Source organism: Salvelinus namaycush, chromosome 29 (assembly GCF_016432855.1).
Source record: "Salvelinus namaycush isolate Seneca chromosome 29, SaNama_1.0, whole genome shotgun sequence".
Lineage (NCBI taxonomy): Eukaryota > Metazoa > Chordata > Actinopteri > Salmoniformes > Salmonidae > Salvelinus > Salvelinus namaycush.
The window spans coordinates 12465219-12609397 of NC_052335.1; the positions used below are offsets into that span (position 1 = coordinate 12465219).

The 144179-nt window shown below is 43.1% G+C and overlaps 5 protein-coding genes across 11 annotated transcripts; 2 read left to right on the forward strand and 3 right to left on the reverse strand.

Moving 5' to 3' along the window:
- Window positions 1-8907: 8907 nt before the first annotated feature.
- LOC120024361 (probable G-protein coupled receptor 132) lies at window positions 8908-34204 on the reverse strand. Its single transcript, XM_038968585.1, has 2 exons — window positions 34108-34204; window positions 8908-11564 (listed from the first exon to the last, which is right to left on the reverse strand). Exons 1-2 carry the CDS (start codon window positions 34148-34150, stop codon window positions 10495-10497), a joined length of 1113 nt encoding a protein of 370 aa, XP_038824513.1. The 5' UTR covers window positions 34151-34204; the 3' UTR covers window positions 8908-10494.
- Window positions 34205-44944: 10740 nt separating this feature from the next.
- Window positions 44945-69885, reverse strand: vipas39 (VPS33B interacting protein, apical-basolateral polarity regulator, spe-39 homolog). Its single transcript, XM_038968388.1, has 19 exons — window positions 69832-69885; window positions 63755-63847; window positions 56957-57062; window positions 56072-56212; window positions 55713-55751; window positions 55545-55609; window positions 55344-55400; window positions 54989-55081; window positions 53508-53541; window positions 53079-53181; window positions 51432-51459; window positions 50995-51068; window positions 50506-50581; window positions 49959-50093; window positions 49379-49420; window positions 48843-49019; window positions 48390-48479; window positions 47794-47898; window positions 44945-45528 (listed from the first exon to the last, which is right to left on the reverse strand). The coding sequence occupies exons 2-19, from the start codon at window positions 63845-63847 to the stop codon at window positions 45508-45510; spliced, it is 1479 nt and encodes a 492-aa protein (XP_038824316.1). The 5' UTR covers window positions 69832-69885; the 3' UTR covers window positions 44945-45507.
- A 715-nt stretch (window positions 69886-70600) lies between these two features.
- ahsa1a (AHA1, activator of heat shock protein ATPase homolog 1a) lies at window positions 70601-82032 on the forward strand. 4 transcript variants are annotated; one of them, XM_038968303.1, is made up of 11 exons: window positions 70601-71108; window positions 72034-72114; window positions 72743-72782; window positions 76291-76481; window positions 78243-78325; window positions 78509-78626; window positions 78735-78832; window positions 79362-79487; window positions 80894-80995; window positions 81092-81143; window positions 81536-82032. In XM_038968303.1, the coding sequence occupies exons 1-11, from the start codon at window positions 71081-71083 to the stop codon at window positions 81706-81708; spliced, it is 1092 nt and encodes a 363-aa protein (XP_038824231.1). In that variant the 5' UTR covers window positions 70601-71080; the 3' UTR covers window positions 81709-82032. The 4 variants fall into 4 exon arrangements, with proteins under 4 accessions (XP_038824231.1, XP_038824230.1, XP_038824232.1 ...); XM_038968302.1 differs by having other exon boundaries at window positions 72074-72114; XM_038968304.1 differs by lacking the exons at window positions 72034-72114; window positions 72743-72782 and having other exon boundaries at window positions 70602-71108.
- Window positions 82033-91525: 9493 nt separating this feature from the next.
- LOC120024303 (protein sel-1 homolog 1-like) lies at window positions 91526-112734 on the forward strand. Of its 4 annotated transcripts, none has more exons than XM_038968515.1 (21): window positions 91526-92022; window positions 92272-92315; window positions 92621-92825; window positions 93449-93616; window positions 94348-94471; window positions 96273-96435; window positions 98113-98166; window positions 98674-98733; window positions 98858-98939; window positions 99900-100054; window positions 100918-100974; window positions 101297-101365; window positions 101521-101598; window positions 102022-102084; window positions 104897-104984; window positions 106018-106166; window positions 108573-108738; window positions 109371-109448; window positions 110513-110685; window positions 110764-110892; window positions 111151-112734. In XM_038968515.1, the coding sequence occupies exons 1-21, from the start codon at window positions 91848-91850 to the stop codon at window positions 111412-111414; spliced, it is 2544 nt and encodes an 847-aa protein (XP_038824443.1). In that variant the 5' UTR covers window positions 91526-91847; the 3' UTR covers window positions 111415-112734. The 4 variants fall into 4 exon arrangements, with proteins under 4 accessions (XP_038824443.1, XP_038824444.1, XP_038824445.1 ...); XM_038968516.1 differs by having other exon boundaries at window positions 109374-109448; XM_038968517.1 differs by having other exon boundaries at window positions 91527-92022; window positions 94366-94471.
- A 6028-nt stretch (window positions 112735-118762) lies between these two features.
- On the reverse strand, window positions 118763-122525 carry LOC120023957 (protein sel-1 homolog 1-like; the record flags this gene model as incomplete). The annotated part of the gene is made up of 5 exons (XM_038968056.1): window positions 118763-118841; window positions 121424-121456; window positions 121671-121918; window positions 122177-122305; window positions 122388-122525. Coding segments are annotated over 5 exons (627 nt in total), but the record flags the coding sequence as incomplete, so codon positions are not given.
- Between the last annotated feature and the right edge of the window lie 21654 nt (window positions 122526-144179).

Here is a 144179-nt window from a genome sequence, read left to right on the forward strand (position 1 = left end):
CGTGCAAGGGTGTGAGGTTGAATATTTATGGTTAACCAATGAAAAGACATGTTTGGTGTTAGGTATCTCACATGCGGTCAGGTTGAGACTTCTTCCTCTTGTTAACACGTTTTTTTAGCTTTGAATTTCCAAGTTCTGAAGTATTGGTTTGCTTCTGTCTATTCGGTAGCAATTCCTTACAATGAATCAAAAGAACTTGTTCTGCCTAAATTCATTCATTCTTTTTTTTTTTTACCTAGAACTCCTACCGATATTTTTCTCACTGACACAGCCAGAATTCTTCACAACACAGACCTCAGAAATGAGTTACATATATTCCCCGTTTTATTAAGCATAGAGCGGTAATGCCAAATCAGTAGCAGACAGAATGGAATTTGTCAATGGTCCTTTCCAGAAACAACCCCTAGCCACGCCCTGGGCTGTTGTGTACATCTGAACAAATTTGATAGATAGAAGGAAAATGGTGAAAACAGAACTAGAGGTGCTCCGACAATATTGCCTATACCTATCAAATCATGTAAGATCTACACAAGTCTCCTCAAGCATTTGATTAGCTGAATCAGGTGAGTTATTGCTGGGCAAAGGCTCAAATGTGAACCCCTGTGGATCCCTAGGACTAGGTTTATGAACCTGGCTCCAGGTAGTGGATATGGGCTTGATTTGTGATTGGGTGTAAGTGACGAGACAATGGCATGGGGCCAACTTTCAGATTGGGATACTTGGAATCATATACTGTCTGATGAGATGCTGTTTGTGTCCCAAATGGCACCCTATTCCCTATAGAGTGCACTACTTTTAGTGTACTACTTTTTACCAGGGCCCATACTGACCCTTCTGAACCGTCTATAATGTTGTACCCTCACTGAACGTGACCCAGACAAGCCCTTAAAACAAATTAGAAACAGGACAGGGGAACCTTGTCAACAACTGTTCCCTCCCCACTCTTCCCCAACCCACCCACATGCCACCACCTTTTCCAGCCCGCTCTGCTCTGTTTATCTCACTGTCCCAGACCTATCCTAGCCTGCCGACAAGAGTTCAGAGAGGGGCAGGGCTGAAAGGTGTAGTCAGGTGAATGATGCGTAAATGGCCACCTTCTTAGATTGAGGCCCTGGTCACCTATCAGCCCCACAGACAGACAGGACCCCCAAAGCCCCGTAGGCCGTTAGGCTGTCCCGACAGTTGCCCGTGCCACCACTCAGCTCTCAGACTCAGACAGACGGGTACATTAACAAACACCAACCAGGCCAAGGACAATGGTGGCAAAGGGGAGGGGCTGTGGTGCCCCCCCCCCCCCCCCCCCCCTTGGGCAGAGGAGGGCCCTATTGGCTCTTGCCAGGTGCTGGGTACTTAATGATTCATCAAGGTCCAATTAAGCAGGCTGCCTTGGTCATTGAGTGGATTAATTATTAATGAGGAGAGTGTGGTGGAAGGAGAGGGCCGATGCACCAGATGACCGTCTCACTGTCCCTGTCACGCCGTATGACCTCTGTCGTTATTCCAATTGCGGCAATTTCTTTAATTGCTGCAATTTATTAGGGTGCTGTGGCGGTCAAATTAAATCAAATGATTTGTTTACAGCATTAAATAAAATGTACACAGTTTACAGCATGTATGAAAGGTGCAGTGAAATGCTTGCGTGCTAGCTCCCTCAACACCGCAGTACAAAAATCAATATCAATAATAAAAAGTATAATAAAAAATATTAAGTAATTAGAAGAAGCCATGGTAGTATGCAAAGTAATAAACGGATATGTACACAGTAGGATATACAGTATAGATTATGAATGTGCTATGTCAAGTCTGATTGTATTTACAAATGTAAAGCGAATAGTGACTTGGCCGCACAGTTAAATAAATAGTATATAATAGAACAGCAGCATTGACTGTGTGTGTGTTTGTGTGAGTATGCGTGTGTGTGCGTGTGCATATTTGAATGTGTGTTTGTGTATGTGTGTGCATTGTGTAAGGATATGTGGAGAGTCATTGGTGCAAATAGTCTCTAGGTGCAGATAGTCTTTAAGGTGAAAATAGTTTTTACGGTGCAGGTCTGCGCAGGTAGAGTGCTTAGCTGTTCAGCAGTCTGATGGCCTGGTGGGAGAAGCCGTCTCGGGGGCCTGTTGGTCCGTAGTTCAGGTGACTGGAGTCCTTGTCAATCTTCCGGGCCTTGCTCAGACACCGCCTGGCATAAATGTCCTGGAGGGCAGGGAGCTCGACCCCAGTGATGTATTAGGCAGTCCACACCACCCTCTGTAGAGTCTTGCAGTTGAGGGCCGTGCAGTCGCCATACCAGGCGTTGATATAGCCGGTCAAGATGCTCTCGATGGTGCAGCTGTAGAATTTCTTGAGGATCAATTTCTTCAGATGCCTGTGGTTGGAGATGCGCTCTTGCGCATTCTACACTACAGTGTTGGTGTGATTGGTCCATGTCAGATTCTCCTACATGTACGTGCACGCTGAGGAACATGAACATTTTGACCCTCTCCACTACAGCCCCGTCGATGCAGATGGAGGCATGCTCACCCCCGTTTCCTGTAGTCCACGATCAGCTCCTTGTTTTTGCTGACATTGTGTTTTTCTGGCATCACTCTGCCAGGGCTCTAACCTCCTCCCAGTAGGCTGTCTTGTCGCCGTCGTTTCGTTCGCCAACTTAATAATGGTGTTGGAGTCATGCGTGGCCACAGATTCGTGATTGTACAGGAAGTACAGGAGGGGCTGAACACACGCCCCTGGGGGGATCCCGTGTTGACAGTTAGCGTGGCAGAGATGTTGTTGCCTACCCCCACTGCCTGTGGTCTGCCCTTCAGGAAGTCCAGGATCCAGTTGCAGAGGGAAATATTCATACTCAGGCATCCAAGCTTAATGATGAGCTTGGAAGGGACTATGGTGTTGAAAGCTGATCTGTAGTCTGTGAACAGCATTCTCACATAGGTATATCTCTTGTCCAGGTGGGATAGGGCAGTGTGCAATGTAATGGCGATTGCGTCGTCTGTGGATCTGTTGGGTTGGTATGCAAATTGTAATGGGTCCAGGTTGTCAGGTAAGGTGGAGCTTAATCAGCCTCTCAAAGCACTAAGCTAAGGACACCTGGCACTAAACACCTCCCTCTGCAACTGAATCCTGGATTTCCTGATGGGCCGCCCCCAGGTGGTAAGGGTAGGCAACAACACATCTGCCACGCAACTTCATTAAATAGTACCAACAAAACACCAGTCTCAACGTCAACAGTGAAGAGGCGACTCCGGGATGATGGCCTTCAAGGCAGAGTTGCAAAGAAAAAGCCATATCTCAGACTGGCCACCCTTAAGATAGGCAAAAGAACACAGACACTGGACAGAGGAACTCTGCCTAGAAGGCCAGCATCCCGGAGTCACCTCTTCACTGTTGATGTTGAGACTGGTGTTTTGCGGCTCCTTTTTAAGGAAGCTGCCAGTTCAGGACTTGTGAGGCGTCTGTTTCTCAAACTAGATGTACTTGTCCAAACACTAATGTACTTGTCCTCTTGCTCAGTTGTGCACCGGGGCCTCCCACTCCTTTTTCTATTCTGGTTAGAGCCAGTTTGCACTATTCTGTGAAGGGAGTAGTACACAGCATTGTATGAGATCTTCACTTTCTTGGCAATTTCTCGCATGGAATAGCCTTCATTTCTCAGAACAAGAATAGACTAGTTTCAGAAGAAATGTATTTGTTTCTGGCCATTTTGAGCCTGTCATCGAACCCACAAATGCTGATGCTCTAGATACTCAACTAGTGTAAAGAAGGCCAGTTTTATTGCTTCTTTAATCAGAACAACAGTTTTCAGCTGTGCTAACATAATTGCAAAAGGGTTTTCTAATGATCAATTAGCCTTTTAAATGATAAACTTGGATTAGCTAACACAACGTGCCATTGGAACACAGGAGTGATGGTTGCTGATAATGGGCCTCTGTACGCCTATGTAGATATTCCATTACAATTCAACCGTTTCCAGCTACAATAGTCATTTACAACATTAACAATGTCTACACTGTATTTTATATTAATGGACAAAGAAATGTGCTTTTCTTTCAAAAACAAGAACATTTCTAAGTGACCCCAAACTTTTGAACGGTAGCGTATTTACTAGGCGGTGTCAGAGGAAGGCCCAAAAAATTGTCAATGACTCCAGTCACCTAAGTCATAGACTGTTCTCTCTGATATCGCACGGCAAGCGGTACCGGAGCGCCAAGTCTAGGTCCAAAAGGCTCCTTAACAGCATCTACCCCCAAGCCATAAGACTGCTGAAAAATGTATCAAATGGCCACCCGGACTATATTACATTGACCCCCCCCCCCCTTTGTTTTTACATTGCTGCTACTCTCTGTTTATTATATATGCATAGTCAATTTACCCCTACCTACATGTACAAATTACCTCTAACCTGTACCCCCGCACACTGACTTGATACCGGTACCCCCTGAATATAGCCTCATAATTGTTATTTAATTATTACATTTTTATTTGGTATATATTTTCTTGACTCAAATTTTTTTAAACTGCATTGTTGGTTAAGGGCTTAAGTAAGCATTTCACAGTAAGGATACACCTGTTGTATTCGGCGCATGTGACAAATTACATTTGATGACATGGAGGGCGATAGTAATTTAGGCAGGTTACCACAATGGTGGACATCTTGAAGCATGAGGGGATTACAGACTAGGACAGGGAGGTTGAATATGTCCGTATGTGATGGTGGGTATGGTCTTCTGTATCCCATTGGCCATTCTCTATAGTCTGATATGTGATCACGCTCTATCAGTGATTACTATGTGTCTTCATGAAATAAAGATATCAACCCTCCGAATATCGTTATTGTCATATCCGTCTCTTTATGTAATACTCTCTCCAGACTATGTGTGTCATGGCTAGAGGTCGACCGATTATGATTTTTCAACGCCGATACCGATACCGATTATTGGAGGACAAAAAAAGCCGATACCGATTAATCGGCCGATTTAAAAAAATGTTTTTATATATATATATATATATATCATACACACACACACATTTTTGTAATAATGACAATTGCAACAATACTGAATGAACACTTTTATTTTAACTTAATATAATACATAAATAAAATCAATTTAGTCTCAAATAACATATGTTAAAACGAACCACCAGCTTTCATGGGTCTTCAATATTCCCAGTTAAGAAGTTTTAGGTTGTAGTGCAGAAAGCAGAGCAGAGCTTGTCTGCATGGTCCCCTGTCAGTCTGCTCCTCCGCGAAACACAGACCTTATTTGAAGTAGATCAAGACATTCTCTATGGAAGACATTTACGGTAAAATAACGAAGGAACCCCTTTCAAGTTCAGCCACAAGTTATTACAGGAATTATAACGCGTAGACTATTTCTCTCTAAACCATATACCTTTGACTAATCCGGAAACTATCACCTCGAAAACAAAACGTTTATTCCGTTCCGTATTTTATCTAACGGGTGGCATCCATGAGTCTAAATATTCCTGTTACATTGCACAACCTTCAATGTTATGTCATAATTACGTAAAATTCTGGCAAATTAGTTCGCAAAGAGCCAGGCGGCCCAAACTGTTGCATATACCCTGACTCTGCGTGCAATGAACGCAAGAGAAATGACACAATTTCACCTGGTTAATATTGCCTGCTAACCTGGATTTCCTTTAGCTAAATATGCAGGTTTAAAAATATATACTTGTGTATTGATTTTAAGAAAGGCATTGATGTTTATGGTTAAGTACACATTGGAGCAATGACAGTCATTGATTGATTGTTTTTTATAAGATAAGTTTAATGCTAGCTAGCAACTTACCGTAGCTTACTGCATTCGCGTAACAGGCAGGCTCCTTGTGGAGTGCAATGCAATCAGGTGTTAGAGCATTGGACTAGTTAACTGTAAGGTTGCAAGATTGTATCCCCCGAGCTGACAAGGTTAAAGATCTGTCGTTCTGCCTCGTTCCTAGGCCGTCATTGAAAATAAGAATGTGTTCTTAACTGACTTGCCTAGTTAAATAAAGATTAAATAAAGGTGTAAAAAAAATATATATATATGTTGGCAAATCGGCGCCCAAAAATACCGAATTCCGATTGTTCTGAAAACTTGAAATTTGCCCTAATTAATCGGCCATTCCGATTAATCGGTCGACCTCTAGTCATGGCATTACCGACTGCTTTTCTATTTACCCGAAGCCATTTGTGTGATCTTACCTGTTGGCAAGATGCTATACATAAGAGTTGCCCTTTTGCCTCCTTGTCCTATTGTGTTTGATACAGTAAAAACGAATCCCCAAGGTTTCCATTTTAAAAGCTGTTATTTATGAGCACTGTACAGTATATTCAGGGCTTATTACTGGAATCAGGCTGACGAGGTGGAAAGGCTGTTTGGTGAGAGTAGTCAGTCCATCAACCTCGCAGCAAAATAACTTAAAAGTAATGTTAATGCTGCTTGGACAGTGTTTGTGTTTCTGTGGGAGGAAACGGACACAAATAGAAAACGCAGAAAAACACAGCTCACAAGTTCACACTCGAATGCGCAGCTACTAAACCACCGAGAAAAGCAGTCAGTCTAATAAATAAACTGTCGGTCATAAAACAACATCAGCAAACCAAAGAAAAAACGTCAGTCAAAATCATATCATACACAAATGATGTATTTTTAGCCTGGATGGATTGGCTGTTATATCAACAGGGCTGAGCTATAACTGGTATAAACGGGTGTTATGCTAGTGAAAGATGTGTGGCATGTTTTACTGACGTGGCGAGGGTCTGAAATCTCACAGAGTGACTGCACTTGTGTTATGTATGCTCAACAACACAAGCAGGGCACAAGGATGATTGGCAAGTGAGAAAGATTTCTCTTAAACAGATATATTTAATTCATTTTGATGCGTGTGCTTACCCTTTTTGGAGGATAGTACACAGAGCTGCCATTGTGCATAGTTTTCTTTCACAATGGAAGTTTATTTAGCCATTATTTAATATAGACATGTTTCCCATGAGAAATGCAGTTGCAGTGAAATCTTGGTTGACAAAATGAAAAGATTGTAGATTTCCTCTGTAGATGTATTTTTTTCTCTCTCGATATTTCATGTAAAGTAGCCTAAAATTATTTAATTTGAAGTTCCTCCCAAATTTATTTTAAGACTTTAGAAAAAAAACTTTAGATGTCAGGAATTTGTGTCTGCTATGCAAGACAGCTACTTGTAAAAACTGAGACTACAAGCTCTAGTTACACACACACCATGTATTCACCGAGCTTGTCTCTTCCACGTCAGCAAAGTGTGAACTCGTGTGACATAAAATCTTAGCCTGGCATGTCTTAGAAGTACAGGAAACAGACCCTGTTAACTGTTCTGACTATTATATTACTCTATATTATATTACTCTATTAAATTGTTTTTGTATAAAAAAACATTAGCAAATTACTTTTTTGTATTTGCAACAGACTATATAGAGCCACAGTATACAGCACCATCAGACACCTACATCCTGTGTCTGTTTGAATTTGAATATAGCAGTCTGTTTTCATAACACCTTTCATGTCCCTATACATATATCAAGGTAAAAAAGAAATTGATTGATATACAAAGCTGTAATAGGACTACCTGACCTGATGACTCCTTGCTGTCCCCAGTCCACCTGATCATGCTGCTGCTCCAGTTTCAACTGTTCTGCCTGTGGCTATGGAACCCTGACCTGTTCACTGGACGTGCTACCTTGTCCCGGACCTGCGGTTTTGGACTCTCTCTCTACCGCACCTGTTGTCTCTAACTCTGAATGATCGGCTATGAAAAGCCAACTGACATTTACTCCTGAGGTACTGACCTGTTGCACCCTCTACAACCACTCTGATTATTATTATCGGACCCTGCTGGTCATCTATGAACATTTGAAGATCTTGGCCATGTTCTGTTATAATCTCCACCCGGCACAGCCAGAAGAGGACTTGCCACCCCTCAGAGCCTGGTTCCTCTCTAGGTTTCTTCCTAAGATCCGGCCTTTCTAGGGAGTTTTTCCTAGCCACTGTGCTTCTACATCTGCATAGCTTGCCGTTTGGGGTTTTAGGCTGGGTTTCTGTACAGCACTTTGTGACATCGACTGATGTAAAAAGGGCTTTATAAATACATGTGATTGATTGATAATAACTTGCTCTAGTTTAGACTACTTGTGGAACCATCTATACTGGGATTTCTTCAATGGTAGTCACCACTTTGTGTGCATTTGCCTTTGATGAACTAAATCAAATCAAATTGTATTGGTCACATACACATATTTAGCAGATGTTTTTGCAGGTGTCGCTACACCCGCATGTCAAATAGCAACCGTGTTCATACACATAGAGCTGTACAAGAGAAACCATTCAATGGGTTAAGAATGGTAAGAATTCCTGCAACTTTATGGCCCACATCTCTCATGTTTCTACGCAATCTCTCCACCTCATGCACTTTTCATCCATGACCGTGTCAACCAAAATGAATGCCCAAAAACAGCTAGACGTGACACTTTTATGCATGTTTTTGGCCGCGAAAAAACAATGTTCCAAACCACAAGCTTACCGGATGCTCTTTCTATTGAGACAGCTCCTAAACACACCTTCATCTGCATGTTCATATTCTTTTAACATCAAACGCTGTTTTTTTTCTGTCACAACACTGAAACCACACGTAATATAGGCTATGCATGCAAACTAAAAAGCCTGACAGTGCATTAGTGGAATAAAGCTTTTATTATGCTATTTTTTGTGTCAGTACCTTGAAGTGCCTATGCATTCTCACTCTTTGTTTGTTCCTGTTATAGTGTGAAACTCACGTTTCACCCGTAGGAGCAAGATAAATCTGGACAGACTTCCACTTCAAAAATGAAACTGAAATGTCACATTTTAATTCAAATGTTTATTTACAAATGTACAGAAACAGTATAAATAATATTCATCGAGATGAAATGTTTCAATAAAAAGAACAAGCCTTTGCTTTTTACAAACTTTTAAAAAGGTCTGCAACATAGGACGAAAAACACTAAATGTATATTAAAGGTTATACGAAGATTATATCTTCATGTTGCAAAACACAACACCAAAAACATGACGAACACTAAACATTTTCGTTTTCAAAATAAAATAAACTGTAAGAGCATGCTGTTGATCTATGTATCATCTACTGTGAAATCACCTATGTTTCTAGAGACAAACACAATATATATATAATATGTATTGCAGCGTATCACATTTTGCACAATTTCTTTAACAAATACTGTAAACACAATTTTTCCATTAATAGAAAATCTGTTTCTCACTCCTACATTAGCACCAGAGCAGTCAAGTTTCAAACTTTTCTTTCACATGGACACAAATAAATGCTGAATTTGGCAAACATTGACAATTGGGTCATTCCTACAACTATGTGGCGCCTTTTCTGTCACCCAGGATTCAGTATATTACTTCTTATTCAGTGTAAAATGTGGATTGTAAAAGGCTTTAAATATAAAGTCAGGTGTCCTTTACCTTACAAATATGGATATTAAAAGGGAATTCTATGCATTTTGAACACTTTTCTTCAGTAGATGTAGGCATTTTTTGTCCCCGGTTGTTATTCATCAACTTCCATGAGAAATATTAGCCATAAAATACACTATTTAAAATATGTTTTCATTATTTTATAGTCCTAGTTAAATTATCTCTCATCAATAACATTTTTATCATGATTACTTTATTTATTATCATTTTATTTATTTCTGTGTGTCCCTGATATCACTTTCCATCCTGTTAGTTTGTCGTAATTCTCCACTTAAGAAAACAACCCCTTCCTACAATGACACCATATTTAGGAAGAGTCATAATTTCTTTGGTGGGAAAACAATGGTGCACGGCTAAATAAATATTAATAGTCTACATGTCCCACTCATACATTTCCACCCTGTTAGGCTAAATTAGAGCAAGTCAAAACATTTACAAATGTTAAAATATGTTTGATAAGAGAATTTAAAATCCTGTTCAAGTGTTCACCATTATGCTAGCTCAATCTTGCTCACTCCCAGCGCTATGGCTAATATAGGCTCCACATTTCCACCTTGTTATGTTCCACCCTGTTATGTTCCTCCACCCTGTTATGATTATGCACCTAAAAAAATGTAAGTTCCTGAGTTTGACCAATATGTTTCCCTTTTTCTGATAGTAAACTAAAAATAGAATACAAAAGTTATGAGGTCCTAAAGGTACCGCATAGCAGGAATAACCCAATTTCTTCAACCGGAGACGAACAGCAAAAAATTAGGCAGAAATTAACTCAAAGCGGAGTTGAAGTCCTGCTTGACACATTTCAATCATATACATTCCAGTCAGTTTCTGGGATGGCTGGAATACATTGTCTCCCATTGCTCCTGCTATGTTTGGGGTTCCACCTGGCTCTATGCTGAGTTTGTTTAATATTCCAGAGTACCTGCAAGTCACCATCCCAGAGTTCCTTCAGCAGTCATATCTGCATACCCCTCTGGCTCCCATATCAAACCTCTACCCTTCCTCTGCCATCCTTTGCCACATCCAGTATGGCGGCTGCCACTTCTGACGAGTTCTTGGAGTTGTGCATCTTGTGCTGGCTGCTGTCGGTGGAACGCGGCTGCAGGGTGGCCCGCCCCCGGAGGTATTTCAGGCCGCGACGCAGCTCCTTGCGAATGTTGTCGCTGGAGAGCACGTAGAGGATGGGGTTGATGGCGCTGTTTAAGGTGGACAGGCCCAAAGAGATAGTGTAAGGGGTGTATATGCTTTCCTCGAAGTTGCATGTCTTCTGCAGCTTGGGGATGTGGAAGGTGACTGCGCGCAGCAGCAGGATGATGTGGTACGGCGCGAAGCACACCAGGAAGAGGATAACCACGGCAATCGCCAAGTAGCGCACCCGCTCCTTCTGGCACGGCCGCAGCCCCGTGCTGGCCTGCACACTGGCCAGGATGGCACGGTTGGTGACCACCAGCACGACCAGTGGGGCCAAGAAGCCAATGACGAAGCGTGCATAGTTGAAACCCGTCACTGTGAGCGTGCTCTGGCCCGGCTCAAAGCATTTCTTCTCTACCGCGTTGCCTTCCATCATGGTAAAAACTGGCACGTGGCCCATGAACACCACCAAGACGATTACCAAGGTAACCGCAACTGCCAGCCTCTGCTGGCGAAGGCCGCGCGACTCCACGGCGTAGACCACAGCCACATATCGGTCGCTGGAGACACAGCACAGCAGGAAGATGCTGATGTACATGTTGTTGAAGAAGAAGTAGCCCGTCACCTTGCAAGCCATTGAGCTCCAGCGCCACTGGTGGCCCATGTTCGCGTAGTCGGCCCACATGGGCAGGGTGCAGAGGTAGATGAGGTCGCACACGGACAGGCTCAACAGATAGATGCCCAGGACGTTTTTGCGGCGCACCTGGAGGAAGGTCAGGTAGACAGTAATGATATTGGCGGGCAGCCCAATAATCAGTACCACACTGTAAAGCACAACCAGGGGCACGCGGTCCTCAAAGTAGGTCAGGTTGCAGTTGGTGGCTGCCACGCTGATCTGAGTCATGGTCGTCTCATACATAGTGTCTGGAGGGTAGAGAGAGAGAGGGAAAGAGAGAAAAAGCGAGGTCACATTTCCTATTTTGGTATGCAGGTTGTGTGATATATTAAACCTTTGAATGTATGCAAACACAAATGAGGAAATCACAAGATTCACTCTATTTGCAGAGCATTTTCCCACAGACGTTTACATGTCATTCATATTGGTTGGATATCTCCGGAACAAATCATGCTTGAAGATGGCCTATTGGCCTAGTAAGCAAACTAACAAGGGCTTTTTAATTTTGATCGCAAAAGGCGTTTTTCTGGCTTGTTTCACAGCTTTCTGTTTTATAAAATTCTAGATCTACAGTATGCCCCTAATATGTAAGCCACATCCATTCCTTCTCGTGGTTTGTCTAATCTACAGCCACTGTAGTCTAATGTGATAGACTTTACCTTACTTACACACACATACAGAGACAGAAACATAATTACTCTGTATTCACAGAAAACCCCTTAGGGGCCACTAAAGGAAGAATGAGTGAGTGAGTTGCTCGAAGGACACAGAAGCTGAGTTATGTGCATAGTAGTTATGTGCATAGTGGTTATGTGCATCTGAGTTATGTGCATAGTGCATACATGACTATGTGCGACTGTCCAAAAGCGGCAACATGGTTTAAAGTCAGCCCTCGGCTTTATGGAAATGTACATCTGATTTGTCAAGGCCCTTAGCATGTTGAGTCATTTGCATGTTAAAGCGCTTCATTGCTGAGAATTAATTAGCAAGCAACCAAAAACCACACGATAGACAAGTAATACCACAACTCCTAGTTGGTGTATCTCAACTGAAAACGACTTTCTGTTGACCTACCTTGATGACTCATCTAGTCATCAACCTTGATGGTCATTGTTAGACCCATTTTGGTACATAAAGAAAATGTACAGTATAAAATATATTTTGGTTGATTTGTTATTGAATATAGAATTGTATGACAACTGTTTATTGTATGTACAGAAACCCAACTTTATGACTATTGTGACACCTAATGGCCTGTTGGACAGCATAAAGGGATTATGGGTAAAGATGGCCTCAGTATAATTGGAAGAAGTGTAGGAGGCCAGGATGGAAGATGCCAAAGAGAAACAGCGTTCAACCGTGTAAACCATTTCATTTATCTTGCATTGTTTTTTTTACATTCATGGCTTTACCTTTTTTTTTACATCATTACCATCTTGGAACCTGTTAGAACACCCGGACTATATTGTTTGTTCTTCCATTTATCAGCCTGGAACTGTGTGACAACCCAGACAATTCTTTGTGAGTAATGAATATAATTTACCTGCAACAACTCTGAAGTCTCTCAATGGGAAAACACGTTGGAACCCACCCTGTAAAGGCGTCTATAGATATGTGTGGCAGAGTTGAGAGATGTGGCTTTCCCTATTACTTGTTCGTTTTGATATTGAGCTATCTGATACAAATGCTCTAAGACTTCTAGGTTGTATTGGTATGTTTTCATTGAACTAGGCTACACGTGCACGTGAGGTAGGTTACAGTATGCTATTTTGTGAACTATTCTGTCACCCATTTTAGATAAACCAAACTAAAAGGGGTCCCAGTCTAAGTTGGAGATGGATGATGTGGCTGTCATGAAATTTTGTCAGCCAGTGATTGTCAAGCAAATAACTGCCGGTCTCATGATAATTGACCGTTAATTAACATAAACACATTTAGCATCTCCTGGCTTCCACACATAGCCTACAAGCCACTGATGTAGACCTTTCGAACATCTGCATTTTAAGAATTATAATAAATCAATTTAATATAGCCTGCACCATCACAATAAATCCATTATTTATTTTAGAAAGGTCTAAAGAAACATGATATGAAGAAAATGCCGTCTATTTCAGAAGAACAGAATAGCATACTCTGAGTTGTTCTTATGTTAGGCCCTTATCTGGCTATGCCACATGGCTGTGGGCTATGCTAACTAATTTAGCAGACAAGATTTTCGGAGAATTCCATGGCATGATTATTATTATTATTGGGCACCCGGGTGGCACAGTGGTCTAAGGCATTGCATCTCAGTGCAAGAGGCATTACTGGTTCGAATCCAGGCTGCATCACATCTGGTCGTGATTGGGAGTCCCATAGGGCGGTGCACAATTGGCCAGGGTAGGCCGTCATTGTAAATAAGAATTTGTTCTTAACTGACTTGCCTAGTTAAATAAAGGTAAGATATACAATTATTTTATATTATTAAAAATACAACTGAACAAAGCTGAATTAAATAGAAAGGATATTTTCTCCAAATGATTTCTGACGGATTGCGCACATGCAGCTATTCTGTGTTGAGCGGTTAACAAAGAAACAGGCCCTCCTATATGCTTAATTTAGAGTTATTTATGTAACTTTAGTTGTGATACAAACGTTGGGCTATATGTTTTGATTTTTAATTCATTCTAATGCTGCATGATGTGACTTATGATGATTTGAAAAAAGTTGCATGAAAAGCATGAGCTCTGATTTGTTTCTTGCACAGGCTGCACACACTTCATAAGCCCCTTGTGTTCAGTGTCGGTTTTATTGAATATCTTGGTATGGCACAAGGTCGGTATGAAGGTATGACAATCTGGATACCGCCCAAGCCTAACTGCTGCACCAACTGTGTATATTCCTCGTGACCGAAAACTATCAGACTTCAGTGGGGCCTCTTGGGAGCAGACGGTTGAGGAATGGCTAGCCCTGGTGAAGTTGAGCTTACGGGTCTCCTGTGTGCCGGTAAGTAATTGGGCGGAGCTAATCAGGCAGCACCTGATAGGAGAGGCCAGTGAAACGGTGAAGCTGATGTTAGAGGATGAAGAGGATGTTGCCTGCATCTATGCGGTACTTTTGGACATGTACGGGGGTAAGGTTCGTCTGGGGACCTTGTTTAAGGAGTTGTATGGGAAGACGCAAGGAGCTGATGAGACCATTCGGGCCTATGCATATGACCTGCAGACAACGTTGGACAGAGTGCTAAAAAAAGATCCCAACTGTGTTACAGAGCCGGAAGAAATACTCAAGAAACAGCTGATGTTGGAATTCAGTCAGGATGGCTTTCGTCGGGAGATGAAGATGGTCCTAAAGGAGAAAAAATTGCCCTTCATTGATATGATTAATGTTGCCATCACCTGGTAAGAGGAGGAAAAACACCCCCAACCCCAGCCAAGAACAGCAACAAATCACGAGGCACGGTGAGTGAGGCTGCGGCGGCTACGCCGTCATCTTCGGTAGCTTTAGAGGGCCTCCAAGACACAAATCAGAAGATAGCTTCCTTAGCAGGAAGAACTGGTTCAGGAAATTTGCCAGGCCAGGAGAGACCGAACCCCCCAAGAGGAATAGGCCCCAGGGAGGAGGAACACCAGACCTCCATTGATGGACAACGATGAACGATTCACAGTGCATTCGGAAAGTATTCAGACCCCTTGACTTTTTCCACATTTTCTTAAGTTACAGCCTTATTTTAAAATTGATAAAATATTTTTTTCCCCTCATCAATCTACACACAATACCCCATAATGACAAAGCGAAAACAGGTTTTTAGATTTTAAAAAAAGAAAAAGAAAAGAAAATACCGTATTTAGATAAGTATTCAGACCCTTTGCTATGAGACTCGAAATTGAGCTCAGGTGAATCCTGTTTCCATTGATCATCCTTGAGATGTTTCTACAACTTGATTGGAGTCCACTTGTGGTAAATTCAATTGATTGGACATTATTTGGAAAGGCACATACCTGTCTATATAAGGTCCCACAGTTATAAGGTCCCACAGAAACAAGATTCACTGGTCTGATGAAACCAAAATCGAACTCTTGGGCCTGAATGCCAAGCGTCACGTCTGGAGGAAACCTGGCACCATCCCTACGGTGACGCATGGTGGTGCCAGAATCATGCTGTGGGGATGTTTTTCAGTGGCAGGGACTGGGAGACTAGTCAGGATCGAGGGAAAGATGAACGGAGCAAAGTACAGAGAGATCCTTGATTAAAATCTGCTCCAGACCGCTCAGGAACTCAGAGTGGGGCGAAGATTCACCTTCAACAGGACAACGACCCTAAGCACACAGCCAAGACAATGCAGGAGTGACTTCGTGGACATGTCATTGAGTGCCCCAACCAGAGCCCAGACTTGAACCAGATCAAACATCTCTGGAAGACCTGAAAATAGCTGTGCAGCGTCACTCCCCAACCAACCTGACAGAGCTTGAGAGGATCTGCAGAGAAGAATGGGAGAAACTCCCCAAATACAGGTGTTCCAAGCTTCTAGCATCATACCAAAGAAGAATCGAGGCTGTAATAGCTGCCAAAGGTGCATTAACAAAGTACTGAGTAAAGGGTCTGAATACTTGTGTAAATGTGATATTTCAGTTTTTATTTTTAATACATTTGCAAAGATTTCTAAAAACCTGTTTTTGCTTTGTCATTATGGGGTATTGTGTAGATTGATGAGGGAACAAATGATTGAATCCATTTTAGAATAAGGCTGTAACGTAACAAAATGTGGGAAAAGTCAAAGGGTCTGAATACTTTCCGAATGCACTGTATTTGGTACACGTGCGGACAGCCGGGGCATACTAGCCGTTACTGCACATGGTGCAGGGGTTTCAAGGGGGGTCTACTGGTATAACCATGCCAGTCTTGGTCCAACTAATAGACACTGATAGCCAGGGTGGAAGGAACGTATCAACCATCTGCAGTCAGTTAGACTGTGAAAGACCTTGAAAGCTTTTGGTAGCTGCCTGATAGTGGAGGTGAAAATTGCTGGAGTTAAGACTAGATGTTTGCTTGATACTGGGTCAGAGGTCACCACCATTGCCAAGACACACTTTTAAAAAGCACTTTGGAGTTGATCTAGCTATCTGGTGATCTAGAACTGTCGTGTGCAAGGTGGGTGCGTTTTACAGCCACCAAAGGGCTGGATATTCCTGTTTTTGGCTGTCTGGAGACAGACATGAAGTGCATGGGAAGAAAACTACATGGGAAGTGTGTCTTCTTCTTGAAGCATCCTCTGTCAGAGAGTAGGGAACCACAAGAAGTGCCCGGCATCGTGGGAATGAATGTCATGTGGGACCTTCAAGGACTACTCTTTACCAACCAGTAAGTTGTGACAAAGTGGGACCGCCACCGACTCTGGAGAGGAAGCCCCGCTGAAGCGTGTCAGGGCGAACATTGGGAGGCAGACCAGTTATGTGGTTCCAACAAAGGTCGTGGGAAGAAGGAAGATCACCGTCCCTCTGTAGAGTGAGAAGATCGTGCACAAAAAAAAAAATTGGTCGACCCTCACGATTCCATGTGGGTCTTGCAGTCGGACAGTCAACGGGATGGCCCAGCAAGAGTGCTGCAAGCTGCAGTAGACAAATCTGTTGAGGTCGGGGGGAAAAGGCAACTATTCCGGAGGGGAAAGGCCGCAGGTATAAAGAGACGGCATTGGGAGGGTCCCCGGCGGTCTCAGAGGAGCTCTAGGGGTACATTGCCTAGGTACTCAGACTTGGCAGGGTTTTGCAGAGGGTAATGTGGTGGAGTTGAGAGATGTGACTCACTATTACTCTCGGACTGTCCGAGTCAACTATTAGCAGTGACGTCACAGCTCCGGTGCGAGGACCAAAGAGAGAGGGCTCGAGTGAGTGCGCAGGTGTGTGTGAAAGCAACAAGAGGAAAGAGTGAGAGAGCGGCAAAGACTGGAGAGGAGCCGAATTCAGAAGGTAACCTAATTCGGAGTATCGTTGGAAAAAGGGGACATGCTTGTTCTGGAAGAGGATTGTTTCATACCTCATTGTAAAGAATATTCCCTCACTTGGCTGGTGCCGAGTTGTCTAGATCTCACCCATCCTTTGGGATTGTGATTGCACAGCCAGCCCACCCTAAGCTCTCACAAGGGTATAAGTAAATCCCTTTTTCCTTCCAAGTGTAAATTCCTTGTGAGAGAGCGTGGTTGGATTGATGGCTTTGGGGTGTGTGAAAGAATGTTTGTTATTTGTTCTTATTGCTGTTGCATTGTGTACTAGTATAGTTGGTGATGCTTAGTTTCTCCATCTTATTACTATTGTGTTATTACTTATATTATTGTCAGTAGCAATTAGCCAGTATTTCCTATTATCTATTTGTTATTCATTTCATACAGTCCTTTGTTATTGCCTGTTACTATGTAATAGCCTGCCATTCACTGTTGCAGTGTATTTATTCAGTCCCTTTGCTCTCCTTGTGTTTGTTACTGCCTGCTGCTATTGTCTTCTTACATTATATTGTAGTTATTGTATTATCATATCTTCATTCCATGTTTCTATTCCGTTTTAGACCATTCCCATCTATAATATGGCAATAAAGTCCTGTTTGGAATACTCTGGAGGTTGCCTTGTCTTTCTAATGGGAGATAGGCGTCAGTAAAACCACAGACTTTCTTATTCTGGAGGTTCTACCTCACACACATACTGACTGCCATTTCGCCATTGGGATTGCCGCGAAGTTCAATCGAACAAGCTGGCTACCAGCCAGAGTGATGCTAGCTAGCTACACGCTGGAGTGATCAAACAGTTGTTACCAACATCAAAAGAGAGCTGAAGTGACTTACAAAAGTTTCCTGTGGAAGTAATTGGACTTTCTGTTAATGTCCTGAAAGAAGAGGACATCTAAAGTCGTGGACTAGTTAGTTGATTGACGTTACATATGGCAAGGATAAGAAATGACACTGTTAATGAACATTTAATTAGCCATCCTAAGGAGAAGATTCCTGTGACGACGTCGCAAACTACTTTTATAATTCCCTGCTAGGCCTCGTACAGACTCCCTCCATGAACACAGGGTGTCATTCTTTATTTTTGTTTTGATATTGAGAGATAAATGCTGTAAGACTGCTAGGTTGTATTCCTATGTTTTCATTGGTTGTCTTTAAACTAGGCTACACATGCATGTGAGGTAGGTTACAGTAGGCTATTCTGTGAACTGTAAAATTGTGCCTGTTGTGTTGTTGCCTAAAAACTCATCAAATATATTTGATTAGATCAGGGGTTAAAACCAGTACAGGGAACAGACCCGAAAACCTGTAGTCCACAATCAGCTTTGTCCTTTGTCTTGCTGAATATGAGGGAGAGGTTGTTGTCCTGGCACCACACTGCCAGGTCTCTGACCTCCTCCCTATAGGCTGTCTCATCATTGTTGGTGATCAGGCCTACCACCGTTTTGTCGTCTGCAAACTTAATGATGTGTTGGAGTCATTCGCAGCCATTCAGACGTGGGTGAACAGGGAGTACAGGAGGGGACTAAGCATGCACCCCTGAGGGGCCTCCGTGTTGAGGGTCAGCGTGGCTACCTTCACCACCTGGTGTCGGCCCTTCAGGAAGTCCAGGATACAGATGTAGAGGGAGGTGTTTAATCGCAGGGTCCTTAGCTCAATGATGAGCTTGGAGGGCACAATGGTGTTGAACGCTGAGCTGTAGTCAATGAACAGCATTCTCACATAGGTGATCCTATTGTCCAGGTGGGAAAGGGCAGTGTGGAGTGCAATAGAGATTGCGTTATCTGTGGATCTGTTGGGGCGGTATGCGAATTGGAGTGGGTCCAGGGTGTCTTGGATGATGGTGGTGATGTGAGCCATGACCAGACTTTCAAACATTTCATGGCTATGATTGCTACGGGGCGATAGTCATTTAGATAGGTTACCCTTGCGTTCATGGGCACAGGGACTATGGTGGTCTGCTTAAAACATATAAGTATTACAGACTGGGTCAGGGAGAGGTTGAAAATGTCAGTGAAGACACTTGCCAACTGCTCAGCGTATGCTCTGAGTATGTGTTCTGGTAATCCGTCTGGCCCTGCTTCCTTGTGAATGTTAACCTGTTTAAAAGTCTTATTTACATCGGCTACGGAGAGCGTGATCACACAGTCGTCCGGAACAGTTGGTGCTCTCATGCATAGTTCTGTGTTGCTAGCCTCGAAGCGTACTTAGAAGGTACACGTATTTTGCTTGTCTGGTAGGCTCATGCCATTGGATAGCTCGCGGCTGGTTTTCCTTTTGTAATCCGTGATAGTTTGCAAACCCTGCCACATCCGACGAGCATCAGAGCCAGTGTAGTAGGATTCGATCTTGGTCTTGTATTGACGGTTCGTTGGAGGGCGTAGCAGGATTTCTTATAAGGGTCTGGATTAGTGTCCCGCTCATTGAAAGCGGCAGCGTTAGCCTTTAGCTCAGTGCGGATGTTGCCTGTAATCCATGGCTTCTGGTTGGGATATGTATGTTTGGTCAATGTGGGGACAACGTCGTCGATGCACTTATTAATGAAACCAGTGACTGATGTGCTAAACTCTTCAATGCCATCGGATGAATCTCAGAACATTTTCCTGTCTGGTCTAGCGAAACAGTTGTGTAGTTTAGCATCCGCTTCATCAGACCACATAAAGTCACCGGCCACTAGGAGCGTCGCCTCTTGGTGAGCATTTATTTAGTTTTTGCTTATGGCCCTATTCAGATCGTTGAGTGCGGTCTTAGTGCCAGCATCAGTTTGTGGTGGTAAATACTAAATACTACAAAAAATATACATAAAAATTATCTTGGTAAATAGTGTGGTCTACAGCTTATCATGAGGTATTCTAACTCAGGTGAGCAGAACCAAGACTTCCTTAATATTAGAGAGTGACTTGTGTAATTCTATACAGTATAATTGTTGAGTGACTTGTGTCAAAGCAGTTAGATAATTAAACTGCACTCTAAGCAGTTAAACTGCACTCTAAGGCAAAGACTCAACCAAAGAGTGTGTTACATCTTGCTTTTGTCTTTTTAACTGAAAAAGATTTAACCCTGCAGCTACACAGTTGACTCAGTCCCTGTGATGTGCAGAGGAGAAATTAACAAATTGGACCAGCCCAGTCTTTACTTGACCAAAAAATACTTCTGAAATGAGTGTGGGTCAAGAAGCCTTGTTAAACCAATTACATTTTTACAAGAGCAACACTAAAGCAACACTCTCCTGTGTGGCAGAGCAGACTTTTTACCCTATGGCTGTTCAAGATGGATGCTTAAATAATAAATTGTTTATTTCCCAGTTACATTTGTGACTCGTTTCAGGAAATTAGGTGTATGTCGCACGTCACTACTTCACAGGACAGGCATTTGACTTTAACATACTTTTATTTTTATCAAGATGTGTTTTTTTTGGCAGAAATGCCTTCTGGAACATGTGAACTTTCATGTGCCTTAATAACAAACTTGTATTGCCATCTGTAAATACGAATACAATTGTTAAATTACGAGCCTTGTTGGTTTAACTACAGAAAAAGACAAGAACCTTCCTGCTAGCTCTGCCCGATGGAAGCTGCCGTTTGATTGCAAATATGCAGAGGGAGTTGAAAATAGAACACACAGAAAGCTGTTGTATAAAACACCTGTCTCCGGATTACATCGTCAAACTAAGGGCAACCATGGCATCCGTGACAGAGAGGGAGAAGCGTTCATCCATGTACAGTGGGTATAGAAAGTCACCACCCCCTTTCAAAATGTTCACCTTTTGTTGCCTTAGAGCCTGAAATGAAAACACAACATTTGACATTTTCAAGATTTATTTACACACAGTAACCCACAATATCCAAGTGGAGAAAAAAATATCTTTAAATGTATTAAAAGTAAAACAGTAAAATACCCTACTTGAATAAGAATTAGAATTGCAATTTCAAACTTTCTGAGGTATAACCAAACACTTTCCAGATCACAAATCAAGCTAATTTACTTCCATCTGTGATCAATTGTAGTGACTTTGATTAGTTCAGAATAAAAGCAGTTGTTCATAGAGGACTCCACTGCTTAGTGGTGCAATTCAAAGCAAAGAATCCACTACGGGCGGAAAGGTACTTTCAAAAGATCTACGAGATAAAGTTGTGGAAAGGCACAAGTCAGGGGATGGATATAAAACGATTTAAAAGGCTTTGTCTATCCCTCGGAGCACTGTTAAGACCATTTTTAAGAAGTGGAAGGCATATGGCACCACCCAGACCCTGCATAGTTCAGGCTGTCCCTCCAAACTGGATGACCGGGCAAGGAGGAGACTGATCACAGAGGCTACCAAGAAGCCAATAGAGACTTTGAAGGAGCTTCAGGCCTTTATGGCAAAGACTGGTCAACGTGTGTATGTGACCACAATATCACAAGCGCTCCACAAATCTGGCCTCTATGGGAGGGTGGCAAGAAAAAAAACAGTCCTCAAAAAAAGCCACATCAAGTCTCGTTTGAGCTTTGCCAAAAAGCACATTGTAGATTCCAAGGCTAAGTGGCAAAAGGTGCTGTGGTCAGATGAGACCAAAATTGAACTTTTTGGCCTGAAAGCAAAACGATATGTCTGGCAAAAACCCAATAAATCTTCCCACTCAAAGAACACCATGCCAACAGTACAGCACGGCGGTGGCAGCATCCTGTTGTGGCAGTGTTTCTCTTCAGCAGGGACTGGAACACTTGTCAGGATAGAAAGGAAAATGGACAGTGCAAAATACCGACAGATCCTTGAGGAGAACCTGCAGCCCTCTGACAGGAAGTTAAAAATGGGAAGATGGTTCACGTTTCAACATGACAATGAAACAAAGCACACTGCCAAAGCAACCGTACAGTGGCTGAAGGAAATTAAGGTGAAAGTCCTTGAGTGGCCTAGTCAGAGCCCTGACCTAAATCCTATTGAGAATCTGTGGAAGAACTTGAGGAGTGCAGTCCATGAGTGGTCACCATGCAATTTGACTGAGCTTAAACAATTCTGCAAAGAAGAATGGGCAAATATTGCACAGTCTAGGTCTGCAAAGTTAGTAGAGACGTATTCAAAGAGACTCATGGCTGTAATTCAAGCAATAGGTGGTTCCACCAAGTATTAACTCTGGGGGGTGTTCACCTATCCAAATAGGGTATTTTACTGTTTATTAGAGAGTTTTTTGGAAAATGTTTTTCACTTGGATATTGTAGGTTATCCGTGTGTAAATAAAGTCTGATTTTATGTGTTTTCATTTCAGGCTGTAAGGCAACAAAACATTTTTAAAGGGGGTGTTCACTTTCTATACACACAGGTAAGAGAGTCTAGCTACATACATTTTCAGATATTATACATTTCTAATTTTGTCAGAAAAACATTTACATTGCAAGTCAAAGAATACTGTTAGCTAGCTAGCTAGCTAAAGTTAGTAATATTATTTGTATCTCAGAAAGCCATTTGCATTGCTAGTTATAGCCTAATGTTAGCCAGCTAGCTAACATTGAACCTGGTTGGTTAGCTTTAGCTACCTGCAGATTCATCCATGGTAGTAACGTTATGAGTTGGGATAGCTATCTAGCTACCTACCTACATGTCTTAACAAAAGACGTCATTCACGTCATTTGTGTGAAGAAAAGACGGAGAAAAGGTTGGGCTGCCTTCTGAGAATTCATAGGCGATCGAATAAACCCCGACTTCCTTCCATTCTGCTAGCAAACGTGCAATCTTTGGACAATAAAATAGACGACCTACGCGGAAGATTAAACTACCAACGGGACATTCAAAACTGTAATATTTTATGCTTCACGGAGCCGTGGCTGAACAACGACACTATCAACATACAGCTGGCTGGTTATACACTGTACCGACAGGATAGAACAGCGGCGTCTGGTAAGACAAGGGGCGGCGGACAATGTATTTTTGTAAATAACAGCTAGTGCACGATATCTAAGGAAGTCTCGCGGTTTTGCTCGCCTGAGGTAGAGTATCTCATGATAAGCTGTAGACCACACCATCTACCTAGAGAGTTTATCTGTATTTTTTGTAGCTGTTTAAATACCACCACAGAAAGAGGCTGGCACTAAGACAGCATTGAATGAGCTGTATTCCGCCATAAGCAAATAAGAAAACACTCACCCAGAGGCGGCGCTTCTAGTAGCCGGGGACTTTAATTCAGGGAAACTTAAATCCGTTTCACCAAATTTCTATCAGCATGTTACATGTGCAACCAGAGGAAAAATAACCTCTGGGCCACCTTTACTCCACACACAGAGACGCATACAAAGCTCTCCCTCGCCCTCCATTTGGCAAATCTGATCATAATTCTATTCTCCTGATTCCTGCTTACAAGCCAAAATTAAAGCAGGAAGCATCAGTTACTAGATCAATAAAAAAAGTGGTCAGATGAAAGAGATACTAAGCTACAGGACTGTTTTGCTAGCACAGACTGGAATATGTTCCGGGATTACTCCGATGGCATTGACGAGTACACCACATCAGTCTTTGGCTTCATCAATAAGTGCATCGATGACGTCATCCCCACAGTGACCGTACGTACATACCCCAACCAGAAGCCATGGATTACAGGAAACATCCGCACCGAGCTAAAGGCGAGAGCTGCAGCATTCAAGGAGCGGGACTCTAACCCGGAAGCTTATAAGAAATCCCGCTATGCCCTCTGACGAACCATCAAACAGGCAAAGCGTCAATACAGGACTAAATCAAATCAAATTGTATTGGTCACATACACATGGTTAGCAGATGTTAATGCGAGTGTAGCGAAATGCTTGTGCTTCTAGTTCCAACCGTGCAGTAATATCTAACAAGTAATCAAGCAATTTCACAACAACTACCTTATACACACAAGTGTAAATGAATGAATAAGAATATGTACATATAAATATATGGATGAGCGATGGCTGTGTGGCATAGGCAAGATGCAGTAGATGGTATAGAGTACAGTATATACATATAAGATGAGTAATGTAGGGTATGTAAACATTATATAAAGTGGCATTGTTTAAAGTGACTAGTGATACATTTATTACATCCAATTTTAAATTATTAAAGTGGCTAGAGATTTGAGTCCGTATGTTGGCAGCAGCCACTCAATGTTAGTGATGGCTGTGTCACGTTCCTGACCTGTTTTCTGTTGTTTTTGTATGTGTTTAGTTGGTCAGGGCGTGAGTTGGGGTGGGCATTCTATGTTATGTGTTTCTATGTTGGGTTAAATGTGTTGCCTGATATGGTTCTCAATTAGAGGCAGGTGTTTGACGTTTCCTCTGATTGAGAACCATGTTAAGGTAGGCTGTTCTCACTGTTTGTTTGTGGGTGATTGTTCCTGTGTCTGTGTATGTCGCACCACACGGGACTGTTTCGTTTGTGTTCGTGTATGTGTTCGTTCCTGTTCGTGCGTTATGTTATCTCGTTCAGGTTTGTTCACATCGTTTCTTGTTGTGTAGCTTATTCAAGTGTATTTCGTGTCAGTGTTCGTCTTGTCAATTTAATTAAATCATTATGTCTACATACCTCGCTGCATGTTGGTCCGATCCTTGCTCCTCCTCGTCTGAGGAGGAGAACGACTTAGACGAACGTTACAGAATCACCCACCAACAAAGGATCAAGCAGCGGGGTAACGGGCAGCAGCGACAGCAGCGGCCAATTACACAGGACTCCTGGACATGGGAGGACATTTTGGAGGGAAAAGGACCCTGGGCTAAGGTTGGAGAGAATCGCCGCTCTCGGGAGGAGAAGGAGGCAGCTAAAGCCCAGGAGCGGTGGTATGAGGAGGCAGCACGTAAGCGAGGCTGGAAGCCGGAGAGTCAAGCCCAAAAATTTCTTGGGGGGGGGGGGGGGGGGGGGGGGGGCTAAAAGGGAGTGTGGCGAAGTCAGGTAGGAGACCTGCGCCAACTCCCTATGCTTACCGTGGAGTGCGAGAGTACGGGCAGACACCGTGTTATGCGGTAGAGCGCATGGTGTCTCCTGTACGTGTGCATAGCCCGGTGCGGGTTATTCCACTGGCAGGGCTAGATTGAGCATTGAGCCAAGTGCCATGAAGCCGGCAACAACATATCTGGCCTCCAGTACGTCTCCTTGGGCCGGTGTACATGGCACCAGCCTTACGCATGGTGTCCCCGGTTCGCCTACACAGCCCAGTGCGGGTTATTCCACCTCCCCGCACGGGTCGGGCTACGGGGAGCATACAACCAGGTAAGGTTGGGCAGGCTCGGTGCTCAAGGGAGCCAGTACGCCTGCATGGTCCGGTATATCCGGCGCCACCTTCCCGCCCCAGCCCAGTACCACCAGTGCCTACACCACGCACCAGGCTTCCAGTGCGTCTCCAGAGCCCTGTTCCTCCTCCACGCACTCTCCCTGCGGTGCGTGTCTCCAGCCCGGTACCACCAGTTCCGGCACCACGCACCAAGCCTCCTGTGCGTCTCCAGAGCCCTGTTCCTTCTCCCCGCACTCGCCCTGAGGTGCGTGCCCTCAGTCCGGTCCCACCAGTTCCGGCACCACGCACCAGGCCTATAGTGCGCTTTGAGAAACCAGTGTGCCCTGTTCCTGCTCCCCGCACTAGCCTTGAGGTGCGTGTCTCCAGTCCGGTACCACCAGTTCCGGCACCACGCACCAGGCCTACTGTGCGCCTCAGCAGGTCAGAGTCGGCCGTCTGCCCAACGCCGCCTGCACTGCTCGTCTGCTCAACGCCGCCTGCACTGCTCGTCTGCCCAGCGCCGTCTGAGCTGCCTGCACTGCTCGTCTGCCCAGCGCCGTCTGAGCTGCCTGCCTGCCCAGCGCCATCTGAGCCATCCGTCTGCCCAGCGCCGTCTGAGCCATCCGTCTGCCCAGCGCCGTCTGAGCCATCCGTCTGCCCAGCGCCGTCTGAGCCATCCGTCTGCCCAGCGCCGTCTGAGCCATCCGTCTGCCCAGCGCCATCTGAGCCATCCGTCTGCCCAGCGCCATCTGAGCCATCCGTCTGCCACGAGCCTTCAGAGCCGCCCGTCTGTCCCGAGCCATTAGAGCCGCCCGTCTGTCCCGAGCTGCCAGAGCCGCCAGCCAGTCAGGAGCTGCCAGAGCCGCCAGCCAGTCAGGAGCTGCCAGAGCCGCCAGCCAGTCAGGAGCTGCCAGAGCCGCCAGCCAGTCAGGAGCTGCCAGAGCCGCCAGCCAGTCAGGAGCCGCCAGCCAGTCAGGAGCTGCCAGAGCCGCCAGCCAGTCAGGAGCTGCCAGAGCCGGCAGCCAGTCAGGAGCCGGCAGCCAGTCAGGAGCCGCCAGAGCCGGCAGCCAGTCAGGAGCTGCCAGAGCCGCCAGCCAGTCAGGAGCTGCCAGAGCCGCCAGCCAGTCAGGACCTGCCAGAGCCGCCAGCCAGTCAGGAGCTACCAGAGCCGCCTTCCAGTCATGAGCTGCCCGCCAGTCATGAGCTGCCCGCCAGTCATGAGCTGCCCTCCAGTCATGAGCTGCCCTCCAGTCATGAGCTGCCCTCCAGTCATGAGCTGCCCTCCAGTCATGAGCTGCATCTAGTCCGGAGCAACCATTCAGTCCAGAGCTGCCTCTCTGTCCGGAGCTGTCCTTCAGTCCGGAGTTGCCCCTCTGTCCTGAGCTACCTCTCTGTCCTGAGCTCCCTCTCTGTCCTGAGCTCCCTCTCTGTCCTGAGCTCCCTCTCTGTCCTGAGCTACCTCTCTGTCCTGAGTTGTCTATATTTAGGAGGGGCCTTGGTGAAGGTTCCTGGACCATGGTCGGGGGCGAGGGTCGCCACTCAAGGGACGCTAAGGAGGGGGACAAAGACAATGGTGGAGTGGTGTCCTCGTCCTGCGCCGGAGCCGCCACCGCGGACAGATGCCCACCCAGACCCTCCCCTTGAGTTTTAGGGGTGCGCCCGGAGTTCGCACCTTGAGGGGGGGGGTTCTGTCACGTTCCTGACCTGTTTTCTGTTGTTTTTGTATGTGTTTAGTTGGTCAGGGCGTGAGTTGGGGTGGGCATTCTATGTTATGTGTTTCTATGTTGGGTTAAATGTGTTGCCTGATATGGTTCTCAATTAGAGGCAGGTGTTTGACGTTTCCTCTGATTGAGAACCATATTAAGGTAGGCTGTTCTCACTGTTTGTTTGTGGGTGATTGTTCCTGTGTCTGTGTATGTGGCACCACACGGGACTGTTTCGTTTGTGTTCGTGTATGTGTTCGTTCCTGTTCGTGCGTTATGTTATCTCGTTCAGGTTTGTTCACATCGTTTCTTGTTTTGTAGCTTATTCAAGTGTATTTCGTGTCAGTGTTCGTCTTGTCAATTTAATTAAATCATTATGTCTACATACCTCGCTGCATGTTGGTCCGATCCTTGCTCCTCCTCGTCTGAGGAGGAGAACGACTTAGACGAACGTTACAGGCTGTTTAACAGTCTGATGGCCTTGAGATAGAAGCTGTTTTTCAGTCTCGGTCCCAGCTTTGATGCACCTGTACTGACTTCGCCTTCTGGATGATAGTGGGGTGAACAGGCAGTGGCTCGGGTGGTTGTTGTCCTTGATGATCTTTTTGGCCTTCCTGTGACATCGGCTGGTGTAGGTGTCCTGGAGGGCAGGTAGTTTGCCCCCGGTGATGCGTTGTGCAGACCTCACTACCCTCTGGAGAGCCTTACGGTTGTGGCCAAAGCAGTTCCTGTACCAGGCGGTGATACAGCCCGACAGGATGCTCTCGATTGTGCATCTGTAAAAGTTTGTGAGTGTTTTCGGTGACAAGCCAAATTTCCTCAGCCTCCTGAGGTTGAAGAGGCGCTGTTGCGCCTTCTTCACCACGCTGTCTGTGTGGGTGGACAATTTCAGTTTGTCCGTGATGTGTATGCCGAAGAACTTAAAACTTTCCACCTTCTCCACTACTGTCCCGTCAATGTGGAAAGGGAGGTGCTCCCTCTGCTGTTTCCTGAAGTCCACGATAATTTCCTTTGTTTTGTTGACATTGAGCGTGAGGTTATTTTCCTGACACCACACTCTGAGGGCCCTCACCTCCTCCCTGTAGGCCGTCTCGTCGTTGTTGGTAATCAAGCCTACCACTGTAGTGTCGTCTGCAAACTTGATGATTGAGTTGGAGGTGTGCATGGCCACGCAGTCATGGGTGAACAGGGAGTACAGGAGAGGGCTGAGAACGCACCCTTGTGGGGCCCCAGTGTTGAGGATCAGCGGGGTGGAGATGTTGTTGGCCCTCTTGAAGCATGTGGGAACAGCAGACTGGGATAGGGATTGATTGAATATGTCCGTAAACACACCAGCCAGCTGGTCTGTGCATGCTCTGAGGACGCGGCTAGGGATGCCGTCTGGGCCGGCAGCCTTCCGAGGGTTAACACGGTTAAATGTTTTACTCATGTTGGTCACGGTGAAGGAGAGCCTGCAGGTTTTGGTAGCGGGCCGTGTCAGTGGCACTGTATTGTCCTCAAAGCGAGCAAAGAAGTTGTTTAATTTGTCTGGGAGCAAGACGGTGTCCACGATAGGGGCTGGTTTTCTTTCTGTAATCCGTGATTGACTGTAGACCCTGCCACATACGTCTCGTGTCTGAGCCATTGAATTGCGCACCTCTACTTTGTCTCTATACTGACGCTTAGCTGTTTGATTGCCTTGCGAAGGGAATAGCTACACTGTTTGTATTCAGTCATGTTTCCGGTTGCCTTGCCATAATTAAAAGCAGTGGTTTGCGCTTCAGTTTTGCGCGATTGCTGCCGTCAATCCACGGTTTCTGGTTGGGGAAGGTTTTAATAGTCACCGTGGATACAACATCACCGATGCACTCGCTAATAAACTCGCTCACTGAATCAGCATATACATCAATGTTGTTGTCTGAGGCTATCCGGAACATATCCCAGTCCACGGGATCGAAGCAATCTTGAAGTGTGGAATCCGATTGGTAGAACCAGCGTTGAACAGACCTGAGAACGGGCGTTTCCTGTTTTAGTTTCTGTCTATAGGCTGGGAGCAACAAAATGGAGTCGTGGTCAGATTTGCCGAAAGGAGGGTGAGGGAGGGCTTTGTATGCGTCGCTGAAGTTAGAGTAGCAACGATCCAGAATGTTGCCAGCCCGTGTCGCACATTCGATATGCTGATAAAATTTAGGGAGCCTTGTTTTCAGATTAGCTTTGTTAAAATCCCCAGCTACAATAAAAGCAGCCTCAGGATATATGGTTTCCAGTTTACATAGAGTCCAATGAAGTTCTTTCAGGGCGGTCGAGGTGTCTGCTTGGGGGGGGATATACACGGCTATGATTATAATCGAAGAGAATTCTCTTGGTAGATAATGTGGTCGGCATTTGATTGTAAAGAATTCTAGGTCAGGTGAACAAAAGGACTTGAGATCCTGTATGTTGTTATGATCACACCACGACTCGTTAATCATAAGGCATACTCCCTCGCCCGTCTTTTTAGCAGAGAGATGTTTGTTTCTGTCGGCGCGATGCGTGAAGAAACCGGGTGGCTGTACCGACTCTGATAACATATCCGGAGTGAGCCATGTTTCTGTGAAACAGAGAATGTTAATCTCTGATGTCTCTCTGGAAGGCAACCCTTGCTCGAATGTCGTCTACCTTGTTGTCAAGAGACTGGATATTGGCAAGTAGTATACTTGGGAGTGGTGAGTGATGAGCCCGTCTACGGAGCCTGACCACTTCGGGAAAGTCGTATTCCTGGTCGTAATGTTGGTAAGTTGACGTTGCTCTTATATCCAATAGTTCTTCCCGGCTGTATGTAATAAGACTTAAGATTTCCTGGGGTAGCAATGTAAGAAATAATACATTAAAAAAACAAAATACTGCATAGTTTCCTAAGAACGTGAAGCGAGGCAACCATCTCTGTCGGCGCCATTCTTGCATAATCAAATCGTATTACACCGGCTCTGACGCTCGTCGGTTGTGGCAGGGCTTGCAAACCATTACAGACTACAAAGGGAAGCATTGCCGAGAGCTGCCCAGTGACACGAGCCTACCAGACGAGCTAAACTACTTCTATGCTCGCTTCGATGCAAATAACACTGAAACATGCATGAGAGGACCAGCTGTTCCGGAAGACCTGTGGGATCACGCTCCTCGCAGCCGATGTGAGGAAGACCTCAACATTCACAAAGCCTCAGGGCCAGACGGATTACCAGGACGTGTACTGCGAGCATGCGCTGACCAACTGGCAAGTGTCTTCACTGACATTTTCAACCTCTCCCTGTCCGAGTCTGTAATACCAACATGTTTCAAGCAGACCACCATAGTGCCTGTGCCCAAGAACACGAAGGTAACCTGCCTAAATGACTACCGACCCGTAGCACTCACGTCTGTAGTCATGAAGTGCTTTGAAAGGCTGGTCATGGCTCACATCAACACCATTATCCCAGAAACCCTAGACCCACTCCAATTTGCATAACGCCCCAACAGATCCACAGATGATGCAATCTCTATTGCACTCCACACTGCCCTTTCCCACCTGGACAAAAGGAACACCTACGTGAGAATGCTGTTCATTGACTACAGCTCAGCGTTCAACATCATAGTGCCCTCAAAGCTCAATAAGCTAAGGTCCCTGGGACTAAACACCTCCCTCTGTGACTGGATCCTGGACTTCCTGACGGGCCGCCCAGGTGGTAAGGGTAGGTAACAACACATCCGCAGCGCTGATCCTCAACACTGGGGCCCCTCAGGGGTGCATGCTCAGTCCCCTCTTGTATTGTTCACTCATGACTCCACGGCCAGGCACGACTCCAACACCATCATTAAGTTTGCCGATGACACAACAGTGGTAGGCCTGATCATCGACAACGACGAGGCAGTCTATAGGGAGGAGGTCAGAGACCTGGCCGTGTGGTGCCAGGACAACAACCTCTCCCTCAAAGTGATCAAAACAAAGGAGATGATTGTGGACTACAGGAAAAATAGGACCGAGCACGCCCACATTCTCATCGATGGGGCTGCAGTGGAGCAGGTTGAGAGCTTCAAGTTCCTTGGTGTCCACATCACCAACAAACTAACATGGTCCAAGCACACCAAGACAGTCGTGAAGAGGGCACGACAAAACCTATTCCCCCTCAGGAGACTGAAAAGATTTGGCATGGGTCCTCAGATCCTCAAAAGGTTCTACAGCTGCACCATCGAGAGCATCCTGACTGGTTACATCACTGCCTGATATGGCAACTGCTCGGCCTCCGACCGCAAGGCACTGCAGAGGGTAGTGTGAACGGCCCAGTACATCACTGGGGCCAAGCTTCCTGCCATCCAGGACCTCAATACCAGGCGGTGTCAGAGGAAGGCCCTAAAAATTGTCAAAGACTTCAGCCACCCTAGTTATAGACTGTTCTCTCTGCTACCGCACGGTAAGCGGTACCGGAGCACCAAGTCTAGGTCCAAGCGGCTTCTAAACAGCTTTTACCCCCAAGCCATAAGACTCCTGAACACCTAATCAAATGGCTACCCAGAATATTTGCGTTGCCCCCCCACACTCTCCCCCTCTTTTACATCGCTGCTACTCTCTGTTGTTATTATCTATGCATAGTCACTTTAATAACTCTACCTTCATGTACATATTACCTCAACTAACCAGTGCCAAGCACATTGACTCCGTACCGGTACCCCCCATGTATATAGTCTCGCTATTGTTATTTTACTACTGCTCTTTAATTACTTGCTACTTTTATTTCTTATTCTTATCCATACTTTTTGAAACTGCATTGTTGGTTAGGGGCTCGTAAGTAAGCATTTCACTGTAAGGTCTACTACACCTGTTGTATTCAGCGCATGTGACCAATAAAATTTGATTTGATTTTGATTTGAATGTGTGTAGACAAAGAAGAGCTCTCCAGTAGGTGCACCAAAACATTCAAGGGCCATTTTCTCAAAAGTGGGGTTACAAGTTCATCAACTTTCAAAGCACAATTACTTTCCCATTGTTCCTTAACTGTAGTGTATGATATACAATTGTCTAGCTCTGAGTCTCTACTTTTATCCAATGTAAATTTCAAATTTTGCTACATAAGACCGAATCAAGCTGGTCGGTCACATTTATGATGAGAGGGGTGAATGAATGGATCACTAGAGCACTGGGAAAATCAACCTGGTCTCAGAGCATTCCGTATTATTCTGTACGTAAATCTGAGACACTCCTTTTAATATGATATGTTATGTTTCGTATGGTATGTATTAATTTTTGGATGTCCATCACCCATTTGGTATGATATGTTACAATTAAATGCTGTACTATAGTGTTACAAATTAGGGTTAGGAGAAGGGTTAGCTAACATGCTAAGTAGTTGCAAAGTAGCCAAAAAATAGTAAGTAGTTGAAAAGTTGCTAATTAGCTAAAATGCTAAAATTGTCAGTGATGAGATTGGAACTCGAAACTCCCTAAATTGAGTATCTCGGATTTACATTTACTATGTTACGTCTACTATGTTCGTCTAGTCTATGAAACCAGGTTGGGAAAATAGGCATCAGGGAACTGCTGCCTGACAAACGAGACTAGGAGATCGGCTATATAAAACAAATGCAAATTTGAATCATTAATGCATAGTAATACAAGTAACCTACGCATTTAGCATGGCATTTACGATTCAGAATGTATAAATCATAGCCCAGAAGCTGTAGCTTCTACAGAACCATGGGCCAGCACACTGGTTCAGTAAGTGCATAGCCTACATATATATATTGGACCATTTTCTCTGAAACTGAGTTTGTGTGCTGAAAGGAAATCTACCACCCGACTAGACACTTTTGATCGATATTGAAAGAGGGGCTGGCTCCTCCGCCTGCTGTAAGGCTTTGTCTTCATTGTGTCACATGCCCTCTTTCCTGACACACATTTATGTTAAGGATGAACACGATGACTTTAGGAGAAAATAAAACCTTTGCTCTATGTGTCGCCTGCCATTAGTGACGGTAGCGCACATTCATTTCACCCCCGTTAATCTCGGTGCTCCGGGGATTTTTGAGGAGGCGCTTCTTTCAACTCACTTGACAGTTTGTATGGGAGACCTAAGTGGGTCGTGTTGTGCTACACTATCTTATTATTATGTCTAGGCTAGCGTAGCCTACCTGATGGCACACACAATATTCTGAGAATAAGGTTGAGATATAACCGGCTGAGCGTGCGTGAGCGCTCGTGCGACAGATTTAATCACATGAATTGACATAAACAACATGTACTGCAAGGTTCCTACACCAACCTGACTGATTTAAAATATTTTACCATTTAAACTATTCATTAAATATTGATCATCTCGTTGTTTACAAAAAAAATGGATACAACATTTAACTACCCACTGAGTCGAACAAGGTGGCAAGGTGAACAGCTATGCTTTGCTTATTGAACACTTAATAATGCATAGCCGTCTGGAATGATTAATCACAGTTGCGTTGAAATATTATTATAATAAAATATAAATAACAAATAACCAACAATAAAAACTCACAATTTTCTTTCATGTCCTTACGCAAATGTAGGCTACAATAACAGCAAACTACCAGTAACTGAGGTGACCTATACATGTATCTACATTTCCCCGCATGATCCTTGAAGACAAAAAAAAACATTTTTAGAGAGTTTTTCTTATTAGTCGATCACCAAAATACAAAACTACACTTCCAATCACTGCACGATAGACCATAAAACGGAACTGATAACTAAGTCGCAAATAATAATATCAGTCAGAACGTAATATCCAGAAGTGCACGCTGCATGATAGCTCTGGATCAGGGCGGTTAGCGCGTATCCTTTCACTACAGAGTTAGGCGCATTAAGGACCTGGACCAGAGCTAAATGCTACCGAAATCAATAATTTCTTAAAAGTTACAATTATCTCAATCACACATTTCAACATTTGTCAGAGAAACTCACCGTTTTGCTGTAACATCTCTCGAAATCCGTAAACAGTCTTCATTCATTACTGCCTGAAAGAGAGCATGCTTCTTCCACCTTTGTCATACATTCTACATTCATAAGCATACTGTTAAAGTGCTGTTTAAACATCCGCTACGATAGTAGTACGTGCGCAGGGGAAGATCCCGGCGCTCTGAAATGTCACGTGGTTTGAATATAGTAATACCACAAGTGACAAATCATTGACGTATTGCTCCAGTGTACTCTTACCACCTTAAAAAAATATATTGCACTGACTTCTTGAAAAAGACACACATGAGCACGAGATAGTTTTTTTTATATATATAAAAATACTTTTAAAAAATGTAATCTGTTGATGATTCATTTACTAAGTCTTCTGTGTAAAAACAGAAGGGAATGCAATGAGTAAGCCAGCACGGTCATAATTTGCAACAATGCTAACATTTAGCCAAGGCCATGACATTGAGTAATTCCATAGCCTTTATGCTATAGCAATGATTAGTGGGAAAGCTGCTAGGGATGTTCTGAATTTACTCCACTCCCGAGCCAAAAGCCACCTAAAATTGCACAAAACGTGGCCAAAAACAAGACCACCCTGAGCCATGTTTTCAAAACCTAAACTCTAGAGAAACTGAAAGAATAAAAGGCGAAAGAAAGACTTCTGTGTTGGTCATTACTGAGATGTGGTTTAGGAAGAGTGTTTTGAATACTGACGTTAACCTTTCTGGTTATAACCTTTTTCGGCAAGACAGACCTTCCAAAGTTGGGGGTGGCAATCTTTACCAAGGATCACCTTCAGTGCTCGGTTGTCTCCACCAAGTCTATCCCCAAACAATTTGATTTTCTGGTAAGCATTAAACTTTCAAATAGCTCTTTGTTGACTGTTGCTCGATGCTATCGTCCTCCATCAGCACCGGCCTGTACCCTACCTGCCCTAAGCTCTCTCCTGGCCCCTTACACTAAGTCTGAATTTGTTGCTATGTTGTTGTCTTAGGTCTCTCTTTATGTAGTGTTGTCTCTCTTGTTGTGATGTGTGTTAAGTCCTATATTTATATTGTATTTATTATAATTTTTTCATCCCAGGCCCCCGTCCCCACAGGAGGCCTTTTGCCTTTTGGTAGGCCGTCATTGTAAATAAGAATTTGTTCTTAACTGACTTGCCTAGTTAAATAAAAACAATATTAAAACTTCATTAATATCAATATAATCATGAGGATATCGGAATCCAAATCCCCCTAAAAAAAAGGGGGACTTCAGGCGAGGTGATAGTTTCAGGGGTGTAGTAGTCATATTTTAGAACCATAGTTTTCTTCTCTCTCATCTTCCCTCTGGACAGGGGAGACCTGGGTTGTATTCACTAGAAATAAACTGACCAAACTGGGGAGGGACTGCCTAAACTTGTCCAAAAATAAGCTAATTTTCATTGCAAAATGTTTTGCTACGGTGATCACTAATAAATACGACCCAGGGACAGGATGTCAGGAATCTCAGGGTGGGCTTCAAAACACTTTTTACGTTTCAAAAAGTTTGAAAAAGGTTTTTGTTGCATGCCCTACTGAACACGACCCAGCTTCCCTTTGCCCTTGTTGACCCGAAACCGTGGGTGTGGAACTTCCCTGGGAAATTTTGTAGATCTGAGATAACTGGATAGATGTGAAGAACTATGACCAAATTCTAACCAATTTGGGGAAAAGATGGAGCTAGTACTAAATTGCAATTGCCTATCTATACCTATCAAATTCTTTCAGTTGAACACAATTGCCTAGGGGAAAGCGGTGAGCCTAAGGGTTCTTGACAGGGCTGTACATCAGTGGTTTCAAACCTGTTGTTACTTCAGAATTTTCTGGTGACCTACAGCAGTGTCCCAAACTCGGCGCTGGGTGCACGTTTAGTTTTTTGCCCTAGCACTACACAGATGATTCAAATAATCAACTCATCATCAAGCTTTAATTATGGGGCGGCAGGTATCCTAATGGTTAGAGCATTGGGCCAGTAACTGAAAGGTTGCTGGATCGAATCCCCGAGCTGACAAGGTAAAAATATTTTGTTCTGCCCCTGAACAAGGCAGTTAACCCACTGTTCCCCGGTAGGCTGTCATTGTAAATAAGAATTTGTTCTTAACTGACTTGCCTAGTTAAATAAAAGGTTAATATTTAAAACATTTACATTTGAATCAGCTGTGGACCGAGTTTGGGAAACCCTGAGCTACAGTATCAGATAAACAAAACCACGTCACTAGCATTAAAGGGAAGAAGAAAAGTTTCTGATGACATCATCTGGTGTGCATCATGTGATTTGTTTAAAATTAGCTTTTTTGTTTAAAATCACATGATGCACACTAGACGTCATCAGTGGTTGTGTTCCGAAGCGTTGCATGCATCAACCAATGCCATGTCATTGACAGTGTCGTCGGGCACCAGATTCATACCCTTAAACTTATTCTACATTTTGTTATGCTACGGCCCAAATTCAAAATGGATTAAAAAAAATTCTCTCTCACCCATCTACACACAATACCCTATAATGAAAAAGTGAAAACATCTTTTTAGACATTTTTGAAATGCAGATATTTCATTTACATAAGTATTAACACCCCCGAGTCAATACATATTAGAATCACCTATGGCAGATATTACAGCTGTGAGTCTTTCTGGGTAAGCCTCTAAGAGCTTTGCACATCTGGATTGTACAATATTTGCCCATTATTCTTCTCAAAATGATTCAAGCTCTGTCAAAGTTGGTTGTTGATCATTGCTGGACAACCATTTAAATCTTGCCATAGATTTTCAAGCAGATTTAAGTAAAAAAAAAAAAAAAATCTGCCATTCACTGTCTTCTTGGTAGGAAACTCCAATGTAGATTTGGCCTTGGGTTTTAGGTTATTGTCCTGCTGAAAGGTGAATTCAGATCCTAGTGTCTGGTGGAAACAAACTGAACCAGGTTTTCCTTGAGGATTTTGCTTGTGCTTAGCTCCCTTCAGTTATGTTTTTATCCTGAAAAAACAGTCCTTAACGATTACAAGCATACCCATAACATGATGCAGCCACCACTATGCTGGAAAATATGGACAGTAGTATCCAGTAATAGATTTGCCCCAAACATAACACTTTGTATTCAGGACAAAAAGTGAATTACTTTGGAGTATTACTTTTGTGCCTTGTTGCAAACAGGATGCATGTTTTGGAATCATTTTTATACTGTACAGGTTCCCTTCTTTTCACTCTGCCAATTAGGTTAGTATTGTGGGGTGACTACAATGTTATTGATCCAACCTCAGTATTCTCCTATCACAGCTATTAAACTCTGTAACTGTTTTAAAGTCACCATTGGCCTCATGGTGAAATCCCTGAGGGGTTTCCTTCCTCTCCGGCAACTGAGTTAGGAAAGACAACTTTATCTTTGTAGTGACTGGGTGTATTGATACACATTCCAAAGTGTAATTAATAACTTCACCATGCTCAAAGGGATATTCAATGTCTGCTTTTTAAAATTGTACCCATCTACCAATAGATGCCCTTCTTTGCGAGGCATTGGATAACCTCCCTGGTCTTTGTGGTTGAATCTGTGTTTGAAATTCACTTCTTGACTGAGGGATCTTACAGATAATTGTACAGTTGAAGTCAGAAGTTTACATACACTTAGGTTGGAGTCATTAAAAATATTTTTTCAACCACTCCACAAATTTATTGTTAAAAGTTTTGTTTTGGCAAGTCGGTTAGGACATCTACTTTGTGCATGACACGAGTAATTTTCTCCAACAATTGTTTACAGACAGATTAATTGCACTTATAATTCACTGTATCACAATTCCAGGGGGTCAGAAGTTTACATACAGTAAGTTGACTGTGCCTTTAAACAGCTTGGAAAATTCCAGAAAATTATGTCATGGCTTTAGAGGCTTCTGATAGGCTAATTGACATCATTTGAGTCAATTGGAGGTGTACCTGTGGATGTATTTCAAGGCCTACCTTCAAACGCAATGCCTCTTTGCTTGACATCATGGGAAAATCAAAAGGATTCAGCCAAGACCTCAGAAAAAAATTGTAGACCTCCACAAGTCAGGAGGAAACATGTACAAAAGTATCTATATCCACAGTAAAACAAGTCTTATATCGACATAACCTGAAAGGCCGCTCAGCAAGGAAGAAGCCACTGCTCCAAAACCGCCATAACAAAGCCAGACTACGGTTTGCAACTGTACATGGGGACAAAGACTTTCTGGAGAAATGTCCTCTGAACTGATGAAACAAAAATAGAACTGTTTGGCCATAATAACAATCGTTATGTTTGGAGGAAAAAGGGGGAGGCTTGCAAGCCGAAGAACACCATCCCAACCGTGAAGCACGGGGGTGGCAGCATCATGTTGTGGGGGTGCTTTGCTGCAGGAGGGACTGGTGCACTTCACAAAATAGATGGCATCATGAGGCAGGAAAATTATGTTGATGTATTGAAGCAACATCTCAAGACATCAGTCAGGAAGTTAAAGCTTGGTTGCAAATGGGTCTTCCAAATGGACAATGTTGTAACGGTTTCTCTCCTCCTCTTCGTCTGAAGAGGAGGAGTAGGGATCAGACCAAAATGCAGCGTAGGTTGAATCCATAATGATTTATTTAAAGATGAAGACGAACACAAAAAACACTTGGAAAATTACAAACCAACAAAACGACGTAGACAGACCTGAACATGTGAACTTACATAAACACGAAGAACGCACGAACAGGAACAGACTACATACACGAACGAAAACGAAACAGTCCCGTGTGGTGCGACATACACAGACACGGAAGACAATCACCCACAAACAAACAGTGAGAACAGCCTACCTTAAATATGGTTCTCAATCAGAGGAAACGTCAAACACCTGCCTCTAATTGAGAACCATATCAGGCAACACATTAAACGCAACATAGAAACACAACACATAGAATGCCCACCCAGCTCACGTCCTGACCAACAAAACAAAGGATTAACACAATAACTAGGGTCAGAACGTGACAGTACCCCCCCCCCCCCCCCCCCCCCCCCCCCCAAGGTGCGGACTGCGACCGCACCACCTAAACCTATAGGGGAGGGTCTGGGTGGGCATCTGTCCGCGGCGGCGGCTCTGGCGCAGGACGTGGACCCCACTTCACCCTTGTCTTTGTCCGCTTCTGTGGCCTCCTCAAGGTGGCGACCCTCGCCACCGACCTTGGACTGGGAACCCTAGACATGGGTCCCGCTGGACTTAGGGGCAGCCCTAGCGGATCCTGGCTGGCTGGCTCTGGCGGATCCTGGCTGGCTGGCTCTGGCGGATCCTGGCTGGCTGGCTCTGGCGGCTCTGGCTGCTCATGGCTGGCTGGCGGCTCTGGCTGCTCATGGCTGGCTGGCGGCTCTGGCTGCTCATGGCTGGCTGGCTCTGGCGGATCCTGGCTGGCTGGCGGATCCTGGCTGATCCTGGCTGGCTGGCTCTGGCGGATCCTGGCTGGCTGGCTCTGGCTGTTCATGGCTGGCTGGCGGCTCTGGCTGCTCATGTCTGGCGGAAGGCTCTGGCTGCTCCTGTCTGGCGGAAGGCTCTGGCTGCTCCCGTCTGGCGGAAGGCTCTGGCTGCTCCCGTCTGGCGGAAGGCTCTGGCTGCTCCCGTCTGGCGGACGGCTCTAGCGGCTCCTGTCTGGCGGACGGCTCTAGCGGCTCCTGTCTGGCAGACGGCTTTGAAGGCTCGGGACAGACGGGCGGCTTTGAAGGCTCGGGACAGACGGGCGGCTCTGACGGCTCGGGACAGACGGGCAGCTCTGACGGCTCGGGACAGACGGGCAGCTCTGACGGCTCGGGACAGACGGGCAGCTCTGACGGCTCGGGACAGACGGGCAGCTCTGACGGCTCGGGACAGACGGGCAGCTCTGACGGCTCGGGACAGACGGGCAGCTCTGACGGCTCGGGACAGACGGGCAGCTCTGACGGCTCGGGACAGACGGGCAGCTCTGACGGCTCGGGACAGACGGGCAGCTCTGACGGCTCGGGACAGACGGGCAGCTCTGGGCAGACTGGCAGTGCAGGCGGCTCTGGGCAGACGGGCACACCTGTAGGGAGGAGACGGAGAGACAGCCTGGTGCGTGGGGCTGCCACAGGACCCACCAGGCTGGAGAGACCTACAGGAGGCTTGATGTTAAGAGGCACCTGAAGGACCGGGCTGTGAGGGAGCACTGGAGCTCTGGTGCGCAGCCTTGGCACCACTCCCCCAGGCTGGAATACTACTCCAGCCCGTACCCTCCAGAGTGCAGGCACAGGTTGAACCGGGCTGTGGATGAGCACTGGAGATCTAGTGCCTACTACGCGCACCTCTCCCTTAGGCTCCACTCCCACATTTGCCCGGTACGAGCGGAGCGTAGGCATAGGACGCACTGCACCCTCCCAGCGCCCCGGAGACACAGCACGCAGAGCCGGCGCAGGATACCCTGGACCGAAACTGCGTACCGGAGACCAGACGCACTAAGCAGGCACAATACGCCCCGGCTGGATGCCCACACTCACATGACACTTTCGGGGGGCTGCCCTATAGCGCACCGGGCTATGGGCACGCACTGGCGACACCGTGCGCTTAACCGCATAACACGGTGCCTGACCAGTGACGCGTTGCTTATAATAAGCACGAGGAGTGCGCTCAGGTCTGCTACCTGGCTTAGCCACACTCCTCTCTAGCCCCCCCCCCCCCCCCCCCCCCCCCCCAAAAAAAAATTATGGGGCTGCCTCTCGTACCTGTCGCGCTGCCGTGCTGCCTCCTCATATCGCCGCCGCTCAGCTTTTGCTTCCTCCAGCTCAGCTTTGGGGCGGCGATACTCCCCAGCCTGTGCCCAGGGTCCTTCTCCGTTCAAAATCTCCTCCCATGTCCAGGAGTCCTGGGATTTCTGCTGCTGCTGTCGCTGCCCTTTTCCCCGCTGCTTGATCCTTTGTGGGTGGGTGATTCTGTAACGGTTTCTCTCCTCCTCTTCGTCTGAAGAGGAGGAGTAGGGATCAGACCAAAATGCAGCGTAGGTTGAATCCATAATGATTTATTTAAAGATGAAGACGAACACAAAAAACACTTGGAAAATTACAAACCAACAAAACGACGTAGACAGACCTGAACATGTGAACTTACATAAACACGAAGAACGCACGAACAGGAACAGACTACATACACGAACGAAAACGAAACAGTCCCGTGTGGTGCGACATACACAGACACGGAAGACAATCACCCACAAACAAACAGTGAGAACAGCCTACCTTAAATATGGTTCTCAATCAGAGGAAACGTCAAACACCTGCCTCTAAATGAGAACCATATCAGGCAACACATTAAACCCAACATAGAAACACAACACATAGAATGCCCACCCAGCTCACGTCCTGACCAACAAAACAAAGGATTAACACAATAACTAGGGTCAGAACGTGACAAATGTCCCCAATCATACTTCCAAAGTTGTGTCAAAATGGCTTAAGGACAACAAAGTCAAGTTATTGGAGTGGCCATCACAAAGCACTGACCTCAATCCCATAGAACATTTGTGGGCAGAACTGAAAATGCGTGTGCGAGCAAGGAGGCCTACAAACCTGACTCAGTTACACTAGCTCTGTCAGGAGGAATGGGCCAAAATTCACCCAACTTATTGTGGGAAGCTTGTGGAAGGCTACCCAAAACGTTTGACCCAAGTTAAACAATTTAACGGCAATGCTACCAAATACTAATTGAGTGTATGTAAACTTCTGACCCACTGGGAATGTGATGAAAGAAATAAAAGCTGAAATGAATCATTCTCTCTACTATTTTTCTGACATTTCACATTCTTAAAATAAAGTGGTGATCCTAACTGACCTAAGACAGGGAATTTTTACGAGGATTAAATGTCAGGAATTGTGAAAAACGGAGTTTAAATGTATTTTGCTAAGGTGTATGTAAACTTCCAACTTCAGCTGTATGTGTGGGCAAAAAAAAAAATGCACCACCCCCATACTCATAGAATTGACTCAAAATGAATGTTTACAACCACAAATAACAATAACTGCGACCCTGTGTTTATAAACGTGGATATCGATTTTGACACTTCAGCATGCTTTTGTGGCACAGTCGACGCCAAGCAGGGCTACAGGCCAGAAGGTTGAGGGTTCGCCGACCACCACGGACAAGATAACTCTCCCTGCCTGCTTCATTAGGCTACATTACAATCAGAGCCGGCTGCAGACAATGCTCAGCTAGGTAGAAATCAGATTTTCATAATTTTGATGCTATATTTATAATTCAATAAAATATATGCTAGAAAGTGTATGCCCCCAGGCCTGGCGGGAAGCAAAAGTTATTCCGTTATCTAAGAACAGTAAAGCCCCCTTTACTGGCTCAAATCGGCGACCAATCAGCCTGTTACCAACCCTGTTACTAACTTTTGGGAAAAAAAGTGTTTGACCAGATACAATGCTTTTTTACAGTAACCAAATTGACAACAGACTTTCAGCACGCTTATAGGGAAGGACATTCAACAAGCACAGCACTTACACAAATGACTAATGATTGGCTGAGAGAAATTGATGATAAAAAGATTGTGGGTGCTGTTTTGTTAGACTTCAGTGTGGCTTTTGACATTATTGATCATAGTCTGTTGCTGGAAAAACGTACACTACCGTTCAAAAGTTTGGGGTCACTTAGAAATGTCCGTGTTTTTGAAAGAAAATAAAAATATGTATCCATTAAAATAACATTAAATTGATCAGAAATACAGTGTAGACATTGTTGATGTTGTAAATGACTATTGTAGCTGGAAATGGCTGATTTTCAAAATGGAATATCTACATAGGTGTACTGAGGCCCATTATCAGCAACAATCACTCCTGTGTTTCAATGGCACGTTGTGTTAGCTAATCCAAGTTTATAATTATAAAAGGCTAATTGATCATTAGAAAACCCTTTTGCAATTATGTTGGCACAGCTGCAAACTGTTGTTTTGATTAAAGAAGCAATAAAACTGTCCTTCTTTAGACTAGTTGAGTATCTGGAGCATCAGCATTTGTGGGTTCGATTACAAGCTCAAAATGGCCAGAAACGAAGGACTTTCTTCTGAAACTCGTCACTCTATTCTTGTTCTGAGAAATGAATGTTTTGCCATGCGAGAAGTTACCAAGAAACTGAAGATCTCGTACAACGCTGTGTACTACTCCCTTCACAGTACAGAGCAAACTGGCTTTAACCAGAATAGAAAGAGGAGTGGGAGGCTGTGGTGCACAACTGAGCAAGAGGACAAGTACATTAGTGTCTAGTTTGAGAAACAGACGCCTCACAAGTCCTTACCTGGCAGCTTCATGAAATAGTACCCACAAAACACCAGTCTCAACAGCAACAGTGAAGAGGTGACTCTGGGATGCTGGCCTTCTAGGCAGAGTTGCAAAGAAAAAGCCATATCTCAGACTGGCCAATAAAAATGAAAGATTAAGATGGGCAAAAGAACACAGACACTGGACAGAGGAACAATGCCTAGAAGGCCAGCATCCCGGAGTCACCGCTTCACTGTTGACGTTGAGACTGGTGTTTTGCGGGATGATATAGAGGTCCTGGATGGCAGGGAGCATGGCCCCAGTAATGTACTGGGCTGTCCATACCACACTCTGTCGCGCCATGTGATCGAGGGCGGTGCTGTTGCCATACCAAGCAGTGATGCAGCCAGTCAAGATGCTCTTAATCGTGTAGCTTTATAACTTTTTGAGGATTTGAAGGACCATGCCAAACCTTTCCAACTTCCCAAGGGGGAAGAGGCACCGTCGTGCCTTCTTCATGACTGTGGGCGTGAGTGGAACATTTTCAGTCCTTAGTGATTTGGACACCAAGGAAGCTCTCGACCCGCTCCACTGTAGCCCCGTTGATGTGGATAGGGGCATACTCGCCCCCCCCCCCCCCCCCTCCCCATTTTCTGTAGTCCATGATAAGCTCCTTGGTCTCAATGACATTGAGGGAGAGGTTGCTGTCTCGACACCACACTGCCAGGTCACTGACCTCCTCCCTGTAGGCTCATCGTCGCCGGTGATCAGGCCTACCACCGTCGCGTCGTCAATTAATTATTGATTGCATGCTGGTGTTGTAGGCTAGCCTAGGTAGGATAATTGTATTGTCCCTGAACAAGATCAATAGGGGAGCTTTTGAGCTGTGTCTCATGTCTTCACTGTTCTTTCATTCAATGATGCACCTGGCCCCTCCGCTTATATAGAAAATTGGTGCAGCTTTGAATGATTTTATGTGCGGTATGATTGCTAGTTAGCCTATTGCAGATCTGGACAAATGATCCACCTATCACTATATTGTCACTATGAATGGTGGATAGAGGGCAGGATATACAGACAGGTAGACTATATTGACCTGTGGTATAGTTAGCGTGCGGCAAAGCGTAGTGCATAAGGGAAGTACCAAAACACCTTGATATAGGGGTGCCCATGCAAGCAGCTGAGGAAATGTGGCTAGGATGGAATAAATAATATAGTAAAACCTGCAAAAGGGTGAAAGTAAAGCAGTAAAAAAAACACACTACCCTCTCCAAAGAAAAAAAATAAAAGTTAGACAACCCCCCCACCCCAGGACATTTCCAACTGTCCCTCATCTTCTAGCTTTTTTACTACAATATTAGAAACCTGTCATTTTCACACATGTTGACATACTGTAGCAGTCGAGCTGGAGATGATGAATTTGATGTTGACTGTAACAAACTGACTGCAACCCACCATTTTGTAAATAATTGAGTAACCTTCTGTTGAAAAAAAACAACGAATTAGATTAAAAAAATAAATAAATGGTACACCAAAAAGGTAAATGAGCTCTAAAATGTAGGTACCACCACAGTTGCAAGTCAAGAACGTGTTTCATCCGTTCTTAAAGTTTTATTTTCATGTTTATAAAAACATAAATTAGATCAGGGGGTCAGAGGAATACATGTCTATATACTGTTGTTCAGACTTTTACTACCGCTGTTGCACCTTCTGCTTCGGCTTGTGTAAAGAGCACAGCTAACAGGGTTGGCAAAAAGATGGATACGCACGTCGAGCAAGCATTACACAAGACTGCAAACCAAAAAAAAAGTCATGAAAATTGAAGGTTTTGGCTCATTCATTCGTATGGCCACCTGCTCTCTCCTAGGCTGTCACACTTAAAGTTAGCTCTGGTCCAGGGCGTTAGTGTGTGTTCCTCTACTAACGGTTAGTGGAGGAATGCAAACTAATGCCATGGACCAGAGCTAACAAAGTATGGAAGGTGAACTTCGTCTTGCAGTCAAACCGTCAACTGCATCTTCACTCCAGGAGTCGTTACTTTAAAATAATTTGTCCCACACATCATGTCTCATCTGAAACAAATAGTTTTAAATGTCCATTTGAAGCAGTGTTGTCATAGTCTTCTAGCAATGGATGTCAGTTTTTCCATCGGATTTGCTGCAAGAAAAGAGCCAAAGTCCTGTTAGTGATGATAAAACTCTGACTTTAACCATGTTGAATTATGATTTGATATAAAACAACTATCTAATTGTTTCACAGATTCTGATTGAATAAATCCAGAGGCAGATCTAATTATTTAATGGACAACTAAAAATGTGATTTCATCAAACTTGATTACCATTGGATGAATTCTTCTGGACTAGAGCTGGGACTAAATACTGTGACTCTAACTTATTTTGTTTTCGAAGCTTGCCTGCCACGCTCAGACCAGTTTGCTCAGACCAAGGGTTTAGTTCACTTTTCGAAGTGGATAACACAGTTTTATAGGATAATTTGACAAATAAATGCAAAAAGTTCACACAGAGTGCATCGGAGTGACAAACTAGTCCGCCATTGCATCCCTGGAAGTCACTCTGTGACTCAAACTTATTATTATATATTTTTAAATATATACACTCCAACATATTTATTTGGACAGTGACGCTTAAACTTTTAATTTGGCTCTATACTCCAACATTTTGGATTTGAGATCAACATTTTTATATGAGGCGACAGAACAGAATGTCACCTTTTATTTGAGGGTATTTTCATCCATATCGGTTTTATCATTGAGAAATGAAAACACTTCGAAGATAGTTACTTTACTTTATTACTACGTAATACATACATACATACATCTCTGCAAAAGATCTGATGTGAAAAGATCTGATGTGATTGGTCAAAATACCAATTAGTGGAAACAGATCAGAATTGGGCTGCCTGTCTAAAGTTTGGGAAACCCTGGGCTAGACCACCCAGCCCACAATTCAAGTGATCATGTCCCAAGACCAAATTATCATTAGTCTTGACTATAATGCAGTTTAGAATAGGCTGGAGAATATGGGTGTGTGAAAATGTCCCTTCAACATGACTAATCTGATTACATAACTCAGATTTGACCATGCACAAGTGTAGTTCTGTTGAGATGTACAAAAGAGAAGTGGAAGTGTTTTAGAAGGTTAAATACATTGTCTGGCCATGAGTATCAACACAGAAAGGAACCAAGGTTGAAGAGGAACTACTGTCTTTCCATAAAAACACAACCAGACGGAGAAAACAGATTGTGTTACACAACAGTGGATGCCCCCATAAGGAAATAGGGCTGTCAATTTTAGCCTTCCACTTAAAACTGACAATGACCAGCCACTTCAGTTGAAGTAGACACATCATCACACTGTCTTATTATGAGCCATCCTCTTATGATTGTCATATTTATCATTACAAGAGGAACAGACGAGAGACTAAATTTGCACCTTATCTGATCCTCACCACTTCCTTACACAAGCAGACTTCCCGTCTTGCTAGAGACGTGACACTTTCAGACAGGTTTGTTTTCATTAGGCACCAAATTGAAGAAAAACAGACTGAAACAGGGAGGGGCTACCTGGATATTTTTGTATTGCAAAACGTTTAAAAAAACGTGTCAGTTGTGTGCCACAATGAAAATGACCCAATTCACATGGGAAATGCAGGATGTTGCACATAGTTAGGCAATCTACTGCACAATATTGTTCTCAAGAAACCCTTTGATGCAAAGGAGTCTTGTATTGTTGGGTGTTGAAAGAAGTCATTTTGCTTAATGTCCTCGCGCTTTACAATCAAAGCAACTTTAATTGTTGATTTTCTGTCTCCTTAGGGCCAAATTGTGTTGTATTTGTGTCGTAATAACGCCTATAAGTGTTCTTCACTTCTGGACCTGGGAGGGTCACTATACGTATAAGCTGTACTTTCCAGCTTCGCCCTATACCACCTGATACGAACTGCTAATCAATATTTTAATTAGCCGAATCGGGGGTGTTAGTGCAGGGCTGGAACAAAAGCCGGTACACGTCTGCCCTCCAGTGTACAGGGTAACTCATTGGTCATTGACTCTGACCCTGGAGACCTAAAGGGTGTATGGCTTTTTCTTTCAACTCGGATACTTATACCACTGATTGACCTCATTGAGTTTTTTTGAGTAACATATTTGTAAACTCAAGTGTGTTAGTGATGGGCTGGAGCAAAAGCCTGCACACACTTTAGCTCTCCAGGGCCAGGGTTAGTGACCGCTGGCGTAACAGAAAAGCTCTCAGATTATGTGACTGAAGCCGACTTGTGGTGATGACCCCTATCTTACAGTGTAGGGTGCATTTCCCACACTAATGGTTAAGGGTAAGATTGGAGGAGGGGAAGCAGATCCTAGATCTGTACCTAGGGGAAACTTCACCCCAGAGCCTATTTTACCGAGTTGCTGAGGATTTCCTCGATCTTCCTGTACTCCGATGAGCCTCTCTCCACCTTCCCCCGGTACACAATCAACTGCTGCCGGTCCTTCAGGTCCCTGTACGTCTGATTGGGCAAAAGAACCGCCAATCAATCATCATGCCACATAATGATAAATAGCATGTGATGCCAGTATAAGAGATTAAATGTTATCCGTACTGTCAATGATATCATTTGCCACAATTGTTCGAGTTCTTGCGCACTAGGCATTGTAGGCATAGTATTAAACTGCAGTACTGTTACCAATGTAAGTTATGTCAAAATACTGTAACAGTAGTGCTAGAGACATAGGATGTAGTTCTACATAAGAATTTGACTTGCCTGGTTAAAAAAAAGGTTGAAATAAAAAATAAATAGATAATCAATACTCATTATAGTGCTTTAAAACATGGAAGTTGGTAGAAGTTACCTCTAACCACTGATCCAGGGTCAGCCCATTTTTCTATGACTCTAAGGGTTAAGGTTAGGATATGGGATTGCATAATGTGATCCTAGATCTGTGGTTAGGGGTGATTCCTACATCGAGCTATAACATGTGTGTCTGTCAGATGTCTCACATTGATGATGACGTCGTGACACTTATACTTCTGCGCCAAACTGATCTTCTGCTCCGCGTCTTCAACCAGGTTTACGTAATCCTGCAACACCTAGGAGTAGAAAGGAGAAGAGGGACAGAAAGAGACGGATGAGCGACTAAAAGAAATGTGGCAACACATCTGCATGATGTGGCATAACAATCAGTGTAATCCCTAAAAACGAAAACACACAGCATCTAGCTATGAATTAAATTCTATTTAGTGCCATTTTCTGGTTTAATTTGAGCTATTATGCTTATGGCATTTTGAATTGTCCAATTCAACTGCATTGCATGTAATGTGCCACACCCAATATATCTGCAGAATACTGAAAACAATGGAAATAGAGACCAGTGCTTATTTCAGGTGATTTTAAAAACACAGTACCACCTGGTGTTGAGACTGGGGAAGTGCAGCTGTAGTTGTCCTACCTACCTGTACTGGTGCGTTGTTTTTCTGAAGGATGTCCACTATTCTATGGAAGCCAATGGGAGACCTCTTCTTGGTGTAGCCCAGCCAGTTCTTGGTGGTGAACAGAGCGTCCACATCGAACCAGGCTTTCAGCTTCGCCCTCGCACCCAGACATGTGAGGAGAAACTGTTTATCTGAAATCTGGATGATGACAAAACTTGGGAGTTATTACAATCATTGAATGTTGTTTAACCTGGAAACACACATTTTCCCTTAACTCTGTTGGGAAATAGGGTTGAAGGCAAATCGATGTCTTTCTGACAACTTCAGCTCAATGAAGGTCTTAAAATAGTTGGACAGATGGATTGGCATGAATAACAAAAATATACATATGGTCTCATTGCAAACGGAGCCAGAATATTGTTGAACGAAAAGATTCACAACAGTGACTCAAGCCAGACACATTTACCTAGTAATAAAGACAAGGCCCAGTTAATTCAAAAACAAAATGGACAGACAAATACTCATGTGTAGTCCGAGTTTCTCTTTCTCTCTCTTACCCTGAAGGTCTTCCGTATGTTGGCTGGACTGCTGAACGTGCCCTGTGGGAGAGACTGGGCTAGTTAGTTGATGTTGTGCACACAGACACAGATACAGACCCAGGCACACACACATACAGGCACACACGCACAAACAGACCTTAATCAACTCCAACCATAATGTTATTTCAATTAACAACAAGACTAATTATTAAATGTTTGGATATAATTGCAATATTTATAATATAAAAGATTGATAGATGAATGCACAGATTAATGCATTTTTACATCAACACTGATTAACACTAGGTTCCCTACTACAGCCAGGTAACTGACAATCTCTGTCTCCATCTTGTGGTCGCAATAGAGAATTACAGTCAGAAAAAAACTGACTCCGTAGCACAGTGGTCATCAAACCTGAGCGCTACAGGGTGTGCCGGCTCTGGCTCCAGTCCAGCCCTAACAGGACTAACACCACATTCACCTGATCAACTTATCATCATGCCAAATCTGGAGCACTTGCTCGTACTGGAACAAAAGCCTGCACACCCTGTGGTTCTCCAGGACCAGGTTTGAGGGCCACTTCAGTTCCAGAACTCACATCAGACTCCCCATAATGGTAGAAGCAGGAGTAGTAGAGAGTAGTGATGATGGGCATGTTGAGGATGGAGGCTTTCCGCGGGTATTTCTTAAAGATGTCCGCCTGGCCGCTACTCTCCACCTGTTTGTCGTTAGCCTGAACGGGGAACACATGGAATTTTTGGTTTTAAAACCTACATAAAGCTGTCATAAGCATGGCTTGATATGACGTATGGTTAGCCTGGAGAAACAGAGAAGGGAAGGTTTGGAATGTTCGGTTTTAAAGCCTACATAAACATGTCAAACATGACATAGGATTTGACATATTATGCAATGATCGAGCTTATGACAAAATATGTCATAGCGTAGGTATCTGTGGCGAAACTGTTCTCCCAAATTACACATTGAAACCTTATGGCGACCATATTAGTGCGCCATGCTTTTTAACAGATTTCAAACAAGATTTTATTTAAAGCGCAAAATAAAATGTTACTACTGTACCATGAGCAAGATTCAGCCATCGGTGTTCTTTAGTCGAGTATGTATAAAAAATAGCAGCGGTTTCTCACCTCGATGATAATCTGCCTTTCCAGGAGTGTGTAGTGGTCTTGAACGTGAGTGGCATCGTCTGGTGAGAAGGGGAGACTGCAACAAAGTCCATGGTGCTAGTTAGTAACGCTGTTCTCCAAAGCTAATCCTGCTGTGTAGTATCTCTGACTCCAGGAGTAGGTAACATTCAAATGTGTTAAATGACCTTACTTCAGGAAAAGGTTTGTACGACCTTGTATGATTTAAAAACACCCCAGTCAACAATATCAAAATGTGGCAGAAAATGGGAAAAGAAAAAGATGCTGTTCATGAGAGAAAACTTTGGATTCTTTACCTTGGTTCTGTTCCTTAGGGTACGCAACGGAAAACATTTTGCAACAGAAAACGAAAATCAGCACTTCTTTTTGGACGCGGTCATGTAGTGCCTTCCTGTGTCTGTACGAATTCTTCCGTTTTGTGCCTAATGAACACGACCCTGAGACGTGAGGTAATGTGGAGTGGATCTTTACCTGAGGCAGTTCTTCAGAAAGTCCCTCCTCTTGTTCTCGTCTCTGATGTTGAGGTGATCTCTGTACTGCATGAGCTGAATATGGAGATGGAAACAGAGGAAGGTGCATTGAGATTTAAAACCATCAACAACCAATGAGTGCAGAGCATTAAAAGGCACAATCTGTATTGTTCATTTCAACTCCACCGTCAGCGGTGTCACAGACAGTTTTCAGGGATACAGTATCTTCAACCGAGCTTCCTTTTCCCCTGAAAACCAGATGTGGAGACCCTGCTCATGCATTTATTTTACACCTGCTATGTTAGGTTATTTCAACTCAAATGTGCTGCCCCTGCACTTGTTTGACACATTTTAGGATGGACTGAAATGTAACTGAATTAGACTTTTGAGGTAACTGTCCCCCCCAGAATGGCTTGGCAGTTCATGGGAAGTACATACCGCCATGTCTTCTGTTCTGTCCAGGGACCTTGATGACACGAGAGAAAAGAGGACTGATCAGAATGCCTGCATACAAGTAGCAAGTTGACCACACAGTACCATCATTTGGGTACACAATGGAAAATATTTAAAATCTTTTGCAAAATAATTCTTAAAATGGACAAATCCTGACAGTCCCTCCCTGTTTCAGTCTGTTTTATTTCCTTTGGTGCCTTATAAACACAACTCAGATGCTACACTCCTTGAACAGGAGCGGTAAAAACCAGTCCAACAAGGTTACATGACAACTACATTGATACAATCTTATGGCTTAAAGGATACAGTGCATTCAGAAAGTATTCAGACCCCTTGACTTTTTCCACATTTTGTTACCATTACAGCCTTATTCTAAAATTGATTATAATTGATTTTTTCCCCCACTCATCAATATACACACAACACCCCATAATGACAAAGCAAAAACTGCCTTTTGGTTTTTAGAAATGTTTGCAAATTTATATATATATATATTTTTTCAATATTACATTTACATAAGTATTCAGACCCTTTACTCAGTACTTTGTTGAAGCACCTTTGGCAGCGATTACAGCCTCGAGTCTTGGATATGACGCTACAAACTTGGCACAACTGTATTTGGGGAGATTCTCCCATTCTTCTCTGCAGATCCTCCCAAGCTCTGTCAGGTTGGATGGGGAGCGTCACTGCACAGCTATTTTCAGGTCTCTCCAGAGATGTTCGATCGGGTTCAAATCCAGGCTTTGGATGGGCCACTCAAGGACATTCAGAGACTTGTCCCGAAGCCACTCCTGCGTTGTCTTGGCTGTGTGCTTAAGGTCGTTGTCCTGTTGAAGGTGAACCTTCACCACAGTTTGGGGCGCTCTGGAGCAGGTTTTCATCAAGGATCTCTCTGTACTTTGCTCCGTTCATCTTTGCCTTGATCCTGACTAGTCTCCCAGTCCCTGCCGCTGAAATACATCCCCACAGCATGATGCTGCCACCCCTATGCTTCACCGTAGGGATGGTGCCAGGTTTCCTCCAGACATGACGCTTGGCATTCAGGCCAAAGAGATCAATCTTGGTTTCATCAGACCAGAGAATCTTGTTTCTCATGGTCCAAAAGTCTTTAGGTGCCTTTTGGCAAACTCCAAGCGGGCTGTCATGTGCCTTTTACTGAAGAGTGGCTTCCGTCTGACCACTCTACCAGAAAGGACTCTAGAGCTCTGTCAGACTGACCATCAGGTTCTTGGTCACCTCCCGGACCAAGGCCCTTCTCCCCCAATTGCTCATCTTGGCCGGGCGGCCAGCTGTAGGAAGAGTCTTGGTGGTTCCAAAATTCTTCAATTTAAAAATGATGGTAGCCACTGTATTCTTGGGGACCTTCAATGTTGGAGACATTTTTTGGTACCCTTCCCCAGATCTGTGCCTCGACACAATCCTGTCTCGATATTTCTGTTTTTTCTTTTAATACATTTGCAAAAATGTCCAAAAACTTGTTTTCACTTTCTCCTTATGGGGTATTGTGTGTATATTGATGAGAAAAAATAATGAATCCATTTTAGAATAAGGCTGTAACATAACAAAATGTGGAAAAAGTAAAGGGGTCTTAGACTTTCCGAATGCACTGTATTTTAGTGAATTGTTACTCACTTGAAAAGCTCCACCAAAAGCTTCTGTTCTCCTATTTCCTTCAGGTAGTGGATATAATGACTAAGAGCTATTTCTCTTGTTATCAACTCCCGGAAGAGAATCTCTGCACAGAAACACAGTGAACTGTCATTATTTGCAGAATATTTGCCATGTGCACTTAACTTTTGCAACATCCAAAGTTTGCAACTGTTATTGTTCTAAAGGAATAATATATGCCATTTAGCAGATGCTTTTGTCAGCATGCATACATTTTCAACACCTGGGAATAATAAATAAAAAAGGTAGAACTAAATGTAGAAGACGAAGAAAATAGAAAAATAAAAGGTGCAAAATTTGCACTGGTGTAAATTCCTGGTAACTCAACCAGAATAGAGTGAGGTAAAAAAAAGTTCAATCTAATGAAAAAAAAAAACGGATTAAAAACCTTACCTTTACTTAATGACTTCTTTAAATATATTAAAACCTGCAATGAGAGGTTACAGAACAGTATAAGTATACTGAACAAAAATATAAACACAACATGTAAAGTGTTGGTCCCATGTTTCATGAGCTGAAATAAAAGATCCCAGAAATGTTCCAAGCGCACAAAAAGCTTATTTCTCTAAAATGTGGTGCACCAATTTGTTTACATCCCTGATAGTGAGCATTTCTCTTTTGCCAAAATAATCAATCCACCTGACAGGTGTGGCATATCGTGAAGCTGATTAAACAGCATGATCATTACACAGGTGCACCTTGTGCTGGGTACAATAAAAGGCCACTCTAAAATGTGCAGTTTTATCACACAACACAATGCCACATATGTCTCAAGTTGAGGGAGCTTGCAATTGGCATGCTGACTACAGTCAATCAGAACTGTTGCCAGAGAATTGAATATTCATTCCTCTACCATAAGCCATCTCCAACATCATTTTAGAGAATATGGCAGTACGTCCAAATGGCCTCACAATTGTCCGAAACAGTCTCAGGGAAGCTCATCTGCATGCTTATCATCCTCACCAGGGTCTTGACCTGACTGCATTTCAGCGTCGTAACCGACTTCAGTGGGCAGATGCTCACCGTCGATGGCCACTAGCACGCTGGAGAAGTGTGCTCTTCACAGATGAATCCCGGTTTCAACTGCATCGGGCAGATGGCAGACAGAGTATATGGTGTCGTATGGGAGTTCAGTTTGCTGATGTCAACGTTGTGAACAGAGTGCCCCACGGTGGCGGTGGGGTTATGGTATGGGCAGGCATAAGCTACGGACAACAAACCCAATTGCATTTTATCAATGGCAATTTGAATGCACAGAGATACCGTGAAAAGATCCTGAGGCCCATTGTCGTGCCATTCATCTGCCGCCATCACCTCATGTTTCAGCATGATTATGCACAGCCCCATGTCGAAAGGATCTGTACACAATTCCTTGAAGCTGAAAATGTCCCAGTTCTTCCATGGCCTGCATACTCACCAGACATGTCACCCATTGAGCATGTTTGGGATGCTCTGGATCGACGTGTACAACAGCGTGTTCCAGTTCCCGTCAACATCCAGCAACTTTACACAGCCATTGAAGAGGAGTGGGACAACATTCCACAGGCCACAATCAACAGCCTGATCCACTCTATGCGAAGGAGATGTGTCGCGCTGCATGAGGCAAAAGGTGGTCACTCCAGATGCTGACTGGTTTTCTGATCAACGCCCATAACTTTAAAAAAAAGTATCTGTGACCAACAGATACATATCTGTGTTCCCAGTCATGTGATATCCATAGATTAGGGCCTAATTTATTTATTTCTATTGACTGATTTCCTTAAATGAACTGTAAGTCGGTAAAATCTTTGAAATTGTTGCATGTTGCGTTTATATTTTTGTTCATTGTAATAAAAATGATGTTTTCTTTCAACTAGAGTCAAATCAAATCGTACCGCAGTGATGACGTTTCCATCATGTGCATTCACAGCCTCGTCCAATAGCAGCAGTTTGTCCTGTAAGGAGCGAAACTTCTCCAAAGAGTAGACCTATGAGAAAATACAATCATGGACTGAGTTAGAATAATACAATATTAATATTATATCACAGTCCATAGAATTGTTAAATACATAAAGCAGAGTATTTGCTGGAGCATTATAAAACCGATGATAATAACAACCTAATAAACTGTATGCCATTTAGCAGACACTTTTATCCAAAGTGACTAACAGTAGGCATAACAACAGTCAGCTTACAATTTACAGTCAGTTTGAAGACAAATAAATGTTGATTTTACACCATTGATCCTACCTTTCCCTGCTGCATCCTCTTCACAGTCTCCTCAGGGGTCCAGTCACTGACGTAGTCCTGCCACAACAAGATGACAGCATCATTAATAGACCAACGACAGTCCAGTAAATACAGTATTAGTGATGTTAGTTCAGTTTGTGGAACAACTTTTCAGAGTGCTCTGAAATATACTGATTATGTGTAACATAAAACATATCTTACCTTGTATTCAGATTTTGGTTTCCGAAGTTCCGGGGCGTAATTTCGGATGGATGGATCACCGAAAGCTATAAAATACTAGAAAAGTTGAGAACCACGCTTTTCAAAATAGCAATTTTCACACACATATGGCAAAAATCGAGTAACAACTCTTGCTAAAATGTTACCCACACTCAGAGAAGGACTGGAAGCTCCCAGTTTTGGCCTTTCCTAAAAAATGAGAGAGTGTGTGTTAATTGATAAGGAAATACTTATGTTGACATTAGTATTCGCATTGAGAATGTGCAAAACTAGGGACAATGGTTAGTGTATAGCTAGAGCTCATTGGTGTTTCTTATAGATTCAAAACTGTACCGAGGGCAAATCTGTTTGACAGAATGAAGCGAACCCATTTTGATTGGGTCGAATGCAACGGTCACAAAATCGGTTATCCCAAACTCAAAAATCGACCCACAACACAACACTTCCAATCTAAATACACCCAACGAGAATGGCCTTAAAAACCTGTCAAGAGGTGGACTGAGTTGTACCTTTGAATAAGGAGCTTAAGGAGTAGCCAGAACTATTCTTGGGCAACGAAGGGGCAGTGTGGATTTTGGGGAAGCTCTGGTCCCGCACCTCTCCTGTGGAGCGATTGCTGGATTCTGTCTCCTTGACCGACCACGAGATACCTGAGGGAACACCAACATTTAGGGCCACAACTTACAACATTTAGGCCCAGAACCATTCAAGTTACTAGCAAACGTACTGGTCCTAAGTGAACTTATCACAAAACTTAAAAAGGCACAGTCCATTCGTTTTCTGTTTCCCTTGTGGCAACGAACCAAATTACAAAGAATCAACCTAAATTATAAACACACACAGTGTCTGTTGCTTCATTTAGGAAATTACATTGAGTTCAAAACATTAAGAACACCTTCTAACTATTGAGTTTAATACACAATCCATGTCTCAATTGTCTCAAGGCTTAAAAATCCTTATTTAACGTGTCTCCTCCCCTTCATTTACACTGATTGAAGTGGATTAATAATGGATCATAGATTTCACCTGGATTCACCAGGTCAGTCTATATAATGGAAAGAGCAGGTGTTCATAATATTTTGTATACACTCAATGTATAATTCTATTGTAGCACATTTCATTGTTCGGTTTACACCAATGACTGCACCAACCTCATCTTGGCACTTGCAAAGACCCATTAATTGTCAGCACGCCACCTTTTTTTTTTTTACAGGAAAGAGAACATACAGACTGCACCTTTTTAAAAGAATAGTTCACTTAAAAAGCTTTTAATATTTTGTTCATTAGTCTACGGTTAATACAATCCCCCAAAATGTATGTCACTCAGCAGTCAAGTTTTCAATATAGTGCACTTTCAGTACAGAGAAAAAACTGATGATGGACAGTTCTCTTACTTCCAACAGGCTCTCCACTCCAGCTGACCTTCTCCACATCATCTTCTTCATCCTCTTCCTCTACCAGGCTGCGGATACTGTTCACAGCCCGCTTGGATTCCTTTAGCTTAAATATATTAGAAATAGAAAAAACATGTTTATGTTCACACTACATTTCTGTACCTTGACAGTCCAATGTGAGCAAGTATGTTTCCAAACTTCAGATGCCACATACCCAGCCGCTGGCCATGTTTACATTTGCTAAAAGTTTCCACCATTGTCTTTCTTTGGTGTCCTACCCTTGTGTGATAGGGTAAGCTAGTTAAAGTATCCAAATGTAACATACATAAGAGGTGGCTAACCCTCCTCTTGAAGATCTTTAGGATTTGTAGGCTTCTGCTCAAGCCCTGCTCAAACACACCGGTTTGATGTGCAGCTGATTAATAGAATCAAGTGTGCTGGAGCAAAAGCCTGCATACTCAGTAGTTTAACAGGAAGAGGATTGGCCAACCGCCTGGCATAAAAGTATTGCGTCCCAAATAGCATCGTATTCCCTACATCGGGCTCTCCAACCCTGTTCCTGGAGAGCTAAGTTCTTGTAGGGTCACTCCAACCCTAATCTAGCGCACCCAATTCTAATAATTAGCTGGTTGATCAGCTGAATCAGGTTAGTTACAACTAGGGTTGGAGCGAAATCCTACAGGTTAGCTCTCCAGAAACAGGTTTGGAGAGCCCTTCCCTACATCAGTGTTTCCCAAATCAGGCCCTCGAGTACCCCCAACAGCCCACATTTTTGTTGTCGGCCTGGGGCCACGAAAAAAAAGATGTACTGTTGGGGATACTCGAAGACCGGAGATGGGCAACACTGCCCTACATAGTACCACCCCTATAGGCCATGGTAAAAAAAGTAGTGCATCAAGGTTTATATGGTTTAGTGTTTTATTTCTATGAGTTTTTCACACAAAAAGTATGCAATTCAGCTTAGTTCCAGTTAGTTTACAGACCTGATTTGCACATTTTTTTTAATGTAGTTACATTTTTATATATTGTATTTTAGTATTATGGACAGAAAGCGTGCGTGGGAGGCAAGGAACCATTTGGGTTATATAGTTTGGTTTTTAGGGATGTCAGTTCTTGCAACTGGGGGCCAGTAATACATAAGGTAATGGTTTTGATTTGATTTATTAGGATCCCCATTAGCTCGATGCCAATGGAGAAAGCTAGTCTTACTGGGGTCCGACACAAAACCTAAAAGACATTACTGACAAAAGACTTTACAATTGACATACATTTAGAAACATTAACATGTAGCATGTGTGTGAGAGAGTTACACATACATGTCAGTATAAATATCACATGGGGGAGTAGGTCACATGGGGGAGAGGCGTTGTGCCGTGAGGTGTTACTTTATTAGTTTTTTAAAACCTAGTTTACTGTTCACTTGCGCTATATAACATGGAAGGGAGTTCCATGCAGTCATGGCTCTGTATAATACTGTACGTTTCCTTAAATTTGTTCTGGACCTGGGGACTGTGAAAAGACCCCTGGTGGCATGTCTGTTGAGGTAAGTGTGTGTGTGTCAGTGCTGTGTGTAAGTTGACTATGCAAACCATTTGGAATGTCCAACACAACGTTTAAAATAAAAACTAGTGACCCAGTCAGTCTTTCCTCAACTCTTCGCCAAGAGAGACTGACATGCATAGTATTAATATATCCCCATCTTTACAACCATTGAATCTATATGTTTTAAACCATGACAGTTTACAATCTAAGGTAACACCAAGTAATTTAGTCCCCTCAAATTGTTCAACAGCCACACCATTCATTACCAGATTCAGCTGAGGTCTAGAACTTGTACCAAATACAATGCTCTTAGATTTAGAGATGTTCAGAATCAGTTTATTACAGGTCACCCATTCCAAAACAGACTGCAAATCTTTGTTAGGGGTTTCAGTCACTACATTAGCTGATGTCTATATGGTTTAATCATCAGCATACATGGACACACAGGCTTTGTTTAATGCCAGTGGCAGGACAATAGTAAAAATAGAAAAGAGTAGAAGGCCTAGAGAGCTGCCCTGCGGTACACCATACTTTACATGTTTGACTCTTCCATTAAAGAAAACCCTTTGAGTTCTATTAGATAGATAGCTCTGAATCCACGATATGGTAAAGGTTGAAAATCCATAACACATAAGTTCTCAACAACAGGTTATGATCAATAATATCAAAGGCTGCACTGAAATCTAACAGTACAGCTCCCACAATCTTATTATTATCAATTTCTTTCAACCAGTCAGTCATTTGTGTCAGTGCAGTACATGTTGAGTGCCCTTCTCTAGAAGCATACTGAAAGTCTGTTATTAATTTGTTTACAGAGAAATAGCATTGTATTTGGTCAATACATTTTTTCCAACAGTTTGCTAAGAGCTGGCAGCAAGCTGATAGGTCTGCTGTTAGAACCAGTAAAGGCCTCTTTGCTAATCTTGGGTAGCGGAATGACTTTGGCCTCCCTCCAGGCCTGAGGACAAATACTTTCCTCTAGGCTCAGATTAAAGATATGACAGATAGGAGTGGCTATAGTCAGCTACCATCCTCAGTAGCTTTCCATCTAAGTTGTCAATACTTGGAGGTTTGTCATTATTGATCTATAACAATTACTTTTTCACCTCTCCCACACTAACTTGACAAAATTCAAATTTACTACAATGCTTTTCTTTCATTATTAGTTTTTTTTATGCAGAGTACGATGGCTCACTGTTCATTGTTGGCATTTCCTGCCTAAGTTTGCCCACTTTGCCAATGAAGTAATCATTAAAATAATTGGTAACATCAAATGGTTTTGTGATGATATATCATGGTGCCCCGAGAAGATGGCTGACATTTTACTGTGTTTTTTTGTTTGTTTTTTTTGCATTATTTGTAACTTATTTTGAACATAATGTTGCTGCTATCGTCTCTTATGACCAAAAATAACTTCTGGACATCAGAACAGCGATTACTCACCACGAACTGGTAGAAGCTTTTTTTTCCTTTAATGAGTCCGACGTGAAGGACATACTGCTTTCCCGGGAACAGGCCCAAATCCCTGTCATTTGTGTGAAGAAAAGACGGAGCAAAAGAGGGCGGAGGTTGGGCTGCCTTCTGAGAATTTGTAGGCGATCGAATAAACCCCCACTGCCTTCCGATCTACAAGCTAACTTGCAATCATTGGAAAATAAAATTGATGACCTACGAGGAAGATTAAACTACCAACGGGACATTAAAAACAGTAATATCTTATGCTTCACGGAGTCGTGGCTGAACGACGACATCAACAAAAGCTGGTTATACACTGTATCGGCAGGATAGAACAGCAGAGTCTGGTAAGACGAGGGGTGGCGGACTATCTATATTTGGAAACAACAGCTGGTGCACGATATCTAAGGAAGTCTTGAGGTTTTGCTCGCTTGAGGTAGAGTATCTCATGATAAGCTGTAGACCACACCATCCACCTAGAGAGTTCTCATCTGTATTTTTCGTAGCTGTCTACATAACACCACAGACCGAGGCTGGCACTAAGACCGCACTCAATGAGCTGTATTCCGCCATAAGAAAACAGGAAAACGCTCACCCAGAGGAGCCACTCCTAGTGGCCGGGGACTTTAATGCAGGGAAACTTAAATCTGTTTTACCACATTTCTATCAGCATGTTAAATGTGCAACCGGGGGGGCGGGGGGGGGGGGGGGTCAAGAACAGCTTTACTCTTTACTCCACACACAAAGACGGATACAAAGCTCTCCCTCGCCCTCCATTTGGCAAATCTGACCATAATTCTATCCTCCTGATTCCTGCTTACAAGCAATAAATTTAAGCAGGAAGCACCAGTGACTCGGTCAATAAAAAAGTGGTCAGATGAAGCAGATGCTAAGCTACAGGACTGTTTTGCTAGCACAGACTGGAATATGTTCCGGGATTATTCCGATGGCATTAAGGAGTACACCACATCAGTCATTGGCTTCATCAACAAGTGCATCAATGATGTTGTGCCCACAGTGACCGTACGTACATACCCCAACCAGAATCCATGGATTACAGGCAACATCCACACTGAGCTAAAGGCTGGAGCTGCCGCTTTCAAGAAGTGGGACTCTAACCCAGAAGCTTATAAGAAATCCCGCTATGCCCTTCGACGAACCATCAAACAGGCAAAGCATCAATACAGGACAAAGATCGAATCGTACTACACCGGCTCCGACACTCATCGGATGTGGCAGGGCTTGCAAACTATTACAGACTACAAAGGGAAGCACAGCCGAGAGCTGCCCAGTGACACAAGCCTACCAGATGAGCTAAACTACTTCTATGCTCTCTTCGAGGCAAATAACACTGAAACATGCATGAGAGCACCAGCTGTTCCGAACGACTATGTGATCACGCTCTCTGCAACCGATGTGAGTAAGACCTTTAAACAGGTAAACATTCAGGGCCAGACGGATTACCAGGACGTGCACTCAGAGCATGCACTGACCAACTGGCAAGTGTCTTCACTGATAATTTCAACCTCTCCCTGTCCGAGTCTGTAATACCAACATGTTTCAAGCAGACCACCATTGTCACTGTGCCCAAGAACACGAAGGTAACCTGCCTAAATGACAACCAACCCATAGCACTCACGTTTGTAGCCATGAAGTGCTTTGAAACGCTGGTCATGGCTCACATCAACACCATTATCCCAGAAACCCTAGACCCACTCCAATTTGCATACCACCCTATCAGATCCACAGATGATGCAATCTCTATTGCACTCCACACTGCCCTTTCCCACCTGGACAAAAGGAACACCTATGTGAGAATGCTATTCATTGACTACAGCTCAGTGTTCAACACCATAGTGCCCTCAAAGCTCATCAATAAGCTAAGGACCCTGGGACTAAACACCTCCCTCTGCGACTGGATCCTGGACTTCCTGACGGGCCGCCCCCAGGTGGTAAGGGTAGGTAACAACACATCCGCACCGCTGATCCTCAACACAGGGCCCCTCAGGGGTGCATGCTCAGTCACCTCCTGTACTCCCTCTTCACTCATGACTGCACGGCCAGGCACGACTTCAACACCATCATTAAGTTTGCCGATGACACAGCAGTGGTAGGCCTGATCACCAACAACAACGAGACAGCCTATAGGGAGGTGGTCAGAGACCTGGCCATGTGGTGCCAGGACAACAACCTCTCCCTCAACATGATCAAAACAAAGGATGATTGTAGACTACAGGACAAGGAGGACCGAGCACACACCCATTCTCATTGACGGGGCTGTAGTGGAGCAGGTTGAGAGCTTCAAGTTCCTTGGTGTCCACATCCCCAGCAAACTAACCTGGTCCAAGCACACCAAGACAGTCGTGAAGAGGGCACGACAAAACCTATTCCCCCTCAGGAAACTGAAAAGATTTGGCATGGGTCCTCAGATCCTCAAAAGGTTCTACAGCTGCACCATCGAGAGCATCCTGACTGGTTGCATCACTGCCTGTTATGGCAACTGCTCGGCCTCCGACCGCAAGGTACTACAGAGGGTAGTGCGAACGGCCCAGTACATCACTGGGGCCAAGCTTCCTGCCATCCAGGACCTATAGACCAGGCGGTGTCAGAGGAAGGCCTTAAAAAATGTCAAAGACTCCAGCCATCCTAGTAATAGTCTGTTCTTTCTGCTACCGCACGGCAAGTGGTTCCGGAGCGCCAAGGTCCAAGCGGCTTCTAAACAGCTTCTACCCCCAAGCCATAAGACTCCTGAACATCTAATCAAATGGCTACCCAGACTATTTGCATCCCCCCCTTTACGCCGTTGCTACTCTCTGTTATTATCTATGCATAGTCACTTTAATAACTCTACCTAAATGTACATATTACCTCAACTAACCGGTGCCCCCACACATTGACTCTGTACCGGTACCCCCTGTATATAATCTCGCTATTGTTATTCTACTGCTACTCTTTAATTACAAGGGGCTTGTAAGTAAGCATTTCACCTGAGTATTCGGCGCATGTGACTAATGCAATTTTTATTCCATGAAAGATGGGAGTTGCATTTGTCTTTCTGCCCATAATTTCATTTAAAGTACTCCAAAGTTCTTTATATCATAGATCTTGGATTCATAATACAGTTTCTTCTTCTTACTGTTTAGTCACATCATTTCTCAATTTGCAGTAAATCAGCCAGTCAGATGTGCAGCCAGACTTTTTAGGCACTCCTTTCAACCATACAGTTTACCAATTCCTCATCAATACATGGTGCCTTAACAGTGGATCAGGTCATAGGTTAGGTAAGCCCTTCTCATGACTAATTCCACGTCCCTTTTGATTAGCTGAGGTGATTTGGTAAAGTGTGAAACACTCTATCAAGAAACAATTGATCTTTGATTGCCATTGGAAACCTTGAACACAACTTAATTATCATACAAAAATGACTTGACAAATACAAAAGATAAACTTACTGTTAGCGGTTTTACCAGAGATTTCCACAGAGTACATGTATCTTTTGTATTTGTAAAATCTATTTGGGGTGATATAAAAGTAGAATTTCTGAGGTTCCATAACTGTATTGCACACAATGATTATTAACAGTTAGACAGAGCGTTGGGACAGCTGTACACATTGGCCCCGCGGTGGTCGATTGTTAACTTTAGTATGTAAGAAAAATCAAGTCAGCTACCCCCAGTTCAAACCGGTTGGTATATTATTTATTTCATGGGTTTTAGTTTCAGTTTACTATAAAAACCTTGCAGGGCATTATATATGGAATAGGGTGCCATTTGGGACACCCCTAAGACTTAAGTTATTTACCTTGGTAAAGTCATCATCTTCATCATCAAATGTGAAAGCTTTGAACTTCGAATTGTTCCAGTATTCCTCCTCATCTGGTTTACCCCTTGTCATCTGGAACAGAGTTAGTTACATTTACTGCACATTGTTTATACCACAGAAGGATATATCATATCTCTATTGTTTATACAAACATTGCGGATGCGTCCTTAGTACAACAACAGCAACCATATCAAGCGGTTTCAGACATAAGGCTGCAGGTTTGAGTCCTCCAGAATTTGCTACATTAGTCTCAGAAGTGGGATGGTGCTAGAGTGAGATCAGCGGAAACATCCTTTGGATCCATGGGAGACATGAGGTAGTTAAACATAGAGGCGTGCTTCAGAAGGGGGAGGTGTCTTTTACAACACCAGGAATGTTATCAGAAAGTTGAGACTTCTTGGCATAGCCTAATGGCTAAAGAAATCAAAGTTCATTTGTCGCATTACACAGATTAGCAGATGTTAAAGCAGGTGCAGCGAAATGCTTATGTTTCTAGCTTCAGCAGTGCAGTAAGTGTCTAACAGTACAATACTGTGTACGGACAGTATGGACAATATACAGTGCATTCGGAAAGTATTCAGACCCCTTGACTTTCCACATTTTGTTACGTTACAGCCTTATTCTAAAATTGATTAAATAGTTTTTTTTCCCTTCAATCTACACACAATACCCCATAATGACAAAGCAAAAAGAGGTTTAGACATTAACATAAGTATTAAGACCCTTTACTTATTACTTTGTTGAAGCACCTTTGACAGCGATTACAGCCTCGAGTCTTCTTGGGTATGATGCTACAAGCTTGGCACACCTGTATTTGGGGAGTTCCTCCAATTCTTCTCTGCAGATCCTCTCAAACTTTGTCAGGTTGGATAGGGAGCATCGCTGCACAGCTATTTTTAGGTCTCTCCAGAGATGTTCGATAGGGTTCAAGACCAGGCTCTGGCTGGGCCACTCAAGGACATTCAGAGACTTGTCTCAAATCCACTCCTGCATTGTCTTGGCTGTGTGCTTAAGGTCGTTGTCCTGTTGAAAGGTGAGGTGGAAGGAGCAGGTGAAAGGTGGAAGGAGCAGGTTTTCATCAAGGATCTCTCTGTACTTTGCTCCGTTCATCTTTCCCTCGATCCTGACTAGTCTCCCAGTCCCTGCCACTGAAAAGCATCCCCACCACGCTTCACCATAGGGATGGTGCCAGGTTTCCTCCTCTTGGCATTCAGGCCAAAGAGTTCACTCTTGGTTTCATCAGACAAGAGAATCTTGTTTCTCATGGTCAGAGTCTTTAGGTGCCTTTTGGCAAACTCCAAGCGGGCTGTCATGTGCCTTTTACTGAGGAGTGGTTTCCGTCTGGCCACTCTACCATAAAGGCCTGATTGGTGGAGTGCTGCAGAGATGGTTGTCCTTCAGGACGGTTCTCCCATATCCACAGAGGAACTCTGGAGCTCTGTCAGAGTGACCATTGGGTTCTTGGTCACCTCCCTGACCAAGGCCCTTCTCCCCCGATTGCTCAGTGTGGCCAGGCGGCCAGCTCTAGGAAGAGTCTTCGTGGTTCCAAACTTCTTCCATTTAAGAATGATGGCGGCCACTGTGTTCTTGGGGTCCTTCAATGCTGCAGAAATGTTTTGGTACCCTTCCCCAAATCTGTGCCTCGACACAATCCTGTCTCGGAGCTCTACGGACAATTCCTTCGACCTCATGGCTTGAAATAAAGTATTTCCATAAGTACAAACATTTCTAAAAACCTGTTTTCACTTTGTCATTATGTGGTATTGTGTGTAGATTGGTGAGTATTTTTTTTTAATATATATACATTTTAGAATAAGGCAGTAACTTAACAAAATGTGGAAAAAGTCAAGGGTTCTGAATACTTTCCGAATGCACTGTATAAGTAGGAAAAGGTATGCCCAGCAGTAGTTATATAGGATGAGCTACTGTATGTCGAGAATACAGTATGTATATATAAAATGAGTAAACATTTAGCGTAATTTCTCAGAGATCAAATAAAAATTTCAACAAAATAATGTTGCAGGAATGCTAATCTTATCTGTTTCTAACTACAGAAATGATTTCAGAACAATAAACATTATGTAAACATTACTAAAATAGTCAATGACTATGTACATAGGGCAGCAGTCTCTAAGGTACAGGGTAGGGTAACGGGTGGTAGCTGGCTAGTGACAGTGTCTAAGGTGCAGGGCAGTGTACTGGGCGGATGTCGGCTAGTGATGGACATAGAAGCTGTTTTTCAGTCTCTCGGTCCCAGCTTTGATGAACCTGTACTGTGTTTGCCTGCTAGATGATAGCCAGATGAACAGGTCATGGCTCGAGTGGCTGAGGTCCTTGATTATCTTCTTGGACTTCCTGTGACACAAGGTGCTGTAGATGTCCTGGACCCCCGGGGATGCATTGGGATGACCCCACCACCCTCTGAAGAGCCCTGCGGTTGTGTGCAGTGAAGTTGCATGAGATGATACAGCCCGACAGAATGCTCAATGGTGCATCTGTAGAAGTTTGTGAGGGTCTTAGGGGCCAAGCCGAATTTCTTCAGCCTTCTGAGTTTGAAGAGGCGCTGTTGCTCCTTATTCGCCACAATGTTGGTGTGAAGGGACCATTTCAGGAACTTGAAGCATTTGACTTTCTCCACTGTGGCCATGTCGATGACTATGTTCTATAAGGACAGACAAAAGCTAGGCTTGCTGGTTCAAGTCCCAACCGGGCTTCCTCCAGAATTCGCTACTGTATCCAAAATGTCATAGAATATTCAAATATAGTCTTTTCACTAGCCTGTAGGTCAGGGGTAGACAGCCCTGGTCCTGGAGTGCCATAGGCACTTCGTGTTTTTGATTTTACCAACCTGGAAGACCAGGTGTGTTGAATTTAGACAATCAATGAACTGATCAAAAGCTCAGTTGGTCAAGTGTAGTGCCTAGTTGGAACAAAATCCGGCAGTACCTACAGCACTCCAGGAACAGGGTTGCCTACCCCTGCTGGAGGCCTAACTGAAATGCTTCTTGAGATTGTAGCTGACACACTTGGTCAGTGTCAGCATGTACTGTGCACTTTGTTTCCACTAGCCCAATATATTAGAGCTCTGATTAATTATTTCATTAATTAATAAGACAAGGTCTAAGGGCATTCCATAGCGACTGCGTTCCAGATAACTCATGGTCTAATGCAATGATTTATATGTACACTAGATGACTGCCAGGGGACACGGTTTTGAAGCCACTGTACCTCCATCTTGGCACTCCCCTACCGTTGTAAAAAAGCTATAGAAATGCATTTATGAATGTCTACATTTGTTTTTGGCAAATGTATTACATTATAGACACCTTAATGCATACTTTGAAATTATATTATGTGAGCTAAACATAAAAATATATTTACTTTAAAGTAAAAACAAAAAAATGTACGTTACTGTCCCCACTACAACAAAAACATACTTAAATACATGTAACTTTGTCCTATAAACATTTAATTGAAAAACTGTAGAATTCCATTCACATTATAGAATTCCATAAAATGTTATCATTGGTCCAATGACTACTTGCTAGCTGCTTGTGTCCCGCGTCTGAAGCCACATCCATAATTGGTAGATGGTTCTGATTGGAGAATCGCTGTTTACGGTGCCGAGCAGTGAACAAGAAACTTAAATCCAGTTTTTAGATGATACCCCCTTTTCCCAAATCAAAATCAAATATGAATACCAATGCGCACACGTTTCCTTTACTACCCTTCTGGGGCAGCACCTGCCTGTTTTGCGGGACTCATTAGCTAACAAGAAACAGGTGTCAACCAGACAGGTGTGCGCACAAAGCAAAAACAAAACATTGGCATCCATATTGTACTAAACAAAAAATGAATATAAATGCAACAATGAAAGATTTTACTGAGTTACAGTTAATATAAGGAAATCAGTCAATTGAAATAAATTCATTAGGCCCTAATCTATGGATTTCACATGACTGGGAATACAAACATGAATTTGTTGGTCACAGATACCTTAAAAAAGGTAGAGGAGTGGACCAGAAAACCAGTCAGTATCTGGTGTCACCACCATTTGCCTCATACAGCTCGACAAATCTCCGTCGCATAGAGTTGATCAGGCTGTTCATTGTGGCCTGTGGAATGTTGTCCCACACCTCTTCAATGGCTGTGTGAAGTTGCTGGATATTGGTGGGAACTGGAACACGCTGTCGTACACGTTGATCCAAAGCATCCCAAACATGCTCAATGGGTGACATGTCTGAGTATGCAGGCCAAGGAAGAACTGGGACATTTTCAGTTTCCAGGAATTGTGTACAGATCCTTTCGACATGGGGCTGTGCATAATCATGCTGATGATAGCGATTAATTAATGGCATGACCGTGGGTCTCTTTATTGCCATCAATAAAATGCAATTGTGTTCGTTGTCCATAGCTTATACCTGCCCATACCATAAACCCACTGTCACCATGGGGCACTCGGTTTACAACGTTGGCATCAGCAAACTGCTCGCCCACACGACACAATACATATGGTCTGCGGTTGTGAGGCCGGTTGGACGTACTGCCAAATTCTCTAAAACGATGTTTGAGACGGCTTATGGTAGAGAAATTAACATTAAATCCTTTGGCAACAGCTCTGGTGGACATTCCTGCAGTCAGCATACCAATTGCACACTCCCTCAAAACTTGAGACATCTGTGGCATTGTGTTGTGTGACAAATCTGCACATTTTAGTGGCCTTTTATTTTCCACAGCATAAGGTGCACCTGTGTAATGACCATGCTGTATAATCAGCTTCTTGATATTCCACACTTGTCAGGTGGATGGATTATCTTGGCAAAGGAGAAATGCTCACTAACAGGGATGTAAACAAATGTGTGCACAAAATATGAAATAAATAATATTTTTGTGCATATGGAAAATTTATGCAATCTTTTATTTCAGCTCATGAAACATGGGACCAACACTTTACATGTTGCGTTAATATTTTTATTCTGTGTAGATTTTGATTGGGTGGGTGGGGGTGCATCTAAAAACAATCAGAACCGTCTATATATTATGTATGTAGCTTTGGACACATGCTGCTAGCAGGTACAGTCATTGGACCATTAGTTATCTCGACCGCAATCACTATGGATTTCCCTTAGACCTTGTCTTATTAATTCATTAAATAATCAGAGGTCTAATATATTGGGATATGTTTCCCCTGCTACTTTTGCTTCTGACACTACTGTTAGATTTGCACACTCATGACACACATGGTAAAAAAAAAAAAAATAGACACTAACTACCTTAAGCGCCTATTGATGATAGTATATTCTGGCCGGGAAGTTTTGTTAACAGTCCCGAAGCTTCTCTGAACGTTAAACCGCGTTGTTTGCGGAATGGTTTTGGAAATATGGAACTTATCTTTCATATCAGCTAGAAATAATAAAAACAAAAAACAAAAGTTAAATTACTACACACCTTTTTAGGGTTAGTGTTCCCACACAGCCATGTCTCCATGTTACAGTGCTTGTTTACGGAAGACAGATGACCACCTGTTCTAATTAGGTATCTTCGAACACCTGTGTGTATGTTTCCTGTAAACTTAACTGGGGATGAAGTGTAGTTTGTCATCTGGTGGCACACACAGCGTATGGATCTGTGCAAATCTGGTAAAGTTATAGTAAGTGTGTAGTTTTTTTTTGAAAGATTATTTCTCGCTGATATGGAAGACAAGGGCCACATGTTTCTAAAAACCGTTTCACAAGCGATTATTATTGATTTTTGTAACACAGCGTCGGTTTAGAATTGTAGTTCACATGGCCAGCTGTGTGAAAGCTAACCGCTAAAAACACTATGGAGATTAGGGTTTTTCGATTGCTAGACAACAGGTAAGTATTCTTCTTGTGAGCCTGTAGCTAGGCTATGATTGTGGTGATTGATGGCAGGTATTTTTGAGGGAGGCAGAGAGGGAAAGGAAAATGTTCTATCATGACTATCTCAGGAAATATCGACATATTTCAGGGCTGTGGAAGAGTGAAGGATAATTAGTAAATGATGGCTCTAAAAGCTCATAAACGAATAATTACCTTCAGAAATGTAGCTATACAGCTGGTCGGTAGCAGTAGACGTCTCTTGGTCAATCTGCCCTACCTTTTGATGGGAAATGTAGTGCGCTTGTGATTTACCGTATGCTTCAAAGAATTAAGGATAACCACAAAAAGACTACAAACGTAATATCTTCATGTATCCTCAATTGTTTTACTTCCGTGTCCCCTGAATTGGTTGTTTTTATTCACGAGTAATATTGTTTTTACTGCCAACCTGATTGTCATTTTAATAACTCACAATAATAACTCATTTAAATTAAAACGTCCAAATAGGGGCAATGTTATTGTTATGATTTCTTAATAAAATCCTATTGTGGAACCAATGGATCGTAGAGAGACAGGAATCACCTTCCTGTCACACATTTCCCAAACAAAGCAATATGTTTAGTATTAAGACGTGTCTTGATATCAAATACTGTTAGTACTGTAATATAGACTTTATTTGTTTAATGTAAGAATAAATATCGGTGCTTTTATTTGGTTTCCACTAGTTACCACAGCCACAAAGACGCTATGTCGTAATAATTAATGAAAACAAAAAAATATATTATTTTGTCTTAATTGAAGGTAAGGCATAATGTTAAGTAAGATAAATGGTAGAAATAGGCGAGGTGTATGACTGTGTGGCTTTGGGAACTAGTGACGAACATTTTCTTTTGACAGGAACTTCCGCATGTAGCTACATCCGCTTCTTTTCCCCTTGCAGTAATTTCTAGTCCGCTTCTAGTAATTTCTACGGCGAGTGCGCAAGCTCCTTGCATTTCAAAACGAGTTTGAGAAAAACCAGGGTCCTAAAACCAAGCACACCGGCGCTCAGGTACATTTCTACGGCCATAACGCAGTTTTAGATAGATTAAATACAAATGATTTACAGTCGGTTTAGCTAAAGTTAATGTTTTGGTTAGCGATTTAATTGAATTATTTGTCAATTAAAAATACATACACAGTAGCTACACTTTGCCATCTAGGTTGATATTACCAACGTTAGCATGTGGCTAGCTGTGTAGCTAACGTAGCTCGTCGTCACGTTTCATCCTTTTTGGTTTTAGGCATTTGTAATTAATTTAGTTAGCTAGTTAGCCAGCTTTAGGAAATCATTTAAACAGTTTTTTGGTAGTAGCTAGCAAATAACATTAGCTACTGTAGCTAAAACATTAACTAGACACCGCTGTCATCATGGCGAAATGGGGAGAAGGGGATCCACGCTGGATCGTGGAGGAGAGAGCCGATGCAACAAACGTCAATAACTGGCACTGGTGAGTAACGTTTGTGCTTTCTTCAGCTAGATGGGCTGTCTCAGATCCAGTTGAGAAGACCTCGGCAAAAGGCCTTTCTCAAATATCGCATATTTTGTGGGTTTCGATTATGCTGTTGTATACATTGCATAACCTGCACCTCCGTTTCTATCTTCATTTCTGTTCTTGTGAGGGTGATTATCGGCAGATCGTTATCAAGTGAGGGGTTGAGAGAGGCTACAGCAGCACCTGAGCTGTACTGTCCCTATCCACCCTAGCCGAGGAACGCTCAACTCCGATCTCATTAAAAAAAACGTAGTTGAGCGTTCCGTCGCTATCTCTACCCTAGACTATTTCTGCCTTTTAAAGATGCACTATGCAGAAACAGCGCCGCCATTTCTTGGTTGCTAAAATTCTAATAGTTAACCTCATTTCAGTTAATCTGACAAAACAAGCAAGTATAGTGTAGAGAATCATTGTACTATCTAAACCGCTATGAAATATATTTCCCATAACCAAAAATATTGTATTTTCAGTTGTTTGAAGCTGGTGTACAATACCAAAAGTAAAATATGCAAAAACGAAACCTACGGAATGGAAGCAATAGAATTAGTGCACATAGAACATATCTACTGTTTCTTAGACTTGCTTTCAATTAGAGTGAAAGATCTGTAACTCGTATTTCTGTGTGAATTTGGTGGACGACCCACTTACCTACAGTCTACGACAGTATTAGTCGTAATACACATAAAACCTAGCGGTCAAACACAAATGGTTCCAATCGTGTGTCCATCATTCGTTTGATCCATTGTGGATTTTTAGAAACGCTTCAATTAAGGGCTGTGTTTTCATGTAGGTTTACCCTGCCGGGACGTTTTGATAACTATGTAAACCCTCCCCTCCAAAAATGAAATGCTAATTAGTTGCTAATGCGGCCATCATCTAGAACTACAAATGCCTGTCTCAAGCTTAACAACACTCACCAGGGCCATGAAGATCTGGACGATACTGCCAAGTCGAGGCATAGGTAAGAATCTCTGGATTAACTATCTAATGTTAGCCTCATTTAGTAAATCATAAATTGGCTAAAGTTGTTTTAAATTGACTTATGTTAACTGTCTTGGGCAAGTTTTAAATTGAAATTGCCTGTTATCTAGTTAGCAACATTAGCCTGGCTAGATGGCTACATTAACCGTTTGTTTCTCTAGCCATTTAAATGCATGATAAATTAATTAAAACAAGTTTAGATGTCTTTGGCTTTTTATAAACGAAGTCTAGCTTGCTACTTAACTTAGATGGTGAAGCTAGGGCTAGGCATTCTTTATGTGTGTTTGTGGGTGAGGGGTAAGTAGCCTACTTGACTTATAGCTACCCAAGCTAGCTGTATGTTAGTCTGTCTTTTTGGGAGGTTTCAGAGATGGACTGATTAGCATCCTCTTGAGTCAAGTGTGCTTAATTTACCGTGGGAAAACATTGTTTGCTGTTATCGCCTGAACAGATCATTAGTATAGCTAGTATGCAATGTTATGTAACCTTATTTAGTCCTACCTACTATGGTGGGTTTTAAATTAATTGGTACTCGCACATTTCTTTTTTTAGGTAGAATTACTATTGATGCCAAATTGCGAACCTTATTTGCACCTTCTCTATTCCAGAACCAGTGGGTGTGCCTGAGTCTTGCCACCTCTCAACTAGGTATGCCGTTTCAACCTGGAACACTATTCTCCTGCTTTGGTCTGTTTAAGACATTGCAGGAAGACGTTGCATGGGTTTATTGATGTATAAGGCATGCTCCACTCTCAAGTTGAACTTGTTGACTGATACCATGGCGGCTGCTAAGAAGGCAGCAGCTGCGAACCAGAAGACTGCAGCCCTGGTCCACACCTGCCCTGTCTGTCGGTTGAGTAGTATTGGTTAGTACTGTATGTGCCTTTAGTTTCCTCTCCATGTGTGTGGTACAGTCTTTCATATGGGTAGTTGTTTTTTGTATTGCTTAGTTTATAATTCGCCAACTTTTGAATTCAATCTAAGCCACAGATGAACTTCCTCCATTTTGTACTTGATGTTTATAGATTCAGACCCGAAGCCGTTCAAGCAGCACTTTGAGAGCAAGCATTCCAAGTCTCCAGTGTTCCCAGTACTGGTTGATGTGCAGGCCTAAGGACGCACATACACCAGCTGTAGGTCCATTTTGAGTGTAAGATTCTTCCATCATTCACACACAGTAGGCATAGTGTAAACCACCATGTTGTCAACAAAATGCTGTCCTCAATGCTTAAGTTGTATTGTCTATGGCTCAATTTGTGGAAATGCTGTGATCACTCATTATCTTTAATGTTGTAATTCATAGACGCACGATGACCACAAATTGAATGCTGCAACAGACGGAATGACGTCAAGGGACACACATGGAGACCCCGAGTATGACTGGACATGGGCCTAAAAGGGCTGCAGAAGCACACAAGCACCCCATTTTATGTTTATTCCATGGTCAACCAGCTCTAGTTAACCATTACTCCACACTACCTTTTTATGGTCCCTCAACTTTCAACACTTAGAGCACATATGTCAGTCAAGGCCCGCGGGCCACATCCGGCCCGCGAGAAGGTTTTTTACGGCCCCTGGGATGATCTTGATTTATTATTAGAACCGGCCCGCAGACCGCAGCAAGCCGGCAGCCCGCAGATCTTTTACACGCACCAATACTACATTTCCCACAATGCAACGGTGACGCACCGAGCAGTAGGCTGCTTCATTTCAATATTTATTGGCACAGCAGTCGTCAGCATCACAGTAAAATTAACTTTCAGATACCCATCAAAAATGGCAAAACGGAAGGTGGACACTGAGAACCGGGGGTTTCAAACAAGGTGGGAGTCGGAGTATATGTTCACGGAGGTAGCTGGAAAACCTGTGTGTCTTCTGTGTGGAGAAAGTGTGGCGGTACTGAAAGAGTATAATCTGAGACGACATTATGAAACGAAACACGCGGACAAAAACAAGAATATGGACATGGAACAAAGGCTACAAAAGGCAGAGGAATTAAAACGAGGCCTCAAATCTCGACAGGCTCTGTTCAAAAAAGCCAAATCACAAGGCCAGGCTGCTGTCAAGGCCAGTTTTATTTTGGCAGAAGAGATCGCTAAATCAGCCCGGCCATTTACGGAGGGGGATTTCATCAAAAACTGCATGATTAAAGTTTGTGACGAAGTTTGCCCAGAAAAAAGGCAACTCTTTTTAAATGTGAGTCTGAGCAGAAACACCATTGCCGTAGGTTTTCAGTAGGTTCAATTAGGTTCACTAGACTATATGCGTCATTTAAAAATTTTTCAATGAACATTCGAACAGTCCGGCCCTCGGCTTGTAGCTAAATTTTTTATTTGGCCCTCCGTCCATTTGACTTTGACACCCCTGACTTAGAGTTTCAATCTTATCTCTATAAACCCACCCTACCTTCACACATTTTCCCTATGCTGCTTCCTTCACTTGTTCTTCTCCTGATTTGATAACATCTAGACTCAGTAACATGTTTAAAAGTGTTGTGGTGTACTGTTTTTGCTACCTTTTTTTTCACCTGTGTACTGTTGTCCTGCTGCTTATTCTGGGGTTCAGACTGAATGCAGTGGTAAATACTCTGCTCACAATTGACAGCAGCAACATGGACCTGTTAAATTGATAAGAAGGGTGTTGATATAGCTGCGTTTAGGCATGGCTTCCTTGTTTTGAGTGTAAGTGTGTTTCTCATTCTCCAGGAGTTAGCTAGGTTTTATATAAAATACTATTTCAATTTGTAACTTGCCTACCAAAATCACAATATTCTGTTTTACACTGTTATTTGTACTGGTCTAATTCCTAAAATGGAAAAGCAGAATCTGTGCGCTCTCAGATAATAATATAGTTCATATGGTGCTCTTCGACGTTCCAGGTTTGTGACGTTGATGATTAAATCATTTTAATGTTGGCTTAAATTCAGAGGTTTATATGTTATGCATTGTTTACTATTTTGATTTCTTAAACAATGTAATTGTTGGAGTTCAGGTGTGATGTGATTTGATGGGTGACTAGGTACATTGTCAAATAAATACACTTATTCATAATGGATACATTCTGCAATGAGTTAATCTGGGTTTGAATCTGCAACAGAACATGCCAACAAGTTAGTTCTGAATTGCTTTTAGTACAGCAGTGCATTCTGACACCATGAATTGATATAGATTTTGTATAGTTAAGGAAAGACTGACACTGTGACACTGGCTGACAGAGAAGAGGATCTGGTTAGCTGAAGTAAGGTTGAGGCTAATATCAACCAGATGGCTAGTTCTTTTTGCAGAGCAGCTTAGTATTCATGGCATGTTATAAATACTAGACTGCTACTAGGATAGTGTTCTATACAAGACCAAATGCATAAACAAATATTAGTTAAATAAGATATGGAACAGTAAATACACTTTAAAAAAATATATTTTCATTTTGGATCCAGGTAGCTAGTGAGTTGACAGCAAACTTGTTAGCTAGAGATGATGTGCGGGGACTTGCAGTCTTGCATGATAGCTACTTTGATGGTAATTAGCTTTTTCAAATCTGAGTAAATAGAGCAGACTATATTGATTAGTCACCTTGTCGGAGAGATTCACACGGTTATCAAAATGTTTTCCGAGAGTTAGGCTCCCAAGTGTTTGTTCCCCCCCCCCCCCCTTTCTCCCATGGTCTGTCCAGAAGCCTCTGGAATGTTCTAGTTGGTGGCACTGACTGAAGGGTTTTAAGCAAAGCTATTTCTGGAGCACCAGGGACAGGGTACAACTGTGGTGCAGATGGGGGATATTTATAACACTTGACACCGAACGGTAGCAATGATCACAACCCTCTGAACCGAAAAGAGCGAAATGTTTTCTCTACCTGATCATTACTTTTATTCGGGGGAAATTTCATTATGGTCTGCCTCGCTGTGATCATGGTGCGAGCTAAGAAACGCTGTCAATGAATCCCCTTAACTACAACTGAACTATATTCCTACAGGAAACAATTCACTTGCGTAAGAATGTTATTAAAAGAGCTTGCCTTTTGAGTCCCTCTAGAAAAAGCCCTTGAAATGGGGAAATCCTCCAATAACAAATGCTTGTTTCTGTTACAGAATGCTTTGTTACAGTGACTCTTTCCCAATGAACACAACCCAGTTGAATATATTCATTATGTGTCCCTACAGGACCGAACGAGATGTGACAGGCTGGTCGACAGACAAGCTGAAGGAGCTCCTATTGGGGCTGCGCGTGGAGGGCCCAGAGGGGAGCTGCGAGGTCACCGACGTCCCCAAGCTGGACGGTGAGGCATCCATCAACAACCGCAAGGGGAAGCTCATCTACTTCTACGAGTGGAACGTCAAGGCGACGTGGACTGGTGAGTGCAGCAGAGACTAGTGTTGAACGGTATACCGGTATCACGGCACTAAAACGTTATGATACTGATGATGCCAACATTTTAGAATACCGTAGTACCGTTTCATATAATACTACTGAATGTTTCGGCCTTACCGATCAAATGAACCTGCTGGTGCCAAGTTTTGTTAATAAATTCAGTGGAATTTAAGCAACAGCCACTAGTAAGCTCCGGTCCAATAATATCCACTTCACTTGTATGCGCATATCACTTGTGGTAGCTGTAATCAGCCAGCCACATCCTCTTCCAGCCCTCACTCACCGCTTCTCTCCGTTCGCTCTTCATGCACATCTATTCCCCCATCAGTTTTTTAAATATAATTTAGACGTGGTGGGGATGCACAGACCCTGATGAGTCTTCTGTTATAGTTGTACATTTGTTAGATTGGAGAAGTGCGCAAGATTTGATACATTGTTTCATTTAGTCGGCTGTTATAAGCCATAAGCACAGGCCAGTCTGAGTAGACTGCAAGTTCGCTGTCACGTAGCCTCTGAGTGCCAGAGAGGGTAAATTGACAAGCATGCTTGCAGCTTTACAGCAAAGAAAACGTCTTGTCTCTAGCCTAAACGGCTAAAAAAAATAAGACCCATATTACCAGAGATGCCTTTTAATCTTTTTCGGGATTCGCGCGCATTTTATATCATTTCACAAACCATGTCGCAGGCCGTTTTAAACCAATCCGGGGTCGCTAATTATTGGTTTGATAACAATGTTCAGTCATGTTACCTAGCTAGCTAACAACCTGGCAGCTTGACAGTAGATTTAGGCAAATTTGATTGGCACAGGAAGAAAGGAAAAGGGTCTGCTACTCATGAGATGTGATTCATATAGGCCTAATGGAAGCCTAAAATATTTCAAAACCCGATCTTTCTGGTGCTCCTTAAGTTCTGTTTGGTGCTTAGTGTTTTGAAAGTTGGGAGCAGTGTTTGTGGGAGAGAGACTGGTGTGTGTGTTTGAGGGAGACAGTGTGAAGGAGGGAGGTGTGTTAACTGAAGCCTACCACAATGACATGCAGCTCATGCACGTATATTCCTGCAGCCAAAGGTAGGTCTTTGCAAATATGAGCAAATCAGCCATTCAAATCAAATCAAATTTATTTATATAGCCCTTCTTACATCAGCTGAAATCTCAAAGTGCTGTACAGAAACCCAGCCTAAAACCCCAAACAGCAAGCAATGCAGGTGTAGAAGCACCATTCTATGCTGTATTCTATACAAGTAGAAGTGTGAATTGTATTGAGTAGAAGTCTGAATTTAATTGACAGGTTTTTGCGTAGCACATGCTCAGAAGATTTAGAAAAGCGTCCGGGGGACAGGGCGAACGGGATGGCTAGGCTACTCTGAATTTTTTTCCCACCGTGGTATCTTGATACTACTCGGTATTGTGATACTTGGCCTAGTATTGTATCATTAGTAAAATGTTGGTATCGTGACCACTAGCAGACACACACATCACTCTATATGGAACTCATGTTGAACATATGGTAAGATATGTTAGGTTTTCTGCCAGTGTATTTTCTGCCAAATGTATCCTACATTTTGTTTGAAGCAGAGGGTTTTGCCTACTAAAGAGCAGCATAGCCCTTGTTTCCATGGCAATGAGACTGTAATTATATTCTCCAGCACACAACGCCCCAGGGGTTCAGTCAGAAGTGGGTGGGTTGTCAAAGTGTCTCTTCAAAGTACGCTTCATGACATCTCTTTCTCTCTCGCTCTGTCCCAGGAACATCAAAAACCGGAATCAAGTACAAAGGGAACATCGAAGTTCCCAACCTCTCCGATGAAAATGACATGGACGACCTAGATGTAGGTTGTTATGACAGAATGCCATTAAGGATCATGTTTGGTCAGGCTAATTTGCACATCGACCGCTGATGGCTATTTGTTGTAATGTTATTTCTTTGCATTTTGTATGGTAAAAAGAACAAGACCACACCTAACATGACATTGGGTATAATCTTTGCCCCCCCCCCCCCCTCCCGGGCACAGATCAGTGTGTCACTTTGCAAAGATGAACCCAACACAACCCTCACCGAACTTATGAAGAAGGAGGGAGCGAAGAAAGTGCGCGCTGCCCTGGGGAGCTATGTGGACCACCTCAAATCCGGTGAGGCCTTTATTTATTAAAGTCAATTTAGCCCTCGTGCCTGTTTTATACAGATATTAATAGTTCAGCTTGATACTGATTCAAATTGAACTTTTCCGATGACTGCAGAGTTCACTCAGGGCATGATCCTCCCAACGGCGAATGGGGTGGCGAGCAAGCCACAGCCGTCGCAGACGCAGACAAAGGTCAAAGTGGACAAAACCCAGGTGGGTGGCAGTTGCCTTCTTACCTTACGTCTCCGTTATCTACCTTTCTCCTTTCTATTTCACTTCCGTCATGGATTTAACAATGGTGGAAACTCTCTCCAGCTAATATTTACGTCAATCCAATACACACAAAAGGAGAAGGGGGAAGAATTGAGACAATCAAAGAACCATTGCATCAAGGGGCTAGTGAGCATGATTAAAACCTTACTAGCAATAACAGACTGTGTCTGTACATGTATGTTCAAGATAAAAGAAATTAGAGAATGCTTTTTTTTATTGGCAAGAATTCAACTGATAAGTTTCCGTTCAAGTAGCATTCCAACATAGGTAGTGAATTAAGTGATTTCCCCATCCACCTTATTGATGTAAAGTGCCACATAATGAATCCAATACATAATCCATCTACTGAATTTCCCACGTTCTGGATTTTAAGTATTCAAGCTTATTGAGCATCACGTGAGCTTCACCTAATGTACATAATCATAGAATTTATGAATAACAGGATGATCACGCTTGTCTACGTCCCCAGATTGGCTCCTGCGTATCAGCCCCCTCTCCTAGCACAGGGGTCAAGATCCCCACCTGCAAGTTTAGTCTCAAGGAGACCTTCCTCACCTCACCTGACGAGCTGTACAGAACCTTCATCAACCAGGACGTGAGTAGTAAAGTAGTCAAATACTAGCTTCCCTTCCTTGTGTCCTTTCCTCCAACATCACTGATTGGGCCAGACATGACAGGCTGAAGTAATATGCTTGGAAACCAATCCAGGGGTGAATTCACTAGGAACCAAACGAACGTGTAAGGGCAGAAACTGGAGGGACTAACCTGAACTTGTCCGATAAACACTTTTTAGTTTATATCCAAAAAGCAATATATCCATTTTCAGAAATGTTGGTAAATTAACATTTATTGTTTAAAGAATTTCTGAAAGAGTTTTTTCACAATCTAATCATGGCATTGGGTTGTGTAATGACAGACATATATTTGTTTAAAATCTATCACTTGATGTTTTCATTTCAGAGAGACAAATCATGATTTTTAGCAAAACGCTGTATATCTGCCTCAGGTTTTACAGTCAAACATAACAAATACAGATGTACAAATGATACATTTGTGACATAAAAAATGATGAATACTGTCATATGAGATCTGTATTTAAAACATTTACATTTCACATTTTAGTCATTTAGCAGATGCTCTTATCCAAAGCGACTTAGCTTAGTGCATTCATCTTAGGATAGCTAGGTGAGACAACCACATATCAGAGTCAAATATACAGGATACAAACATTCCATTCCATCTAACAATGATACAGCGTTTTGCGAAAACAATTGTTTAATTTATATCTAAAATCTATAAATGAGAAGCGTAATATTTAACACACATGAAGGTACCCATAGGCAGTCATTTCTGATGAAAAACAAGTTTAATAGCATTTTGGAAATAAACTCTTAACTTGGTTTTCTTTGCAAAACATTCCCGTTGCAAAAAGTTTTTCTACAGTGTGCACTAATGAATACACCCCAGTACTTTCCCCAGTCACTGAGGAAGTAGAGAATGGTTTATTTCACAAATTTGACATTACAAAGTATCAATAGCAACAAAGCTGAATTATGAAACAATTTGCATAAATACACTATGTACAGAAAACCAGTAAGTATATATGAGTGCATGTGTTTGCCTTCAATGGAAAGTGTTCTACCAAGGTTTTGATAGAATTTTGATTTGCGATTGTTTTTCTCCTGCACTTCACTACTGAAATTAATTTCACCACTGCAAATCATTTTATCAGTGCAAAAATTTTTCTCACACAAATACCCTTATGTTGGATTTTACTGCATCTGTTGCTTTTAATAGGGAACGAAGAGCAACCTCAATAGACTAGACTTTAACTCTCTGTGGATTACTTCCGCTTTAAAAATGTTGCCTATTATAATATAACGCCAACCTAATTTTTAAATTGTCGTCCCATAACTCTTTTGAATCATGACTACAATTGGCTGAGGGCATAGGAATCAGTGCTGATTTGACTAATCTATGGTCTCCTCTCTCGTAATGCAGATGGTCCAGGCGTTCACCCATACTGCAGCCGTGGTTGACGGAGACAAAGGAGGGAAGTTTCAGCTGCTAGAGGGAAGCGTCAACGGAGAGTTTCTGGAGCTGGTGAGGACACGCATCTGCTTGAGATCATGTTCTGTTGATCATGACCCATTGGTGGAGAAATACCAAATCTAACTGGTTTTGGTTTCCACTTCTTAGGTCCCAGATGAAAAGATAGTTATGAAATGGAGGTTCAAGACCTGGCCCTGTGGTAGGTTTCCCCAACTTGCCCAGTGGTGCTCTTGATTTGTGTGTTCCTTGGCAACTTTCACTGTCAATTTCAGCATTTCTCTACTTAGGTATTTTTTTTATACGGGTAATTTCTACAATTCTTAACTGCTTTCTCAACTCTGCTCCTGGGCACCCACAGGGTGTACAGGATTTGGTCCATCCTACAGCGAACACACCTGATTAAACTAATTACAGGCATGATGATTAGTTGGATCCAGTGTGTTGATACTGGGCAGGAACAAAAACGTGCATACCCTGTTGGGTGCCCACAACTGAACTTGAGAAACCTTGGATAGTAACATAACTGGCTTGGATATATTATTGTTTTAGCAACAAATGATTCTAAAACTGGCTCTGATTTCTCTTTTCCAGAGCACTATGCAACTATTACCCTGAACATGAAGGATCGAGGCAATGAGACTGAGCTGAAGGTAGAATGTAAAGGAGTCCCGACGGTAGAGGAGGATCGGACAAAGGAGGGTTGGAAGAGACACTACTTTGAAGCCATCAAACAGACTTTTGGATTCGGGGCCCGACTCTACTGAATAATGTAAAAAAAAAAAAAAAAAAAAAGATTATTTAATGTGGATGAATACTCTTTAGCACAGTCTCTCTTGTAGCACCAGCCCTACATCGTGCGTAGACAAACGGTGCCTTTTCCACTTGGAAGACTGGCAGTCCGTGTAAGGGTCATTGGTTCAAGGCTTTCTTTGATGTCTGTGCTTACCTTACTGAGTCTATAAGCTAAATGAGATGTAGAAACAATTACTCGAACGACAGTATATTTGGAATTAACTATTAGCATTCTCAATCTCCAATTCTGCACATTTGAAGTGTGTCATGCTGAAATAAATTACATTTTTACTGAATTATGTTTTGTGGGTTTAATGACGACTAACTGCAAGATGAATGATCAAAAGAATGCTTGCTAATATTGTTGCGCAATGGCTACCCTATGTCACGTGATGTTTCTCTGGAAAAAATGGTATGGAAACGGTTGCTCAAGCCTGATATTCTTAGTGATATTAGTCTGAATAAATAGAAAGCATGCATATTTAAACAATGAAGACGTCAAACAAATTGCAGAACTCATGAAATATGGACAGCAAGGGATACATGTACATTTAATTACAAAAGGTTTTGGCATCAATAATATAGTTCAGCTAACACATCCAGAAGAAAGGCCGTAGGAGGGCAACAACCCAGCAGCAGGACCGCTACCTCCACCTTTGAGCAGGAGGAGCACTGCCAGAGCCCTGCAAAATGACCTCCAGCAGGCCACAAATGTGCATGTGTCTGCTCAAACGGTCAGAAACAGACTCCATGAGGGTGGTATGAGGGCCCGACGTCCACAGGTGGGGGTTGTGCTTACAGCCCAACACCGTGCAGGACGTTTGGCATTTGCCAGAGAACACCAAGATTGGCAAATTCGCCACTGGCGCCCTGTGCTCTTCACAGATGAAAGCAGGTTCACACTGAGCACATGAGCACATGTGACAGACGTGACAGAGTCTGGAGAAGCCGTGGAGAACGTTCTGCTGCCTGCAACATCCTCCAGCATGACCGGTTTGGCGGTGGGTCAGTCATGGTGTGGGGTGGCATTTCTTTGTGGGGCCGCACAGCCCTCCATGTGCTCGCCAGAGGTAGCTTGACTGCCATTAGGTACCGAGATGAGATCCTCAGAGCCCTTGTGAGACCATATGCTGACACATGCACATTTGTGGCCTGCTGGAGGTCATTTTGCAGGGCTCTGGCAGTGCTCCTCCTGCTCAAAGGTGGAGGTAGCGGTCCTGCTGCTGGGTTGTTGCCCTCCTACGGTCTCCTCCACGTCTCCTGATGTACTGGCCTGTCTCCTGGTAGCGCCTCCATGCTCTGGACACTACGCTGACAGACACAGCAAACCTTCTTGCCACAGCTCGCATTGATGTGCCATCCTGGATGAGCTGCACTACCTGAGCCACTTGTGTGGGTTGTAGACTCCGTCTCATGCTACCACTAGAGTGAGAGCACCGCCAGCATTCAAAAGTGACCAAAACATCAGCCAGGAAGCATAGGAACTGAGAAGTGGTCTGTGGTCACCACCTGCAGAATCACTCCTTTATTGGGGGTGTCTTGCTAATTGCCTATAATTTCCACCTTTTGTCTATTCCATTTGCACAACAGCATGTGAAATTTATTGTCAATCAGTGTTGCTTCCTAAGTGGACAGTTTGATTTCACAGAAGTGTGATTGACTTGGAGTTACATTGTGTTTAAGTGTTCCCTTTATTTTTTTGAGCAGTGTATTTTAAGTATTTTAATTAAACTCGGAAACGATAAATGGTAAATGCAATTTTCGTATATACGGGTTCACTATCTCCGCGCAGGGTAGATCAGAGAACTGTGGAATGTACTGAAATAGTAATTTTTATACTATGACAATTTTATTCTCAACTTGTCCAGTTGGCCTATCATAGTAGAGGTTTAGCATGGTTAATACTCTTGCTCCTCCTTTGTGGGCCCCCGAACTTGTCCAAGCCCCTTGGCGTTTTCCTTCGTCCACATCTGGTTGTTGGGTAGAGCAGCTCCGTCCTGTGTCCCCCTCGATTCTTCACTTAAACAATTCCTAATATGGTACTGAACAGTCTCTTCACCACCCTGGTTGGCCCAGAGTGATGCACCCCTCCCCTCTCCAGACTGTCCACAGCTTTTATGGCCTGTGGTGGTCAGTCCTTACACACCTACACACACACCCCCCTCTGTATTGTGTGTGTGTGTGTAACAAAACAATATTCATCTTCAACCTATATGCTACCCGGCTATAGTGCATAAACATAAATCCTAACAAAGTCCTTTGGATACGATCATACAAGATTGAGATGGATGGATAGATGGGGATATATTATCCCACTGGATATACAAGTAACTGACAAAATAAAGGAAACTCCAACATAAAGCGTCTTAATAGGGTGTTGGGTCACCATGACCCAGAACGGGTTCAATTGGTCTTGGCATAGATTCTACAAGTGTCTGGAACTCTATTGGAGGGATGCGACACCATTCTTCCATGAGAAATTCTATAATTTGATGTTTTGTCGATGGTGGTGGAAAACGCTGGCCTACCAAAACAATGGCCTACCAAAACGCTGGCCTACCAAAACGCTGGCCTACCAAAACAATGGCCTCCTGCTGGGATTAAAAATAAAAAAATATATAAATATAGGACCAAACACACATCACGACGAGAGACAGCTCTACATATGACGACAGCATAGCAAGGCAGCAACACATGACAACACAGGATGGTACAAACATTATAGGACACAGACAACAGTACAAAGGCCAAGAAGGTAGACAACAATGCAGCCACAACTGTCCATGATTGATTCTTTGAATGAAGAGATTGATAAAACTGTCTAATTTGAGTGTTAGTTGCAGCTCGTTCCAGTTGCTAGCTGCAGCGAACTGAAAAGACGAGCGACACGGATTTGTGCGCTTCGGGGACCTTTAACACAATGTGACAGGCAGAACAGCTGTTGTATGTGGAGGATGAGGGCTTCAGTAGATATCTCAGATAGGGGGGAGTGAGGCCTAAGAGGGTTTTAGAAATAAGCATCATCCAGTGGGTCTTGCGACGGGTATACAGAGATAACCAGTTTACAGAGGAGGATAGAGTGCAGTGATGTGTCCTATAAGGAGCATTGGTGGCAAATCTGATGGCCGAATGGTAAAGAACATCTGGCCGCTCGAGAGCACCCTTACCTGCCGATCTATAAATTACATCTCCGTAATCTAGCATGGGTAGGACGGTCATCGGAATCAGGGTTAGTTGGCAGCTGGGGTGAAAGAGGAGCGATTAGATAGATGAAACCAAGTCTAGATTTAACTTTAGCCTGCAGCTTTGATATGTGCTGAGAGAAGGACAGTGCACCATCTAGCCATACTCCCAAGTACTTGTATGAGGTGACTACCTCAAGCTCTAAACCCTCAAAGGTAGCAATAACATCTGTGGGAAGAGGGGCATTCTTCTTACCAAACCACATGACCTTTGTTTTGGAGGTGTTCAGAACAAGGTTAAGGGCAGAGAAAGCTTGTTGGACACTAAGAAAGCTTTGTTGTAGAGCATTTAACACAAAATCCGGGTACGGGCCAGCTGAGTATGAGACTTATCTCAAATCAAATCAAATTTTATTTGTCACATACACATGGTTAGCAGATGTTAATGCGAGTGTAGCGAAATGCTTGTGCTTCTAGTTCCTGACTGACCTCGCCTTCTGGATGATAGCGGGGTGAACAGGCAGTGGCTCGGGTGGTTGTTGTCCTTGATGATCTTTATGGCCTTCCTGTGACATCGGGTGGTGTAGGTGTCCTGGAGGGCAGGTAGTTTGCCCCCGGTGATGCGTTGTGCAGACCTCACTACCCTCTGGAGAGCCTTACGGTTGTGGGCGGAGCAGTTGCCGTACCAGGCGGTGATACAGCCCGACAGGATGCTCTCGATTGTGCATCTGTAGAAGTTTGTGAGTGCTTTCGGTGACAAGCCGAATTTCTTCAGCCTCCTAAGGTTGAATAGGCGCTACTGCGCCTTCTTCACAACGCTGTCTGTGTGGGTGGACCAATTCAGTTTGTCCGTGATGTGTACACCGAGGAACTTAAAACTTTCCACCTTCTCCACTACTGTCCCGTCGATGTGGATAGGGGGGTGCTCCCTCTTCTGTTTTCTGAAGTCCACAATCATCTCCTTTGTTTTGTTGACGTTGAGTGTGAGGTTATTTTCCTGACACCACACTCCGAGGGCCCTCACCTCCTCCCTGTAGGCCGTCTCGTCTTTGTTGGTAATCAAGCCTACCACTGTAGTGTCGTCCGCAAACTTGATGATTGAGTTGGAGGCGTGCATGGCCACGCAGTCGTGGGTGAACAGGGAGTACAGGAGAGGGCTCAGAACGCACCCTTGTGGGGCCCCAGTGTTGAGGATCAGTGGGGTGGAGATGTTGTTACCTACCCTCACCACCTGGGGGCGGCCCGTCAGGAAGTCCAGGACCCAGTTGCACAGGGCGGGGTCGAGACCCAGGGTCTTGAGCTTGATGACGAGTTTGGAGGGTACTATGGTGTTAAATGCTGAGCTGTAGTCGATGAACAGCATTCTCACATAGGTATTCCTCTTGTCCAGATGGGTTAGGGCAGTGTGCAGTGTGGTTGCGATTGCGTCGTCTGTGGACCTATTGGGTCGGTAAGCAAATTGGAGTGGGTCTAGGGTGTCAGGTAGGGTGGAGGTGATATGGTCCTTGACTAGTCTCTCAAAGCACTTCATGATGACGGAAGTGAGTGCTACGGGGCGGTAGTCGTTTAGCTCAGTTACCTAAGCTTTCTTGGGAACAGGAACAATGGTGGCCCTCTTGAAGCATGTGGGAACAGCAGACTGGGATAAGGATTGATTGAATATGTCCTTAAACACACCAGCCAGCTGGTCTGCGCATGCTCTGAGGATGCGGCTGGGAATGCCGTCTGGGCCTGCAGCCTTGCGAGGGTTAACACGTTTAAATGTTTTACTCACCTCGGCTGCAGTGAAGGAGAGCCCGCAGGTTTTGGTAGCGGGCTGTGTCAGTGGCACTGTATTGTCCTCAAAGCGAGCAAAAAAGTTATTTAGTCTGTCTGGGAGCAAGACATCCTGGTCCGCGACGGGGCTGGTTTTCTTTTTGTAATCCGTGATTGACTGTAGACCCTGCCACATACCTCTTGTGTCTGAGCTGTTGAATTGCGACTCTACTTTGTCTCTATACTGGCACTTAGCTTGTTTGATTGCCTTGCGGAGGGAATAGCTACACTGTTTGTATTCGGTCATGTTTCCGGTCACCTTGCCCTGGTTAAAAGCAGTGGTTCGCGCTTTCAGTTTCACGCGAATGCTGCCATCAATCCACGGTTTCTGGTTTGGGAATGTTTTAATCATTGCTGTGGGTACGACATCATCAATGCACTTTCTAATGAACTCGCTCACCGAATCAGCGTATTCGTCAATGTTGTTGTTGGACGCAATGCGGAACATATCCCAATCCACGTGATCGAAGCAGTCTTGAAGCGTGGAGTCAGATTGGTCGGACCAGCGTTGAACAGACCTGAGCGCGGGAGCTTGCTGTTTTAGTTTCTGTTTGTAGGCTGGAAGCAACAAAATGGAGTCGTATCTGCATATAAATGGATGAGAGAGCTTCCTACTGTCTGAGCTATGTTGTTGATGTAAATTGAGAAGAGAGTGGGGCCTAGGATTGAGCCTTGGGATACTCCCTTGGTGACAGACAGTGGTGGAGACAGCAGATTTTCTGACTTTATACAGTTGAAGTCGCAAGTTTACATACACTTAGGTTGGAGTCATTAAAACTTGTTTTTCAACCTCACAACAAATGTCTTGTTAACAAACTATAGTCTTGGCAAGTCGCTTAGGACATCTACTTTGTGCATGACACAAGTCATTTTCCAACAGTTTTTTCCAGACAGATTATAGATTATTTCACTTATAATTCACTGTATCACAATTCCAGAAGAATTGTCAGAAGTTAACAAACACTAAGTTGACTGTGCCTTTAAACAGCTTGGAAAAATTCCAGAAAATTATGTCATGGCTTTAGAAACTTCTGATAGGATAATTGACATCATTTGAGTCAATTGGAGGTGTACCTGTGGATGTATCTCAAGGCCTACCTTCAAACTCAGTGCTTCTTTGCTTGACATCATGGGAAACTCAAAAGAAAATCAGCCATGACCTCAAAAACAATTATAGACCTCCACAAGTCTGGTTCATCCTTGGAAGCAATTTCCAAACGCCAGAAGGTACCACGTTCCTCTGTACAAACAATAGTATGCAAGTATAAACACCATGGGGCCATTCAGCCGTCATACCACTCAGGAAGGAGAAGCGTTCTGTCTCCTAGAGATGAACGTACTTTGGTGCAAAAAGTGCAAATCAATCCCAGAACAACAGCAAAGGACCTTGTGAAAATGTTGGAGGAAACCGGTACAAAAGTATCTATATCCACAGTAAAATGAGTCCTATATTGACATAACCTGAAAGGCCGCTCAGCAAGGAAGAAGTCACTGCTCCAAAACGGCCATAAAAAAGTCAGACTACGGTTTGTACCTGCACATGGGGACAAAGATCGTACTTTTTGGAGAAATGTCCTCTGGTCTGATGAAACAAAAATGGAACTGTTTGGCCATAATCACCATCGTTATGTTTGGAAGAAAAAGGGGGAGGCTTGCAAGCCGAAGAACACCATCCCAACCGTGAAGCACAGGGGTGACTGCATCATGTTGTGGGGTGCTTTGCTGCAGGAGGGACTGGTGCTCTTCACAAAATAGATGGCATCATGAGGCAGGAAAATTATGTGGATATATTGAAGCAACATCTCAAGACATCAATCAGGAAGTTAAAGCTTGGTCGCAAATGGGTCTTCCAAATGGACAATGACCCCAAGCATACTTCCAAAGTTGTGGCAAAATGGCTTAAGGACAACGAAGTCAAGGTATTGGAGTAGCCTTCACAAAGCCCTGACCTCAATCCTATAGAAAATTTCTGCGCAGAACTGAAAAAGCATATGCGAGCAAAGAGGCCTACAAACCTGACTCAGTTACACGAGCTCTGTCAGGAGGAATGGGCCAAAATTCACCCAACTTATTGAGGGAAGCTTGTGGAAGGCTACCCGAAACGTTTGATCCAAGTTAAACAATTTAAAGACAATGCTACCAAATACTAATTGAGTGTATGTGAACTTCTGACCCACTGGGAATGTGATGAAAGAAATAAAAGTTGAAAGAATTCATTCTCTCTACTATTATTCTGACATTTCACATTCTTAAAATAAAGTGGTGATCCTAACTGACCTAAAACAGGAAATTCTTACTAGGATTAAATGTCAGGAATTGTGAAAAACTGAGTTTAAATGTATTTGGCTAAGGTGTATGTAATCTTCCGACTTCAACTGTACACTGCCCTCTTTGAGAGGTAGTTAGCAAACCAGGCCAAAGACCCCTCGGAGACACCAATACTCCTTAGCCAGCCCATAAGAATGGAATGGTCTACCATATCAAAAGCTTTGGCCAAGTCAATAAAAATAGCAGCACAGCATTGCTTAGAATCAAGGGCAATGGTGACATCATTGAGGACCTTTAAGGTTGCAGTGACACATCCATGACCTAAGCGGATACCAGATTGCATACCAGAGAGAATACTATAGACATCAAGAAAGCCAGTCAGTTGATTATTGACAAGTTTTTCCAACACTTTTGATAAACAGGGCAAAATAAAAATAGGCCTATAACAGTTAGGATCAGCTTGATCTCCCCCTTTAACTAAAGGACGAACGGTGGCTACCTTCAAAGCAATGGGAACCACCCCAGAGAGGAGAGACAGGTTAAAGAGATAGGCTTGGCGATGATAGGGGCAGCAACCTTAAAGAAGAAAGGGTCTAAAACATCTGACCCAGATGTTTTTTGGGGGTCAAGTTTCAGGAGCTCCTTCATCACCTCGGCCTCTGACTCGGACTCAGAGAAACTTTGTAGCGGGGCAGGGGAAAAAGAGGGAGAAGCATTAGGGATAGTCGCATTAGAAAGGGTGGGATTTGAGGAAATGTTGGACGGGCAAGGAGGCATGGCTGAGTAAAATAAGAATCCTGACTTAATGAAGTGGTGAATAAAGAGTTCAGCCACGTGCTACTTGTCAGTAACAACCACATCAACTTTAAGGGACATAGGCAGCTGTGAGGAGGAGGGTTTATTATCCAGGTCTTTAACTGTTTTCCAGAACTTCTTGGGGTTAGAACCACAGAGAAAGAACTGCTCCTTAAAGTAACTAAATGTGGCCTTCCGGATAGCCTGGGTGCACTTATTTCTCATTTGCCTGAACGAGAGCCAGTCAGTCTGAGTATGCGTGTGCCGAGCCTTTCGCCAAATGCAATTATTGAGGTGGAGTAACTCTGCAAGACCATGGTAGAACCAGGGGCTGAATCTGTTTTTAATTCTCATTTTCTTTATGGAGGCATGTTTGTTAGCAATACCACTGAAAATATCAAAAAAGGTCCAATCGTCTTCGACAGAGGGGATCAAGCTGATTCTATACCATTTTACAGAGGCCTGTTCATGAAGGAAGGCTTGCTCATTAAAGTTTTTTTAGCAAGCGTCTATGACAAATCAGGACAGGTCGTTTTACTGAACAGCCATTACGAACACAGGCTGTGAAACAGTGATCACTAAGGTCATTACAGAAAACACCAGACCGATTCCTATCAGGATTATTTGTGAGGATAACATCAAGAAGAGTAGCCTTTTCTGGGTGTTTGGAGTCATACCTTGTGGGATTGGTAATAATCTGAGAAAGATTCAGGGAGTCCCATTGCTTTAGGACTTGGTCAGGTGGTTTAAGCATGTCCCAGTTTAGGTCACCTAGCAGGACAAATTCAGATTTAGTGTAAGGGGCCAGAAGAGAGCTTAGGGCAGGTAGGGTACAGGCCGGTCCTGATGGAGGACGATAGCACCTAGCAACAGGCAACAAATAGCTATTTGAAAGTTTAATACTTAAAACCAGCAAATCAAATAGTTTGGGGACAAACTTGGTGGAGACAACCGAGCACTGAAGGTGTTGCTTGGTAAAGATTGCCACTCCCCTACCTTTGGAAGATCTGTCTTGCCGAAAATGTTATAACCAGAAAGGTTAACATCAGTATTCAAAATACTCTTCCTTAACCATGTCTCAGTAATGACCAACACATCTGGATTGGAGCTGTGAACCCACACTTTCAATTCATCCATTTTAGGTAATAATCTTCTAGTGTTATCAAATGTGTACATGCACATTTCCAGATATCATCAACAGTAATACAATCAAGGCAGGGCATAGGACAGGGAGAGTTCTGCAGTGCTGATTTATGCCATCTGAATGTGCATCAGATGGCAACAAGATCCTGTTGTACAGCAATGGCACTAAGCATGATGAGATGTTTATTGCTTAATTAACCCAGGAACCACGCCTGTGTGGATTAAAGCACCTGCTTTCAATATACTTTGTATCCCTCATTTACTTAAGTGTTTCCTTAATTTTGGCAGTTAACAGTAGCTTACTATACCCATTATGCTAAAATGTGCTTATTTGCTAGTAGTACTTCACATTTGCTATTTGGGGGCTCCCAAATACATTGTATTGCTTGCCACACAAATTTACATGAGAGAAGATCCCGATATGTGTCAGAAGGCGTTTCGGCTGTCGTGGACGAACCTGTCTACTGTACAAGCAAGAAACGTGTGTGTGCACAGACGATTGGATGACATGTCCTCTACCATCAACGATTGGTCAATGTTAGTCATCGTGGTCTAGGATTGGTCTATCAGAGGGATTAGGAAGTGGTGTTCAAGGGTCAGGGGTTGCTAGCTGTTGTCTTAAACTGCGAACGATATTAGCTAAGTACAGCTGATCGTTGGTATTTATTAACAAGCTTCAAAGACCAGGAACACGTACATATAACTACCTGACGAAATATTTATATCAAAGCATAGCGAAGCCTACCGGCGTTAACGTTATAGCTTTTGTTTAGCTAGCATGTTAACTTTAGCTGTTAGAAAGCATTCGTTTTTTTTTAAAGCTGCACCTTCCTTTCAATTATTCTTTATTTAGTGGGCTTTGTCCTCATTTCGTGGGCTTTGTCCTAATGAATGTTAGTTAGCAGCGTATGCACGAGAAGAGTAATCCTGTACTTGAATGTTTAACATTAGCCACGGAGCTAATTTTGTTAATTAGCTGGCTAGCAATCGTTAGCTTGTTATCTAAAGGGTCATTAAATACTACGAGGATGATTTTGCCTATGGTGATTCTCCTAATAGTTTTCTCACACGGAACAATAGCTGGTAAGTAAAAATAAAAAAAGTCAGCCAGGTAGATGTCAACGTTGAAACTATTTGACAGATTGTGTAACGCAAGTGCTGGCTAGCATTAGCTAGCAAGCTTGTCATTTTCTGAGGCACTAACGTTAGTTATCATTACTGTCAGCAGGAAAGTGCTTTATTCTACGGAGTCGTGTTCTTTGGATGAATATTGTTTGTCAGCTGATGCGCAATACCTAATCAATTACTATTTTCTGTGTTGTCTTTCTGCAGATGAAGAGCCAGAGGGGAATAATGATCATGCTCCTGAATTGAAGGTAGCTAGCTGTAAATATGAACCTGCTGTGCCCTTTTCTATTGCATTTAGACGTGGAAGTAGGCCTACCTATCGTTTTCCAAGTTTATATAAGAAGCTGTTTGGTATCATGCAAGCAAAAATATAGGTTAGCATCATAAATGGCAAAAGCAGATTTGCTTTGCAAAGAACCAACCATAAGAAAACACGTATAGCCTTGATCTCACTCAAATCCACTAACCTTCCAGCTAATGACAATATAATAAGTGAAGTTATTACATCATGTAACCCCTCCATCCCCTCATATTGCTTGTTTTCCCCTTCTAGTCTTACCATGAGCCCAACTCTGAGGAGGATGAGGTCCCAGTAGGCGCCAGGATTGTAGCAGGAATGGTGACTTCCCCCAGGGAGGCCTCGCAGGCCGAGGGGGAGAGAAGACTCGATGGTGGGGTCCAGGAAGGTGGGCTGGAGGGGGAAGAGAAGGAGGACTTGCCCACTCAACCTCCTCCCGTCGAGGAAAGGCCTAAAGAGGGTAAGGATCCGTAAGATAGCCTTTATTGGCCAGGTGTCACTAGTGGCCATTGCAGTTTGATTTCTATGACTTGTCTGTCTTGACTAATAAAATAATTGCGGAATGTTACATGAAGTGTCATATCTATGTAGTAATTAATTATGAGATCTGTCTGCAATCCACTGAAAGTTTCACTCCATAGATTTCAGCTACCCCACATTTATACCTCTAGAACTGGGAACATGTTTGTAGTGACAATATCTTGACTGAGAACATTGAGAAATTGGGACAAACTAAGCTATGCTGACACCTGGCCTTGAGCATGGCCCCTTATGCAATGTCTTTTTGAACTTGTGCTCAGTGAAACCGTTGGCCCTCGTGGGAAATTAAAACACGCTTGCACCTGTGACATCTCTGAAAGTACTCTGGTGAAGGGTATATGCACCATTTGGCCACTACTGTAGGGTTTATTTCATAATTTAACCAGAATGGTTCAATCTTTAGCTTAACTTAAAACAGATTTGAGCTTCAATTTGTTGATGTTTTCCACATACATGTTAATCACCATCCATCTGCTTCCTGTCAGTGTTTTTGCTTAAACATACCACCCTGCCCCTACCACCTGTGATTTTTGGTTGATGCAGTTCCTGTGGTGAATGGCGGCACAGCCAACGGGAAGCCCTGTCTCTTCCCCTTCCTCTTCCTGGGGAAGGAGTATATGGACTGTACTACCGATGGACGGGGGGACGACCGCCTGTGGTGCGCCACCACCTACGACTACGACAGGGACAAGAGATGGGGCTTCTGTGAGAGTAAGTCTCCCTTAAAGCATACACGTGTTTAAAAAAAAATATATTTTTTTTTACCACCCTGTTTCTCTGCCTTAGAGGGACTCGCACATGGACACACCACTTATGTGGCTGAAACAAATTGTCCTTGGCGGATGAATAAAGTTGCTTTGTGTTTAGGGTTGCAAAACTACCTGCAATTGACCAAAGTTACTAGAATCTTTGGTGATTTATAGTTGAATAACTTTTAAAATAATGCATTCATGTGTGTTCATTTTTTTATATCTGTCCATATTGTCTGAGTTTCTAGTGGAAATAACTAATAATTATAATAATTATTTTCAATTCACTTTTCAATGAAGCAACTCTTCCAGCTATTGTAATTTTTCATAACTGCCACCAGTTTGTTGCCAAAACATTTACAAAGACATTTTGACATAGTAAAATAAGTGTGTAAATATAAGGGATATTTCATAATGAAACCCTCATATTCAACACCAATGGTATATTTAGGATGTTTTACAGCTTTGCCATTCAATTTTTTTAAGAATAATTTTATTATATATTTTACATGTGATAAGACCACACAGAGGGCCAGAAATAAGATACTTGTGATAATCTGAAGTACCCAAAAAGGCCACTAGATTCCATTTGATAAAATTCCCCCAAAAACCTTGAAAGTTACACAAAATTCTGGTAGTTTACTGGTAAACTTAGGAACTTACCAGAAATATACCCTCCCTTTGCAACTCTAGTTGTGTTGTATATTGTAGCGGAGGAGCAGGTGGAGCAGAGGCATCTAGCGGAGGAGACCGAAAAGGAGTACCAGACAGCCCTCCGCATGATCAACGGAACCAACCGGAAGAGCCAGAAGAAAGAGTGAGCTCTCCTTCTCCTCTTTATTGTCTCATCTACAGTGTTCACCTTAATGTTCATGAGTGCGCTTGCTGACAGCAAGAACACTCTAGAAATCTCACATAGTCTTATCGTTCTTCCTCTTGCTTAAGAGATTCCCTAAAAACACCCCACTTCAATACAGCTATGACTTTTTTGTAGCAGGTTAGTGTCTTCATTAGGTCCTAATCTATGGATTTCACGTGACTGCAAATACAGATATGCATCTGTTTAAAAAAAAAAACATTTAAAAGGTAGGGGCCGTTGATCAGAACCATCTGGTGTGACCTCCATTTTCCTCATGCAACAGGACACATCTCCTTCGCAAAGAGTTGATCAGGCTGTTGGTTGTGGCCTGTGGGAATGTTGTCCCACTCTTCAGTGGCTATGCGAAGTTTCTGGATATTGGCGGGAACTGGAACACGCTGTCGTACACGTTGATCCAGAGCATCCCAAACATGCTCAATGGGTGACATGTCTGGTGAGTATGCAGGCCATGGAAGAACTGGGACACTTTCAGCTTCCAGGAATTGTGTACAGATCGTAGCGACAATGGGGCCGTGCATTATCATGCTGAAACATGAGGTGATGGCGGCAGATGAATGGCACGACAATGGGCCTCAGGATTTCGTCACAGTATCTCTTTGCATTCAAATTCCCATCAATAAAATGCAGCTGTGTTTGTTGTCCATAGCTTATGCCTGCCCATACCATAACCCCACTGCCACCATGGTACACTCTGTTTACAACGTTGACATCAGCAAACAGCGCGCCCTCACGACACCATACACGCAGTCTACCCGGCACAGTTGAAGTAAGGATTAATCCGTGAAGAGTACACTTCTCCAGCTTGCCAGTGGCCATTGAAGGTGAAGTTGTTACAATGCCAAACTGCAGTCAGGTCAAGACCCTGGTGAGGACAACAAGCGTGCAGATGACCTTCCCCGAGATGGTTTCTGACAGTTTTTGCAGAAACTCTTCAGTTGTGCAAACCCAGTTTCATCAATCCCGCATGGTGAAGAAACCGAATCTGGAGATCCTGGGCTAGCGTGGTAACACATGGTCTGCGGTTGTGAGGCCGGTTGGACATACTGCCAAATACTCCAAAATGACGATGGAGGCGGCTTATGGTAGAGAAATGAACATTAAATTCTCTGGCAACAGCTCTGGTGGACATCCCTGCAGTCAGCATGCCAATTGCACGCTCCCCCAACTTGAGACATCTATGGCCATTGTGTTGTGACAACTGCACATTTTAGTGTCCTTTTATTGTCCCTAGCATAAGGTGCACCTGTGTAATGATCATGCTGTTTAATCAGCTTCTTGATATCCCACACATGTCAGGTGGATGGATTTATCTTGAAAAAGGACAAATGCTCACTAACAGGGATGTAAACAAATTGATGCCTTTGTGCATGTGAAACATTTCTGGGATTTCTTACTTCAGCTAATGAAACATGGGACCAACCTTTTACATGTTTAGTTTATATCTTTGTTCAATATATTTAGGATTGCCATAAACGGGTTGAATAGTTATTGACTCTTGACATTTCAGCTTTTCATTTTTAATGTCTAAAAACATAATTCCTCTTTAACATTATGGGCTGTTGTGTCTATCTGTCCAGTGACACAAAATGCCAATTTAATATATTTTCATTTCAGACTGTAATACAACAAAATGTGGAAAAGGTCAAGGAGTGTGAATACTTTCTGAAGGCTCTGTACATCCACAGCACCTTTTTATTTACTCAACCTTCCTCCTATTCTTCATCTTATTCCTCACCAGGTTGTATGAGAAGCTATTGAAGGTTGCCGGCAAGGGCCACCACAAGGCCATGGAGAAGGTGGCCTATGCCATGCTGTTTGGGGACTACATGGCCCAGAACATCCCCAAGGCCAAGGAGCTGTTTGAGAAGCTGGCCCTGGAGGGCTCCCCCAAAGCTCAGATGGTAATGGTACATTCCTATTTAAACTTAATGGATCCAGGGTAGTCTCATTGACCACGTTTACATGTGCATCATATTCCGGGTTGTAGCTCATGTCCCGCTTAATGTCTTATTTGGAATAAGCTGTTCAAGTATCCATGAATAAACAGAATATTCCTAATTGACGTTCATATGGGTTAAATGGAATAGTTACTGAAATATGGACACTGACTAGGTCTATAACCTCTCACATGTAGCGTTATATAATATTAACTCCTGCAGAATTATACATTTCTTGCAGTAAAATGATACAACAGAAGATAAATGTTATTTTTTTCCTTCTTCCCATTCAGCATCACTTGAGAAATGCCTGTGTAATGTCTTTTCTTTGACACTGTTATGCAAGCAGACAGTATTTGCGCCCAAGATGAACTGAAGTCTTATCAGAAACGTGTTTCATTGTTTTCTCAGCTTTTCATTTCCTTAACTGTCAACTGATGACATTTGGACATTTTGCACAGAACCCAGCTTTCCATTGTTTTGGAGTTATTGTATTTTCTCCCTGGTCCCTAAATAGAAAAAGGCAAATTTAGCTGTGTTAAATAGGTTACTAATGCATTCATTCTATCAATGTAAGACATTCTGGTGAGCACTACTTTATTTAGTCTTCTAGGGCAACAAGTTATGACAGAAGAGAAGCTGCACGTATCTAACTATAGTTGACAAACAAATGGCCTACATATGGCCTATATAATATGGCCTACCAAATGTCGGAAATCATAAGTTGTCTAAATTAGGGTGAAAGTAGGCTGTACGGAGCATGAGAAAAATATATTATGGAATTATGGTGGATCGAACTGTGCAAGTAGCCTACTTAAAAAAAAAGAAGTGATTTGTTCGACAAAATGGAAACATCATCACAATAATAACAGGATATTGGTCTGCATGTAAACGTGATCATTGAGACAATGGTGTTTCAGGTTGTCTCCAGGCGATTGCTAAGTAGCATTGGCACAATGACTGGAAGTCTACGGGATAAGATGGCGTAACGCTAGATCATTGCGGCCCGCACGTGTGATTGGTTGTTTACATCACACCACCACGTGATTTGGTCGATTGTATCTCACCACTGCCAACAATTGGTCTGCATGGCTAGCTAATGCAGAGTAGATTCTCCATATGACGTTGAGAACTAGTGCATTGTGGGTAGTTTAAAGGTATCTGGAAGTAAGTTATATACACACACAAATAAAAAAATTATAGGTAACCAGATCGTGACTACAACTAAGTTACTTAGTCTTTGACCACACTGTTACTTTGGTGAGTAAAATCTCATGCTTCCTACCATTTAATTGCCCAAATCTCGCACTATCCCTACAACTGTAGTTCTATTGGGACATTTACACATCCTCTGTAGCTGCTTATTAAGGCTACAGCCACGTAGATTTTGTTAAAATATATGATTGACCTTGTTTTTCAATTGGAGTCATTCGTTGATGGATGATGAATAACAGAGTTGATTGTCCGTCAAAAAAAGCCCAATGACAGTCTTTTTACGTATGCAACTCGCTTAAAAGAAGTTGACAGACTTGAATTTAACTTTTGACGGACAATTGTTGAATGCATATAAGATTTCATCCGTGTTCATGCATCTCTGTGTGGTTGTAGGTAGCCTAACGCTCCACCTTGTACATCCTATAGGCACTTGGCTTCTTGTACGCTGCCGGGTTAGGAGTGAACTCCAGTCAAGCGAAGGTACCAACACCCAGCCTCTCCACTTTCTCTCCCCAAACCTCTCCTTTTTCCATGTAGCCTATATACTGATCAAAAGCTCTGTTTGTTCAGAGGTAGCTTTTGTAGTAGAGCAGGGTGACATGGACACGCATCCATATTACGATAAATTGACTGAATTATAATAAGTAGAAGCATGAGTTTATAACATTACAGTGCACCACAGTTATTTAAATAAAAAAAAATATTACCCTTAACTATTACTACTTTAAATGTTTTAGCTATCAATTGTCCAGTTTAACAATCACTGATATTTGCAAACTTACTTGATTTCAAACTTCACATTACTCTAGTAGGGCCCTATAGGTTATTTATCGTAATGAACGATATCAGCAAAAAGTCCACGATAAGTTGTCAGTTTGGTTGGTGTTGATTATGTTTGGTTTATCGTCCCAGCTCTATTTCCTAGATGATGTCAAAGTTGACTGCTAAGCCTGGAATGTAAAGCATAACCCTCCAACTCTGTTTCAGGCGTTGGTTTACTATACCTTTGGTGCTTTGGGCGGGAACCTGGTGGCTCAAATGATTCTGGTGAGCTACTTCTGCTCTTTGTACCTTTGAATAGAGAAGCCTTATAATGTCTCTTGTTCTTCCTTCTGTATATACTGAGAATAATGATTTACCTTTCCGTCCTTTGCTATTGTTCTCTCTTTAGGGATACCGATACTGGGGTGGTGTGGGCGTACCCCAGAGCTGCGAATCAGCACTGACGCACTACAGACTGGTGGCCAATCACGGTAGGAGACCACCCCCTCTCAACCAATGAACGTCTTTCACTGTCTCAGATGAGTTTGTCTCAGTAGCTAGGTTTCTATACAATAGGTGACAGATTTTCATGTGAATATTCTAAATTCAGCATAAAAACAATTTGTTTTCATCATATAACCTTGTTGCGGATAAAACGTAGTGCATAAAAAAAATATACTGTTGCGGTTAAATTCCCATGTACCAAATACAAGTTCAATGGGTTTCCATCGCATTTTCAACTCTACGGATGGTTCTGCCACCAAAAGTGTTGTGTAATTTAACAAATGTGCTCACTATGGTCTTGGCACGTGTGCTCTAGCCAACAGCTCATGGATACAGTGCAGATGATGAGATTATGAAAAAAAGAGCAAGATTATTTTTGTCAAATGGCAGGCAAGCATTGATCATCATGTCACCAGAATAATAACCTATTTATTGTCTGGGAGCATCAAGCTCATCACGGTGCACTTTCACCACCCTGTGACTTTCTCGTAATTTTATTTCCTCTGTAGCCTAATAAACTACATGCTTTCCAGAGTCGTAGTGGGAGGACCACGCAGCATATCATCGCATGACTCCAAGTTTACTTAGCATAATACATTTTACAGACACAAAAAAGATCCCATCTTGTCTAAAGCATTTTGTCGACATTTGGAGAGTTTGTCGACAAATTTGCTGTTTCCATCAGGCCTGTCGTGAAATGTTTTATCCGACATGTACTTGACTCACATAAAAAGGTTGGATGGAAACCTGGTTAGTGTTTTGAATTGAGAAGACCTGCATTTGAAAAGCCCTAAATTGTAGGTGCTGCAAACTGACTAACGAAAAGGAAAGGCTGCATTCAAAAAGTCACTTTTTGATTCACAGAGCAAGATTTGAGTCCTGAGGCTTTCCTTAGGTGTTACGCAAAGAGCAGTGAGTTTTTCATTCTTTCTCTCCTTAACCTCCAGTGGCCAGTGACGTGTCCCTGACTGGGGGCAGTGCGGTGCAGAGGGTGCGTCTGCTGGACGAGGTGGAGAACCCGGGCTCTACCAGCGGCATGCTGGAGGAAGACCTGATCCAGTACTACCAGTTCCTGGCTGAGAAGGGAGATGTACAGGCCCAGGTTAGGGTTCAGATGGGGCACACTGCTCTTACGAGGTTTTTTATTTTTCTGCATAGGAAATTCTTTAGGATTCTTTGCGATGGAAAAGGCATTCCGGATCAACTTGAATGACTAAAACTAAGTATAAAGTATGTAGAAAAAGATAATGGACCTATATATATATTTTTTTTATAATGTGATATTTCAAATCTAACTATATAAAATAAAGGCCAGAGGTGTCGAATTCAATCGCAGCACGGGCCATATTGGGGAAAAAACAACATGCATATAAATGCCACCCAAACTGGACATCCTTTAAAAAAAACATTTAAATGGTTTCTCATAATGTCCACTTATGAACGTACAGTATGAACGTGTACTGGCTCTTGTAGGTGGGTGGGTCTGGGAGGAGTGGTATGTGGCAATGCACTGCCATTTGGTGCGCAGGATGTTGGCAGAGCTTGCTGGGACTTGTAGTACGGTGTGCTGGGGGCTGTATGGAAGTGGGCCAAAATGAATTGACAACCCAAATCCAGACTGCGCAATGATATAAATGTCACTAGCAAGATGGCCCACGGGCCTTGTGTCTGACATGTGAGCTAGACAGTCAGGGAGAATGGAAAATTCCGTAAATGATGAGTTCAGGAGTATATTTGGCAGCAAGGCATTATACCGTTCCTCGTGGGAGTTAATGGAAATATTCAAATTATCTAATTTTAAAGTTTCTCTGGTGCTTGCATGAATATAGCATGATAATGAGTAAGCGGGTAATGATTGAAAAGCTGGGCCCTGGTCAAAAGTGATACACTATGTAGGGATTAGGGGGCCATTTGGTATTCCGACGTGGCGTTTCGTGCTATGACCCCATGCTTTGCTCCCAACAGGTGGGACTGGGCCAGCTGCATCTGCACGGTGGTCGGGGGGTAGAGCAGAACCACCAGGTAACCTTTCCCTGACCCATTTTCAACCTTGTTCAAACACTACAGGTGTAGGATCTTAATTTGATCACCCTGTGCAGGAAATGTAAAACTTGTAGTGTATTTGAAGTTTAAAAAGGCTTCGGAAGTTTGTCATATCCACTTAGACATTTCAGACTTGATTTTCCCTTACAAAAAATGTATCAACCCTAAAAAACAGTTATAATTCACATTTCCTGTGGCTGCATGATTATTTTCATGCTGTAGCAAACTGGCTCAAATTAAGATCCTACATCTGTCATGCTCACTCCTGTATTTAGTGTGGAGATGTTTTTTTTGTCGACAGCGGGCCTACGATTACTTCAACCAGGCCGCGAATGCTGGGAACACGCACGCCATGGCCTTCCTTGGGAAGGTAAGATTATTACATGATCTTATAGGCCTGTAGCACTGTGGAGAAATAAGCAAGTAACTCTACCCTTACTCTGTGGCTGTGCTACCTTTCAGTGGTTTCTCTTACACTGTTTTCATTTGTTCTCTTCACTCTCTTTTTCTCTCACTATCTTTCAGATGTACTCGGAGGGCAGTGAGTACTTGTCTCAGAACAATGAGACGGCCCTGCAGTACTTCAAGAAGGCCTCTGACCTGGTGAGTAACCAAACCTTGACTAGAATGGACATTCTATATCTGTGGTCCAACCATGGATTGTTAGGCATCCATAATAATATCTATATAGCTCTGTTTGGTTCCTTTTTACTATTATCAAACCATTCACTCATATGGATATCTTGCACATAGCCCACAGTGCCTGTACTGAATGTAACAATTACCAATATAACAATCCACTGCTTATAGTGGTCAAACTGTTGGACAGAAACATTCCTATACTGTACATATATTTTCAATGCACATGCTATTTCAGGATCAATCTGTTATATTAATAGTAACATTTTAACAGGTTTATATATGTGGTTCTTTAAAGAGTGCACTATTATTTTCAATACTTATTGTTGTGTCTTGGGTGGTTTCTGTCTCTTTTTGATGTCGTTACTCGCTGTTCTTGTCCCCTAGGGTAACCCTGTTGGGCAGAGTGGGCTGGGCATGGCGTACCTGTACGGGAGAGGTGTGCCGGTGGTGAGTGACCGCTCTCCCTCTGCAATTCTACACACTTTGCTATGGGGTGGAGACAAATGTTTGCAGTTTTTAATATGCTATCTGCGTGAGAGTGACTAACAACATTAATCGGGGCCCCCGGTTGGTAATTCGACTATGATTACTTCAAGTTTAGAGAGCTGGCCGCTAGACTAACTTAACCAATCTAAAAAAAATATTAGCTGTCAGTAGCTATGTTTCCATGAACTTGGCCAATATTATTTTTAGTTTTTGTTGTAGACATTTAGACCGTTTGCATAGAGAATGTAGGCGACAATTGCCTGCTAGGGTGCGTTTCCATCTAACTATCTTCTGTTGATAAAAACAACTGGACGTAATAACGTCACACCCAAAAACAAATAAAATGGAGTAGTTGAAGGGTTTGCCCATTTAGTCAAATTGCGTATTAATAAATTGGCGACTGCCTGTGTGCCCTCCCACCGATCTTTCATGTCTCAGGTAACCTGCGAAAGCCAGCATGGATAGAATACAATAATTGACCAATATTTGCCGTATTTTAATAATTATCATGTGCCAACGTATCGCCACGGTCCGTGCCATGAACTTGCACTTCTGTAGATCTGTAATAATTGGATGTTGAAACTTGCATTCAGAAAAGCAAGGCGAAGTAATTGGGGCATTCTTGAAAGTCAGGACAATTCTTGTCCTGCAATTATTTTTGTAGTTACATTTCATTTTGCAAGCAGCAGGCATTTAGAATGAAATGTGGAGTGTAGCTTACATCACGTGCCCTGCGTACCTTCAAAAGTATTCAGCAATAATTTATTCGATAAACACTTCATTTGTCGCAAGTTTAACAAAAGAAAAGTACACCCCTGTCGAATGAATAAAAATCCTGTTGATCTTTACAAAATTTCTCATATCTGCTGTTACCATGATGCAATTATTATTTTTGCGACATTGCTATTGTCAAAACAAACCTGGGTCAATGGACACCTGCCTACTGACTGACATAGCAAGAGAGAACTGCTGATGCACATCCAAATTTGCACCTTTTTTTGTATTTTACTATTCTAATTCTCAACAGTAAGTTGAGACCCCCACTTTAATATTTTTTTTGGGGGGGGGGGGGGTGGAATTGATCGATCCGCCAGTTGCCTATCCCTGCTTTGCACTGTGGTTACATTCCTAAATTCAGCTTTTGTAGACATTGGCATAGGCAATAGAATCCAGCAGCCCTGTACTGTAGGTTTACAGTGTATTTGGAAAGTATTCAGACCCCTTCACTTTTCCACATTTTGTTACCTTACAGCCTTATTCTAACAAGGATTAAATGTCATTTTTTAACACACACTACCCCATAATGACAGAACAGAAACGTTTTTTTTTTTTTTTTTTTTTTACAAATGTATAAAAAAAACGTACCTTATTTACCTAAGTATTCAGACCCTTTGCTATGAGACTTGAAATTTTAGCTCAGGTGCATCCTGTTTCCATTGATCATCCTTGAGATGTTTCTACAACTTGATTGGAATCCACTTCTGGTAAATTCAATTAATTGGACATGATTTGGAAAGGCACACGCCTGTCTATAAAAGGTCCCACAGTTGACAGTGAATGTCAGAGCAAAAACCAAGCCATGAGGTCAAAGGAATTTTTGTAGAGCGCCGAGACGGGATATCTGCAGCATTGATGGTCCACAAGAACACACTGGCCTCAATCATTCTTACATGGAAGACGTTTGGAACCACCAAGACTCTTCCTAGAGCTGGCCGCCCAGCCAAACTGAGCAATTGGTGGCGAAGGGCCTTGGTCAGGGAGGTGACCAAGAACCTAATGGGCACTGACAGAGCTCCAGAGTTCCTCTGTGGAGATGGGAGAACCTTCCAGAAGGACAAGCATCTCTGCAGCACTCCACCAATCAGGCCTTTATGGGAGAGTGGCCAGACGGAAGCCACTCCTCAGTAAGAGGCACATGTTTGTGAAAAGGCACCTAAAGGACTCTGACCTTTAGCCCAGAGAAAAAAGATTATCTGGGCTGATGAAACCAAGATTGAACTCTTTGGCCTAAATGCCAAGCGTTACGTCTGGAAGAAACCAGGCACCGCTCATCACCTGGCCAATACCATCCCTACGGTGAAGCGTGGTGGCAGAATCATGCTGTGGGAATGTTTTTCAGGGACTGGGAGACTAGTCAGGATCGAGGAAAAGATGAGCAAAGTACAGCGAGCTCCTTGATGAAAACCTGTTCCAGGACCTCAGACTGAGGTGAGGGTTCACCTTCCAACAGGACAACGACCGTAAGCACACAGCCAAGACAACGCGGGAGTGGCTTCGGGACAAGTCTCTGAATGTCCTTGAGTGGCCCAGCCAGAGCCCGTACTTGAAACCGATCGAACATCTCTGGAGAGACCTGAAAATAGCTGTGCAACGACGCTCCCCATCCAACCTGACAGAGCTTGAGAGGATCTGCAGAGAAGAATGGGAGAAATCCCCAAATACAGGTGTGCCAAGCTTGTAGCGTCATACCCAAGAAGACTCGAGGCTGTAATCGCTGCCAAAGGTGCTTCAACAAAGTACTGAGTAAAGGGTCTGAATACTTATGTAAATGTGATATTTCCTTTTTTTTTTTATACATTTGCTAAAATTTCTGAACCTGTTTTTGCTTTGTCATTATGGGGTGTTGTGTATAGATTGAGGGGAGTACAATTTAATCAATTTTCGAATAAGGCTGTAACGTAACAAAATGTGGAAAAAGTGAAGGGGTCAGAATGCACCGTATGTCGGTATTTCCTGTGATTTACACAATTTTGTGTGTGTCTCCATCCTCCAGAATTACGAGTTGGCACTGAAGTACTTCCAGAAAGCAGCGGAGCAGGGCTGGGTGGATGGACAGCTTCAGCTGGGCACCATGTACTACAGTGAGTGCGTGCATGTGGGACTGTGTGTGTGTCTTTTTTTTCTGTTGTTGTATAGTGTAAAGCAGCCTTGTCACTTTGGTTTCCTGGAAGTGCAATGTTAGTTGCCCACCAACATTCTGCTCCCAACTCTGCACTCTCCGCAGCAGGGGTGTTATCAGCGGGGTGTCAACGGCCACTCATGAAATATGATTGGCCACCCTTAGTGACACCCCATTCTCATTGGGTCAGAGCGCTGTCAATCTGGTTCAGAACAAATTCCCTCACTGGAAAATGATGTCTTGTTTTTCTCTTCACAAAAGTACCACTAACAGGTCCTGATCATCATCATAAAGGGGAAACATTTTAACAAATACGCCTATCTAACGCAACAATGTTGTAAAGTTAGTAAGAAGGGATATGCACCTTTTCAAATGATTTTCTACGGATATAAAGCGCTCCGCACATCATCGTTAACAGCTGATTACAGAAATTATTGCTGTTGATATGCAGTCATTGTCAATTGTCTACTTGAGTTGCGAGGTCATTTTCTAAAAGAAAGACTGCATTCTCCATTATGAGCCGCAACTCGCACTACTGAAACGGGTGTCTTTCTCGTCAATACCACTGTTTACCGTTTGCTCCTGTGTCAGCAGGGTGTTATTCCCTTTCTAATGAGAGTTGAGACATACAGTAACAACATTAAACAGCTAAAAGTCTTTCATTTTTTTAACCAGTACATACCCCCATTTGACATGTTTTATTTTGCCCTGTATTTGATTTGTGAGCTTAAATTTGGTGGGCGGCCTTTTGTTAAACATGAAACAAAGTAGGCACCTAGACCATTAAATAAAATGCATCGTAGTTTAAGCCAATTTTCAATGCTATTTGTGATAGAATTTGCTGATTTCTCATGGCCACCCATGACTGGTTTTGGTTCCCCCTTGGCCACCCCATAATGTTTTTTATAGAAATGCTATTTTTATTCTCTTGCACACCATTTTTCTTTGTTGGGTATCTCACTCACTTTTGTCTATCCATTCCTCTTCCTCCCCAGATGGCATCGGGGTGAAGCGCGACTACAAGCAGGCCTTCAAGTTCTTCAATCTGGCCTCACAGGCAGGGCACATTCTGGCATTCTACAACCTGGCCCAGATGCACGCCACAGGCACCGGCGTGCTGCGTTCCTGCCACACCGCCGTGGAGGTGAGCTAGCTAGCCATTAGCTAGCTGCTGTACATACAGTGCATTCAGAAAGTATTCAGACCCCTTGACTTTTTACATTACTGCCTTATTCTAAAATTGTTTACATCGTTTTTTCCCCCCTAATCAAGCTACAATACCCCATAATGACAAAGCAAAAATAGTTTTTTAGACTTTAGATTTTGGCAAATTTGATAAACAGAAATATTTCATTTACAAAAGTATTCAGACCCGTTACTCAGTACTTTGTTGAAGCACCTTTGGTACCAATTACAGCCTTGATTCTTCTTGGGTATGACACTAAGCTTGTCACCACTGTATTTGGGGAGTTTCTCCCATTCTTCTCTGCAGATCCTCTCAAGCTCTGTCAGGTTAGATGGGGAGCGTTGCTGTACAGGTATTTTCAGGTCTTCCAGAGATGTTAGATCGGTTTCAAGTACGGACTCTGGGTGGGCCACTCAAGGACATTCAGAGACTTGTCCTGAAGCCACTTCTGCATTGTCTTGGCTGTGTGGTTAGGGTTGTTGTCCTGTTGGAAGGTGAACCTTCGCTCCAGTCTGAGGTCCTGAGCTTTCTGGAGCAGTTTTTCATCAAGGATCTCTCTGTACTTTGCTCCGTTCATCGTTTCCTTGATCCTGACTAGTCTCCCAGTCCCTGCCGCTGAACTTTTTTTTATTTTTATATCCCCACGCTGCCACCACCATGCTTCACCGTAGGGATGGTGCCAGGTTTCCTCCAGACGTGACGCTTGGCATTCAATCTTGTTTCTCACGGTCTGAGAGTGTTTAGGTGACTTTTGGCAAACTCCAAGGGGGCTGTCATGTGCCTTTTACTGAGGAGTGGCTTCCGTCACCATAAAGGCCTGATTGGTGGAGTGCTGCAGAGATGGTTGTTTTTCTGGAAGGTTCTCCCATCTCCACAGAGGAACTCTCGAGCTCTGTAAGAGTGGCCATCAGGTTTTTTTGTCACCTCCCTGACCGAGGCCCTTCTCCCCCGATTGCTCAGTTTGGCCAGGCGGCCAGCTGTAGGAAGAGTCTTGGTGGTTCCAAACTTCTTCCATTTAAGAATGATGGAGGCCACTCCAAATGCCGGAGACATTTTTTTGGTACCCATCCCTAGATCTGTGCCTCAACACAATCCTGTCTCGGAGCTCTACGGGCAATTCCTTCGACCTCATGGCTTGGTTTTTGCTCTGACACGCACTGCCAACCGTTGGACCTTATATAGACAGGTGTGTGCCTTTCCAAATCATGTCCAATCAATTGAATTTGCCACAGGTGGACTCCAATCAAGTTGTAGAAACATCTCAAGGATGATCAATGGAAACAGGATGCACCTGAGCTCAATTTCGAGTGTTATAGGAAAGGGTCTGAATACTTATGTAAAGAAGGTATTTCTGTTTTTTATTTTTAATACATTTGTACACTGAGGAAAAAAATATTTGATCAATTTTAGAATAAGGCTGTAACCACAAAATGTGGAAAAAGTCAAGGGGTCTGAATCCTTCCCGAATGCACTGTAATTGGCTAGCTACAGCATTAGCCATTAACTAGTCATTTAGATAGCGCTCTATAATTGGAAAGCTGTAGAATTAGCTAGCTAGTTCAGAGGCCCAGCGCTTCAGTTAATTAGCCTTTAAGTATCAAGCAACCCTGCTACACTAGCCACCTTGGAGCTAGCCGTTAGCTAGCCTTTCACAGTTTATTAGCTTTTCGTTAGCTGTGCATTAACCGTCATTATAAACTGTGTGTTTCGAGCCCTGAATGCTGATAGCCATGGTATATCAGACCATATACCATGGGTATGACAAAACATTTGTTTTTACTGCTCTAAATACATTGGTAACCAGTTTATAATAGCAATAAGGCATCCCAGGGTTTGTGGTATATTGCCAATATACCACAACTAAGGGCTGTATCCAGGCACTCCGCATTGTCCCTAAGAACAGCCCTTAGCCGTGGTATATTGACCATATACCACACCCCCTCAGGCCTTATTGCTTAAATAAGCCATCTGTTAACCTTTATCCATTAGATCAATGCATTAATCACCAGTTAGCCGTCTTCTAGCTAGGCATGAACCAATTAGCCACCTGTTTAGCAATTTATTGTCCTCCATTAGCCACCATTCAGCCATCCATTAGTTAATTATTTAGCCATTTACTACTCGGTGTCATTGTCTAGCCAAAACCTACTTACACATTCCTTAGCCATTGATCCACAACCAGGTTCGGGTACATTTTTATCCTCCCAATGGTAAAAGTTCAAATCAGGAGTTGTGTAATCAGATCCTAGATCTGTGATTATGGGCAATTTCTACCTCGAATTGCCTTAACAGCCCCTTTTGTTCTTGTCTCTCTGTGTTTCTAACTGCATGTGTCTGTGTCTTCATATTTGTGTCTGCGGGCAGCTCTTCAAGAATGTGTGTGAGCGTGGGCGCTGGTCGGACAGGCTGATGGCAGCCTACGGCAACTTCAAGGACGGCGACATGGACGGGGCGCTGGTGCAGTACCTGCTGCTGGCCGAGCAGGGCTACGAGGTGGCGCAGAGCAACGTGGCCTTCATCCTGGACCAGCGTAAGAACAAATACACAGTATTTGTCATAAGAGTCCACTAGATAGCTGACAGGGGAACTGTTTTGAGTTCCGTACTGTTTAGCAGCAACCATCTCGGAACCTCAGCCCAGTTCTGTTTCTCCCCCTTCTCCCTGAAGTGTGCACTTGTTCACTCCCCCGCAAGGCTTCAAAAGCATTTGGATTGCGGTAAGCATGGGCAAAAGGGAGCCATGATCCTTCCTTTTTAAATGAATGAATGAAGGGAGGGGAACAACTACACGCTTCGGGAGAAAATTTGTTTCTATGTACATTGGTAAGACACCAATGCTTCCACTTACCTCTGTCACCAGAGAGCACTGTGACCCTATAACATGTGAACCAAGCATATGGCCTGGGGACGGTCTGTGGCCCGCCATCTGTTGTAATGTGTTCCGAACGCTAATCACTGGAAGGCAATGAATCCCCTGTGGTTGTTTAGATATGAAGAAATTGCTACACCATGCCAAAACAATCAATTTCTTTGTGCAGCTCTTCTGATATCTATTTACAGACATGACCTTTGTGAATGTGTTTAATAAGCACTTACGATGATATTAAACCATTTGGTACCATTTTCTATTTGAACCGTGTGTGCGTGCGTGTTTCGTTTTAAGTAGAGGAGGCGCAGATCTTCAACGAGAACGAGACATACCCTCGAGCCCTCCTCCATTGGACCAGAGCAGCAGCACAGGGTTGGTTGAGCCTCCTTCATAAATCACCCTTCCATATTTTTGCTGTACTGAGCGGCCATCTTGTCTTTGTACCCTTCAGTAATTGTAGGGGAGGATAGTTGGATGATGCTGGGGGACACTGTATCTTCAACTGTGTTGCCCAGGGCCAAGCTTTTCAAAACATTTCATCCAGATCAAAATGATCCTGAGTTGTGTTAAATTCTGCTTCCCCTTCAGATGTGGTCCCTCATATTTAGATGCATTTTTAAGACAAAAAGGAAGGATCCCATTATATGCTAAAACAAAGATCATGGTATATGAGCCCATGATATTTGGTTTGAAAAACTGGGCCCGGTTTATACAGTGGCTAGGATAAAGCTTGGGGACTAGCACTTCTTTGGTTATGGTACTAACTAACCAGTGGTGGAAAAAGTACCCAATTGCCATACTTGCGTAAAAGTATTGATAACTTTTTAATAGAAAGTTACTCAAGTGACAGTCACCCAAAATACTACTTGAGTAAAAGTCTAAAAGTATTTGGTTTTAAATATACTTAAGTATCAAAAGTAAATGTAATTGGTAAAATATGCTTCAGTATCAAATGTAAAATTATAAATAATTTCAAATTCCTTATATTAAGCAAAGGGTTTAATATAGAGAGTGCCCTTTTCTTCTTTAAAAAAATGTAAGGATAGCCATGTGCACACTCCAACACTCAGACATGATTCACAAAATATGCATTTGTGTTTAGTGAGTCTGCCAGAACATAAGCAGTAGGGATGACCACGTGTTCTCTTGATAAGTGTGTGAATTTCACCATTTTCCTGTTCTGCTAAGCATTCAAAATGTAATGAGTACTTTGGGTTGTCAGGGGAAATTTATGGAGTAAAAAGTACAATATTTTCTTTGGGAATGTAGTAAAGTAAAAGTTGTCAAAAAATATAAATAGTACACATACCCCAAAAAACTACTTAAGTAGTACTTTAAAGTATTTTTACTTAGTACCAGTGGTGTAAAGTACTTAATGTGTGTACGGTTCCTGTACTGACTTGTGTGTGTGCTGTATGTTCAACTTTGTTACCCAGGTTATACAGTGGCTAGGATAAAGCTGGGGGACTACCACTTCTACGGGTACGGTACTGACGTGGACTACGAGACCGCTGTCATCCACTATAGGCTGGCCTCGGAGCAGCAGCACAGCGCTCAGGCCATGTTTAACTTGGGTTACATGCATGAGAAAGGCCTGGGCATCAAACAGGTGGGCACATAAACAAACTCATTCATACACACATGCAACCCTATAAGTCTAACCCCTTACTCTTTCCCCCTCCTGTAGGATATCCACCTGGCCAAGCGTTTCTACGACATGGCTGCCGAGGCTAGTCCCGAAGCCCAGGTGCCCGTCTTCCTGGCTCTGTGTAAACTGGGCCTGGTCTACACCCTGCAATACCTGCACGACCTCAACGTGAGTGTACAGTACAGAGCGCTTCCTGGACCCGGTGCCTCTGGGAGTTTCATTTCCCTGGTTGTTTCCATTTCAACTCATGGGGGCCAGGCTCAATGTTTGAGGCTAACTTAATTTATTACATTTGTACAGGATTCATGGGATTGTACTATGTTTGTTCAATATAGTCAATGCTCTCTCTCTCTCTTTCTGCTCCCTCTGACCTCCCCTCTCTTTCTCCCCTCCCTCCCTGTATCATCCTCCCTCCCCCTCCACCAGATGAGTGAGGTGGTCAGTCAGGTGGACCTGGACCAGCTCCTGGGCCCTGAGTGGGACCTCTACCTAATGACGGTAATCGCCCTGCTGCTAGGCACCGTCATCGCCTACCGCCAGAGACAACACCAGGCAATGCCCCCGCAGCCCCCTCCTCCCCCAGCCAGGCCTGCTCAGGAGCAGGCCCAACCTGAGGCCCAGGCCCAACCTGAGGCCCAGGCCCAACCTGAGGCCCAGGCCCAGCCCCAGGCCGAAGAGGCGCAGCAGTGAGAGATAGAGATGGAGTGGGAAGAGAGAAAGGGAAGGCGATATCCTGACCCATACCCTCTACCTCTTCTCTGGAGGGTTGGTGGGTAAAGGCTAACTTGCTCCCATCTTGGGCACCACCTTTTCCCTCCTGACTCCGGCATGTTGACCACAGACTGTAGGCTACTGAACAGGCCAGACTCGCCCTACTTAACTCTCCGTCTCTATCAATGCTCTCAGACCTCCCAAGTTGAAGAATGAAGAAAGGAATCGGTGAGAGGGAGAGTGGAGCAGGTTGATGGACAAGGCCATGGAACAGAGGCTGTAGAAAAGACAATATAGACTCAACCTCTTAGTGTGTGACTCAGGGTACCGGCAGTAGAATCACTTCTCAGAACTAGCCACACGGGGCAATCGAGGCATCTTCTTAATTATCGTCCGATCTGGGAATGAAACTGTCTTGTTTTGGGCGCTCTAGTAGAGATTAAGCTTTGGAAACAATGGCCAGATTTTTTTCTGCTTTTCCTTTTCAGATTTTACGTATGAGTTTAAGGTTACAAAATAAGATTCCAGATGGCTACACAAACCTTGCAATACCAACATATTCGTCAGGTGGCAGCAATCAGAACTGGGCACGTGAAGTCATCTTCATCTCCTTGTCTTTAGCAAAATGTTTTCACAAATAAGTTTTGTTAAGAACACATTTTGTAAGCATGTTCTGTTCATAAACATTGATTCTTTATCAAGCTAGTTTTTTCAAGCATGCTTTTGTTAGCACATTTGCTCGATTGGCAAGCATTAAAGCTTTTTGTGTGCAAATATTTCTTTAGCAAACATGCATTGTTTGTCTTTCAATGCAGACGTTTTCTTCAGGATCTTATTTTGTTAGCGAATATGCTTTGTTAGCACATGTGTTGAACTAATGAAGTAAACATGAACCTGCTCATTTATTTGACGTCCAGTTCAAAACCTTTCACTACGTTGCTGAACTTTGGTCAACTTACTTGTTTGAGTGGACCAAGTCATGAAATATATTATTGTCAGTCATTTCAGCTCTGCTATGCTATGGTCAAGCATCAGAATGAAGGATAGAGAATCCTTTGCTACCCCTTCACTAGCTACCCCATTTCCTTCCTCATTGCAGCGCATGATTCTGTGTCTCAGGTTTGATTCTTGATATTTTATGGATATAGCCTAATACGGATAATATCCTTGAGATATGTTACATCTACTAGTAATTGAGTTTGTGGAATCGTGTTTAATTTTTAATCATTTTTAAACTGTTTGATTTGATAAGTTGAACTGCAACAGGAAGAGAGTTGGAGGCCTTTTTGTCAAGACTCATTAGAAGAAAGCAGTGACTTTTTCAGACTATTTGACTTTGTTATATGTGGTTCCACTCAGGGTGTGACTATAGGCCTCACCCCCTCACCAATAGAGCAGGTCGTTGCTTCTCCAGCTTCTGCTTCCCTCGGCTCAGGCTTTAAGTTGTCAAGATCACAGCCATCACCTCCCTTATGTAGTGGCGTCACATAAGCTGATTTCCACACTAGGAAGATTTCCTGATAAGTGTTAAATTAAAGATGTGGGTTATTGAGCCAACAATGAGGGACGCTGCACACTTGAGCAGACCTGGATCCAAATAGTGGGCCCTTGTATATTTCTTCATGTCTAATGTCAACAACACATCAAGGACTTCATTGTCTGTCAATTGCCGAAAGGAAAAACTCTGACTGACGTTTTTCAAAATGATTCTGTAAAATTCCCCCATTAACATCCAGTACATTGTCACAGTGAGAGACAGAGAACCTGCAGAAATAAAATGGTGATTCAATTAATTCTATCAATGTTATCAGTAATAGGGCCAGACTCTACATTCATTTGTAAGGGAAGAGTAGAGGAAGTACAACCCTTTAATGATTTAATTCTTCCAGTATTTCTATGGATTTCCAGTAGTCAGCTACAGTGTTAAGTGAAATCTGATTTATTATATTTTCAAATAAGTTTTACACATATTTCTCAGTTCTCGGAAGGATTGCCAGTACCGGCCAGATTGTGAATTTGTGCCATTCAGAGGTTGAATGGGCAAGATACTGGTTTGTGTCAAGAACTGTCACGGTGCTGGGTTTTTGATGCTCAACAGTTTCCCGTGTGTATCAAGAATGGTCCACCACCGAAAAGACATCCGGCCAACTTGACACAACTCTGTGAAGCATTGTTGTCAACATGAGCCAGTATCCCTGTGGCATGCTTTCGACACCTTGTAGTCCAAGCGAATTGAGGCTGTTCTGAGGGCAAAAGGGGGAATGCAAGTCAATATTAAGGTGTTCTTAATGTTTTGTACACTCAGTGTATGTTATGGTTATAGTGACTCTTGACGTTTCTTTCATAATAATGACATAACGTGTTACAAACACATTGGGCAGTTGATAACTGACTATACAGCTGTTACAGAAACCAATTTAGGAACATGTTTGTTTTTGGTATTCCTTAGCCATCTGCTTAAGTGTAATGACCATGACCAGATTTGGTGAGATACATTTTTTTCCAACAAGGATTTTTAGATTCCTGATTGAGTTCCAATCCACCCAAACCCTCTTAAGGACAATGGTAAAGTCAGCTGTTGGACATGAGAATTCTGTTATGTCAAACTTACTGTTAAGTTAGAATAGTACACGAGGTGCAAGTTCGAAATGTGGTTGTGCAGCAGCAGTTTATTTTGTCAGTCACTCAATTACCCATGTCAGCTAACAATTTTTAGTTTGGTAAATTGTTCTAGCCAGTTATTAAAAGTTGTAATCATAGCACGTGTCCGGTCGGTATTTGGCCATCACAATAACTACTCCACCACTATCTCTCCCCAGCAAGGCTCCTATTAAAATAATGATGCTCTATGAGATGAAGAATCAGTCTATCCTTGTTTGGAAAACAATTCAATGAGGCACTTATTTGTGCTGTGAAGGGAGTAGATCCATTTGTATTGGATTACATAATTTTTTACATTCGAGCATTACTCGGATGTGTGAAAGAGGGCAATGAATGGGCCTCGGAGCGTTTTACGGCCTCCATATAAGTAAAATAATTGAATCATCTAAACTAAATAAGATCTACCATAAATCACCCCCATACTCAACTGGCGGACCGTGGTCCGGACCCAGAACGGGGTCAATATGGTGCGCGCACCCAGAACGGGGTCAGTACTGCACGTGGACCCAGAACGGGGTTAATATGGAGCTCGGTAGAGCTTCGACCCCTGGTATCAAATTAACACACAAGACATGGATGTGTCGAATTCTGGAAAGGAGCTTTACAACTGCAAACTGTTTTATTCGCCAACAAGAGGGGTGTGAAGTTTTGGGTCGCATGAATTGCGAGGTGGGGGGTTGTTACTATGCCGATAATTGACACCTTTTTGTGACCTAGGAAATGTGTGTCACCGGACCTTCTTAAATAGTACTTGAGTACCCCTGCCCTAAATAATCTGACAGTCACACAGGCCTACATCCACAATTTTGAAATGCACTCATCAGTAAAAGGTTGAGACAGTGTTTCCTCTAAGAAGCAATTTTCTGTAAAAAAATATTCAAGAAGCATGCTCTAATAACAGCCACTAAATAAAACTGAATTATTCAAATAAATGCTTTTCTGTAATTTAGCTCAACATACTGGTAGGCCAAGTGGTGGTGTTGTAGTGCATCTTGGAGTTACACTTCCTAAACATTCAGTCAATAATGGATTGGATTTACATAGTGGTCTTTCACCAGGTGCTCAAAGGGCTTTTACATCGCATGCAGCATAAACTCTCCGCATTCACCACCAATGCGTAGCGCCCACCTGGGTAATATGTAATGCCATTTGGAGCCATGGAATTCATCAGACATCAGTTGGAGTGAAAGAGATACAATAGATTGTCAAAGTGAAAAAGGTAAAGTGACAAAACACAATACAGTGGATAATGTAGTGGTGACCTGGGTAGAGGGTGATTCATTCAGTAGAACACGTAGCTACCCTCAGTGCACCGCTGACCCCAAGGTCACTTTATTACATGGGAATGGATTACATTTGCCAGCTGCTGCCTCTCCCTCCCTCCTCTCTACAGGGAATCTGAGGGAAGAGAATGTAACTAGAGGTCAGGGGGCAGAAACAGTGGAAAGATAACAGTACAGCATCCTTGTTCAGTACTGTGACAATTCAGGAGGGTCAGTGTGTTTTCTAGTGCTCTGTCAATGGCGTGAACTCATTCTCTGGGATTAGATTGATCCTGGTTTGGGATTAGTGGACATGTCAGCTCTGGCACCAATCTGACAAAGAATTGGCTTTCCTCAGCTATGTTCTAGAAATGTAGCTCTGTTCACGTTTGTGCATTGAATATCATTCCTCACTGTTGTAACGTCCCTCTTTATGTTTGAATACTTATGCTTATAAGAACTGAGGTCGGACATACTTTAGTTGAAATACTTTGAGTATGCTGGCATTACATGGTTGTTTTGCAAATTTTGATAACTCCTCAAACACAACTTGTATCTGTACTATATTTACAGATACAACAGAGCTATAAAAAAAAATGGTCCTGCTTAACAACAAAAGCCAAGGCAAAGAGCTATGGCAAAAGGAAATATCACTTCTGTGGACATACATAAATTCCTAAGTGGTTTACTTACATTATAAACGTTGTACCATTTGATCTAACTCAGTAAACTTCAAATGTATCCCTTCTAGCAATAACAAGGACTAAACATAACAATTTAAGACCGTTACATAACAGTTCTGTAAAGGGTGTAGGGACAGGAGGCTGGTGATAAACTGATCGACTCCCTTCCTTAAAGATAAACGGCATCAATATTTCTTACTTTAACAACATTCACTTGGCAGACATCTCTATTCCCCTCCAAGCAGACAAATGACCAAGCAAAAACATTATTGTCTGCAGTGTAGGTATATGGGTCAACATAACCACACTGACATAATCAGTGCTGAACTCCTTCAATATTGTAAAATGATGGGTTGAACATACCGGGTTGAACAAACCCCATATTGCTTTGTGGAATAACAAATACATTTTTTATATCCTGTTTCTTTTTAAGATTTCAAAGAAGATCACACACTACTGGTTGGAAATGCCAGGATATCTTAGTGACACAACAATGACATTGAGAATGGCACAAATCAGTTAAAGCGTAATCACATGATACAACATATCTTCAAGACAGATAAGGAAAACAAGTGTCTTCTCGGTGCGTGATTACTGAATGGTCGATGCTAAGACTTCTGCTGTCCGTGATGTTGCTGTTTTGGCTGTTCTGAGGGCAAAGGGGTGTGCAACTCAATATTAGGAAGGTGTCCTTGTTTTGTACACAGTGTATATTATGTTCCTTAGTGCATTTTTCTTCACATTTCTATTCGACCAAGCATTCACATATTATTCACTCTGCTATTTTTCCCATCAACAAAACAACAGATGTACATACAAGCAAATAACTCCCTCTGCTGTCTGTTTCTGGAGCAACATTTCCAGATATTGAAAGACACACAGCAACTACTCCCCAGATTGTCTGTGCCTCTTTCAGGCCTTTCCAAAGGTTGGTGACTGTTGGATACCGGAGGTAGGTCATCCACTTCATAAAGTCCTCCTAAGTGGCATGCACAGGGAGCCACAACTTTAACGCACATGTGTTGGCCTCTGGGAAGATCATTTTTTGTTCCTGCAACACTGTTGAGTGTAGGAACTCGATGGTTGGCTTGTCATCAAAACCAAACGGTGGGATCTTTGATGCCCCAGTGGCAAAAACCAGTACATCTTCAAGAGTTAGAGGGATAGTTTCTCCCCCCTCCTCCTCTGGCTTGATGAATGCATCTCTCCCTACGAAATAAAAAATAATAAATGAAGCCATTTTTACTTTTAAATGCTCCAACTAAACAACCTAGGTGAATGCCTATACATGTCTTAAACAAGGCTGTTTTAAAGCCACCATTCAGTTCTCATTGCGGCGGTGCTGGACTGTAATGTGTCGAGGACACCAAGGGTCATTAGACCCTCTTTAAACCTTTTTAAAAGAGCAAATGTGATCATTAGCATAGATGACAAACAAATTGCAGAATACATTTCTCCACAAATACCTGAGATTACACTATGATCCACCACTGAGTCATTTAGTCAGTTTTAGCTGTGATTGAGAAGTACAATTAGGAATTTGTTATTCAAAATGTGATTCTGAATGGAACTTAGTCACCTCAATCATATTGCATGTTAACAAAGCAGAATCACTGTTAAGTGTGACATTTTACAATACAAGGACAGCAATGTCATTTTATTGTGCTCCACTGACAGCCAATTGCTATCCAAAATCAACAGAATACAAACATTGCTGCCCCACCACTGCTTGGGCCATGTTGACATGAAACTGACGCTAAGCTTGAAGGTGCCGTTTCTGGGCTTGGCAGCTGTCACACAATGCATCCTCAATAGAGTTAGAGGCTGCCAATGAAGAGCATGTTTTAGTACAACACTTCAAACAGCAGTGGGCACCGTCGTACATACCCATACAGATTCCACGCAGCTCCTCATCATCCACCTCTGCCAGTGAGCGCGGTGGGGTCAGCTTTACTGATAACTGGCAGAAGAGTCGATCGGAGAAGGCGCATGGCCCCACCCCTAAAAAAATAAAGGAGAGCCGCACACTCTAGGAGCTCAGATGCAAAAATATTTATGTCCAACATTTCGACAGACAAGCTGTCTTCAGGGTATACATGAAAATAAATGATGACCATACCTATGGAGTCAAGTGCCAGGCTTTTCTGGTCCTCTCGTACAAAAAAAAAATTGGATTCAGAATGGCTTTAATAAGAAGCCTGACGAATTCACGGGACGGCCCACCAGCCTCCATTGCTTCTTCGCCTTTTCCACACGTGTCCACAAGAATAACATTTAGCTTCAGTTGAAAGTCCGTTTAGCACTTTCCAGCACCATTGCCCTGACCACATTGACAACATTGCCGACAGGTTTGTTGAAATCTACTTTTGACCTCAGGGCCATCAGCCAATCCTTCAGGTCTGGTCTGAAACAGAAGCATCACAGTTGTGTCAACAAGATGACTGGTTTTGTATATTTATAAAGTAACAATCCTTAATCATCACTTTAAATAACTCCAGTCCCGTCATACATAGTACTAAAACTTGGGTTTTGAGAAATTGTATCACTCAAATCCATTTACGTAGCTCTGGATGCAAGGACTAACTGACTGCTAAATGCTATTTTTAAACTCGCTAAAGAGGGCACAAAAATACATGCTACATTGTAAATGTGATTTATCATCTGACCAACCTAGTATTGTATTTAAATGTAACAGAAATTCCCCCCAAAACATACTCTTCCTCAGGGGGAGCGGGCCTGCGTGCTGGAGAGGGCCTGCACGCTGGAGAGGGCCTGCTGGCAGGGGGACGGCGACTGGGTGCTGGAGGAGAGGGCCTACTGGCAGGGGGAGAGCGACTGTGCGTTGAGTGAGATATGCTGCGGGCTGTAGAGTGTCTGTGGGATGGAGCTGACATAGTAGATGCACTAATTTCATGAAACACATAAGACAACAGTACAGGTTTGTGTTAATAACATGACCTCTGGATGGAAAACACATGATGGAAAGTGTCATTCACTCACCTCTACTTCCTCCCCTGACCACAACACATATATAGTGCAGGCTTGGGTCAGTCCATTTCGAGCTATGCTCCCCTCCTTCGTGCTCCTCAAGATGTTGTTTAAAAATTGGCACTGGAGGGAGAACATCTTGCTGGCCATTACCTTAGTCCCGGCAAAAGCACTCAAAATGAGCGGGACACTAATCCGGACGCTTATAAGAAATCACGCTAAGCCCTCTGACAAAACATCAGACAGGCATAGTGTCAATACAGGACTAAAATCAAATCCTACTATACCAGCTCTGATGCTCGTCGGATGTGGCAGGGTTTGCAAACTACCACGGATTACAAATGGAAACCCAGCCGCAAGCTGCCCTGTGACGCGAGCATACCAGACAAGCTAAATGTCCTCTATGCTTGCTTTGAGGCAAGCAACACTGTGTGATCACGCACTTCGTAGCCAATGTGAGTAAGACCTTTAAACAGGTTAACCTTCACAAGGTCGAATGCCAGCCGGATTACCAGGACGTGTACTCAGAGCATGTGCTGACCAGCTGGCAAGTGTTTTCATTTTCAACCTCTCCCAGTCTGTAACACCTACATGTTTCAAGCAGACTACCATAGTCTCTGTGCCCAAGAACACCAAGGTTACCTGTCTAAATGACTATCACCCCGTAGCACTCACATCTGTAGCCATGAAATGCTTGAAAGGCTGGTCATGGCTCACATCAGCACCATCATGCCAGAAACCCTAGACCCACTCCAATTCGCATACCGCCCCAACAGATCCACAGATGACGCAATCTCAAGCACACTCCACACTGCCCTTTCCCACCTGGACAAAATGAACACCTATGTGAGAATGCTGTTCATTGACTACAGCTCACCATTCAACAACATAATGCCCTCAAAGCTCATCACTAAGCTAATGACCCTGGGACTAAACACCTCCCTCTGCAACTGGATCCTGAACTTCCTGACGGGCCGTCCCCAGGTGGTAAGGGTAGGCAACAACACATCTGACAGGTATGCTGCAGTTGCAGAATTTCGGATTTGACATAGGAGTAAATAATATTTTATTGAGCGGCAAAACTTGAATATAACAACATTTCCAATCTAAGTGTGAAATATAATTGCTGACACAAAAAAGCAACATTTGGGAAAATAATTGTATTTGGATATAAGGTCATGCTTAGGCGAATAAACTATAAATGGAAATAAAGGGCTACAGTTTACACTTTTATAGGTGTTTCATGAAATGTTGTTTTTAGAAAAGGAGTGTTTTTAAAAAGTACTGGGGCAATTGTAATTATTTCAATAAAATATGGGAGGGCAATGGTGTTGCACATATATCTGCACTATGGTATATATATATCTGCACTATGGGGAGATTTGATGTGTCCCTCTTTTTAAGTCCCTCTTTTTAACTCACCTGCACATTCATTTTCTTTGTTCTTTCTTTTCAATAGTTGTTTTTAATTCATAAAATAATATTCATTGGAATGTAATATAACTGATAACATTAAATGACATTGGAATATAACATTTAATAATTATAACTCATAACTTAACTAATTAATTCAGTGTAACATTGTGGCAACTCTTGTGCTCTGTTATTGCACAAATCTAATTTGTAAATAGGTCACAAATAAAACTATCCCCAGTAAAATTGGAGCACAACTCATGAGCCCACCTCCTACACTGCTCACACCTAATACAGTCCCCACCTGTGACTGAAAACAGGGGGAGAGATGCCAATTGAAAAACTCTCTCTTAAAACATGCCTAGGAACTGCGGTAGAACTTTACCAAGCTGGATAAATCCGGCACTATTGAAACGTTGATTAATGTGCACTGTCCCTGCAAAAAATGTAAATAAACTCAAACTCAAAAACGTAGCTCGCTATCTAGCTATATAACATAAAATTCTGTGTAAAATAGCTAAAAGGCTATAAAGTAGCATTAACTGTAAAGCTATCAGTCACTAGTGGAAACATTTGCAACTGCAATTAAGTTACGTTATCTTTTTTCATGTATTTTACCTCAGACGATCTGGTAGCTTATGCTAACTAGCTAGCTGGCTAGCATTTACTGCTAGTAAAGTTGTTAGCTAGAAAGTTAGCATCAACTAGCGCTAACTGGGCTAGTCATTGTGTAAATATTGCCCCCAACACACTCATCCAACATATTACTACTTTACAAAAAAATTATATATTTTTCTCTCTCTCTTAACAGGTGGATTAAGAAGATGCCTCGATCGCTCCACGTGGCTAGTTCTGAGAAGTGATTATGCTGCCGGTACCCTGAGTCACACACTAAGAGGTTTCGAGTCTATATTGTCTTTTCTACAGCCTTTGTTCCATGGCCTTGTCCATCAACCTGCTCCACTCCACTCCCCCCCTCACTGATTCCTTTCTTCATTCTTCAACTTGGGAGGTCTGAGAGCATTGACAGAGACGGAGAGTTAAGTAGGGCGAGTCTGGCCTGTTCAGTAGCCTACAGTCTGTGGTCAACATGCCGGAGTCATGAGGGAAAAGGTGGTGCCCAAGATGGGACGTTAGTCTTCCTTTACCCACCCCACCAACCCCCCCAGAGAAGAGGTAGAGGGTATAACATGGGTCAGGATATCGCCTTCCCCTTCTCTCTTCCCACTCCATCTCTATCTCCCACTGCTGCGGCTGGGCCTCAGGTTGGGCCTGGGCCTCAGTTTGGGCCTGGGCCTCAGGTTGGGCCTGCGTCTGAGGAGGCCTGGCTGGGGGAGGAGAGGGCATTGCCTGGTGTTGTCTCTGCCGGTAGGCAATGACGGTGCCTAGCAGCAGGGCGATTACCGTCATTAGGTAGAGGTCCCACTCAGGGCCCAGGAGCTGGTCCAGGTCCACCTGACTGACCACCTCACTCATCTGGTGGAGGGGGAGGGAGGATGATACAGGGTGGGAGGGGAGAAAGAGAGGGGAGGTCAGAGGGAGCAGAAAGAGAGAGAGAGAGCATTGACTACATTGAACAAACATAGTACAATCCCATGAATCCTGTACAAATGTAATAAATTAAGTTAGCCTCAAACATTGAGCCTGGCCCCCATGAGTTGAAATGGAAACAACCAGGGAAATGAAACTCCCAGAGGCACCGGATCCAGGAAGTGCTCTGTACTGTACACTCACGTTGAGGTCGTGCAGGTATTGCAGGGTGTAGACCAGGCCCAGTTTACACAGAGCCAGGAAGACGGGCACCTGGGCTTCGGGACTAGCCTCGGCAGCCATGTCGTAGAAACGCTTGGCCAAGTGGATATCCTACAGGAGGGGGAAAGTAAGGGGTTAGACTTATAGGGTTGCATGTGTGTATGAATGAGTTTGTTAATGTGCGTGTGCCAACCTGTTTGATGCCCAGGCCTTTCTCATGCATGTAGCCCAGGTTGAACATGGCCTGAGCGCTGTGCTGCTGCTCCGAGGCCAGCCTATAGTGGATGACAGCGGTCTCGTAGTCCACGTCAGTACCGTACCCGTAGAAGTGTTAGTCCCCCAGCTTTATCCTAGCCACTGTATAACCTGGGCCCAGTTTTTCAAACCAAATGTCATGGGATCATATAACATGATCTTTGTTGTAGCATATAATGGGATATGTTGGAAAATGTGTAGAATTGCACGACATTTGCTTTAAAACTGCAACAATGTCTCTGTGCCCCATGGCAAAATGAGTAGAATTGCATGACATTTGTTAAAAAAAATCCAAAATTGCCTCTCCGCCCGATGGCAAAATGCGTAGAACTGCAGAAAGCTTGCTTTAACAGTGCAACATTTTCTCTACACCCCATGGCAAAAATGTGTAGAATTGCAGGAAATGTACAAAAAAAAAAATGTATCCACTTGGTGGGGGGGCCTCGCAACCAAATTGCACTAAGGGCCCCAAAAAGACTAAAGCCGGTCCTGTCTATAATAATGGCTAATTGGCTGTGTGTGGAGGTCAGTTCCCTTGTGCTACTAGCTCTATGACCGATCCTTTATGCTTTCTGTATAACTGGGCCCGGACTTTGTCACTCAGCTGTTTTGGGTGGGGGAGATAAGGTTGGCCTCATATAATGGCCGTGCACTCTGGCCGTGCATCACATTGTGCTGTCCCCGCACACCACACGCCACTATGGGGTGGCTTTTGATTGCCGTGGCAACCTGTGCGCTAGCCTCCTCTGCCAAAGGTAAGTGCTGGAACCAGCAGGAGAACGGCCTGCACAGAGTCCCTATCTGTGCATATTTCACATTTTACACACACACACACACACACATTCCACACACATTCCACACACATGTCAGTTACTGTGGCCACATTGTTGGGGCGAGCAGTTTTTTCTGAAAGAGGGGCCTGGCTTGGGTAGGTCGATGTTGGTTTAGATAATGGAGGACCTGTTCAAAAAGGAACATCAGGGATTTTTGGTTTCAAAAGTTAGACATATAAAAGTTTGGCAGCTCACAGTGATGATAATGAAGACTACAGAAGTAGATCGTAATCACAACAGAAAAAATATGCTTTCCGCATAACCTGACTTCAGTTTCTCTTGGTCTTTTGTATTGGCTGGGTTATGTAAGCACCAGGACAAACTCAGCAGGCAAAACTGGTTGTAATGACATCATAAGGATGTCATTTCAACCAGTTTCTGGTTGTTGTAATGACATCATTCCAACCAGTTTTGCCTGCTGGGAAGACACCCCTTCATGGATACTGTCTTCTTCTAAGGCAACAAGTGGTGGTGGCAGTATGAGGAAGGCATACGACACTACAGCCAGGAGGCTCTCCACAAGGTACTGTCCCCTTTGACCCTTTTATCATCTTGGTGTAGGCTTGGTGTAGGGTGAAGTTGCCCCTAGACGCTGATGTTGGAGCAGTTTTACATTTACATAACTAATGGTTAAGGTTAGGATTGGGGGCGGAGAAGCTGATCCTAGATTTGTACCTCAGGGAAACTTCACCCCAGAGCTTTTATTTTCAGTATGCGCCTTCCGTAACCTTTGGTAATGTAAAGGCCTTCATAACACATTCATAGCAATGAATGTGACAAGTTTAAATTCTCTTTCATCAATGGCATTTTGATTGAATGGTTATTTAGTGCTTATAAAGGTGTTATGTCATCTCACATCAAGGAGACCTATACTAGATATTGATCTACAGTATGTTATTAAGCATTTGTTACCTGACTTGAATTACCTGAAGATATACTTCATTGGTCTGTGTGTACATCCCTTACACATTGGTATGTGTAGTTGTACATCATGCTACAGTTGAAGGGATAGTTCACCCAAATTACAAAATGACGTATTGGTTTCCTTGCCCTATAAACGGTCAATGGACAAGGTATGACAGCAATCCATGCTTTGGTTTGTTTCCTTGGCACTGTTTCCACATGCTTACATTTTAGCATTTGTGCCACAAATCCCATTTAAGTCATGGGACTGATATTAGCATGATTTGAACATGATGTGTGAAAAATGCTCATTTTGGTCCCATGACTTGAATGGGATTTTGCCACATGCTAAAACATTAGCATTTGGAAACAGTGCCAGCCACTGCCAGGGAAACTACACCAAAGCATGGATTGCTGTCATAACTTGTAAATAAACTGCTTACAGGTTAGGAAAACCAATTTTGTAATTTGGGTGAACTATCTCTTTAATGACATGACTGACTGATTCTGCTATGACTACATGACCTTGGTTGTTTGTTATTCAAGTTAATATTCAGTGTCATGTCAGGTTATCTGAATGTTTGTAGTTGTTTGTTCGGTATTGATAGCAATTGACGCACACGCACACACACACACAGTTGTATCTTAGAGGTTGGAACATCTTTCTGGTCTGATGTGGATTCTTGTTCCCTTGCAACTCGTATTGGTACCAGGGGACCATCGTTTCCCCCATTATAATCAGAAATATGTACAGACATATTTACTGCATTCTACCTTCTATCTGTGTATCTATTCTTTTCTCTCCTTCACTCTCATTCTTGTTTCAGGAGTTTCCAGAGAAAACCAGACCGGTGAACTTCACACATTCTCCTTTCCAATGTCCTGACATGAGTCGCTCGCCCACTGTCCCCTCATCAGGTAAGATGGAACCATCCTTTAGAGTTGATTTAGAAAGTCAATATGTGAACTGATCCCAGGCCAGTCTTATTCTCTAACTCAAAGGTGTGGTTTCCCGGACATGGTATTAATGTAAGCTTGTGGAATCAGGCAGCTTTGCAAGGCTAGGAAACAGCACCATAATGTCCAGCCCCGGGAACAGGGTTTTGGGGGCAGATCCTAGACCAGTCCTCAGAGACATCTTCAACTGCCTTCTCTCTGAGTAAATACTGTATGTTAGAGATCATCAACTAGATTTTCTTGAGTGGATGGTCAGGGGCCCAGAAACATAATTACAAATAATTTGTAGACTAAATTGATTGCAAGACGCCCAACAAATATTATATTTGACTAAAACGTAATAATTTCAAACCTTGCTTGCATTTGTATATGATCACGTATAGTGCATTTGGAAAGTATTCAGACCAAATACAGGTGTGCCAAGAAGACTCAAGGATGTAATCACTGCCAAAGGTGCTTCAACAAAGTACTGAGTAAAGGGTCTGAATACTTATGTAAATGTGATATTTAATTTATTTGTATTTTTATACATTTGCAAAAATGTATAAAAAACAGTTTTTGTTTTGTCATTATGGGGTATTGTGTGTAGATTGATGAGATGACAAAAACAATTTAATACATTTTAGAATAAGGCTGTAACGTAACAAAATGTGAAAAAATTCAAGGGGTCTGAATACTTTCCGAATGCACTGTATATCTCTCTGCTATGCATGTATACTTGGGAATACTTTGGAACAGATTCCAAAATTTGAATCACTTGGAGGTTATTTGCTGGAGTTTTAGTCTTTTGTGTAAAGCAATATTTTAATATATTTATTTTTTATTATTATTATTGTTTTTGCACAGTAAACTTGGGGGGCCAGTTGGGAAACCTTGTTGTATGTTTTCCTTGTGGGAGTTGAACAATTGGATCAATGTTGTTAGTGTATGTCACGTTCCTGACCTGTTTTCTGTTGTTTGGTATGTGTTTATTGGTCAGGGCGTGAGTTTTGGGTGGGCAGTCTATGTTTTCTATTTCTATGTTGGTTTTGGGTTGCCTGGTATGGCTCTCAATTAGAGGCAGGTGTTTGACGTTTCCTCTGATTGAGAGTCATATTAAGGTAGGTTGTTCTCACTGTTTGTTTGTGGGTGATTGTCGTCCGTGTCAGTGTATGTTCGCACCACACGGGACTGTTTCGTTGTCGTTAGTATATGTAGTCTGTTCCTGTTCGTGCGTTCTTCATGTTTTATGTAAGTTCTCTCGTTCAGGTCTGTCTAATTCGTGTTGTTGTTTTGTAAAATTATCAAGTGTTCTTCGTGTGTTTAGTTTCGTCTTGTTAAATAAAGTTCATTATGTATTCACAACCCGCTGCACGTTGGTCGAATCACTACTCCTCCTCTTCGTATGAAGAGGAGGAGGAACACCGTTACAGAATCACCCACCAAACCCAGATCAAGCAGCGGGTTAACGGACAGCAACGACAGCGCAAGAAGGAGGAATGGACATGGGAGGATGTTTTGGACGGTAAGGGTTGCTACACATGGGAGGAGATCCTGGCTGGAAAGGATCGCCTCCCATGGGAACAGCTGGAGGCAGCTCGGAGAGCGGAGGAAACCGGAGAGAGGAACCGGCGTTATGAGGGGACGCGTCTAGCACGGAAGCCCGAAAAGCCCGTGAGTACTACCCAAAAATTTCTTGGGGGGGGGCTAAGAGGTAGTGGGCCGAGGGCAGGTAGGAGACCTGCGCCCACTTCCCAGGCTAACCGTGGAGAGCGGGAGTACGGGCAGACACCGTGTTACGCAGTAGAGCGCACGGTGTCTCCTGTACGTGTTCATAGCCCGGTGCGGGTAATTCCACCTCCCCGCACTGGTAGGGCTAGATTGGGCATTGAGCCAAATGCCATGAAGCCGGCTCAACATATCTGGCCTCCAGTACGTCTCCTCGGGCCGGTGTACATGGCACCAGCCTTACGCATGGTGTCCCCGGTTCGCCAACACAGCCCAGTGCGGGTTATTCCACCTCCCCGCACTGGACGGGCTACGGGGAGCATGCAACCAGGTAAGGTTGGGCAGGCTCAGTGCTCAAGGGAGCCAGTACGCTTGCACGGTCCGGTATATCCGGCGCCACCTTCCCGCCCCAGCTCAGTACCACCAGTGCCTGCACCACGCAGCAAGCCTCCTGTGCGTCTCCAGAGCCCTGTACACACTGTTCCTTCTCCCCGCACTCGCCCTGAGGTGCGTGCCCTTAGCCCGGTACCTCCAGTTCCGGCACCACGCACCAGGCCTACTGTGCGCCTCAGCGGGTCAGAGTCGGCCGTCTGCCCAACGCCTTCTGCACTGCCTGTCTGCCCAGTGCCATCTGAGCCATCTGTCTGCCCAGCGCCGTCTGAGCCATCTGTCTGCCCAGCGCCGTCTGAGCCATCTGTCTGCCCAGCGCCGTCTGAGCCATCTGTCTGCCCAGCGCCGTCTGAGCCATCTGTCTGCCCAGCGCCGTCTGAGCCATCTGTCTGCCCAGCGCCGTCTGAGCCATCCGTCTGCCCAGCGCCTTCTGAGCCATCCGTCTGCCCAGCGCCTTCTGAGCCATCCGTCTGCCACGAGCCATTAGAGCCGCCCGTCTGTCCCGAGCCATTAGAGCCGTCCGTCAGTCAGGAGCCGCTAGAGCCGTCCGTCAGTCAGGAGCCGCCAGAGCCGCCAGCCAGTCAGGAGCCGCCAGAGCCGCCAGCCAGTCAGGAGCCGCCAGAGCCGCCAGCCAGTCAGGAGCTGCCAGAGCCGCCAGCCAGTCAGGAGCCGCCAGAGCCGCCAGCCAGTCAGGAGCTGCCAGAGCCGCCAGCCAGTCAGGAGCTGCCAGAGCCGCCAGCCAGTCAGGAGCTGCCAGAGCCGCCAGCCAGTCAGGAGCTGCCAGAGCTGCCCTACAGTCATGAGCTGCCCTACAGTCATGAGCTGCCCTCCAGTCAGGAGCTGCCCTCCAGTCAGGAGCTGCCCTCCAGTCAGGAGCTGCCCTCCAGTCAGGAGCTGCCACTCAGTCCGGAGCTGCCACTCAGTCCGGAGCTGCCACTCAGTCCGGAGCTGCCACTCAGTCCGGAGCTGCCATTAGTACAGAGTTGTCCCTCTGTCCTAAGCTACCTCTCTGTCCGGAGCTACCTCTCTGTCCGGAGCTACCTCTCTGTCCGGAGCTACCTCTCTGTCCGGAGCTACCTCTCTGTCCGGAGCTACCTCTCTGTCCGGAGGTACCTCTCTGTCCTGAGCTACCTCTGTCCTGAGCTACCTCTCTGTCCTGAGCTACCTCTCTGTCCTGAGCTGTCTCCTCTATGTAGGAGGGGCCTTAGTGAAGGTTCCTGGACCATGGTCGGGGGCGAGGGTCGCCACTCAAAGGACGCTAAGGAGGGGGACAAAGACAGTGGTGGAGTGGTGTCCTCGTCCGCCGCCGGAGCCGCCACCGCGGACAGATGCCCACCCAGACCCTCCCCTTGAGTTGTAGGGGTGCGCCCGGAGTTCGCACCTTGAGGGGGGGGTTCTGTCATGTTCCTGACCTGTTTTCTGTTGTTTGGTATGTGTTTATTGGTCAGGGCGTGAGTTTTGGGTGGGCAGTCTATGTTTTCTGTTTCTATGTTGGTTTTGGGTTGCCTGGTATGGCTCTCAATTAGAGGCAGGTGTTTGACGTTTCCTCTGATTGAGAGTCATATTAAGGTAGGTTGTTCTCACTGTTTGTTTGTGGGTGATTGTCGTCCGTGTCAGTGTATGTTCGCACCACACGGGACTGTTTCGTTGTCGTTAGTATATGTAGTCTGTTCCTGTTCGTGCGTTCTTCATGTTTTATGTAAGTTCTCTCGTTCAGGTCTGTCTAATTCGTTTTGTTGTTTTGTAAAATTATCAAGTGTTCTTCGTGTGTTTAGTTTCGTCTTGTTAAATAAAGTTCATTATGTATTCACAACCCGCTGCACGTTGGTCGAATCACTACTCCTCCTCTTCGTATGAAGAGGAGGAGGAACACCGTTACAGTGTAATGGTTTTGGATTCATTACCTCCCTCCCCAGCTATAAATCGCTAGCTTGAAAATCGAATCACGCTATTGTATCGCTAGCTTTTCTAGTGTAATAAACAAAGACATGACCGCTTGTCAAGCATGGTCCCCGGTCCAAGCCCAGTAAGGGACAAGAAAGGAAGCAAGGACAGTGACACACCTCTTATATTAGCCCTCTACAACCTAATATGATATGTGGACAGTGTAGGAGGCCACCTGGGTCAGCAATGTCAGCATTATAAATCTCTATCTCTCTCAATATCCACCAATGTGTCCTCTCTCTTGACTTTGTCTCTCTTCTTGCTCTTTAGTTGAGTTGGTTAAGGCAGCGGACATTAAAGTCATTGCTGCCCTTGGGGATTCTCTGACGGTGAGTTCAACGTTGAGTTTGTCTTAACACAAACACTTTACACTTGACTCTTGACCAGAGTTTCTGGGGCTGTGGGTGTTACTTAAAGGGGGACGTGATTGGTATAACCAATTTTGGACTTTGCGATTAATGATAAATAGCCATTGATTCTTTAAGAATATAATTTACAAATGCTTCATGAGCTTAGTTTAACAGTCGTGCCCCATCAAAACCCAAAATATAAGCTCATTTTGCTCCATTGTTTGTAAACAATTAAATTATAAACAAACGTTGTATAGCTTCAAACCACGGTTAAAGGTCCAATGCAGACATTTTTATCTCTATATCAAATCATTTCTGGGTACCAATTCAGTACCCTACTGTGATGGTTTTGAATGTAATAAAAAAATCTATATATAAAAAAAAAACATTTTAGCAAAGACCAATTTCTCAAGCAAGAATGTTGCTAGGACTGTCTGAGAGTGGTCTGAGTGGGGAAGGGACAACTGAAAATTAGCTGTTATTGGCAGATGTTTGGAAAAAGTCCATCTCAACAAAACCATTATTTTATCTTACACTAGAAGGACATCATCATCATTTTCACAATTTCACAGTATTATTCCAACCTCATAGTGTGGAAATGTATATGAAATACAGGCAAATCACGTTTTTGACTGTACTGGGCCTTTAAAACTATAATGTTGACATCATGGATGGTCAGTCCTCACATCCACAGCTCAGTCTATGAATTTAAGAGTGGTTACATTTCTCCAGCCCTATCCCTCAGCTGTTTACCAAAACAAGTGATGGGGTGGCTGCTTTGTTGTTTTTCAAATCCTGTATTTCCCCTTTAAAGCAACTGATGTCACCTTTTCAAAACTGAAACTAGTAAATGCAAAACCATGCATCCACGTCTAGCATATTGGAGCAGTTTCACTCAACGCTGCATGGAAATATATGGAAAGTAGTTACTGTAATGAGTTTAACTGAACTGTCTGGACTGGACCAATACAACTAACCAATTCATTTGAAGCTGTTGTGGGCTCAAGACCTCAATGCATTTAAACCATTAAACCACCGCAGATCAGGGCCATTAGAAATTCTGTTCAGGCCAGGGAGAGAAAAAAAGTTAACATTGAACTCAGAATGTTCTAATCGTTCAGGCAGATTGCTTTAATCATAATAGCTGAATTTGCTAATCTTTGGCACGTACAGTGCCTTCGGAAATAATCAGACTCCTTGACTTTTTCCACATTTTGTTAGGTTACAGCCTTATTCTAAAATGGATTTAATATTTTTTTCCCTCCTCAATCTACACACAATAACCTAAAATAATGACAAAGCAAAAACAGGTTTTTAGAAATTGTTACTAATTTATGAAAAAATATGATATCACATTTACATAAGTATTTAGACCCTTTACTCAGTACTTTGTTGAAGCACCTTTGGCAGCGATTACAGCCTCGAGTCTTCTTGGGTATGATGCTACAAGCTTGGCACACCCGTTTTTGGGGAGTTCCTTCCATTCTTCTCTGCAGATCCTCTCAAACTCTGTCAAGTTGGATGGGGAGTGTTGCTGCACAGCTATTTTCAGGTTTCTCAAGAGATGTTAGATCGGGTTTAAGTCCGGGCTCTGGCTGGGCCACTCAAGGATATTCAAAGACTTGTCCCAAAGCCACTCCTGCGCTGTCTTGGCTGTGTGCTTAGGATTGCTGTGTGGTTGGAAGGTGAACCTTCTCCCCAGTCTGAGATCCTGAGCTCTCTGGAGCAGGGTTTCATCAAGGATCTCTCTGTACTTTGTTCCTTTAATCTTTTCCCCATCCTGACTAGTCTCCCAGTCCCTGCCGCTGAAAACATCCCCACAGCAAGATGCTGCCACCAGCATGCTTTACCGTAGGGATGGTGCCAGGTTTCCTCCAGACGTGACGCTTGGCATTCAGGCCAAAGAGTTCACTCTTGGTTTCATCAGACAAGAGAATCTTGTTTCTCATGGTCTGAGAGTCTTAAGGTGCCTTTTGGCAAACTCCAAGTGGGCTTTCATGTCCCTTTTACTGAGGAGTGGCTTCCGTCTGGCCGCTCTACCATAAAGGCTTAATTGGTGGAGTGCTGCAGAGATGGTTGTCCTTCTGGAAGGTTCTCCCTTCTCCACAGAGGAACTCTAGAGCTCTGTCAGAGTGACCATCGGGTTCTTGGTCACCTCTCAACTCTTGGAAGAGTCTTGGTGGTTCCAAACTTCTTCCATTTAAGAATGATGGAGGCCACTGTGTTCTTGGGGACCTTCAATGCTGGAGACCTTTTTTGGTACCCTTCCCCAGATCTGTGCCTTGACACAATCCTGTCTCAGAGCTCTTCGGACAATTCCTTCAACCTCATGGCTTGGTTTTTACTCTGACATGCACTGTCAACTGCGGGACCTTATTTAGACAGGTGTGTGCCTTTCCAAATCATGTCCAATCAATTTAATTTACCAGAAGTGGATTCCAATCAAATTGTAGAAACATCTCAAGGATGATCAACGGAAATAGGATGCACCTGGGCTCAATTTCGAGTCTCATAGCGAAGGGTCTGAATACTTATGCAAATAACGTATTTCTGTTTTTTATTTTTAAAGCAATTCCCAAAAATTCGAAAACCTGTTTTTGCTTTGTCATTATGGGGTATTGTGTGTAGATTTCAGATTTTTCTTAATCCATTTTAGAATAAGGGTTCCGAATACTTCCCGAAGGCACTGTATGTCAATGTCATAGTTGAATAATCTTTGACCATTCATTGCGGTCATGGCTGTATCATACTGGAAGTTACTGTTTCGATTAACACACTGTAGTTTGCTATTAACAGTTTTGTGGTTACTGTCTCACTTGAAAGGAAAGTGTTATTAATGGGTATAACCATATGACTCACCTTGTGGTTGATTGTTTGATGAATTGCTACATGGACTGTCTTGCCCTCTCTATTCAGACCGCCATAGGTGCCAATGCCACCAACGTCCTTGGGATTCCTATCGAGTTCCGTCACGTGTCATGGAGGTACCCAATGAATTGTCTTTAGATGAGAATATGACAAGAATGATGAGAATAAGAATTGTATCAAGATGACAACTTTGCATAGTAATGTAGGTTTTCTTGTCCGTTATTTGGTTATTCTGAATGATAGTTCTCTGTCTAATAATAATCAGTCAATTGTTGTCATAATTTGGAAGTAATGCAATTGTTTTTGAATGACAACTTAATGACACTATAGTGGAAAATGTCTTGTGCCTTGCAGCATCGGGGGCCATGGATCATACCAAGATGTCATTACACTGGCAAGTAAGTGCCTTTCGACTCAAATAGCACCTTGAGCTTTGTAGGAACTTTAGTCATTCATTGGCACAAATTAATTCTAACCAGACTGATCTTGGGCAGCCTGGTCCCAGATCTGTTTGTGCTCTTGCCAACTTCATTTCTATAATTGTAAAGCCATAGATGGCAATGAGTGACAAGGAGTGGGCGTAATAGAACAGCAATGCTGGCACTCAGGCTTTATCTTGGATTGTTTTTGCCTGGTTATGGTTAGGTTTGAAGTAATAGCAGATCCTTGATCTATGGTTAGAGGCAACATCTACCTTGACGATAGAATGCACAGTGACCTATCATCCTTCATGTTCTACCTGTGTGAGCGTAAAGGTGTAGGGGGAAGTTGCCCCTAGATGCTGATCTGGGGTCAGTTTTGCATTTCCCCCACTAATGGTTAAGGTTAGAATTGGCGAGGGAAAGCTTATCCTAGATCTGTATGTAGGGGAAACTTCACCCCAGGGATGGAGACAAAGGAAGAGAATGTGCTCAGCTCTAAATCCTCTTGTGTAACCCAATAGAAAGGGTGCTTGGAACCAAAAATCAATCAAATAAAAAAGGCCAGCACTCACTTATATATATATATATATATATATATATATATATATATATATATATTAGATTTTTTCTCCCTGTGTGAACCCTCCTTTGCATGTGCTCTAGATATCGTAAGGCTTTTCAATCCCAATGTGCTTGGTGCTGCACCGGCCAAGACTGTCCATGGAACCTCAGCCCCCCTCAGCGAAACAGGATTCAACCTGGCCGTGACCGGACACAACACCTTGTAAGAAACCACTATGGTGAAATATGCAAATATACTGTCTGTCTGCCAGAGATTTAACCAATGAAAGTGATGCATAGAGTTGCGTGCACTAAAAAGCTAGTTTGTGCCATGGTACTGGCACAATGCTTGTATAACACAGTGGTCTGATGTCTCATAGCATATCTAAACTAACTTTTAAGTGGCTGCAGATTTGAGTTAAATGACACTGCACATTTGAGTTACACTAGTCTCGTGTAGCCATACCTCGAAATCACGTTGTTGTCACACCTCATTTCTCGATGAGGCCAGAGTTACATACACAATCTGACGATTTCAACGATATTATGTGTAGCTGCCTGTGCTACACTCATTTATTTTGTTTCATGACTAATTTCTGTCTGTGTACTTATTGTTCATTTCGTTCTGTAACAGCTCAAAATAATCTTAAATTTGGGTTGTTCGTTTTAAAGTTTTTTATTTAGACTTTTGAAAATAAGTAATGAATGTGACAATCCTAGATATGGAAAGATGCCACACCTCCTATCCTTGCAATGGTGTCTTCTGTGACGGCATGGACAGAGACATTGATGGCTATCTCCATTTTAAAGTAGTAAATTGCTTATTTTTCTACTTCCAAGAGTGTATTGTCAGTTTGTAAATAAACTGAAAAGGTGCATATCACCACCTGTTGTGCTGGATTGTGTATTGTCTGAACCGGTATAAAGCCAAGGTTGGTGATTTACAGCCACCTGCAGTTATGGAATGTTTGCTCAGGAGTATAATTAATTGGCTGACCCTTCCTGCTGATGTGATTGGAATTAAGGCACTGTCCAGGGTTGCTCTCTATCCAACTCTATGGTGACACTAGCCTTGACTAACCCTTCTCTGATAATGTTCTGAAAGACTCATATTTCCCAGTGTTCCTCCTGATAATATTATCTGCCTATTCCATGCTAAGATGGGACATTGTGTCACAGTTTTGACCTTCACTAATATCACAATCAAAATAATTTTAAAACACACTCAGTATGATTTTTATGGCATGCACAACTCACGAAATATCAAAATGCTGCTAATTAAAAAAACAAAAACAAACACATTCTACAAACAAACACATTTTGTCTGATTCAGCCACTTCTAAATTCAGTATTTCTGGAATTCAATAAAATGTGCAAATGTTTATTCACGTCATTAATACTATTGGAGACATATTTCACATTTAACAGGCTTAAAGCTACAGTGTGGGATTTAAAAAAAAAAAAAAAACTGACCACTCTGCCCTTTGTTTTGGTTAACAGCTGAGGGATGGGGCTGGAGATGATATGTAACCACTCTTAAACTCATATATACTATATACTCATAACTCGAGTTGGAGCTATGGATGCCAAGACAGACAACCATGAGTTCAAAATGATAGTTTACCTAGTTTTGAAACTATACAGTGTTTGCTTACAACAACGTTAAAACAAGCTTCTATTTGGTGTTCGGATGGGGTAAGACAGTTGAACTAAGCTCATCGGTGTTTATAAGTTACATTCCCGCAATAATCAATGGCTCTCATCAATTTAAAATCCCAAAATGAATGTACCAATAGCAGACTGTAGCTGGTGCTTTTTGCCTCAGTGTTATGATGTGTATTGTAATGTTGCGTAACTGTCCCTTAGTAATCTACCAGGGCAGACCAGACATCTCATCGACACACTGAGAAACTATAAGGTAAGAACCCCCCTACGTCTCCAACATACTGTATAGGATAAAACCCTGTTATATTCAAACTCGTCTGATAACAACTTGTGCGATTTAGACCTTATCACTGAAAAAAATGGTAGCATAGGTGACGGTGTGTTTCTGCTTTAGCCTACTAAAGAAGAGCAGAACTCTAAAATGACATCAGGTGTTTAGAAGTGTGTACCACTCGATCTCATCGGTGCTCTATTTGGTTGTGAAGATTATGGTAATACTACATTTGGAAATACCATAAACACATGTGAAATTGGTAATAAATACATTTCAATACCAAACCAAACCTTTGGGGAATCATTATCTTGCCAAAATAAAACAGCTAGACAAACAGACTGGCACCCAACCGGGATTTGATTATGATTACATTTGAGATCAGCAACTCTCTTTTCAAACCAATGTCTAAGAATGCTTTATTGATTTGAATAGCAATTTTATTACAGTGATAAATTAACTACTGACTGACTACTGTATCCCTCTTTCATCCCTTTCTTTACCCAGGGCCTGAACTTTGATGAGGACTGGAAGCTACTGACAATTCTCATAGGCATGAATGACATCTGTGATTACTGCAAGGATAAGGTCTGTGTCATTATAATATGCAGGCTATGCAACTTCATGTGCATATCATAAAGAAAGAGCAAAGGTGTTCACTTCGGCGCTTGTTTCAACACTCTCCTTCCCAGGTTCTTTTCTCAGTGGACAATTACATTCACTACATGACGAACTCCTTGGAAATGCTAATGAATGAGGTAACATCGGGAGAGCTCACAAATATTATCTATGAATATTTTTTTTATAATCCCTTAAAGCGGCAATCGGCAGTTGAAACAACAAACAAAGCGTAATCCCCGCCCCTGTTTTGGTAAAAAAAAAAGAGGGATGACGGTGGAGAAATGCCATCACTCTCAAATTCATAGACAGAGCTATGGATGCCAGTACTGACCATCTATGATATACAAATGATAGTTTTAACGATGTTTTAAGGCTATCGTGTTTGTTTACATTTACTTTGTTTATAAACATTGGAGAAAAACAAGCTCATAATTTGGGTTCTGATGGGGTACGACAGTTGAACCAAGCTCATGAGGCATTTATAAGTTATATTCTTCAAGAATAAGTGGGTACATATCATTAATTGGACGTAGCAACTGCAGATTGCCCCTTTAAAGTATACTTCTCAATGGGTCTTCCCTGAATAAATAGGGAAAATACATAGAATACTGTTTTATTACATTATAAATTACGATTTACAACACTTAACACTCATAATGGTAGAGTATAGGTAAGGGATAATCAACGAGGGGCTATGCGTTCTCTGGAAAGTACATTATCCGTTTTATACCATGGCTATAATTTAGCACATGTACGGCTAGAAATGTGTTGATTTGCAGGTAAAAATTTGTTCAACATCCACTGAAGTAGCTAGCAAGTTTCCTAGATAACTACATTAGTTGCCTTGTTAGCTAAACGAACAAACTTGCTAGTTTAGCTAACCAAACCATCAGTCCTAGCTTGCTATAACCGCGGAGTGCCTGGATACAGCCCTGTTTTCAACAGCGGAGATTTGTATAAACCTTGCGGTCTGTCACTCCGACATTTGCAACATTGTTACAATATTCTAATTCCATCTCCTGCTGTACCATAGTAATGAATCTGTCGGGAGTCAGGATGAGACAGACAGGCAGGCAGCTTTTCTCAGCCAATCGAAATCATGAATCAGCTGGCATCATTTTATGGATACAATAAAAAATGATTTGAAAAAAGGTAAAAACGAAACACAGCTAATTTGCTGTCTTTCCAGCTTCAGTTGAAGTGATTGTGTTAGTGTGTTTTTGGCTAGGACACTGAACAACAGTGTCCTGATGAGTGAGCACATTTTCTGTCCCAGGTACAATTGCGCCTCATTAGCTCATTGTTAGGGATTTATCCAAATAAATGTCACTAGAAAACAGCTTAAACAAATGCAAATGCAGCTACTTTGTTATTCTGGCTGCACTATTGACGCGACTGTAAATAAGTCGTAGTTGGCTAGCTAGCAAGCAAGGGATAAGAATATAACATTTTTAATGAAAATATGTCGCTGGCCGCAACCGGGAGACCCATGGGGCGGTGCACAATTGGCCCAGCGTCGTCCGGGTTAGGGCAGGGTTTGGTCTGCAGAGATGTCCTTGTCCCATCACGCTCTAGTGACTCCTGTGGCGGGCCGGTCGTATTGCACGCTGACACGATCGCCAGGTGTACAGTGTGTCCTCTGACACATTGGTGCGGAGGACGCACGGCTCTCGACCTTCGCCTCTCCCGAGTCCGTACGGGAGTTGCAGCAATGGGACAAGACTGTAACTACCAATTGGATACCACGAAATTGGGGAGAAAAAGGGCAAAAAAATTATTAATAACTGATAATGCCCTCGAAGTCGGTGTTTTGAGGAGATATTGGCACAGTTTGCAGGCCCTTGACTTTGTCTTGGGCCAAACAACATCCGTGCCAATATATGCCACTATCTCCTCCGAATACTGGCTTCGAGGGAATTATCACTTTCATACAAAGGTTACCAACATATTCAAACAATGATTGACATATTTTCATTTAAAACGTTATTTGGATTAATTTATTGATACTATTTCATCCTTCGACAAGAAATTATGCCGACACAAATCTATGGTTGCTACCCAAGCCGGCTGGTCGTTCGTTCTATTTGTTCGGTTGCCAGAGACGCGACCCAGTCGTTCAGTCTTTTTGTTCTGTAACCGGCTGGAATGTGGTTTAAACCAGCATTCAGCATTCAGGATTAGACCCACCCGTTGTGTAATAAATTATAGTGTGTGTGTTAACATGGCAACATTTGCATTTCTCTTTGTTGCGGTCATAGAAATAGAATGATTCTAATTCTATGGTTGCGGTCTAGGTTCCCCGTATGATTGTGAATGTAGTTCAAATCCTGCCCATGGAAACCTTGAGGCAGGTCCAGAGGCCCACCCCAGGCTGCCTGCTCCAACGGTGAGTGACCTGGCTTTTACCTTTGACCTTAGAATGCAACCACTACGCACTACGGTGTACATTTTAGGACACCCTCAGCCTACTACTGTATAAATTTAGGACACCCTCAGCACCCTCAAGCCTCTCGCCTCTCCCCTCCTTGAGCCAATTGTCAAATCTCCTTGGAATGTAAACCATAATGAACACAATCACTCTTCCCTTGCGCCTACATCATCTTGAAAATATTTTCTAGGGCAAGTGTATTCAACTCTTTCCTTATGAGGTCTGGAGACTACTGGTTTTCTGTTCTACCTGATAATTAATTGCACCCACCTGGTGTCCCAGGTCTAAATCAGTCCCTGATTAGAGGGCAACAACAAAAACAATAGAGTGGGACTGGCTTTGAGGTCCAGAGTTGAGTTTGAGGGCTCTAGGGGCTCCCCATAAGCATCAAAGGTAGACTCTTCAATATGGCATTGTCAGGTTACGGCAGGGCAACTTCTGATGCTATTATTGTCTCTTCCCAATGTTAATGTGGGAGGGAACAAATTAAGACAAGCCAATAATGGCAATCGTAGCAGATTTTAAATATTGGTGTGATTAACTCGCTCTATTGTGTATGATGATGTCGCTTATGTGGAACCCCACGTTAATATTTTAAAGATCCGTAGGATGCCCTGAATTGTTATGTAACTGAGTTGGATCCTAGGGTCGTCCTCATTAGAACACACCGTAGCAAAATGTTTCACAGCGTTTCTTATTGGTAGAAGTTTAGAAGGTACCACATTTCGGGCCTATTGAACATGACCTTGATTCTTGACCCATCATTTGTTCCAGATCATTCTGTTCCTGCCTGATCAAGCCCGGGGCTGGTTCCCCTGAACTGAAGGAGCTAGTGGAGATCAACCTAGAGTTTCAGGTGGGTGGCGTAGCGGTTAATGCCGCCACCTACAGCACACAAACCTATCAGTGTCGGCAGACCTGGGTTTCAAAAAAAAAAAAAAATCTATTAATGTACTTTATCTGTGCCTGTTTGAACCTGTCTGGCTTAATAAACTAATAGAAAAGACCCAAACCCGGAAAACCCTCCTATCTGGCACTCCAGGCAGACTCGTTAAAAGTATTTTAACAGATTTTTTTGAGTATTTGAAAACTAGCCCGAGGGCACTGACCGACGTCCATGGAAGTTGAAAAGTAGTGTAAATTTGCTTAGTCTGCCCTGGCCTTGATTTCCACCCCATTCACAGACGTGTTTTCAACGTCCCCAGCCGTTCATTTCTGGTCCGAATCGGACTGGACCAAATCTGATCCAATTTAATTCCACCATCTACAGATGTCTGGGATGGACCAGACTTGATTTGGCCCAAACAGACATCTATAGTTGTTTAAGATTTGGTCCAAACATAAACAAGTTTGGACAGCATAGTACAGGACAGTATTCTATAGTACAAAACAGTAGACCAAAGCAGAGTACAGGACAGTAAAGAAAAGTAGTATGGTTCAGTACAGTAGAGTATAGTACAGTATAATGTAAAGTATTGTACCTGACTATACCCTACTGTACTGTACTACACTGCATTCTACTGTACTCTACTGTGCTCTGCTGTCCAAGCTTGTGACAAGTATACGTCTATGATTGTTTCAGATAAGGTTCGGACTGACCAAATCTGGTCTTGTTTGGAGAGCGGAGCTCATTAAAATAATACCCAGTGTTCATTTTTGCATTTACATTTGTCATTTAGCAGACACTCTTATCTAGAGTGACATTCTACTAAGGTAGATAAACAACCACATATCACAATCATAACTTGAAAAACGTTTCTGAAACCGTTACTGAGATTGTTAATGTAGTTGAAGTGTTCTTCTGTTGTTTCTTTCTGTTGGTCTGGAAACTTTAAACTTGACCACTGCCAGTTCTTAAGCTTTTGAAAAAGCGAACATAAATACATGTGACAGATGGGAGCAATAATAAATATTCCGTACTGCATTCTTCAGTTGGCTCCATATTCCTATTTAAATTTGAATTAACATTTTGGAATGTGAAATAATTATTTCTTCATTGACATGTAGTTTTATCAATGTCAACTTCCGGAAAATACTTATTTTGAATGTCCGGAAAAAAACGTATTTTCAAAGTCTGGAAAATACGTCTTTTCAATGTCTGACCTCACAGCAGTGTGCGTATTTCTGTTCTAGCCCTACACTAACACACACCTCATTAACTCTCCAGAAACGGCTGGAGCAGCTCCTCCACAGCGATAGCTTCTTCAGGGAGGACTTCGCCGTTGTTCTCCAGCCCTTCATGAAACAAGCAGACCCTCCTCGCCTCCCGGTAAAGTCTCTTGACTTTTACCTGGAATCCTTTTGCTGTTTCAAGCCTGTTTCAATATATATATGTTTATAAGCTATGCGTGATTATCTCACATAGTTTATATATACATGATCAGTTAATAGTTTGGACACAAACTGTGCAAAGCTGTCATTTTGCGACTACACTTTAAGAAATGTTCAAGTTCTTGAAGTTTTCTGCATTGACTGACCTTCATGTCTTAAATAAATTACGGACTGTAATTTCTCTTTGCTCATTTGAGCTGTTCTTGCCATAATATGGACTTGGTCTTTTACCAAATAGAGCTATCTTCTGTATACCACCCCTACCTTGTCACAACACAACTAATTTGCTCAAATGCATTAAGAAGGGAAAAAAATCCACAAATGAACATTTAACAAGGCACACCTGTTAACTGAAATGCATTCCAGGTGACTACCTCACGAAGCTGGTTGAGAGAAAGCCAAGAGTGTGCAAAGCTGTCATCAAGGCAAAGGGTGGCTACTTTGAAGAATCTCAAATATAAAATATATTTTGATTTGTTTAACACTTTTTTGGTTACTTCCATATGTTATTTCATAGTTTTGATGTCTTCACTATTATTCTCCAATGTAGAAAATAGTCAAAATAAAGAAAAACCCTGGAATGAGTAGGTGTGTCCAAACTTTTGACTGATACTGTATATAAAAGACTATGTGAGATAATCATGCATGGTATGATCATGCACACATTCACAGAGACATTTATGTGTGAATAGTTGGGAATAATTTCATGACCTGTCACTGTTGTGATGTTTGTGTCTCTCCAAACAGAATGGCAAGATCGACATGACCTTTTTCACCCATGACTGCTTTCACTTCACCATAAAGGGCCATGAGGAGCTAGCTAAGGGGCTGTGGAACAATATGGTGAGCGCTACATAATGCTAACAGGATGCTAACAAGATGCTAATATCTAGCTAACAGGGTCAAAGGTCATGAGCATTGCTCATACAATTTCTCCATTCAGTCTGCTGCTAATGACTGGTATTATGTCACTTTGGCTGAGTGAAGGCTGGTTACTCGAGATGTTTCATTCCCGGAAAGGTCTAAAAATGAAAGATGCCACGATCCCGTTGTCAAACATACTACTATCCAAAACCATGACACATCAACAAAGAAGAGGGACAGTAGCTGATTCTGAATTGTGTTGATTTGTGAGCCTTTCTTTTGAAAGGTCAGAATTATCCCAACACCCTTTTATATACATGCTGATTGTGACTCTATACACTGCATATGTGAGGAATGTTGTAATTGTTCATGGAGTATTTGGAAGTGAGCATGACAAGAAATAACAGAAAGGTACAATAGTTGAAACATTGGCGATGTCACCATCAGATGTTTCTTATCTAATTTCCCCAGTTCCAGCCAGAGGGAGGGAAGTTTATGGTGTCAAGCTTTTCTGACCCCATCGAGCTCATCTGCCCACCCATGGTAAGACCTGAGCTGTGACTGAGTGTCCTTTGTTGGTATTTGATACTATTATATATATATATATATATATATATATATATATATATATATATATATATATATATATATATATATACAGTTGAAGTCGGAAGTTTACATACACCTTAGCCAAATACATTTAATCTCCGTTTATCACAATTCCTGACATTTAATCCAGGTAAAAATTCCCTGTTTTAGGTCAGTTAGGATCACCACTTTATTTTAAGAATGTGAAATGTCAGAATAATAGTAGAGAGAATGATTTATTTCAGCTTTTATTCCTTTCATCACATTCCCAGTGGGTCAGAAGTTTACATACACTCAATTAGTGTAGTATTTGGTAGCATTGCCTTTAAATTGTTTAACTTGGGTCAAACGTTTCGGGTAGCCTTCCACAAGCTTCCCACAATAAGTTGTGTGAATTTTGGCCCATTCCTTCTGACTGAGCTGATGTAACGGAGTCAGGTTTGTAGGCCTGCATGCTCACACGCTTTTTCAGTTCTGCCGACACATTTTCTATGGGATTGAAGTCAAGGGTTTGTAATGGCCACTCCAATACCTTGACTTTGTTGTCCCTAAGCCATTTTGCCACAACTTTGGAAGTATGCTTGGGGTCAATGTCCATTTGGAAGACCCATTTGCGACCAAGCTTTAACTTCCTGACTGATGTCTTGAGATGTTGCTTCAATATATCCACATAATTTTCCATCCTCATGATACCATCTATTTTGTGAAGTGTGTCACTGTGAAGTGTGTCAACCAGTCCCTCCTGCAGCAAAACACCCCCACAACATGATGCTGCCACCCCCGTCTTTCACAGTTGGGATGGTGTTCTTCGGCTTGCAAGCGTCCCCCTTTAACCTCCAAACATAACGATGGTCATTATGGCCAAACAGTTCTATTTTTGTTTCATCAGACCAGAGGACATTCCTCCAAAAAGTACGATCTTTGTCCCCATGTGCAGTTGCAAACCGTAGTCTGGCTTTTTTTTGGCTGTTTTGGAGCACTGGCTTCTTCCTTGCTGAGCGGCCTTTCAGGTTATGTCGATATAGGACTAGTTTTACTATGGATATAGATACCTGTTTCCTCCAGCATCTTCACAGGGTCATTTGCTGTTGTTCTGGGATTGATTTGCACTTTTCGCACCAAAGTACATTCATCTCTAGGAGACAGAACGCATCCTGAGCGGTATGACGGCTGCGTTGTCCCATGATGTTTATACTTGCGTACTATTGTTTGTACAGATGAACGTGGTACCTTCAGGCATTTGGAAATTGCTCCCAAGGATGAACCAGACTTGTGGAGGTCTACAAAAAATAATTCTGAGGTCTTGGCTGTTTTCTTTTGATTTTTCCATGATGTCAAGCAAAGAGGCACTGAGTTTTGAAGGCAGGCCTTGAAATACATCCACAGGTACACCTCCAATTGACTCAAATGATGTCAATATCAGAAGCTTCTAAAGCCATGATATCATTTTCTGGAATTTTCCAAGCTGTTTAAAGGCACAGTCAACTTAGTGTATGTAAACTTCTGACCCACTGGAATTGTGATACAGTAAATTATAAGTGAAATAATCTGTCTGTAAGCAATTGTTGGAAAAATTACTTGTGTCATGCACAAATTAGATGTCCTAACCGACTTGCCAAAACTATAGTTTGTTAACAAGAAATTCGTGGAGAGGTTGAAAAACGAGTTTTAATGACTCCAACCTAAGTGTATGTAAACTTCCGACTTCAACTGTATATATATATATATAACAGACTATATATTATATTATGATAAGGGAATGGAAGTAGGAATAGGATACAACTCAAATCAAAGTTTATTGGTCACGTACACAGTTTAGCAGATGTTACTAGCTCTTAAAAATGCAGTGAAATGTCAAACAACTACACAAATAATAATGCAAAATACTGTAGCACTGTAACAGTAAGCCAAATGCAATCTATATGTATATACACCGGATTCATTTACACAATATATACTATGTGCAATAGTAGATATATTAGAGTGTGGTATCCAGTATATAAATGAATACAGTATATACACAAATG

What these genes read in the sequence shown, in the direction of transcription:
- LOC120024361 (XM_038968585.1), bottom strand. Translation starts at nt 34,150, where the DNA reads ATGAAGACTGTTTACGGATTTCGAGAGATGTTACAGCAAAACG. An exon ending in AGAGATGTTACAGCAAAACG is followed by an intron (nt 11,565 to 34,107) that starts GTGAGTTTCTCT and finishes TCTACCCTCCAG; the next exon opens with ACACTATGTATGAGACGACC.
- vipas39 (XM_038968388.1), bottom strand. Translation starts at nt 63,847, where the DNA reads ATGACAAGGGGTAAACCAGATGAGGAGGAATACTGGAACAATTCGAAG. An exon ending in AAAGGCAGATTATCATCGAG is followed by an intron (nt 50,094 to 50,505) that starts GTGAGAAACCGC and finishes TTCCCCGTTCAG; the next exon opens with GCTAACGACAAACAGGTGGA. An exon ending in AAAACAACGCACCAGTACAG is followed by an intron (nt 48,480 to 48,842) that starts GTAGGTAGGACA and finishes TTCTACTCCTAG; the next exon opens with GTGTTGCAGGATTACGTAAA.
- ahsa1a (XM_038968302.1), top strand. Translation starts at nt 71,029, where the DNA reads ATGGCGAAATGGGGAGAAGGGGATCCACGCTGGATCGTGGAGGAGAGA. An exon ending in TCTTGCCACCTCTCAACTAG is followed by an intron (nt 72,783 to 76,290) that starts GTATGCCGTTTC and finishes GTGTCCCTACAG; the next exon opens with GACCGAACGAGATGTGACAG. An exon ending in ACGGAGAGTTTCTGGAGCTG is followed by an intron (nt 80,996 to 81,091) that starts GTGAGGACACGC and finishes TCCACTTCTTAG; the next exon opens with GTCCCAGATGAAAAGATAGT.
- LOC120024303 (XM_038968515.1), top strand. Translation starts at nt 91,848, where the DNA reads ATGCACGAGAAGAGTAATCCTGTACTTGAATGTTTAACATTAGCCACG. An exon ending in GGGTAGAGCAGAACCACCAG is followed by an intron (nt 100,975 to 101,296) that starts GTAACCTTTCCC and finishes TTTTGTCGACAG; the next exon opens with CGGGCCTACGATTACTTCAA. An exon ending in GACCAGAGCAGCAGCACAGG is followed by an intron (nt 109,449 to 110,512) that starts GTTGGTTGAGCC and finishes TTTGTTACCCAG; the next exon opens with GTTATACAGTGGCTAGGATA.